Source organism: Pinus tabuliformis, chromosome 1_2, assembly GCF_031772625.1.
Source record: "Pinus tabuliformis cultivar Carrire ecotype Pingquan chromosome 1_2, CPIR1, whole genome shotgun sequence".
NCBI classification, from domain to species: domain Eukaryota; kingdom Viridiplantae; phylum Streptophyta; class Pinopsida; order Pinales; family Pinaceae; genus Pinus; species Pinus tabuliformis.
The window spans coordinates 750,191,030-750,335,208 of NC_142298.1; the positions used below are offsets into that span (position 1 = coordinate 750,191,030).

The following is a 144,179-nucleotide window of genomic DNA, read 5'->3' on the forward strand; positions in this document are numbered from 1 at the left end:
GAAAATATAGAGATGTTGCTAAGAAGAGAATGAATATTGGGAGGATTAGAACTAATTCTCATGAACTCTGGAGTGACAGTGGTCTATTCCCAAAATACCTTGGGACAAAATAATATGCCTCCTCTGTGATACTAAGAAAGTCGTTGATGAAAAGCATTTTCTCTTGGATTGTCAAGTCCTTACACACATCTTTTCTCATTTCCAAAACATTTGCCCCACGACCAACCTCCTTGACTTGTTCAATTAACAAAACTACAGTACCACTCCTTCCCCTCATTTTTTATCACAGAAATAAAATTTTAAATAATCTCAATTAATCGCTTCTTTCTTAAAGTCCGATTGACCATATCCATCTTAATAGACATCAAAAAAATATATGAGAAATAATGTACAATTACAAAATTCAACATCTCTTTGATATTTATCTAAATCCCATTAAATCCAAATTTTAACATAACTCATCAAATCTGAGAAATCTAACCAAAAAAATTGTTGGAAATACCATATTACACCTTTAAGAAAATACTTTAAAAGATTATATCTATATATATATATATATATATATATATAGATATATAATTATAATAGAAGCTACATAATTCAATTACAAAATACTAGATTAAAATTAATATTTATAATTAATTTTATTATTAAAATTATATTCATAATTAACATAGTATTTGTAAATAAAATTAAAAGCATATTTATACTCATTAAAATTATATTTATAATTAAAATAATATAAATGATTAATTTTATCGTTCAAATTGTATTCATGGTTGGTTAAAATTGTAAATAAATAAATATATATATGGTTAAATGTACAAATGATATAGCATGTTCTCATGTAACTAATTTCCAAAAATAGTAATTTTTTTAATTTTTCTTGCCATGTTATTGATAATTGAATTGTTTTCTGTTAAATTTATAATTGTGTAAACATATATCTTTCCGAACAAAGTGGTTTTGAAATTAAAAAAAAAAAACAAAAAACAAAAAAACAAACGTATGAAAGTGTACAAATTATTAAAAAATAATTAAATTTTATTCCAGTATGTTAAATTAAAAATAAAAATAAAAAAAATTGAAATTTTATCCTGCAACCAAAAGTGCATAAAATCTTACGCACTATAAAAACTTCCAGTGGACTAGTTCAATCTTTTCTCTATCTGCTGCTCCATCGCCGGAGTCTTGCGGCATCCGGCCTCCGCGTCTCCTCCCACCGTTGCTCGTAGGACGCCGAGCGTTGGCAGGTAGAAGAGTGTCGGTGTGCACCACTTCTAAATAAAAATAAAAATAAAAATAAAATTTAAATAATTTAATTTTATAAATACTTAATTATTAAAATTTATAAAGCTATACACATCATTTTAGATTAAATTTAATATTTTTTTATTATAACAAGTATTTGATCATTAAATCTACTCAATTAAATATTTTAAAAACCCACTTTCATATAAAAGATTAAACTTAATATTTTTTTATTATGATAAGTATTTGATCATTTAATCCACTTAAACAAATATTTTAAAAACCCACTTTCATCTAAAAGATTAAACTATATAAGATTAAACTTAATATTTTTTTATTATGACAAGTATTTGATCATTAAATCCACTTAAACAAATATTTTAAAAACCCACTTTCATCTAAAAAGATTAAACTTAGTATTTTTTATTATAACAAGTATCATTAAATCCACTCAAACAAATATTTTAAAAACCCACTTTCATCTAAAAGCTATTGACATAATATTCTATAATTAAAATAAACAATTGACATAATATTCTATAATTAAAATAAACAAAACCTAAAATTTAATATAAATATTTAAAAACCCACTTTCATCTAAAAGCTATTGACATAATATTTTATAATTAAAATAAACCATATCTAAAATTTGATATAATGTCAGGGAGAATTTATTCCCAATCTCTTCATAGTCCTCACCAACAATTGGTATTATGGACTTTCATCCTATGAAGTGATTATATGAATTAGTAAGATGTTGAATGGGCTGATTCTGTGAATTAGTACGATATTGAATAGGGTTTTCTAACCTTAAATAAAGTTAAGGTTAATATTTAATATTTTTATCATTTAGTAAAATTAATTAAAAATATTAAATTATTTTATTTTATAAATATTATATTTTATATAATTATTCAAATTTATAGAGATATACATATTTCTACATTAAAAATTTTAATTTTTAATTAAAAAATACTAATCACCCACTTTCATTTGAAAGTTATTGCCATAATATTTTATAATTAAAATATGAAAAAGAAATATCTAAATTTTGATATATCTTCAAAGGGTATTTTAGTGTGAAATCTCTTCATAGTCCACAAGAGCATTTTGTACATATAACAAAAGTGTGATGGTACTATGGACTTATGAGGATCTGATGAGTGATCCTTTGAATTGGTAAGATGTGATCCTTTGAATTGGTAAGATGTCTATTGGACCTTTTTAACACACTGGGGTTAGGATAAGTGATTTTATGAATGGACAAGTTGTTGAGTGGGCTTTCATATTAATATAAAGAGTTTTAAATTTATAATAATAACGACGAGGTAATTATGAAGTGAATATATATAACTGTAATTAAATTAAACAAATTAATTAAGATAGTTGTTTAGTAATTAATTTGTCTAATTTAATAAGATGATTAGGGGTGGTACGAGGGAAGGGGTTATTCTTAATCTCGATGGAAAACGAGTAAAGTAAGTTTTGGGGTCTAGGTCAGAGGTCCAATAATCAAGATGAAATGTATGGTCTTTGGCTTGGGATAACTTTGGTCAAAGATCTGGAGGGCACCAAGATTGTAATTGTAGCACCCCACCCCACCGCTTTTACAAGCTCTCTAGGGTAAATATGAGCTGAGAGTTACTATGCATTATCCAACAACCAAGATCCAGTTATGGAAGTGGGGCCTAATGTCTTGAAACTTTACTGCAACCTCCTAGGGACACTTGATCACCCAAAGGTCAGACAACACCCACTAGTGATCCTTCCTTGAGTTGGAACTTTCTTTTTACTTGACTTTACAACCCAGTCGCATGCATGCCAAGTTATGCATGTGACCAGAAGACTCCAACTACACGCACAAGGCACCTTCCATGTGGCTACAACTAAAATTCCCTAGTTCTATGGATGCAACCAAAAGCCCTGTTCCATATTTTTAGGCTAGTCTTCATGCCACTACCCGAATCTGCTCAGGACTTTCCAAAACTCTGTCATTCAGCTACATGAACATCTAGAATCAATTTACATGCTCTAATCATACTCAAACTTACAAAATAAACCATAGCTATTTATGTAAACACTTTGTACGCAAAGTACCTATAGCTCATAAATACATATTTTCTCAGTTATTCAATAAGTTCATTAAAGGACCATCAAGAAAGCTTGTTTCTCTCTATTACTAGCTACAACAACACACATTAGCTCATGCATTCATATAAGATAACCAAGAGCCCATCAAACCATGGAATGGATCCATAACAAGAGCACATCATATAATGAGAAATATACCATGCATGTAACCAACATTTAACCATAATAGAACCATGACAAACTAGTCATAAAATCATACATAAAATCATAACTTGTGCTTATTAATCTCAATAAGAATCAACACATAATAATATATGCAAATTTCAACCAAGTTAGGGACTTCCACATACCAGTCGACCATAGATTGGGCTAAACCAAATATTTTTTTCAATGAATCACCCCCATGCCATATTCCAAGCATGAATGTGGGATCTCATAGGTTAAACCAAATATAACCAAATAGGGACTCCAAAGGTTAAACCACCTCCACCCTCAAGCCACAGTGATGTCACCTAAACTGGTCCAGAGATCACCAAACCAACAGAAGCTTGGATGCCTTAGAATTTCTTCACCATAGCCAAAGGAATTTTCCTAACTCCACCCACTTGTCAAGGGCTTCCCAAAGAAAGCCATTTACTCCCCCAACCCTTGGGATTTTCCTGAGACCACCTCCCCTGGATCCAAAATCTTCTGGCAATCCAAAGCTCAACCAACAATGAATCCCAACACACCATCACTATCCAGGAAATGGCAAGGCGAATCTGAACACACTGTCAATCCAAGAAATCTCATGCCAATGACAACAAAATAATCATGTAAACTAAATGCATGCACCATGCATTCAAATCCCAACAAAGAAATCACACATGCAACTTGTTACCTACAAAATTATCCTATTGTATTTGCTCTTCCAATCTTATTTTTGCGCTCCCTTGCTTTCCTTTGCTTATCCTTTGCTTGCTTGCTTGCTTGCTTGTGTCCAAGTGGTCTCTCTCTTCTTCTCCTCCCAAGTGCCAAGAGTGATCAAGAGTAACTACGAGTTACTAAGAGAGTCATAGAATTTTCTCCCTCTCTTTTTATTTTCTTTTCCCTTTCTTTTCCTTCAATTTCCTTCATTTTCCCTTGCATGCATATTCTTGTCTCTTCATCTTCCTTTTCTCATATTTTACTTTATTTATTATATTAAATTTCCATTTATTGCCATTTTCCTTTTCCAATGCCAATCAATTTCCATAGCCATTAATTAACCATGAGTGATGCTCGCTTTAATTTTTTTCCTCCATTGAGCTTGGAATATGTGTCCTATGACCATGGTCTTATTTTTCCTTTATAATGTCCTTCCATTTACATGGAAAAACGACCCAGGGTTGTTACAAACCCCTCCCTCTTGGGGGAACACTATCCTCGGTGTTCTTATGGCTCTTATGACAAGAAAACCGTTGAACCTGATAAACATACTACTTATGGAGCTTTATAACACAACTCGATGCAGTATTTACAATGACCAGCTGCTGAAAGCAAGACCATTATACTACTTATTAGAGCTTTATAAAACATCTCGATGCAGTATTTACAACATATTTCTTATTGGAGATTTATAACACACCTCGTTGTAGTATTTATAATGCGCACACACACACACAAACATATACATACCAGATACATTTGCTTCAACTAGAAAATAAAAAAGGATATAATGCTCACTTCTGATAAGCCATCTCCCATGTGGCTTCATCGAGCCCAAAGTGCTTCCACTACACTTTAGCTTGCTTTATTGCTCGATTATGGAGCATGAGTTGTTTCTGCTACAATACGCATTATGGTTCTAGCTGGAACTCTCCCTCTAGTTCCATCTGCAATATAGACCAATCAATCACATGATCAACATCCTATACATATCTTTTAAGCAATTAAACATGGAAAACATCATGGAATTTCACTGATTGAGGCGAAGAAAGTATGTATTTCATTGATCCAATCCTCTCAAGGATCTCAAAAGGCCCACAATATCGAGGTGACAACTTGGTGATGGGTCCCATTAATAGGTATATTTTGAGGTTCATTATGTTATCCCCCAACCCTTAGAATTATCCTTTTCTCACATTAATTTGCATTTTTAGTCATAATATGCTTAGCAAGATGAGTAAAAGGTGTTTGTCATAATATGTGGCCTAATGTGACTAAATTGCAGGAAAAATAAGCATTTTTTAGGCATTTACTATGCAGGGGGTTGATGGAGACAACTAGAAGAGAATATAAGGAGGCTTTTCCACCTCCTTAACTCTCTAACTCAGCTTGAGATCACCAAATCCTCACTCACAAGCTCGAATTCACTGACATCCGAGTAACTCCAAGTGCAAGTGAAGCTTAAGGAGGACCGAACCCACAATTTTCGAGCTATTTGAGGGAAACACTCTTATTTTCAAGGGAGTTGCCATCAACTACCTTTTTGTATAAATAAAACAGCTGAAAGGCTCAATGGGATTCGAATTTTTGATTCAGTTAGGCATAGCTTTTGAGCCCAGGGCTTGATATTGTTATTGTTAACTTTCATGTGATGTATGAGACTATTATTTTCTGCTAATGAGAAGTTTGTTATTGAGCTGCATCTAAGCTAGTTCTAGAGGGTTGAAACCCTTGGGTTTGGGCCCAACCCAGAGGCTTTAGTCCCTCTTTTGTATTTTTTTCTTGTTCTTGTTTCCAATCATTTCATGTCTTTCTTTTGTTGCAGTAGATGTTAAGCTATAAAAACTTGTGATTGCAGGCTTCCCTATCAACTCTATTGTAGGAATAATGATTGAAAGGATTTACAATCTCAATCCAAAAACATTTGTTTATGATTTCTTGGAAATAGATAGATGTTAGTTATCCTTTTTCATGATTAATTTCTGCAACTTAGGAGTTAGTTTAGTGATCAAAGTAGTGTTGTGAAATAGAACAGATGTTAATCAAATTCAACTCATCTTTTCCATGATAGTTTATCTCACTGTGTTATTGATCATTTGATGCATGCATTTGGCTAGTTGTAGGGTTGTGATTGATCTGTAGGGGTGGGCACATATTTTCATCTCCACTTGGACTTCTCCATCTTCTCCCTTTACCCTTCACACTTCTCTCAAACTTTGTTTCCACAGTCATTTTGTTTAGGCAATTAAGGACACCGTGGGCATCCACCTTGGTGCAAGACAGACCTCTACAAGGTCCCGATATTGGATATGATGCTTCCCCAACCTTCATTCACTCCCTCCTACCTTCATCCATCTTCTCCTGCCCTCAAAACACCATCTCCACCCTCAAAAGGCTCTCAAAACCCCTCCTGTAGCAATACAGGGCCTCTTGTAGCAATACAAGACCTCCTATAGTAGGCTTGTAGCACCATTTTCCTCCACCTATTTTTCTCCCCACTTCAACCTTATCTTGGTTAAGATGAATAATGACCCCCAACTTGTGATTTGATGATCTAGATAATCTCTTAGACCACTCCAACCTCCTATTTTCCTCACTGCAAAACATAGTAGAATTAGTGTTTTTAATTCACAAGCATGTTACAAGTTAGATTTATGATTTTCAAGCAAATGTAAAGTAGATCAATGATACATGAAAGTAGGTTATTGATTTGATGAAATGTAAAAAATAGAGTAGCTTCACTTCTACAAGTAAACTAGCCCTTTTTCTCTCATGTAATGTTAATTAGCATCTACAAGTTGAATGAATGGCATTTTCACTTTCATAGTTAAAATCAATTTCATCAGGAGTTTTCACTATAGTTAAGTTGGAGGAATGGTCTCTAAAAACCTTGATATGATGTCATGAATGAGGGTGGCATGAGTAGAACCTAACCTATTGTGCATATAACACTGTCACCTCTAAGTTTGTACGAACCTCGGGTTGATAATTTAAGTTGAGGAACCCTTGGGAGTTGCAACACTCTTGGAGCAATACCAGGGATCACCACTTGGCACATGACCCAATCCTCAAGGATCTCTTCTTCATCTTGATGCAAAGTAAACATGTTCCCCAACCTGAAACTCCTTGAATGCTCTATGATGATCCACATAACTCTTCTTCATGTCCTGTGTTGTCTTTAATTTTTTTTTTAATAACCTGCATCTCCTACTCCATCTCTGCCAAAATATATCATCCAATCAACACCCTATTCACTGGATCACCCCAGTTAATAGGAGTATTACAACTCTACCCATAGAGAGCCTCGAATGGAATTCTCTTCAAGGATTCCTGACACCCCTTATTATAAGAAAACTCCACTAGTGGAAAGTACTGCTCTCGCTTCCTTTACCAATGTATAACATACATCCTCAACATATCCTCAAGAATATTGGTAACCCTCTCTATCTATCCATATATCTGCGGATGATAAGCTATATTGAATTCTAACTTTGTCCCCCAGTCTACAAAAAAAATCCTTCCAAAACTTGGAATTGAACTTGGCATCTCTGTCTGATATAATCTTCTTGGGAACTCCATGCAACCTCACTATCTCCCTGATGAAGATCTAGCCAATTCACTAGCTAAATTTGTAGACTTCACAACCATGAAGTGAGCTACCTTGCTCAACCTATCAACCACAACCATGATGGAGTCATGCTACCTTGATGTCCTAGGCAACCCTATAATGAAGTCCATGGAAATGAACTCCCATTTCAATTTTGGAATTGGAATAGGTTTCAATAGGCCAGTTGAATGCTTGCATTCATATTTCACCTGCTGATAGTCCAAGCACTTACCAACAAACTCAGCTACCTCTTTCTTCAAATTCAGCCAATAATATAAGTTCTTAATAGTTGTCAACGTCTTCTGGTATTCTGGGTGGCTTGAATATGGCTTCACATGAAACTCTTTCAAAATAATATTATTTAGTTCACTGCTATATAGCACATAGATCATGCTCCTAAATCTAACCAAGCCATATGTTGTGAGGTGATGCTCCTCATCCTTATTGCCCTCACCTTGTTGTTGCAATTTTTGCTTCAATTGTTAGTACTTTTCATCATGCTTCCCTGCATGTAAGATCTTCTCTTGTAAATCTATCCCATAAGAGATCACAGCTGAAATATGATTCCCCTGTACTCTCCTATTAAGAGCATACGCAACTCGGTTCTTCTTTCCATTGATGTACCTGATCTCAAAATCAAACTCACTGAGAGTAGCCAACCATCTAGATTTTTTGGCATTCAGATTGGGTTGGTCAAAAAATTACCTAAGTCCGTTATGTTCACTCATCAAGACAAACCTCCTGCCAAGAACATAATTCCTCCACATCTTCAATGCATGAATGATGGCTTCCAACTCAAGATCATAAGTTACATAATTTTGTTCATGTTCATTCAACTTCCTTGATTCATAGAAAACCACTTGCCCTTCCTGCATTAGGAATCCACCACATCCTTCCTTACAAGCATCTATACAAACCACAAACTCCTTAACAAGATCTGCAATATTCAAAATTGGAGCATTTGTAAGAAAATGCTTCAACTGAACAAATCTAGTTGCACACTTAGTAGTCCATTCAAACTTCTTTCATTTTCTCTGTTGAGATGTTATAGGATATCTAATCTTGGAAATTTTCTTAATAAACTGCCTGTAATAACCTACGAGTCCCATGAATGATCTGACTTCATCCATATTCCTTAGAGCTTACCATTCCATGATAGCTTTAATATTTTCTATATCCATTGCTATCCCTTCCTTGGAAATAACATGTCCCAAGTAATGGATCTGAGACTGAAATAAACTGCACTTGCTAATCTTAGCATACAACTTATGTTCTCTCAACAATCTCAACACCACTGCGAGGTGCTCTGCATGCTCCTCCTCATTCTTTGAATATACCAATATATCATCAACAAAGACGATCACAAACTTATCTAGATAAGGGCACAACACACTGCTCATCAAACACATGAAAGTCGTTGGAGCATTGGTAAGACCAAAAGGAACCACTGCAAACTCATAGTGCCCATACCTTGTACGAAATTCAGTCTTGTAGATGTCTTCTTCTTTGATGTGCACCTGATGATATCCTAATCTCAGATCAATCTTTGAAAATATTATTGCTCCCTTCAGTTAATCAAACAAATCATCAATCCATGGTAGTGGATAGATATTCTTGATAGTCACCTTGTTCAACTACCTGTAATCAATGCACAATTTGATAATACCATCCTTATTCTTTACAAACAACATTGGTGCACCCCAAGGAGACACACTTAGCCTTATGTATCCCTTATTAAGCATCTCCTTAAGCTGCAACTTCAATTCCACCAACTCTGGAGTGCTCATCCTATATGGTGCCTTAGATGCTGGTGTTGCTCCTAGTACCAACTCAATAGAGAAATCCACCTCTCTATGAGGAGGCAAGCCTGGAATCTATGCAAGAAACACATCCTGAAACTGCTACAAGACAAGATACTTCATCATCCTCAACATCCTTCCCTTTTTCACTGGAAACGTGAACTACAAATAATACACACCCTTTCTTGCAACTGCACTTAGCTTGCATAGTTGTAACTATTCTCACTGATGTAGGCTTCTTCTTTCCCTACAAGACTCTCTTTTCTCCATCATCATCCAGGAAATCAATGGCCTTCTCATAGTAATATACCTTGGTTCTATGAATAAAAAAACAATCCATGCCCACAATCATGCCATGTGCACCCATAAGAAGCACATTTAGGTGTGTTGTTGTAGGGATGCCATTAAGCTCAAATGCACAAGATCTAGTGGTAGCAGAAGACTTGCATCTTGAGTAGTTAGATGTAAAGACAACCTTTTTCCATGGGGATTTGGAGGAAGAAATATATATGCAACATCCACAAGGGTATGAGGTAAAAGGGAAGGAGAATTTAGTGTGAGAATTGAACTGAGAGCTTGTATGGCTTAAAACAATCTCCAAGGTAGTGGTATCTAAAATTTGACAGGTTTATGTCTGAACAAGGTTATATTAGATGTCAGTTTGACCATTGTGTTTATCTTAAAAGGGAAAATTATGGCAACTATATTATATTTCTATTGTATGTAGCTGACATGCTTGTTGCAGGGTCTAACATGTAGGAAATAAATGGGCTCAAAGGAAAATTGTCAAATTCATTTGCAATGAAGGATCATTAGGGGAATTTTGACGTCTAAAATGGGTCTCCTAAGGAAATTATAAAATAATAGTGGAAATAATAAAATAATATTAGATTGCATCATCAAATTTTTGAGGGAAAAAAGAAAAAACTAATTTTTCAACTCATATTTTCAACTTATCTTCTTATGGGTTTACTGAAATTTTGAGCGGAAACACCTGTTGGATGCAGAATCAGATTCTTCATCCAAAGAGTACCCATATTGCATAATTTTGATGGACCCTGCTACATCAAAAATGATTGCAGTAACACTGTTCATGTATTTCTCATTTTTCATGTAGTAGGGTCCATCAAAAGTATGCAACATGGGTACTCCTTGGATGAGGAATTAAATTTTTCATCCAACGACTACTCCCGCTTGAAATTTGAGTAAAAACTTAGGGAGATAAGTTTAAAATACGAGTTGAAAAAATAGTTTTATTATTTTTTATTATTTTTACTTTTTTTCTCCAAAAAGAGTGAATCATCCCCCATGGTTGACATCATCATCTTGAATCCTATTGGTTCTTATAAAGTTTATTTTGTTTGTACATTTTTCTTAGGAGGCTCATTTTGGACCTCAAAATTCCCCTAATGTTGGGTGCTGCAAAAAAAATCCTTGGTATGAGAATAACTAGAGATAGGAAAAATCACGAATTAACATTGTCTTAGAGTGAGTACATAGAAAAGGTGTTGGAAAGATTTAATATGCAGAATTCAAAACCAATTAGTACACCTCTGGCTAGCCATTTCAAACTAATGGGATGTGTCCTAAGACCGAGGAAGAGATGGATTATATGTATAAAGTTCCATATGCATCAGCGGTTGGAAGCTTAATGTATGCAATTGTATGCACAAGGCCTGATATTGCACATGCAGTGGGAGTTGTAAGCAGGTATATGAACAATCTAGGAAAAGATCATTTTATGGCAATGAAGTGGATTGTCAGGTATTTGAGAGGTACCACAAATCAAGCATTATGTTTTGTAGTTCAAACATTATTCTACAGGGATATGTTGATATAGATATTGCAAGCGATAGAGATAATAGGAGGAGCACTATAGGGTATGTGTTTACTGTAGGTGGAACAACTATTAGTTGGGTTCCAAAATTGAAAAACATTGTTGCACTTTCAACAATGGAAGTAGGGTATATTCATGCTACAGGGGCTAGTAAAAAAATGACTTGGTAACAAAGGTTTATGGATGAAATGGGCAAGAAGTAGGAGATGGGCAGGTTATACAGTGACAACCAGAGTGCCATTCATCTTGCAAAGTACTCAACATTTTATTCCAAGACTAAACATATATAGCTCAAGTACCATTTCATACAATCAGTGTTGGGAGATGGACGGTTGAAGCTGGAAAGGATACACACTAGCCAGAATCCTACAAATATGTTGACAAAGGTTGTAACCAGGGAGAAATTGAGCTTCTACTAAGCTTCAATTAGCCTTCAATAATGATGATGAAGATGAGAAACAACTAGGTCCAAGTGGAGTCATTGTCCAACAAGTGAAGAAATGATGGAGTTTATATAATCAATCTACAAGTGGGAGAATGTTGGGCATGGAGCCTAATTATCTTCCTAATTGTTTAAAAGTTTTTTTTTTTGTTTCAGCCATGTCAGATCCTTGTTCCTAATGGGGTGGAAAAACCATCTGTATGATCGTTGTAAGGGGGGTCCGGGGGGGAAGCAATTATTTTATGAGGCCCCCCGTGGTGGCCCCCCCAAAGCTAAAAATAGGTGAAAAAATACCTTATAAAAAATTGTAATTTCGTAGACAATCTAGGTCATTCATTAGGCAGATAATCTTAAGGTAGAAGTTATGTTAATTTAGGGGTTTTTTTCCCTAGAAGAAAACCCTCGGCTTGTATGAGGGAATTGTATTGTGGCTATGTATCATTTTTCTGATTGAGAAAGAGAGAGGCAATTAAGTGAGAGTGAAGAGAAAATTACAATGGATCTGTTGCAGGTCATATCTCTTCATTTAGCTAGATAATATAAAAGGAAGGACTAGTTGTTTCTCTGTGGACATAGCCCGAATTGGGTGAACCACGTATATCCGTGTCTCTGTTGTTTTATGCATTTATGTGTTTGTGTTTCCACAACATTTTATGTGTTTCATTACTCCGTTAATTAATTTCTAACACACGTTGTAACACACACCCCACATTTACCCGCTTTTACAAGCTCTCTAGGGTAAACATGAGCTGAGAGTTATTATGCATTACCAAAAACCAAGTTCTAGTTATAGAGGTGGGGTCTAATGTCCTGAAACTTTATTGCAACCTCGTAGGGACATCTAATCACCCAGATGTTAGACAACACCCACTGGTGATCCTTCCTTGAGCTAGAAATTTCTTTTTACTTGGATTTACCACCCATTTGCACGCATGCCAAGTTGTGCATGTGACTAGAAGGATCTAGCTGCACACACAAGGTTCCTTCCATTCGGTTACAATTGAAATTCCCCAATTCTATGAATTCCGCCAAAAGCCATGTTATGGATTTTTGGGCTAGTCTTTAGGCCACTGCCCAGATCCACCCAAAACTTTCCAGAACTTTTCCATCCAACTACAGGAACCTCCAAAATAAATTTCTAGGCTATGATCATACTCAAACTTACTAAACACCCAATAGTCATTTATCCAAACACTTTATAGGAAAAGTACATGTAGCTCATAAATACATATTTGTTCACTGATTCAATAAGTTAATCAGAGAATCATCAAGAAGCGTTGCTTCCTTCTATTACTAGCTGCAACAACACACATTATATTATGAATTCATATAATATAACCAAGAGCCCATCAAACCATGGAATGGATCCATAACAAGAGCACATCATATAATGGAAATTTACCATGCATGTAACCAACATTTAATCAGAATTGAACCATGACTAACTAGTCATAAAATCATACATAAAATCAAAACACATAATAACATATGCAATTCCAACCAAGTCAGGGACTTCCACGTACTACTTGACCATAGATTAGGCTAGACCAAATCGTTCTTTCAACCAATCACCCCCGTGCCATATTTCAAGCATGAATGTGGCATCTCATGGGATAAACCAAATACAACCAAACAAGGACTCTAGAGGTTAAGTCGCCTCCACCCTCAAGCCACAATGATCTCACCTAAACCAATCCAGAGATCACCAAACCAACACAAGCTTAGATGCCTCAACATTTCTTCACCATACCCAGACAAATTTTCCTGTATCTACCCACCTATCAAGGGATTCCTAGAGAAAACCATCTCCACCCCAACATTTGGGATTTTTCTTAGACCACCTCACCTAGATCCAATATATTATGGAAATCCAAATCTCAACCAAGAATGATCCCAACAAACCATGGCTATCCAGGAAATGGAAAGTTAAATTTGAACACACTATCAAACCAAGAAATCCCATGCCAATTACAACAAAATAATCATGTAAACTAAATTTTTGTGTCATGCATTCAAATCCCAACAAGGAAATCACACATACAACCTATTACCTATAAAATCCTCCTGTTGTAGCTACTCTTCTAATCTTCTTCTTGCGCTCCCTTGCTTTGCTTGTCCTTTTCTTTCATGCTTTCTTGTGTCAAAGTGTTTTCTCTCTTCTTCTCCTCCCAGGTGCCAAGTGTGAGCAAGAGTAAGTAAGAGTGACTTAGAGAGTCATATAATGTTCTCCCTCTCCTTTTATTTTCTTTTCCCTTTCTTTTCCTTCAATTTCCTTCATTTTTCCATGCATGCATATTCTTGTCTCTTCATCTTCTCGTTCTCCTATTTTCCCTTATTTCTTATATTAAATTGCCATTTATTGCCCTTTTCCTTTTCCAATGCCAATGACAATTTCCATAGCCATTAATTAACCACAAGTGATGCCCACTTTAATTTTTTTCCCTAAATCCATCTTGGAATATGTGTCCCATGACCTTGGTCTTATTTTGCATTTATAATGTCCTTCCATTTACATGGAAAATCAACCTGGGGTTGTTACAGTAATACTAGGAGACTCTCTCCTCACCATAAAACAACTATATATAGGCTCATTACCCAAGGAAAACCACCTTAAACTACTTCTTCTCAGAAATAGAAGTGTTCTAGATCATTTTCATCTCAAGTCCTTTTTTCATATCCTAGTATCTCAAAACATTAAAGCGAACAAGCAAGCCAATCTCATGTTCCTTTTAAAAATAGGACATACTTGCACAAATTTGTGTCTAGATGATGCAATATCTCATGAATAAACCCCCTTTTCCTTTATCCTTTTTGAAGTTCATTTGAAACCCCATGGTATCCCTTATGATAGATCAAAATAACTTTGTCAAATCCCCTTATATTATTCTCCTCCTCCCAAGCATGGATTATAACTATAGTCATCATGGGTTTGGTGGTTTGCGTATTATTTGGGGTGGCATGGATGGTTGGGAGCATGCGAATATTGAATTGATTTTTTTCCTACTACCTTCACATGCCATAATAATAGCTTCTAAAAGACACTATATCCACTGATTACATTTTGCACCAAACACATTGATGGGCTTTAGGTGGTGGTATATTATGGAACTTAATGGAGATATGGCATATGCTACATGTGGTTTACTTAACCCTACGTTTAAATATAGGGGTTATGTCTCCAAGATTAAATGGTGCCTGGTGTGTTCCCTTCTATATTGGGCAATGGCTCTTGACTTTAATGGTTTCTTTTGCTATAAATTAGGATTTGGTCAAGTCAATTTCTCTGTTCTTTGCACAACTAGTGAATGATAGAGGTTACTTGGATTGGTAAGAAGCGTATGGAGTAGCTCCAGTTATCTTGGTGCATTGAGGGCCTTTCTGCTATCTTTGGAAGACATAATTCTCCCTAATCTTTCTTGTGATAATGCAATTAACTCAGTTGGTGAATTGTGTGCCTCTTTGTGGGCTCTAGAGACCACAATTATCCTCAATGTTTTTTGGGTGGGTGAATCAAGTAGCTCAACTAAATTTGGGGTGTTGTGTTTCTATCTTTTGGATTGGGAAGCAAAAGTACTCCTCGTGTTTCTCATGATAGGCCAATTGGCCTCTTTAGTACGTTGTGGCTCTTTATGCTAGCTTGGGAAGACAAAATTTTCCCCAATCTCATTCTTGGAAGTGCATTTGGATTCACTGGTGCACCGATGACCTCTTTATTAATTCCAAAAGATACAATTCTCTCAAAGTGGAGGCTTCTGTGAGAAGAGTAATTTTGTTTTTCCATTTCTACAGGCAACACCACACTACTAGACCTCCCACTAGTTGTTGATCACTACAGGCAACACCACACTACTAGACCTCCCACTAGTTCCTCCAACAATTGGAACTAGTTTAAATGACTTTAATTTAGTTAGACTGAATTAATTAATTACAACTCAAAATAAACTCAACTAGGGCTCTTATAATGTAGGAAACACTCTATATGACTCTAGTTAGACCCTCAACTTGAATTAACTGAGCCAACTAAATCAAATTAACTTAGTTAAGTAATACACGTTGTCATGATATGTGGAGTTACAATCTTATTCCCAATTTAATTCAAGGACGAAAATAAATTAAGATTTTCTTGTTACATTTTCAACACTCCCTCTCAACAAGAAAGGGATTATCTTCTACCTCGATCCTGCCTCTATGAAACCCAAATTTTCATCTTGACAATTCCTTTGTCAAAATATTTGCATCTTGTTCTTTTGTGGGAATGTACTCCAGCAACATGATTCTCCTCTGCACACAATCTCATAGATGGTGATACCAGACGTCGATATGCTTGGACCGATCATGAAAAAATGGATTCTCAAAGAGTTTGATACAACTCTTATTGTCACAGTAAATCACAGTAGGATCCATTTGTTGACCAAATAACCCAACAAAGATATTCCTCATCTAAATAGCCTCACAAGTTGCTTGACTAGCATCCATGTACTCTGCTTATGCCGAACTTAGTGAAATTAATCTTTGCTTCCTGTTGTACCAAGAAATTGTTGCTGACCCAATACTGAAGATTCCCCCTGATGTGCTCTTCCTATCGGATGGAATCCCTACCCAATCTGCATCTGTGAAGCCTTAAAGCTTCACTCCCTCTGTCTATTTGTACCAAAGACTAAACTAAGCAGTGCCTCTGAGGTATCTCAACACATGTTTAGTTGCTTTCCAATAGAGTTTAGTTGGCTTAACCATTTCTTGACTATGTTGGTTAACAACAAAACATATGTTCGATCATGTGTTCACCAAATACATAAGTGAACCTACAAGCTGCCTGTAAATAGTAGCCTCCACTACTTCACCTAAAGTAGCATATTCCTTCCTCCAATTGAATCCTTGTTAGAGGAGTCTCCATGGGCTTGTTACTTTCCATGTGGAACTTCTTCAGTATCTCGTTGGCATACTTTCCCTGAAAGACACAGTTCCTCATCTCCTTGCCATACTTCCATACCAAGGAAATAATGCATGAGTCTCAGGTCCTTCATCTTGAATTCTCTTGCAATATCCTCTTTGCAATATTTTATCAGCTTCTCATCACCTGTTAGAATTAAATCATCAACATATAATACTATAATCAACAATTTACCTTCAACCACAATATGGTAAAATTTCGCATCTACTTCACTTTTGGTGAAGCCCAACCTAGTGAAATAATTGTCAATCCTGGTGTACCAAGCACAAGGTGCTTGTTTCAATCCATATAATGCTCACTTGAGTCTACACACACGCGGCTCTCTGTTGAAGATCTCAAATCCTTCTAGCTGCTCAATGTACACTTCTTCCTAAATCACATCATTGAGGAATGTTGTCTTCACATCCATCTAATGCATCTTCCATCCCATCTCTGCTGAAAGTGCTAGAATAGATTTGATTGAGAGTACCTTGCTACTAGAGAAAAGGTCTCCTCATAATCAATTCCCTCCATCTGAGAGAACCCTTTGGCCACAAGTTTGGCCTTGTGTTTCTCCACACTCCCATCTACTTCTTGCAAACTTGTAAATCCATCTGGAACTCACCACTAACTTGTCTATTGGTCTTGGGACCACTTTCCAAACATTGTTTCTAATAATGGAGTCATACTCCTCAACCATGGTATCAACCCATATTGTTTTATGCACTGCTTCCTCAAATGAGTATGGCTTAATCTCTACACTCTCTCTCATTAGAGCCATGTAGCCAGTGTGTCGATCTGGTGACCTCCTCTACACGCGTTGTGATGTGGGTGCTCCCACATTCTCTCTAGCATCATGCATCAATATGGCAGCCTCTCTGGTGCGCTTCCTTCCATCTCTAGAAGTCTCTGCATGAGTGGGTGCTTCCACTCTCTGCTCCTTTGCATGTGACGGATCCACATCATCCTGAGGTTCTTCCTTTGGATCTAAAATCTCCTCATCTGCATGTAATTGAAGCTCCCTCTCAAGGGAACATATCATGGTCTTTTCTTAATCAAAATTCACATCTCTACAAACCATTTTCATCTTGTGAGATGGAAGGTACACCCAATCATTGTGAGTTGTATCAGTGTACCCCACAAATATGCCCAACTCAGTTGTTGGCTCTAGCTTTTTCCATGCATCCTTGGTAACATGACAGTAAACTGATGAACCAAAGATCTTGAAGTGTGCCACATCTAGTTTCTTACCTAAAAAGGCTTCTTCTGGTGTACTCATCCCAAGAATTCGATGAGGACTCATGTTCTGCACATATACAGTTGTGTTGCATGCTTCAGCCCATAAATGCAACGGTAGGCCATAATCATGTAGCATTTCCTGTGCAACTCCCACAATACTTTTTTCCTTCTTTTCAGCCACCCCATTTTGTTGTGGGTTATGGAGTGCTATTAACTCCCGTCGAATGCCTTCTAATGCATAGAATTTATTGAATTCATTAGACACATATTCTCCATCGTTATCGCTTCTAATAGCTTTAACTTTCTTACCAGTGTCTTTCTCCACAAGTGCTTTAAATTCACAAATTTAGAAAATGTTTGATATTTATTTTGCATAAAGAAAATTCATCACTTACGAGAAAAATCATCTACATATATTACATGATACATATTATGCTTGGTCGTGGAGGCTGTTGAGAACGGTCCACACATCTGAGTGAACTCTTTCAAGGAGCGCTTGAATGTCTTTATCATGAAAGGTATCTTTGGTATACTTCCCGAATGTACACCCTTTGCATGTGTCTCTCTGCTCTAGTGTACCCTTGGGAAGTCCTGTAGAAATTTGTTACCTGATCTTCAAAGCTCCGTGGTGCAAGTGACCCAATATTCTATGCCACAACTCATCGATGTCTTGGCTCTACACCTTCTCTACTTTGTGCTCGAAACAGCACAGAGTTCTACATCCGATTTGTATAGGTTCTTCACTCGAACCTTGATCCGCTTCACTTGTCCTGAGGCTATGTGACGAAGGAAAGCCTTTCCTTTTCTAAATATCACATCGTATCCATGGTCCTCCAACATGGAAACTGAAACAAAATTCTTTTTCAAACCCGGAACATACATGACATATTTTAATGTGGGAGGATAACCAGACTCCCTCTGAAAGGTAACAGTACCGATCTCGCTCGCGCTATACTTCCATCATCTCCCATTTCGATGTGCGTCTAGAGGTTCTTCTCCTCTAAGTCACTGAAGAACTCTTTGTTGTTAGTCATATGGAATGAGGCTCCACTATCTAGATACCACACACTACCCATCACCGATGTCACCATGCAAGCGATGAGGGTGAAATCTAGCTCGAATTCTGAAGCAAGAGCTTCACCTGCCGCTCCTCCTGAGGGCTTCTTGTTGGCCTTCTTGTGCAGACACTTCGTGGCATAGTGTCCCAGCTCGTGATAGTGAAAACATTTAATCTTTGACATGTCCTTCTTCTTGCCACCCTGATTGGAATCTGATTTGGAATGGGATGACTTCCCTTTCCCTTTCTTTGCCTTTCCAGCTAAGGAAAAATTCTCCTTGTCATCATGCTTGAATGAGGATCCATCTCTAGTGTTTTGTCGAATCTCTTCTTGTACCAAGTTAGACCATAACCGCTCCCACTCTGGTAGCTTCTCCCTCCCATTTAATGAGTCCTAGTAGTTGTGCCAGCTCTTGGAAAGCCCTAAAGTGCTAGGTTGACCAAATTGTCTTCAGCAACTATAACACCAACACTTCCAAGCTCATCCCAACATTGGTTGGACCTCGTCAAGTACTTTGGTATTGTGTTGCCCTTCTCCATCTTGATTTTTTTGAGCTTGTCCTTCAATGCCAGCTTCCTGTGGTCACCTTTGTTTTGAAATAGGTATGTCAAGGCCATCCACATCGCATACCGTGGAGGTTCAAAACAATATTATCTCGAACTCCTTCTAGGATAATCCTTCTCGCATTTGCAACACATTTTCTCCACTCTGCCAAATCTTGAGAATCAACTGTTGGAGGCTTAGGAATATATTTGTCTATGGATTCCTTAAGCTCATTGTCTTCCAAATCTGCCTCCATCTTGTCCTTCCAAGAAATATAGTTTGAACTACCCTCAAGGGAATATTTGAGTCTCAATTCGTAGAACAACATCTTGTTGACTTTGAAGTATGATACTGCAAATTTGGTTTCACTTGCAAAATAAAAACTTGTATTCAACTCTTCTATAGTGATTTCAGATCTGATATCATGTATAAATTCCTTGTAAATTCAAACTACTAATTGTAATTGACTAAAACAATAGACTTGAATCTACTCTAGTCATCAGTGGAAACAATTAAACGGCTGTGAAATCACGAAGCATGCAAGAGAAAGAATTCAATCAACACATTAGATAATGTTTTCCTGGGGAAAGCCATAGCTAAAAACCCCTACTATAACAAATCAACGAATTGATGCCATTGGAATTAATTTTTTGAGAGCCCGCACGTTGCTGCTACCTCTATGTGCACCCCTCTGCGACCTTTCCTCATAGCCATGGCTTCAGGGGAAGGCTCTAAGTCTCCTCCCTCCCTCCCTCCTGAGCTCCTTGCCTTCAAGCAGTTGGTAGGTAACTGCAGCAAGCGTCCAATTTCAGCCACCCAGCAGAAGTTCGTCAAGAAGATGGAAGCAATCTCAACCGTCGTTCTTCCAACTAAAGAACCTTGTCGTGTTGCCCTGAATATCGTAGAAAGAGGACTCATCGGCCAGTTCACTGGGTTATGGCCATCACCAAGAGCCATCAATCGTGGGTGCAACGCAACTGGAGACCGCTAGTTTCAGAAGGAATAAAATGCCAGTTCGTTTTCATTTTCATTTTTTACTGCATTGAAGATAGGAACCTCATCTTTAGAAATGGGCCATACTTTATGGTTCCCCAGGGTCTGCACCTGAACAAATGGACACCGGACTTTGAACCAGCCCAACATGTGCCCTCAGCTATCCCTGTCTGGGTGCGCCTCCCTCATTTACCCTTGCACTGTTGGAGTCCGAAATTTTTAGAATCCATCGGAAACACCCTTGGAAAATACATTGATAGAGCAGACAAGAAGGGACAATACTCTTGTGCCAGAATACGTGTTGAGGTTGATCTAGAAGTTGGGCTTCCAGAAGCCATAAAACTTACAGTGGTAGAATGGTCTCACGTGCAAGAACTGGATTACGAGAAATTGCCTTTCAAGTGCAAGCATTGCCATGGATATGGGCACTTTGCAAGAAATTGCAAAAAGAAAATTGAGGAAGAAGCAGAGAAGATGAAAGGAGATCAAAGGACAACAGTGCAGAAGATGGCCTCATCAAAGAAGCCCAGCAAGCCAAGAGGGAAAAGGGCTCAAGCGAGACCCATTGTGCCATCCACAGAGCTACAGCCGGAAGGGGCAGCACCCCCTAGAACAGATCTTCCCTCAAATTCCTTCGCAGCTCTCAACACACAAGAAGAATCCCCTGTTATAGAAAGTGACGCGGAACAGCAGGTCAATCCCTCATTAAACGAGGAAGGAAACGTAGGGGCTCCCCCTGCTCAAACCGACTCCCCAGTAAGAGGCTCTTCGCCACCCTCTTATGCAGACATGACAAGAAAGAAGCCCCCGGAATTGTCAGGCTCATCGGAAGATGAGACATTTGAAAGGCCCTCGAAGCGGGCAGGGAGGAAATCCCTCAAGGAAGCAAGAGAGGAAGAAGCAGAGAGGCAAAAAATGCAAGGAAGTCAGTCCACTCTAGAAATGTCCATTGGTCGAAATACCAGAGCATGGCCACCAAAGGGAGGCCTCTCCTCCACTACCCCAAATAAATAATGCGTATAGTCTCTTGGAACTGTAGAGGCTTGGGGAATCCCACGAAGGCTATAGCTGTTAAAGATCTCATGAAAATAGAATCCCCAGAGATCCTCATGCTCCAAGAGACAAAAATCGAAGGGGAATCCCTTCTAGATTTAAGCAGAACGAATTGGAAGTTCAAAGCGGGGATGGCCGTAAGTGCAAGGGGCACCTCAGGAGGACTTTCCACGGTCTGGATGGAGGAATTGTTCCAGCTGGAAAGCTCCTTTGAGACTCAACATTGGATTTACACCGAGCTTCGACATAAAGCAAGTAAACTCACTTTCGCCCTGTTTAATCTTTACATTCCTATTCTTTACCTTAAGAAGAAAGAGTGTTGGCAAACACTTCTCGATTTTGTAGACAGCTATTCTCCCATGAACATTGTAATCATAGGAGATCTAAACATCGTTCTTGACCCAAAAGAAAAAAGAGGGGGTAACAATAGCAAAGATCCAATGCTTCCCCTTGTGGAGGACATAATTCAGCAGTGGGATCTTCTTGATCTTAAACCCAAGAAGGGGTTATACACTTGGACCAACAATAGAACAGGGGCAGCCCATATCTCAGCCCGGCTCAACAGATTCCTAGTGCAGAGCACTCTTTTGATGGATAAGAGAATAGTGTCATCGACAATCCTTCCAAAGCTCACCTCGGACCATAAACCCATCCTCTTACAACTGGATGAGGAAGAAAACCTGGGGCCTATACCATTCCGCTTCAGCCGTTTGTGGATTGAGTAGGATGGGTTTATGGAAGTTGTTGCCAAGGCTTGGTCCACCATAGTCACCGAGCCATCCAGTTATGTTTGGGAGCAAAAATTGAAAGCAACCAAAGAAGATCTGAAAGATTGGGTCAAAACGCCTCCCAACACCTTCACCACATATAGAAAAGAAGTTGTCCAACAGTTAGCAGAATTACAGTTGGAGATGGAGGGAAAAGACATAACCACGCAAGAATTGGAGAAAGAACAAGTTGCCCAACTTGCTTCTTTCAGCTCCTTCAGAAAAGAAGAAGAATTTTGACAGCTTAAGTCCCGTAGCCTATGGTTGAGGTGACCGAAACACAGCGTTCTTCCACCAGCAGTTCAGAGCCCACCTCTCCCGAAATCACATTTCAGAAATCACCTCAGCAGATGGGACAGTCGCCAAAGGTTTTGCCCAAGTTAAAGAAGTTGTTGAAACTCACTTTCAGCGGTTATATGCAGAGGATGGAACAGGAGATGAGGCGATCTCCAATGACTTCCTCTCCCAGATCCCTTCCTTGGTTAATGAGGAGAATAACTCAAATCTTATGAAGCCCTTCACTGAGGAGGAAATTAGTAATGTAATTTGGGACATGGAGCCTGACAAAGCCCCAGGCCCCAATGGTTTCTCAACACATTTCTACAGAGCATGTTGGGCAGTCATCAAATCTGACCTTCTAAGAATGGCAAAGGCTTTTCAGAAAAAGGCAAAAGTGGGAGGCAGCACCAAATCCACCTTTCTTGCCTTAATACCCAAAGAAGTGAATCTGGCTACCTTTGACAGATTTAGACCCATTTCGTTATGTAATGCCTCTTACAAAATTCTTGCTAAATTGCTCACAAACAGAATTAAACCCCTGCTAAGTAAGATTATTTCTCCCAGTCAAGGAGGGTTCGTAGCAGGAAGACATATTTTGGATAATGTGATACTTGTACAGGAATCCATGCATTCTAGTCACCAGAGGAAGGAGCAAGGGATGTTGATCAAGTTGGATATGACCAACGCCTTTGATCGGGTTAAATTGTCATTTCTTTACAAAGTTCTCTCCTTTGGATTTAGCCCAGCTTTTGTGAACCTGATCAAGGCCTGCACTGATAAACCTTGGATTTCCCCACTGGTAAATCACTGACCTGCCACTTATTTCCAAGCTACAAGGGGGATAAGGCAAGGATGCCCGCTATCTCCCTTTCTGTACATAATAATGGCAAACACCTTGAGTAGGAAACTGATAGTGGAAAGAAACAAAGGAACTCTCTTGGGCATTCGACCGACGAATGGAATAGAACCAATCAATCATGCCTTGTTCGCAGATGATTCTCTATTGTTGGGAGGAGCTTCCACACGAATAGCAAAGGAATTCAATGGGATCCTACAAAGCTTTTGTATCATTTTAGGAGCGCTTATTAATAAAATAAAAAGTGCAGTGTACAGTTGGAATACAGAGGAGCAAACCACCCTTCGAATTGCTAGAATCCTGGACTTTCCGGGCTATGCCTCCTGGGACAAAATACAATACCTGGGACTACCTTTAACCCTGGGGGTTAACCGAGCCTCACTCTGGACTGAAGCCATCAGCAAGATCAAAACCAAGATAGTTGCATGGGGTGGGCAGTGGCTCAACTACGCTGGCAAGCTAATCCTCATAAAGTTTTTCCTTTCCTCTCTCCCTATCTATCAGGCCTCCTTCCTCCTGGCTCCAAAGACAATCACGGATCAGATTTCACAGCTGCTCAGAAACTTCCTTTGGCAGGGAGGCAAAGGGAACCAGAGGAAATTTCACTTAGTTAGTTGGGACACAGTGAAAAGGCCAAAGCTGGAAGGAGGTCTCCAGATTAGAGACCCTGGCCTGGCCAACATTGCCTTAGGTGGCAAAATTCTTTGGCAGCTCTACTCCAACAAACACCATCCAGTCAGCCAATTACTCCGGAATAAATACTTCAAAGGCGTCTCATTGAGAAACCTTCAAGCGAACAGTGTTCCCAAAGGCACGCTGCTTTGGAACCTATGTAGAAAAGGGCTTACCACCTTCCAAAACCAGCTTTACAGGGTGCCTGGAAATGGAGCAAATATTTCGATATGGCAAGATAAAATCATGGGAAATTCCCCCCTTGAAAATAGAGTGGAATTATTTGATCTTCGTGATTGGCTCTCCCAGCTCGGTTTGCACAGTCTTGCTGACATTTCTGCTTAGGACAGACAGGGAAATTGGGAGAACTGGGTCTTCCCCAACCTCCCAACACATTTACTTCACCAAAAGCACCTTCTCTTGGACAAGCTAAAGGGCTCGGCACCTGTTAACTTACATGCATCGAATCTTTGGAGATGGGGGAAGACATGCGTCTATACCTCTGCGCTTGGTTTTGCAACCTTGCAATCCACACAAAATCAAGTTCTCAACCCTTCCATCTGGCAGCACACGTGGGACGCATCCGAAATCCCCAAGGTGAATTTCTTCACTTGGCTGCTTATTCACAGGAAAGTGTTGATAGGTGAAAATCTTGTCCACAGAGGCATTATAGGGCCGCATTGGTGCATTTTGTGTAGATCGGCCTCTGAAAACGTGGACCACCTCTTTGTAAGCTACGCCTTTGCCCAATTGATATGGGCTCTTGTCCTTCACAGTCTCAACGCACCCGCTCCTCTCCAGTGCATAGTCATGGATCTCTTCTCCACCTGGACTGCAAGGTATCCTAGGACTCTCAGCACAAAATCACTGTGGAATCGGATCTGGCACTCCATTCCCAAGTTCATTTGCTGGAAGCTCTGGCTCGCCCGAAATAATTGGATATTCAACAATGTAACGTCCTCTCCCTTGACAGTGGTCGCCAAAGCTAAGGTGTCCTTGATGGAAGCTCTAGGAAATTACTCCAGCAAGTTAGACGACACCCTCATAACTGAAGAACAAAGCTGGCTGGGAACCCTTCTCGTTCGGGACAGCAAGAAGGTACCTGCTCGCCCCACATTCAATCCTGCTTGGCGCATTAGAACACTGGATGCAGAGTTTCAATCCTGGTGGAGGAAGCAAGGAAAGGTAATTGCTTTCTTTGATGGCACCTCTAAAGGCAATCCAGGGATCTCTAGTGTAGATGGAGTGGTCTACTCTCAGGACGGCTCCCGAATAGATAGCTATAGCTGGGGACTAGGACAGAGCACAAACAACCAAGCCGAAATTCTCAGGCTTCTTAAAGGTTGCCAGATTGCACAGGAGCATGGGCACAAAGCTCTTCAGGTATTCGGGGACTCAGAGCTCTTGATAAAGACATTAAACTCCGAGGATCACTTTAGCAATCCGGCTCTCAACAATACTCTCCAGAGGCTGCGGGGCCTGCTTGATTTTTTTACCTCCTCCTTCTTTTTTCACATCCTCCGCAACTCAAACAAGGAGGCAGATGTCAAAGCCAATGAGGGATGTTGTCTGACACAAGGATTTCTCAAAAAAAACTCAGAAGAGCCCGTGTTGATGGCCATACCATAGCTAAACAGTCTCAAAACTCTAAAGGAGAAGATTGTTAAGTGTAATAAGGACTAGTGAGCTCAAGTCTCCATGTAATGTCGATTGTTTAGGCTACGGCCCAACCGTTGATCTATAAATAAAATAACCGTTTTAGTTATAAAAAAAAAAAACCCTACTATATGTATATTACATTAGTACAAAAATATGAGAAGATTACAATGCTTTGCTCAAGCCTGAAAAACCTCTACACTATCTCTATATGTCTCACAGCTTCCTACACAAGCCTGGGCCAATACTTAACCAATTTTGTGCTTGCCCAAGTCCGTATTTCCTTGTGCTATTTCCTTGGGAATTATACCCCTATTAATTAGGGAAATTCCTCAATATGAATTGCGCAATCCTCATAGGCCTTCCTCTAACTACATGCACCACCCGTACAATTCGAATGATCATACAACTAATTGTACATTGTTCCTGAACTCCAGTATCAACTAGGTATTTCTCGTATTTGACATGCATGAGTTAATTATGAGTGAATATTCAGTTTATTGGTTGATCACTACAGGCAGCACCGTACTACTAGACCTCCCACTAGTTCCTCCACAGTTGGAACTAGTTTAACTCACTTTAACTCAGTTAGATTGAATTAATTAATAACAACTCAAAATAAACTCAACTAGGGCTCCTATAATGTAGGAGACACTCTACGTGACTCTAGTTAGACCCTCAACTTGATAAACTGCGCCAACTAAGTCAAATTAAATTAGTTAACTAATACAAGTTGTCATGATATGTGGAATTACAATTTTATTCCCAATTTAATTCAAAGACAAGATTAAATTACGATTTTCTTGTTGCATTTTCAACATCCAATAGAGGCAATTCCACGAAACATGGATGATGAATCAAATAAAAGGAAATTTATAGAATCCACCCCATAGTTGGTAGAGACAATGAAAAGTGTGAAGGTTGAACTTCAAAGCTACAAGGTTTCTAATGAGAAACTCATTAGAAAATAAAAGAAGTGAAAAGAGCTAAATGTAATGTTGTTACAAAGCCTATGATGCATGCAAAGGTTGTTGAAATCTATACCAACTACTAGAGTGGTAGATAGATACTATGATGGAAAGATTAGGGAGTTCCATGAACTCAAATTGGGATATCTCACCTTGGATTATTATTCTACCAAGTTCAAAGAGCTATTGAATATGTACCATTTATTAAATAGGAGGAGATGAGGATATAATGTCTTCTGATTGGGTTGCCAAAATCCTTTCAGGATCAAGTAGAATATGAAGAACCCAAGACACTTAATGGTATTATCCAAAAATAAAAGAAATGATATGAGCATTTAAAGACTAAGATGCAGCACCAAAAGCTCTGGAAGAAGAAAGACAAAGTTGCTCTCAAGAGAAAAAAAGTCTAAAGCATCACAATATGAGCTATTGGAAAAGAGTGCTTCAAGTTTCCACTGAAAGGTAAACACCAACAAATTTCTCCTACTCAAGGGGAGAAAGGTGCCAATGGACTAGCAAGGGGAAGGACAGAGGATTGAAAGAAAAATCCATTGAAATTTTTGGGGTTTGGAGAGGAGAACTTGCTTCATTACTACCCAAATAAGCAATGTGATGGTGGGGAAATTTTCAATGTCCAAGAGACTACCACAATGGATGAAATATCCAAGATTGTGTCTAAAGTTTATGTAGCAAAGGAAAATCATAGCAGTGCAGTTAAAGCATGTCAAGAATGGGCAAGTGTATCTAGTTATAAGAGGACACCTAGAGAATTTGAGAAGGATGAGTAACCCATTGTCGGTAGTGAAGAGGAAAGAGGGAGCAATGACAAAAATCTATCTAAGATGATTAGATATTTGAATGAAATTCTAGGGTATAGATATCATCTTGATTATAATTAATGATGTTTATATAATGCATAAATTTATCTATATGCATAGGAGTACAAGGGGTAAGGCTCCCTTGGACTATTTAAAAAAAATTGGGCTTTGAAGGTTATCACGCGCCTTAAGGAAACTTTAACAAACCTTGTAAATATGTTGATGTGCTAAGTTCCCTTGCTAAATAAACGCACAGGGAAAATTTTGAATATTTAAGGATCTGGCAAAGTATACTTAACAAGGTTGTATATTGAATCATGAAATGGCCTAAGCTTGGCTAAAAATTATTGAAAGTGAATGAATGAATAAAATGGAATTGGTTGTTGAACTAGAAAATATAGACCATATGCATTTAACTAATTCTATTAACAGCCGATGTGTGAATGACACTGTGTAGTAGGAAAAGGTGCATGATTACTCTCAGAATTAACATTAAAATGAGATTCAAGGTAGTAGAAGTCTCTTTGGCCATACAAATGACCTAGGGGACAATGACAAGAGAATGAAATGCTAAAGAAGTAGTTAGGTGGATGCCTTAAGAAAACAACTGAGAGTAATGATAAACATGTAATCCTAGAGATCAATTAGGATGTAGTAGTTGATAAGTTAAGGATTTAGGTAAGAATTCCTTCAAACGACGCTGTCTCGATGAACAATAGTTAAATAAGTGAGAGATGTATCCACAAGTTAAAGAAACCTTAGGACTGGTAATACATGTTTGTCACATAATATTCAATGGAATATGATAGAATTGTTGTTACAATTGATATTATTATGATTTATTAAGACTTAGTATATGTGTGTTTGGTGCCCTTAATGCATGCATACATGCATACTTGTGTAGGACAAGATTTAGAGTGATTAAGTGTCATGAAAGAATAATGGTTGATAATTTTAAAGAAATAATGAATGTTAAAGTGAGTAGTGCAAATCCCTCACTCCCACATAAAGTAAAGTGGGAAATTTCATTACTAATGAATTACGAGATGAATATCTCAATAAAGAGAGTGGATATGAAATTCATGGCCTTGAGCTAATTTGAATTGTGGACATGAAAATTCTAATTGTCAAATGAAATCCTCAGAATGATTTAATGGAATGCAAATGATCAAATATGGAATTAAATGATGGTTTCTTTTCAATGAAAATATTATTTAGGTGAACTGGTTGAATGGTTAATTGTATGATGACTTTGAAGTCAATGGTAGTGGTTGTTATAAAATTATAATGACTTGGTTTTATGTATGAGACAACTAATGCATTGTGGCTAAGTGCAAATGCGGAATTGTAGGTAAAATGGTCTTGAATATGGCATGGGATGTAAGCCCATGATGAAAGATAAAATATCACCACCCACAAATAGCCTAATGCTATGAGAAAATCCTCATGTTTGTCAAACCAGATTCTGTATGAAGCAAGTTTGGTAAATAAAGAAAAGTTCTAATTGAATGTTTCATGGATATATCTCATGTAGACTTAATGTTGTGATAAAAGTGAAGAGGGGAATCACCCAAGAAGGGCAGATAAAAGCTGAGAAGCAGAGAGTCGATGAACAAGGCCACTGAAGTGATAATGGGCCCTGGGACAAGTAAACTATGTTAGGAGCAAGTTAGCAGAATTCCTTCAATGTGAGACTCTAAAATTCTATTCAATATTCATATTTAGGAAAACCTCGATCAAGTAAATCACCCAAGGAAGGTGATTTCCTAGACACAAAAATGATGAATAACTACCAGGAAGGGGATACTTGTCACACACTCACTGAATTACAAGTGTGAATGGGTATATCCGATTGCAAGTAGTGAGATAAATTGTTACCTATGGAATACTAATGAAGCAAAGGACATTCACACTGATAAGTATTAAGTTGAAATTTCAATTGTTGAAATGCATGTTGCTTTGTGGAAATTGAGATTTCCTATGGAAAATATTTAACGTTGTTTATGAAAATGTTCACAACACATATGTTGTTTGTTTTCTGATGAAGGAATTTAAAGGAGTACAATGAGCCTAGAAGTGACCAAAAAGTGAAGGCAAATATCATTGTTGAAGCAGTAGGAAAGGAAAAGAACAAGAAAATGATGTTGATGTGCAAGAGCAAGGAAGAATGGATGAACGTGATCATGTTGTAGATGAAAATTAGGACACATCAAGGAAGTTGGTGCAACTAAAAGGTGGTAGTCCATAAACTCTCGCAATGAGAAAAATATCACTTGAAATAGTGCAATGTTACTAAAGATAACACTTGAGAGGTTGTGAACATCAAGGACAATGTTCCTTTAAGGGGGATGGGAATGTAACATCCCTTTTTCTAATCCCAAAATTTTGTAATGTAATTAAAGGGTGATAATGATGGAGAGCTAGCATTAATATTTGCCAAAACTGTCTAACGTAATTATTTTTCTAAATTAATTATAAAATGTTAATGCTGAATATGAGGACAAGCCACTACAAATCTTGATGTTCTGAAAGGATAGCTTGATTAGGAAGCATGTAAGGGATATTTAGGAAGTTTCTTAATGTTCCCGACCCCTTATGTTCTAGTTGAACTACCAACTACCAAGCAGTTATGAGAGGAATGGGAGAGGAGGTACTATAACCACCAAAGCATGGGCTACATACCTTATATTAGAGTCTCAGTTGACTTTGCAACCTAAGAATAGGGCCCCAGACCTCTCATGTGTAATGAAACGCTCATGGAGAAAGGAATGGATTTGAAATTGTTGAGTTAGAGAATTGTAGTGATTAGAGAACAAGGAAAAAGAAAAGATACATGAACTATGTGTAAACCTAAAACCATTGTAAACTTGTAACCTTATAAACATGTGTTTAGAATCTAGACCACAAAGTCTAGGATTGAAATATGATAACTAAGGAAACAAGTGAGAGAGTCGCCCACCTAACTTAAGCAGAGTGAGAAGAATTTTGTTATTTGGTTTTGTTTGTGCATGTGAAGAGCTAGAAAGAGGGAGGATCACAGAAAAAACCTTAGGAAGTAGTGAATGGGTCTCCCTTCGTGATGTTTCATCCCTCAATGGCCATATTTTTCTATGTATTCAACCCATAATTGGTTCTTAAGAGTGGAATCCCTGTTTCTAAGCCAGTGAAGGAGATTGACTTTCATCCATTACCCCCATGAATTGACCCCTTTGGTGTAATACTTTGAGTGAGGCATCCTTTAGGCATCAAATCTAGCTAAAGGGTGGTCAGCTGCAAGAAATATGTACTTTAGCTATTCCTATGATTGGGTGGAGAGCGACAGTCCCTTCTTTAGCTTCCAATCGAATTAAGTGGAACTAATAAGTGTATTCCTATATTCTAAATAAAATGCAAATGTTATTCAATGTTTCATGTCTATATGCTATGTTTAAATTCATTGTGTATGTATGCATTAGTAAGCTTAAAGTTGTTATATATCCATGTTAAATGTTATGTTGACATGAGCATGAATAGAGAATTGAGATCTAGCATAGCTCACTTGGATGTTACTCTGCATTTTTGTTATAAATTTGAATGTTATATTCAATGGAATCCTTTCTCTTATGCTAAGTGAGAATTTCTCTATGTTGTATGTTCATAAATGAAAAAGCCATCTTTAGTTGTAATTATTATATGTAGATCTACAGTTAATTCATGTTTATGAATGCCTCCATGTTGAATCCTTCTCTATACTATAACTATGAAGTAACGCTGGTATGTTGGTGGGATTTCAAGGCCATAAGCCATTGGAGGTTAGCTAGGAAGCGGCCCCACTATTGCATAAGTGATGGAGATGAGCAAGTGGGAAGTTAGTTTGGTTAAAGGAAGAGAAATTTGGGGACCAGTCCGCTTAGTTCTTCAATTCATTATAAAATTCATGGATTGTATTCCTCATTGATATGGCAGAGTATTGCAAAGTCGGGATTTTAATGGTTGCCACCCTAGGGGCCAGTACAAGGGTTGAGACCCAACACTATTTGAAAAGATGCCTAGGAACTGTAATCGATGCTCAATAGGTCACTATAGTTGATACTTTAATGTAGTGGATGTTTTTTCCCACTGCCACACCACCCACCCCCTACTTGATCAAAGAGGCATAATTGCATCCTTGTTGCACTTAGGGAAAATGCACTTGGATGCTTCTCCTCGTTCCCACTACACCATCTAGAATTTTCCCCTCCCTGATCCTTTATGGTCCCAATCTTGAATCTACATGTAAAAAAGCTTCAATACACCCATGCCCTCCCTATGAATGTTATAGCTTTGAACCTTTCTTTCCATCCATGACCATGCTCTCTATATAAACTGAGCCAGGTACACTTTTTCCTATACTAATAGGGTCGGTTGTTTCTAAACCAAATGAATTAGAGATAAGAAAGAATGTGATTTGAAATTGATCCAGAAAAAAGCATAATAGATCGTTAGTTCATCTCTATCTTTGTGGCATTGAATAATCATGCTAATCCCTTTGAATAGAACTCCCATATTTGCCATGTTCCCCACCCAAAGTGGGTAACCCCTAAGAGAATACATTTATCCCCTTTGGTTAGCAAGCCGGACATCGTCCATATGATGGTCAACAAATAACTTTACTTTAGAACTATCCACCTATATTTTGATCAATGATCTCTACCATCTAGTATACTTCTCAACGGAAAGTGAGGCATCTATCATAAGGTACACAAACCATTTATTTTATCGTGTGCTTTCATTTAATGTTAAGGGAATTATAATAGGGGTCACAATTTAATTTGGATGATTTACTGCTGTTGATTGCACCCTTGTCCCCACACTTCACCTGGGAGTTTTATCCTTTTACCGCTAGTCCAATGTGACCTCCCCTGAGGCCTTTTCCTTTCATTGTTCAAGAGAGGCACTAATTGATATTGCATACCCAAGGTAATATGTACTTGTCATTTTACTTCCATCCCTGATATTCATTTCCATTCATTGGGTTGATTTTCATTTGTCATTGGTACTAGCACCGTATATCAACTTTTCTCTAAGAGGTTTATGCAACAGAAAGAAAGATAAAAGCATATATGGCCACCATTGAAAGAAAGTGATAATTTAAAAGATAGTCGAGACAAATTATAAGCATGTGGGAAAAATCCTAGCTTAAGCTCTACCCCCCTCATTAGTCATCACTTAGTTCCTAAGTATCTCATGCTCTATTTAAATCAAAGGAACTTACAATGTCCCAACCTTGAGGAGAAATAAACCACTACATCTTTAAGGGGTATTGGCTATTTCTTTAGAATGTAATTAGTTGTTCCAAAAGAGGTGTCATTTTCCTTTCTCTACAATATTACATTCCCCTTCAATGGAAGGCACTACCTACTACCCACACACATCTTCTATGATGCAACCTACATTAGCATAATCATTACCCCATCTCCTTGTTAGTGTGGGCTATCCTAAAAGGGTGATATCCTTTCACTTCCTGCTTTGGCATAAATACCCAATCTTAACTCTTGGTTGTAATTGGTTGGTCATGGTAAGCTAGAAGGGCTTTTTGAACAAGTGTCATTAAATTCCATTAAAACACTACTCAACATGATAGTACAATCATAATAACATTCAATGATCATGCATTAAAGCTTTCTTACGATAGAACTCAATGCTCAAGTATTTTGGCGACAGGGATTAATCACAAACCAACAAGAGAACACTCAGTGACTTCACACGCGATCTTCAAAGTAGGCCAACATTACAGTGAAATTTAAAATGATACACTAGAATTAAATATCACCTAGTAGTGTCAATTATTTTCGAAGATGACGTAAGGCACATTCACCAAATTCACCAACAACATAGGTGGTTGAAGGAGTAAACCAATGCAATATTCAAACCATATATGTGCACCAATCTAATATTTCATTCTCAACCCTACTCTTATTCATCTCTTAAACCACTTTGAAATAGCAATCTCATTGCCTTCCAAACCCTCATGCGTTAATATCTATATTTGAAGGGATTGTTCTTCTGCTAGATTGTTCATTAAATCTAGCAGATAAAAGTTGTTATTCTCTTGATGGTTTTTTATAGAATTATACATATCGCAAGCACCAAAAAACAAAGATGAATGGCTAACTATTTCTTGTCGTCTTCTCCAACAATATGTAATTACAAGCACCCACTTCTCCATTGATATGTAATTACAAGTACCCATTTCTCCTTCATGATGTGTTCATAATCTATGGAAAGGTTTGCATGTAAGCTTTAGTAGAATGATTCCCTCTTTCATGACGTGTTTGTAAACAATGGAAAGTTTGAATGCAATCTTCAATGGAATTGTTCCCAAAGTCATCCTTTTGCATTCTGCGAAGTGAATGAAGGTTTTTCCTAACTTAATTTGTAAGGTTGAACAATAGTCACTAATTCCATAAGAAATTAATCTCTCCATACACATTGACCTTCCAGCACATTCATCAAATAAAAAAATGAAAATAATTTATTATTATCCAAAAAAACATTATTGAATTTTTTTACATCTTTGGAAAACCTTTATTAATGTTTTAAATTTTTTCAGTACAAAATAAATTAATTATAAATCATTTTTTTCCTAAAATCTAAACTTTGTTTAATAAGATACAATAAGAACTAGAGATATAATGGAGATGAGGAGCTCACTAGCTGCAATAGATATAGTTATTTTTTTGACAGTCATGCATCACCATCTTTGTCTCTTCCTCAACCACACTAGTCTCATTATTAACAATAATGGGAACAACACTCCTGGACCTACAACTTAAATGATTTTCTCACACTCTATTACTTTGTATATTGCTATACATGTATATATCAAACTCATTTAGAGCTTACAAGTTGAAAAGAAAGACATCCCATTTTTTCTTACATTTCAAAGCTTTCATAATTGTTTGTTAAAGCGAGAACTTTTGAGATGGAAAACATGCTAGAGTGAAATTCATTCTCAACTTAAAGAGAAAGGACATCGAAATTTGTTACACTTGTTAAATGCCACAATTCAATTGAGCATTATAATATAACAACTAAAAATTGAAAATTTATTGAATGAAATGATTTTGATCATAATCAAAAAGAAAAACATTGAAAGGAACTTGGAAATTTACATCAGTTGCCTCTATATTATTCATACTTTTTCTCATGGTATTCAATTTATCTTTATTAATGTATCAGTATCATGGAGTGCAAAAATTGCAGGCAAAGAAACCTTTTATTATTGATCTGAGAATTTTTATTCCTTTTTTATTTTTATTTTTTTCAAATGCTTTTAAGATAGTTGATGGCTCATGGATCTGTACTGTTAAATTCTCGATTTGCACAAAGCTCCAGTAGCTATAAGATCGATTATTATCCTCAATCGTTTCATGTGAATCTTGACCTCAATGGATTCTTAGTGAAATCACCTCGGTCTTCTCTGATAAAAGTCATGAAGAAGATGGAAGTTCTTCAATTGTTCAAAGAGGACAATAATCAAAGTGAGTTTCAACTACAACATAGTCAAAAATTAAAAACACATTATAGTTTTTATAGTTTTATTTTTTCTAACCGTAATTGCAAATTTAAAAAATCTGTGTCTAGGGTGCAACATTACATCACAATTGCAAAAATATTTAACCCGTCTCTTGCAAAAGGCCACTGTTCCGGTTGCCATGCCTTGTTCTGGTTGCCATAGGCATGGCAGAGCTTTAGATACAAAATTACAATATTGTATATATTGTTTGTATAAACTTCACAAAATGTCCCAAGAAGTAGAACTACACGAGCTTTCATACTAACAAATTTTAGGGGGATTCATTTTTGTTCCAAGAGGGGTATTTAAATCTGGAAGAAGGAATCCTTTCACTGTTAACGAATCAGCAATCGGCGACAGAAACAGAGGAATGAAGACTGCCACTAGAAGCTAATTGCATTTCTTCGATTTGCTAACAAAGACTAGTAATCTCATCCTCCAATTGTTAAACCTTTGAACATTATTCAACGAAAATCTCCTTAGTGGTAGAAGCAGAAGTCATCATTTGACAAAACCTTGAGCTTCGTTTTTTTCAGAAGACAAAACCTTGAGCTGCATGTGCAACGTAGCATCCCAAAGTTCCTTGGAGTCAGAGTCCTGAAAAGAAAGGGGCCTATGATGGACCATATTGCACATGCATCCCAAAGTTCCTTGGAGTCAGAGTCCTGAAAAGGAAGGGGCCTATGATGGACCATATTGGGGACAAGAGGGATGGGAACAAAGTTCCAAACCAAACATTGGGAAAAGCAAAAGGAAGGGACCTATGATGGACCATATTGGGGACAAGAGGGATGGGAACAAAGTTCCAAACCAAACATTGGGAAAAGCAAAATCAAGAAACCATTTAAAAAAATATTGGTAAAAATTAGCAAACATTGATTAGCCTAAAAAAAACGTAAAATGAAGATGTTATCGACATGTTCACAACACTAGTATTAATCAAGACCTCGCTAAGAATCGTAACAGACTTCCCACCCTCCAGCAGAACAGCTTTTAACTATACCCTCAATTTCCCAGAAGAACTGAATTAACCAAGGAGTTGACAAAAACCTGAAAAGTTTCCTTACCTGAATTTCTTCAGCTCCAGCACGGGTAGCAAAGCCTCCAGTCTCATCCTAGCAAAGCACACTAGCTGCAGCAATCCACCCTCCTCTACCTCCCATCAAGCTTATGATATGAGAATGACATCTAGTCCACCAATTTGAAAACCAGAGTCACCATCTCATGTCCATGGAACTTATGTCACAAGGTTCGACTAACTTCAATTTTGAGGTTCGAAATTCGGCATACTTAAAAAAAATTGAAGTTCAGTGAACCTCATTGAACCTCATGGCCATTGACCAAGTTCATAGCTCATTGAACCTCATGGCCATTGACCAAGTTCATGACCTTATGTCACAAGTCAAGCTAGTAATCTATCCTTACAATTTCCAAGTCCATGATAGTATTTTTTATTTTTATTGACGTTGATTTCTGACGATTTTATGCTATATTTCATTTTAAAGTTCATATATTTATATATCTAGAAAATGGATATAGCTGAACTTAATGGTGAACCTCATCAAAATTGAACCGAACTAAATCATTTCCGAACCCAAACCATGTGAATTAACATGGAACCAACAAAGAATGCATAAAAAATTCAAAATTGAACCGAACTAAATGATTTCCGAACCCAAACTCGAACCCGAACCATGTAACTTAACATGGAACCAACAAAGAATGCATAACCCAATTTCCATATTTGTAATCTGAATCAACATGGTAAGGGTACCATCAATCACCCTAGATCACCATTATTAGCAGTGGAGTAGCCAAATCTGCACAAATATGGACTGCAACTACCTTCCCAACACACTGTTTAACATTAAATTCCGACAAGGGCTCCCACGCCTTTATCCCCATTGTATCTCCCATATTCTCTCAATCTTGCATGCAAACAACAGCAGTCTTTCGCAGTCATAGCCACGCATCATGCTTATAGATCATGGTGAGACACCACCCTATTCTCTCAATCTTGCATGCAAACAACAGCAGCCTTTCGCAATCATAGCCACGCATCATGCTTATAGATCATGGTGAGACACCACCCCATTCACCATGAGAAAGCCCACCTGAAATTAATTGCCTTATTTGCCATTTGATTTGTTGTGATATTGTTATTCTGAAGGACATGCCAAATAGTGTACTCAATTTTTTTTAAAAGCTTTTTAATCCGCTTAAGGATTGACTTCAGAGCCAGATCATTTGAGAAGAAGCCAACAAAGATGTGGCCAAGAATGATTTTAGAATCCCCATTATGACTAGTTTCTGGATGTGGTTAGAAAGAGCTAAACTCGGGGCTTGGATAATGCATATCCTTGAGGCTTTACCCAAACTCCAAGAATAAGATATTTCTATGGTTACTCCAAGGCGAAATAATGCCCCCACTACCCCACCCTTGGTTCTTACCAACCTTAAAAAAAACCAATCATCCCTAAGCTGACTAACAGCTAGAACATGACTGCCTCTACCAAAAAACCCTAAACTTTGTCAATACAGGAAAAAAATCTAGAGAGCCACAAACTTTTTGGTTACCTTCTTTATTTCCTATAGGCAAGACGAGCAGCATCCCTACTATTCACCTTTTTTTTAAATTGGGTTAACCATAACTTACACCTCGTACATTCATTTTTATTAATAAAATGTACACCAGAGTAATTATATTGTAAATCTAAATTGGGTTATCTATAACTTACACCTCATAAATTCATTTTTATTAATAAAATGTACACAGTAATTATAATGTAGACTTTGAATAATAACAATGGTTATGTTGTTAAATATACAGCTATTTTTAACCCAAAACTTTATCAATCACCAAAAAAGAGAAGGTTGGAATGATTGAAAAAATGTTAGCAGACTTAGAAGGTGGGATTTTTATATAAAAAAGAGAGGAGAGGGAATATGAAGAAATGGGAAATGAAATAAAATATTAAATAAAAAACAAAAAAACACGATATTTATTTAAAAAAGAGATTTTTTATTTACTTTGATAATAATTCTCATATATTTTAAAAATTAATTATATAACTTAAAAAATTATAATAATAATAAATTAATTAATTAATTAAAAAAAAAATATTTTAACGTCCACGAGGTTAAAGAGAGTCTATGGTACAGATTGTTTCTTCATCTGCGTGATGTATTTGGCCTTTTCTATGTGAAGCCTCACAATAAATGCTCCCAACTTCTCGACAAACCCCTCGCTAAATATAGATTATCCCACGAACTAGTTGCCAGCATATCCGCATAACTTTCCATGTTGTCTTTGAAGGCCTCACATTCTAAAAAGAAATGTTTTTATGTTTCCACTTTTCCGGAAGAACAAAAAATGCATACTCTTTCCTCCCACCCTTCTTTTGGCCTTTTGGCCTTTTCCAAGAGATATTGGCCTATATGTATGCTTTTGGTTGATGACTATGAGTGGGATTAAACACTTCAATATAGTACTTTTTATTTCTTCCTAGCTCCTTATCCCAAGTACGCTTGTGGAACTTATCTATAACAAAAGCATTAATCTCTTCGCTGTTTATGGGACACGTGTTCAAGCAAATACCCCATTTAAAGTAACCATTTGTTATTTTGTTGCATCCAAGTCTTTTTTCTACTACACAATATGTCATTAAAAACAACCTTAGGCTATCTACCTTCTTCCATTTGTTCATTTTTTTAAATACCTTATGACTCGCACCATAGCAATTGTTTCAATAAGAGCAGACCATGTTTCACTTAACAAGATAGCATAAGGAACTGCACTTTTAATTTTGAATTTGTTTGTAATCAAATACTTCTGGTTTTTCTCAATTTGTTTCCACTGCATGTCAGATGTATTGCTGGCCTATAGTTCACAACCATAGAGAATCACCAAAATCGCTAAAAACCCAAAAAGAGTTTGAGTGGTTTTCCAGTCCCATAACTCTACACCTATTTTGAAAAACATAAAATGCTTTCCAGCCCCCCAAATCTCTTTTCTTTCTATAACCATCCCAGCTTAGATTTTTGTTTAAGTCAATTCCGAGGTATTTGTAATCCGCAACTTCTTCCAGAATGTTGCCTTCAAAGTAGAACTTATGTTGGTTATGTTTTCTATTTTTTAGAAAATCACTAATTTCGTTTTGTTGATATTGACTTGCATCCCCACACTTCTACAAATGCTCAAGGGATAGTAAGTGCTCTTGCAAACCAAGAGTCGATTTAGCAATCAGAATAAGGTCATCTGCATACAAAAAAATACCTTATAACAAACTTGCCCAAATAGATACCATCACCCCCTTGCGAATTTAGCAACTCCTCAAGCTTGTCGATATATAAATCAAAAAGGGTATGAGACAAGTGGGCAACCTTGCTTGACCCCAATATCGCTTCTAAAACTTTCAAAAATGTCTGTGCTTAAGTTCTAATTTTGACTTTCACCTCTTCATACAGCCTATGCACAGCTGCTCTCAAATGTTTAGAAACCCCATGTTCATCCATTCTGTGCCAAAGCTTATCCCTAGAAACCATGTCAAACGCTTTTCTGAAATCAACAAAGCAACAAAAGACTTCTTCCTTTTTCTCTCAAACTTCTTCAATGATGTGCCTTAAAGTTATACAATGATCAACTGTGGAATGTTTAGGTCTAAAACTTGCTTGCCCTTCAGCGGGCTTATCTCTTTCTTCTACCCACTTGCTAATTTTATTTTCTAGCATGCTTCCAAATAGCTTTGCAAACAAAGGGTTTATCATGATGGTCCTATAATTGGAGGGATTATTGACGTCGCCGCTCTTGAAAAGAGGTATTCCCAGACTAGTTGTCCAATCTATAGGCAATAAAAGTACTATAAAATTTAAGATTTAGAAAGTTAGGTTGAAAAAAAACACATAGGAAAGAAATGATTAAGGAATCATTGGTGAAAGGAAAGAATAGGCAGAGGTCTAAATTTAATTACAAACTTACAACCAAGTTTTACAGAAAACAAAGATGGAGGTTTTGGATTTTATAATGTTGCAAAGGACTTAGAAAAAGAAAAAGGTCAGTAAGAGAAAGGAATGGTAAGAAAGGAAGTTTAAGTTGAAAAACTAATCACCATAACAAGGGATTTGGAGGTGTTAAAAATTATCAGTTCATTGCAAGTATACAGGCCATCAAAAAAATTAGCAAGTTTAACAAACTTGGTAGTTATCTTTGTAGTTAATATAATTAAGATTCTTTCTGCATCACTTATTTTTTCAATAAGCCTAATGTTACACTGCTGAACTTTGAGAAAAATTAAGGTTTTATTAAAACAAATATTATGTTTTTCTCATATTATGATGTGATTTTTCCCTTTTTTCAAGTTAGGTTGACCCTTGCCAAGGCCAGCCTAATGTTGGATGGAAGAACAATATTTTCAACTGCAAGATGTTGTCAAAGATTGTGTGAGGTTCATTTGAGTCTGAACACCTCATGGAAAAGTTTTTATCCCCAAAAGTGGCTTCCACCCTGAACCCCTCCCCATGAAATTTGAACCAGTAACCTAGTGAAGACTAAACTCCAAACAAACCAACTTGCGTCTTATAAATATGATTTTCTTTTTCTTATTTAAATTATATACTTGTAATCTGTACATTGCTTCTCAATTAACTGTTTCATTGTCATTTCCAAATTCAAAAAATTTCAAAGGAATCCACTCACAACAACAAAGACAATCAAATCTACTAATTAGTTCATCCAAAATTTTGTAATAACCAAGAGAACAATATATTTTAAAAATTTACATATGAAAATAAAAATAATTAGTGATAGATATATGCCCGTTTAGGAAAAAGTCTTTTTAGATATAGTCAAGAAAGCATTTTGATGGAACTTTTACAACTGCAAGATGAAATATTAGATCATTTCTTTCAAAAGAGCTGGACTTGACCTGTTACATAGAGTACATATTTTACTATTTGTGAAAATATTGGAGTTATGTATGTAGACTAAAAATATGAAATATGATTACACATTATTGTTAGGGGGAGCCGTGAGCTCTCCTTGCTGGTTAGAAGGTAGTAGCTAACACTTGATGAGTGTGGAATAGTTAACATCTAATTGATCACATCACTGACAGTTGCTGAATGCTGCTCTTATGTAAGCAGTAATCTATGCCTGCCCAAAACAACTGGGAGACCATTAACAACCAGCTAGCAGGAGATTCTGCAAAATTTACAAGCTCCCTCCATTACCAGCATGACATGATTGCAACTTTAGTCTTGTCTACTCAACAATCGAAGGTTGCATACAAGCACAACGAGCTTGTTGCTTGGAAGGTTGTTCCTTTCTTCCACCAACAAGGAATGCCCGTAATGGAACTCTGATCTTGGGCCCATCTTCCAACATTTTCTGTTGAAACCTTGAGATAATAATGCGGATCCTTCGGACCTCCAATTCCAAAACCCGGGCTTTCTCTGAACCATTTTCCAACCTTTCTGCTATTTTGCTGTTTTGCTGACTTAATATTGAGATCTCTTCGGCAAACTTAAACTTGTGTTCCTGGCCACTCATCTCCTCCTGCATTCTCTTAATCCAAGCAAATCCATACTTGAGATCCTTTTTCAATCTATTATTGTGCTCCACTAGCTGCATGACTTTCCCTTGGGCTTCTTTTAACTGCTTTTCAAGCAAATTATAATCTATTCCCCCATATTTGTCATCCTTCAGTTTTTTATTGTTCTGCTTCAAATTTTTCATTTTGTTTTGCAACTCTTGGACTCCATTTTGGAGGTTTTGTGTCTGTTTTGTAGCAAAGCTAAGTCGGTTCCAATACTTTCTGTTTTCCTCCTGCAATATATCAATCTCTCGCCCAACAACATCAGTACTTGCTGGGCCTTTAGCTTCATCAATCACCACCTCTTTCTCTTGTAATGCAAGTGATTCCTCTATGACCAAATCTCCTTCTTTAATGTGCAAAACCTCTTTGAATTTTGGTGATCTGTTAGAAGTGCACTCACCTTTGAGTCGAGTATTTTCTTGTTTCAGGTTTTTAACTCGAGCCTGAAGAGCACGAATTTGCTTTTGAAGCCGTCTTGTGTCTACTAGTGCTGGTTGCAACCCCTCCAACTTCATTGCCAAATTATGTGCTTCCTGAGACTTTGTATCAAAATTTTTAGCTTTTTCACTCAGTTTCTGCACTTGAATCTCTAAACTTCTACACATCTCTCTAAGAAGCTCAAACTCTTCGAATAGATTAATATTATTTTCACCATTCTCCATGATGGTATCCCTTCTCTGTATCCCTTCTTTGTATGTTAAACTTGAGGCATCTTCAAGTTTATCAACCTTAGTAGACATATGCAAGGAATAATCTTTAAGTTTCTCATTCTCATGTTTCAGGCAAACAAGTTCTTCAAAAAATTCTCTAAGTTTATCCTCTGCAAGTTGGCAGCTTTCCATGTTTACTGACATTTGTTTTGGCTGTGGGCCAATGACCATCTCAAGAAGCCTTGAAACATAAATTTCAAGCTCTTTTGCTTCCTTGAGCTTGGAATTCAAGTTTTCAACAGTATTCCTCTCCACTTGTAGTTGAAGGGCTTTTTGTGTGTGTCCATGGAGTTCTGCTTTCAGTGATTTGTTTTCTGATTCCAAACGGATTTTCTTCTTGTGTGTATCCTCTAATCTAACCTTAGCATCCCACCATTCTTTGATGCTTCTCTGCAATTCATCTTTCATTGTCTGATTCTTTCTTTCCAGTTCAATAACAATGTGTTGAACTGCATCAATATCTGCCTGCAACTTTTGAACCTCATGAGCTCGATTCTCTGCTTCCATAGATGGTTCTATGTTTGTTTCCTGCATTTTCTTCAAAGCATCTTCAAACCACTTGAGAAGATTATCCTGAAACATAGATTCAGGTTTCAGTGTAAGAATTTTCATTTTCCTATGTTTAGAAGATGGTTTCTTATATGATCTTCAGTTGCATTGCAATATGAATACATGTCTTACGCATTTACTATTGTTTATTATGGCAGATATATCCTCAGCGGGCCTAAAGAACTAGTCAGACTAATAAACAACAACAAAAACAAAAAACAAAAAAATTATCTATAACATTTACCTTAATTTTGTGAGTGTCACTTCTTAAAATATTCATTTGATCCAAAACTTGCTCCTTCAACAAGCATACTTCTTCTTTCATAGGGGCTATTAGGCCAAATATTGTTGCAGCTTTAGCTCCTCCATTGTTCTTTGTTGTTTCAAAATAAAAAATGATTCTCTTAAGTTCTTTTATTTGTGCAACTCTAACCATTGTCTCAGTCTGTTGTTTCTCCTTCTCATGTTCCTGGGAAAGAAGCTCTTCCTGAAGCTCCCATGTTCTTGTTTCAAGCAATTTGCTTGCTTCATACATACTTTGATTTCCATATTTCAACAATGCATTCTCTATCTATGTAGATTGCAGGGCTCCATATAACTTCTCAATTTCTAATTCTAGCACTGTGGCCTGTTCAGCTTGCTTTTGCAGTTGTCTTCTTGTATTCTCTCCTCCCTCTTGCAACTGCTTAAATTCCTCTCGTAAAAAAATTTCCTGCACAGAAGTAGAAGACAATTTTTTGCTCAGAAAATCTCTCTCCCTTTGCAAGCCATGCAATTCATCTTTCAATGTTGCCCTATCCTTAACTGCAGCTGATATTTCAGCTTTGAGATCGATAATCTCCTCCGTCAATGATGACACTTGCAGCTGAAGTCCATTCACTGTCATTTGACCCATTGCATGTTCCTGTTTGACACTCTCTAACTCTCTTACCAACATCATGTATTCTTCCTCAACTACTTGTAGCTGCTGCCTGAGTTTGTCAAGTATATTATCCTTTTCTTTTATCAGATCAATACTAGTTTGAATTTGAACATCCATTTGTCGACACTTTTCCTGAACAACACTTAATTCATCCTGCAATGCATCTGCATGTTTTTTCTCCTCATTGAACCTTTGTATCAACTCCTGAAATTGCAACACCTCAACTTGTAACATTTGCAAATTTCTAGTACTCGTTTGGATCTCATTTTCAAGTGCCTTCTTTTCCTCATACAACTTGCTTAATTCTTCCATCAATTGCTCTATATGCTTGTCCCTTTGAGCAATGTTACCCTGTAGTATAGTCACAAGATTAAGTTGTGTTAATGCTTCAGTCAGAAATATTTGATTTTCCTCTTCAGTAAGACACAACATTCCTTGTAACTCATCATTTGGCATTTTCACAGAACTGTAATCCTGTAAAGTTCTCTTATGCTCATTTTGCAAAATCAGATGTGCATCTTGAGAACTTGCTAAAGAATGTTTCAGATGCTTAATTTCTTTTTTTAGGTTTCCTTCTCTCTCTTCACTGGCTTTTAATTCTATTCCCAGCTCTTGAGTAACCCCCTGTAAAATGGGGATCTCCTTTTGCAGATTTTCCAAGTGCCAAGATGTGATTGCAGCCTCTTCATTGAGGGATGCTTTTTCTGACTGCAAAACAGACATCTCCATCTTCAAATGTTTTAGATATGTACTAGCTGCCAACGCCACAATGGAAAGACGTTTTTTAATTTCTTCAACATGTAAAAGTTCTGTTTGAAGGTCTTTTACTTTCTCAAAAATAATATTGAGTAGCTGCAAGCTTTCAGCATTTGTGCTTTCTAATTGACCCCCTGCAATATCAGGTACAGAAAGTATGTTTCGAAGCTTCTCCATCTGTACTTTGAGTTCCTTTTTAAATATCATTTCAGAGGAAAGGTTATTCATCAATGAAAAATTTTCTGTTTGTTGTATGTGAATCGTCCTTTCTAGTTCTGACACCCTCTCTTCCACGGCTTTATACTCTCTGATACGTTTCTCACATTCAACTGACAATGCGATGTTTTTGTTTTCCATTTGACATAGAATGCCACGTAACTCTCCTATCTCAACCTGACTGTTTTTCCATTTTTCTGTCTCTTTTTGTAGTTTGGTCTTCAGGTCATTTCTTTCTGCTTTTAACAAGCAAACCTCCTCTCCTAAATTGGTTATTTGAGTACTGCATGCTGTAAGTTCATGTTCATTTTTTTCTTTCACACTTTGGAAAAGGCATAGCTGTTCGTTGAGGTGTTCCACGTGTCCATGTAAATTTTTCAACTCACTGCTCAGGTTCATGTTTTCTCTTTCAAGTTGAGAAACCATTTTCTGGAAATTGTGCAAATTTGCTTCAAGAATGTTTATCTGCTTAGTGCACTGTTGATTCTCAACTATTAGGGTATGCTTCTCTTCCTGCAGATCCTGGGCAAGTAATTGTTGCTTCTTCAATTCATCGCCAAGCCTCTGTACCTCTATTGTATGAGATGACAGTACATTTTCTAGATATGTCTTTCTGTCTCTAAGCTCCTCCTCTACTTTTTCAGCAATCTTTGACATTGCTAACTTTTCCTCCTCATAGTTTTGGCAAAGTTCCCTCAATTTTTTATTGTCATCTTGCAAACTAACAAAACACAACTGAAGATTCTCTGGGTCTAGTCCTAATAGTTCGATTTGCCTTGTGATTATCTGAAATCTTCTGTCTAGGTCATTCCTTTCCTCTTTCAAGCAATAAAGTTCTTGCTGTAGAGCATTTCTCTGGTCCAGACGAAGCGCCACTTCATCCAACAAATTGACCTTGTCTTGCTTCAATTTAGAGACTTCCTCTTCTAGAGTTTTAATAGACATTGATGCAGATGAGATTTGCTCCACCAGAGCGTCATTCTTGTTCTGGTTTTGGAAAATCTCTTCCTCTAGAAGCTTTATTTTTCTGCCAGCATCCTTCAGCCTCTCAGTTCCTACTTGTATCTCTGCTGTCAGAGCTTTCTCTTGTTCCTGTGATTGACTCAATGCCTGCTGGAAGCTTGTCAGAGCCACATCAATCTTCCTGTTCTGGTCAGTCTCTTCTTGAAGTCTCATTTTAAGATTTTGTTCCTCGTTACGTGTAAAAGTTAGTTCTTCCATTAGCAGGCTCATCTCCTTAACTAAATGCTTCATCTCCTGTTCAATGGCATTCTTGTCCCTTTCTAAGTTGTGTGCTTTCTCTTCTGTAACTTTCAAGTGTAGAGCTCCAGTTGATAACTCCTCTTTAAGCTTTTTGTTTTCTTCTTGTGCATCCTTCAGCCTCTCAGTTCCCTCTTGTATCTCAGCTGTCAGAACTTTCTCTTGTGCCTGTGATTGACTCAATGCCTTTTGGATGCTTCTCAGAGTTGTATCAATCCTCCTGTTCTGGGCGGTCTCTTCTTGCAGTCTTATTCTAAGACTTTGTTCCTCATTATGTGTAGAAGTTAGTTCTTCCATTAGCAAGCTCATCTTCTTGATTAAATGTTCCATATCCTGTTCAAGGGCATTCTTCTCCCTTTCCAAGTGGTGTGCTTTCTCTTCTACAGCATTCAAATGTAAAGCTCCAGATGATAACTCATCTTTAAGCTTGCTATTTTCCTCTTGTGCAAGAGCCAGTCTTACCTGAAAATCCCTGGCCCTATTTTCAGAAGTCTGATAAAGATTGAGGACATCTTGATACTGAATCATTATTGCCTCCCGTTCTGCATTTGACTTTGAAAGAGCTTGATGAAGATTCTGAGTTTCTTCTTCTCCTTTTCCCAAGTGTTGAGCCCCCCTCCTAACCAGCCCATCTTGCATACTTACTGTTTCATCATCTTTGGGTTTATATATCAGCCTCACATCCTCATACTGGATTCCTTTTCCAAGGCTCCCCTCGAACTTCTGCAATTCTGCTTCCAAATTTTGAATTTCTGTTTCACGTTTTTGATGCTCCTCTTCTTCAACTTGTAGTTTCAGTCTCAGTACCTGTCCTTCTTGATCAAGTTCTTCATTCTTCTTCTTCAAGGAAAATACTTTCTCCTTCAACTCATTGATTTGTTCAGCTTGAGATGATGACTCTTCTTTCATCTTCTGGCTTTCTTCTTGCACACAATTCAGCTCCTCTTGCAACTGTGATGCCTTTTTCTCAGTGGTTCTGTATTCTGTAATTATTTCATTCACCTGCTTTGAACCCTGCAATTTTGTAACTTCCCCTCCATCCTCTGCCTCTTCAAAAGATAGTGCAGCCCTATTACGCATCTGGCTTTTTGATGCCTTTTGCCGATCGTAAATGCTTTTTATAATTTCATCAGCATCAAGAGGACTCAATCTGTTCTGCTGTTGAATTTGGTTTGGAAATGCCTCTGCCATGGTATAATGCATTTGGCGCAGTTCCCCAGAGATGTGGTCACATCGTTCTGCTAAAGCTCGATATGCTCTATAAAACTCTTCAACCAAATGTACAAGCTCTGGTCGCTTTTTATAGAACATCTCTGCACGCTTGGCAAATGAATCTGCATCCTCTTCAATCAGCTTCAACATGGCATGGATCTTGATATCCATATCTGCAGACAGGGCAGTGTTATTAGCTCCAAAAGAAGATCAAAGACATTGTATCTTTTTACTGTTTAGAGGCACTGCAATATTTTCCAAAACAATTATGAATTGGATAAGATAGATAACCAATGGAGATGTCAAAAGACACTATCAACATCCCTATATTAATCACCTTGTGACATAGTGTTTCTAAAATCTTCTGCGCCAATAATATAATTACAATGCAAGAAATAGTACAAGGTAAATATTTCAGGGACAAGGTAATAGCTATAGCTTATAATGGACTTGGGCACTGATGGACCCCAACAGGCTGGTAACGAGTTATACACTCCAGGGCTCATGTCTATGAGCCATTATAAATAGTGGATGAGCAAGTGAAGATAAGCCCATCTGCCTATTCATGACTATCAGCAAAGTGAGCTGATTAGAATCCCACTGCAAAAATACAAGCCACTATCCAACTGAAGCTTGAGAGACTGCACCATAGCCTTGTCCTATAAGCATGGCCTCATTCCAGGTGTCCTTTGGTAGCATGCCTGACCCGAAAGAATTTTGGTTTCCATCCATGCATGGCCTTGCCTAAAGGACTTCTGGCTACATCCATAACCATGACAAATGTCTCAACTTTTTACACACATTCTGCCTACCTCTTCCATAAATAAGAACTGTCTTTCCTTTACATTTAGACAAGGGTTTCAATCCTTATATCAACTATACATGCACAGTAGAAACCTAAATGCAATAAATTTTGGGAAAAATAAATGTTGAACAATGTCTACATAAATCACCACGCAACACCAAACATTCATCAATATAACTTCTATGAACGATACGTAATAATAAGGGTGGAAAAAAGCGCTTATGACAACTTTAATGAACATTGAAATTAAATGCAAAAACATGTTGTCGTCGACTAAATAGCACATTTGGAATTAGATAAAAGTATCAACGAGCTACATAGATTATATGATTGTACCATGCTAAGAGAGAAACAGTACATCCCTTTAAGAGTTTAATTGTATCATGTTAATGTAGTAAAATGAAGTACATAGCCTGTCTTCAAATAATTCCATTACCAGTGCCCAAATTTGCCTCCATTCCTCACAAAAGCCTCATTAATGGTTGCACAGAGAACATGAATGGTGAGAATAAACATGATGAAACAACTTGATTAAATAATGTTCAGAGTTCAATAACTAGAAGAATAACAACAAATAGTTAATAGTTTCTCTAAAAAATAAATCAAACACACAATGGAAGTCTTTGAGCAGTGGCCAAGAATGCCATTTTTTTAGTCGATGGCAAAATTTGACTTGCAGATGCTTAAACTCAACTCACATGAAGTTTAGATGAGCATTTCCAGTGTTCTCCACACAAGTCATTCCAAAACATTTGCCAGCAAAATAGCCACCTTGCCTAATGATTGCAAATGTCTATCACCTTACTTTGCATAGCAATTATTCCTAAAATTTTCATACATCTCGTTGTAAGCATGTAAGTTATAAGATATTGACTTGAAAAAATTCAAGCTGCTATGTTGTTGGCCTTGAAACACACGTGGCAATTTTCTGATGTTCATTCCAATTACACAACTGGAACTTTCAGAATGGAAATAGTTTACTATAACACCCTCCAATATTTATCACCAGCTCCACTGGAGCCTTCCAATTGGAACAAGCTCATTATTTTAATATTTTTAACTACAAGTGACTTGAATTTCTATTGCAACTAAACAATTATCTTCTCTATTCCACCTTTCAGTCGCAAATAACTTGTTCATGATGCCACCAACATACATACCAGATATAACCAACTTCTTGTAGTTGCAATTAAACTATCTAGGCCATCACTTTGTTCATAAGTTGTTCTTATGAACCACGAGTTTATGATGCTAAGGGACCAAAATCTTTGTGATGCAGGGGGTCCAAACACATGCGTAACATTTAAAGGGTACCTATGCTCTAGCATTGCGGATACACATTAGGCACTTCTCTGGACCTCTAAGGAAAGACATCTAGATAACTAAAAAAATTTAACCAAATGAAGACTCATTTTGATAGGGGCCACTACAAGTGGTTAAAGCCAATTAGCAACCTCTATTTGCCTTGGAATAAAGTTCCACCCCCAACACCAGCATTGTCTCAATATCACTAACATAACTTAATAATAATATCCCAATTTCTTCTAAATCTTGTTTTGCTTTAGGACATTTGTTTCCCTTGTTCCACACACTACTTTTTGAGATCAAATCTTCTTTTGACTATTGATTAAAACAATATGTACATATCTTTAATACAACCAACTTAAATCCACCTTAACCCCAGGTCCATCAAGTGCCAAGAGGGATCAAATCCCTCAAGGTGCACACCTTCCACAATTTTTTGCACCATCAAAAAAGTTTGCACCTTAAGGGATTTGATTCCTCTCAATGCTTGATATATATATATATTGTGAAAAGCCAACACAACATCAGTGTTGCACTCCCTCACTCATGACACATATACCCCATACTAGGTTGTAGACACACCTCTTGAAGCAAAAAAAAAGTTGGTTGTGTTACACTTCCTATTGTACGAGGTTTTACATTGTGATTTTGATCACATCGATGGAAATTTATTGCCGGTAGCTTGGAGCTTTGGACCAACTTGGGGGGATACATCTTCATGGAACCCTTCTCTTCATTGTGTTGGATCATTTGATGAAGGCCTTTGCTTTGGAGGAGCTTCAATTCTCCTTCATTGGGTGATTATGCTTGCCAATTTGGTGGTCTTCTCATATGTGCTTTCCTTGTTTATCACCCCTTGGTTGCATAAGTGATGGTTGTGGAGTATGCTACCTTATTTTAGTGTAGTTTTGGTACACGTGTTTATCTTGGATGTGCTACAACTTGTTCTTGAATGATGGGTCTAGGCCCCTAAGGGGTTCAAAGATGATGGTGTTAGAAGATAAATGTTTCATGATTGTTGGGGTTTCCTAGCGACTTTTGTTAGATTTTGTAGCATCAAACAGGTGTTCTAGCCTCAATTTTGTCTAGGAGGCTAAGGAACACAAGATCTCCAAAACCCAGAAAAGGTTTCACGAGATAAGCTTGTGGAACGCTTTAACGAAATTAATATGCCATCATTTCAATTTCTCCTAAGTCTAACTTAAGAAAATTAGTTAATTAATGGGAATTAATTAAGGAAGATCGAGAATGCTCTAGAAATTCACATGGATCGAGTTTAAGATGATCTTAGTCATTGATTTGGATCTAATCATAGCCGTTGAAGCTCCAACGAGAGATTATAAGAGCAAGTCAATGGAATGAAGAGAGAAACAAGAGGAAGAGCGAATTATCCAGGCAGTGCGAATTTCCTAGTGCATAGTGATTCAATGAGGGAAGAATTTGAGCCAGTGGAGGAGCGCGAGTGATTAAGGGAGAAGCAACAGAGGACAGGAGAATTTTCCAGTGTCTCTCTAGTGCTAGTTTGGCAGGAAAGAGGTGGCTGAAAAATTCTGTAGAGAGGGTCGCATAGCCATTGCGAGTGAGCCAGAACCCAGTGCAAAGTGCCAGAAAGGAAGTCGATCCAGTTGTTGGAGATCGGAAGATTGACCAAAAGGTAGAGCAACTTCATTCCAAAGGTAGAGGGAGGCAGGACGACTCATCTAGAGCTAGCTGACAAGCTATATGATTTTCCCAGGCCACGCAGTGTGAATTTCCCAATGCACAGTGATTTAGTGAGGGAAGAATTCAAGCCAGTGGAGGAGCACTAGTGATTGAGGGAGCAGCAACAGATGACAGGAGAATTTTCCAGTGTCTCTCTAGTGCCAATTTGGTAGGAGAGAGAAGGCCAAATAGTTCTGCAGAGAGGGTCGCATGGCCTTTGCGAGTGAGCCAGAACTCAATGCTAAGTGCAAGAAAGGAGGTTGATTCAGTTGTTGGAGGCCGAAAGATTGACCGGAAAGCAAAGCGACTTCATTCCAGAGGTAGAGGGAGGCAAGACGGCTCATTTGGAACTAGCTGGAAAGTTGTACAATTTTTCCAAGCCAGACAGTGCGAATTCTAGCAGAGTGAGTTGCCAGGGAGAGAGTTTGATCAAGCTAGAGGGAGGCTGAATTGTTGCAAAAGGGAGAAAATTTCTCCAAATTATTTTGCCAATATATTTTTCGAAGGATTGCTAGTTGGGCATCTAGATTATTGTACTCAGGTTTTTATCACTGCATAATAATAAAATAAACCCTCATCTATTGCACTGGTTTTCCCTTCGGGGTTTTTCCAGGGACTTTTTAGTCCAAAATAATTATGTCGGTTTTATTTTTGGTGAAGATTGTAATTGTGATTTTATCAATATTTGTCGTAATAACAAATAAATTGCAGAACAATTATGAGATAAATTTCCAGTTAATTGCCGTCAAAGGAAATTTTCACAACTTTTGCATGATGATTATTGGTTTTGTCACTACGAGGGGGCACCCTACATGGCCTTCTAGCATTACATATGTGGTGGGGACATACTTCATGATTGGATAGGTTAGCATTTCTATTGTCTCCCTCTCTTATGATGTTGACATGGCTAGATGATATGTGTTGTGGTAGTTGTTAGGTCCCTATAATATTAGTGATTCCCCCATTACTATTGTCATTGTAGCCCCTTATTGTTGTTGTTGCGCCCTTGTTGTCCCCATATTGTTATTATTGTGCCTCATAGAAGCCCATTATTGTTATTGTTGTACCCTTATATTATTATTGTTATGTTGGCTTTGATTATATTGTGACCCATTAGACTCCTATTTCTAGAAAGGAGGTTTTGCCATTTGAATCATTCAAGAATTGTTCATTTGTGTAATGTAAAGGATGTTGCCCCCTCGAAGATGCTTATTTTGAAGTCGTTGATCTATCTTTTCTTCTATTTTGTGAGTTGGTTGCATAACATTTGGTATCAAAGGTTTGGATTCTAGGGTTTCGCTGCATCAAACAGATCATCGTGGCATTTTCGCTGTAACTTTTTTCTACGAAGCTTCAGAAGCTGGAAAAAACCCATTTGAGACGACATCTCAAAGAACTTCGTGTCCGCATTTTAGACAGTTTGTCGCAAAATTTTCAGAGATATGAACCAAGGAAGTTAGGGTTTTTGCAGGCTCCCGAATTCCATCCCAAACAAGTGACCTTGGGAAAATCGTCATAACTTTCTCTTGGAACATCGGATTAAAATTTCGTAAGAAGATACTGAAAGAGGACAGATTGTGGATTGTTGGGTATCGTTTTCAGGGTCGCAGGTCGAAACAGTGGCACGTGGCACTTTGTACAAGTTCGCTCTACTGAACCAATGTATAATCAGGTCACTGTGGGAGATTGGGCATAACTCTTTCTTGGAAAACCCAATCTTGATCAGACTTGTGAGGTTGGGAAGAGGACTCAGAAGTCTACGACAGGAAGAAATTTCAAACCTTGAAGATTTGAAATTTCAGAGATACATCAAATTCAATATCGAGCTCCTACAAAGAAAAAAAATGTGTGTAGTCTTTTTTAAAATTTGCATAAGTTTTGTTTGAAAAATTAGTTTAAAGTGATTAAAAGGGCATAGTGAAGAAAATTATCATTAGTTGATGCCCCGAATAAAGAAAATGGAAACACCTAGAGAGCAACCCAAAAGCTCTACTATGACACATGAAGAAAAGGAAGAAATGCAACATGATATATCAAAATTACAAGACCAAGTGCAACAAATTTCGCTTTCACAAGAAGTAACAGAAGCTAAGATGGATGGTTTGAAGAATGGCATCAATGGTATGAAAGGCAACATTGAAGATTTGAGGAAATACATGGAAAGTTGGAAGGAAGGTTTGACAAAATTGCTGCAAGAAATAATTCCTAATGGCGAAAAGTTAGTAGAGGAAACTCATGATGAGAACAAAAGAAATGTTAATCTTGATTTGAAGAATGACAACATTGAAGATTTGAAGAAAGGCATAGAAGGTTTGAAGGAAGGTTTGACAAAGTTGCTACAAGAAAGGCTTCTGAATGGCGAAAAGGTAGTAGAGGAAACTCATGATGAGAACAAAAGAAATGCTAATCATGATTCCATAGACTCTAACGTTGGAATGAAGACCCACCATTTTCCAAAGATCGATATGAGGAAGTTTGATGGCAAGGATCTCGTAACATGGATACTACAGATGGAACAATATTTCAATCTCCATAATGTGCAAAACACACAAAAGGTACGCATTGCAACTTTATATTTGGAACCCAATCAGTTTGTATGGTATCGATGGCTTTGCTCTCGTAAACAAATTATCACTCAATTTTTATAGAGGAAATGATAGTCCATTATGAGGATACAAGAGCAACACCTTCTTTAGCCAATTGATAAATCTCAAACAAAAGGGTTCAATGGTGGAGAACATTAAGGACTTTCAAAAATTGAATATAAGGGTAAATGATATTCTAGAGGAGCATAGGATTGATGTGTTCATAGGGACTTTAAAGGATAACATCCAACATGAGGTTCGCCTTTGGGAACCCGATTCATTGGAGAAGGCATTCAACTTGGTAAGAAAAATTGAAAGCAAAATTATGACAAGAAGGAAGCCTACCACTCACAACTATAAAGATGGAAGTGTTGTTGCCCCTAGCCTTCCACAACCTACAAGGTTGACACCACAACAATTGGAACAAAAAAGAGCAAAAGGGCTTTGTTACAGTTGTGATAGCAATAACATTAAAGGTCATAAGTGTCCTGAGAAGAAATTATTTTACATAGATTGTGAAGAGGAAGAAAAAACAAGAAACGTCAAAAGAAGAGGATATATCCCAGGAATCAACCCTAGAGAAAGAAAAAATGAATCCAACCATATCTTGTAATGCATTAGAATTACCACTCCTCAAACTCTCAAGGTAGAAGGACATATCAAGAAGAAAAAGGTAATAGTGTTGATTGATTCGGGTAGTACCCATAATTTTATTCATTGTAAGATAGCCAAGAAATTGAATTTCTTCCTATATCCAACACCAAAGTGTCAAGTGATGGTTGCAAATGGAGGAACCATAAATTGCTCTAGAAAGTGCCATAATATCAAGCTATCCATGGGAGAATATGTATTGAATAGTTCTATGCTTTCTATTCCAATAGGTGGTGTTGATGTTGTATTAGGAGTCCAATGGCTACATTCTTTTTTTTTTTTGGTAGGTAAGCACCCACGGGGGATTTGAACCAGTGACCTATCACAAGGAGTGCCTTAACAATGCACCCATTCACTGTCAATCCAAAGCCCCATGGGCAAGTCCAATGGCTACATTCATTGGTATCATAGCTTTTAATTTTCAAGAGATTTTCTTGAAAAAATTTTGGGAAGGAAAGGAAATTGAATTAAGGGGTATCGCAGGGAAACCGGGAAAGATAATCAGCTCTAATGGCATGACAAAGCTTCTAAAGAAATAACAACGAGGCGTAATTGCACAATTATGTTCACTAAAAGTTCCCACATTGAAATCATCTATTTCTCCAAATCTCCAAAAAGTCTTGAACGATCATTCCAAGGTGTTTGAGACTCCCAAAAGCCTCCCAGCTATTCGTGATCATGATCATGTTATTCGTTTGATTCCAGGAAGTGTTCCTCCAAACATCAGGCCTTACAGATAACGCTATGCCCAAAAGAGTGAAATTGAACGTATGGTTGCAAAAATGCTAAAGGCTGGTATAATTCAACCTAGTCAAAGTTCTTTCTTTGCTCCAGTAGTATTGGTGCACAAGAAGGATGGATCATGGCGCGTGTGTCTATATTATAGGGAGCTCAACAAGCTCACTATTAAAGATAAATTTCTCATTCTCGTCATTGATGAATTATTGGATGAATTATATGGAGAAATTTACTTCACCGAGTTGGATCTGCGCTCAGGATATCATCAAATCAAAATGAAGACTGAAGACATTCCGAAAACAACATTTAGAACTCATGAGGGTTATTGTGAATTTTTGGTCATGCCTTTTTCCTTACCAATGCACCTTCTACATTTCAAGGTTTGATGAATTCCATTTTCAAAGCCTTCCTTAGAAAAATTGTGTTAGTATTTTTTGATGATATACTAATCTACAGCAAGTCTTGGAAGGATCATATTCAACATGTTGACAAGGTGCTCAAACTATTGGACGAGAAACAATTATATGCAAAAACCTCCAAATGTTTCTTTGGAGTACAGGAGGTGGAATATCTGGGTCATATTGTATCTCATGAAGGTGTTAAGGTAGACCCTAGCAAAATTAAAGCCATTAAGGAATGGAAAATCCCCACATCCATAAAGCATCTGCAAGGATTTCTTCGGTTGACAGGGTATTATCGAAAGTTTGTTAAGAATTATGGGAAAATAGCAGCACCTCTAACAACATTACTGAAGAAAGATGCATTTTCTTGGACTCCGGAAGCAACGAAGGCCTTTGAACATCTTAAAGAGGCAATGTGCCAAGCACCGGTCTTAGCTACGCTAGACTTCACAAAAACCTTTATTGTGGAATGTCATGCCTCAGGAAATGGAATTGGTGTTTTTTTAATGCAAGAAGGAAGACCCATTGCTTTTAAAAATCGTCCAATCAAAGGAAAGTATTTACACAAAGCTATTTTGAGAAGGAAATGTTGGCAATATTACATGCCTTAAGAAATGGCAACCTTACCTAATGGGAAGACACTTCAAGGTAAAAACGGATCATGATAGCTTTCAATACTTTTTAGAACAAAGATTATTTTCAGAAGAGCAGCAAAAATGGGTCACAAAGATGTTGGGTTATGACTTTGAAATCATCTACAAAAAAGGGAAGCAAAATGTTGTTGCAGATGCACTCTCAAAAAAAGATGAGGATGTGAAAGCATTTCTTTGTGCCATCTCTATCATCTAATCAGATTGGATAAACGAAGCAAGGGATGAATGGAAGAATGACGAAGAAGTGTGGGCACTCATTCAAAAGTTGTTGCAAGATCCTAGTACATCTGATACATTTAACTGTAAAAATGATTCGTTAAGGTACAAAAATCGCTTATACCTCTATAAGAATTCCCAACTCAAACAAAAGATTCTTCTCGAATTGCACACCTCTCCCTTAGGAGGGCACTCAGGATTTTTAAAAACTTACAATTGGGTTAAGAAGGATTTTTTTTTGGGATGGCCTTAAATCTGATATTCAAAAGTTTGTAGCGGAATGTTTGGTTTGCCAACAAAATAAAATTGAGACAATTAAGACCCCGAGTCTGTTACAACCTTTATCCATTCCAAGTCAACGTTGGGAGGAGGTTTCAATGGATTTTATCACAGGTTTACCCAAGTCCGAAGGAAAGAGTGTCATCATGGTGGTAGTTGATAGACTTACCAAGTATGCACACTTTTGTGCATTATCTCATCCATTTAAAGCTAGTATAGTTGCTACTGCATTTATGGAAACAATTCAAAAGCTACATGGAAACCCAAAGATTATTGTAAGCGACAGAGATCCCATTTTCACTAGAAAGTTTTGGACCGAATTATTTTCTTATCTGGGTACTCAGTTAGCTCATAGCTCATCTTATCATCCTCAATCTGATGGGCAAATTGAGATAGTGAACAAATGTTTGGAAGGATATCTTTGTTGCTTTGTATCTGATAAACAAACACAATGGGTCAAGTGGTTGCCTCTGGCTGAATGGTGGTATAACACTTCCTTCCATATTGCAGCAAAAATGACCCCATTTATGGCACTTTATGGATATCATCCACCGTCCATCACAACATCTTTAAGAGAAAATTCTAAGGTTCAAGTAGTGGAAGATCACATCGAGCATCAACAACAGGTTCTCCAACTCTTAAAGGATAACCTCACTTTGGCGCAGAATAGAATGAAACAACAGGCAGATCAACATCGCAGCGAAAGAAGTTTTGATGTAGGTGACTGGGTATTTTTACGACTATAACCATATAAACAAATGTCCCTCAAGCAAGCGAAGAAGGATAATAAATTATCACCAAAGTATTATGGTCCGCACAAGGTGTTGCAAAAGATTGGTACTATGGCATACAAATTGGAGCTTCCTACATCTTCCTGAGTGCACCCAGTTTTCCATGTTTCATGCTTAAATAAGGTTATAGGTGACAAGCTCCCAGTTCAAACAATATTGCTAGAACTTGACGAGGAAGGAAAAATCATATTGGAACCTGAAGCAGTGACAGAAACAAGAACTCGGCAAATACGAAATCGCTGAATTTCAAAGTATCTCATCAAGTGGAAGAGCTTACCCACTAAAGATTCCAGATGGGAGGATGAGAATTTTATACAGAAGCGTCCATAACTACTCAAGCGTTGAGGACAACACTTTTTTGAAGGAGAGGGGCATGTTAGGTCCCTATAATACTAGTGATTCCCCCATTACTATTGTCATTGTAGCCCCTTATTGTTATTGTTGTGCCCCTGTTGTCCCCATATTGTTATTATTGTGCCCCATAGAAGCCCACTATTGTTATTTTTCTGCCCTTATATTATTATTGTTATGTCAACTCTGATTATATTGTGACCCCTTAGACTCCTATGTATAGAAAGGAGGTTTTGTCATTTGAATCATCCAAGAATTGTTCATTTGTGTATTGTAAAAGAGGTTTCCCCCTCGAAGAGGCTTAGTTTGAAGTCGTCGATCTATCTTTTCTTCTATTTTGTGAGTTGGTCGCATAACAGTGATGCACTTTACCTTGGTGGGATTTCTCTAGGCATTTTGACTTGACATTATAACATTTATTGGATATGACCTAGGTAGAATATGTTTGATGATGTTAGTATCTTCATTGATATACTTTTTCCTAACTTTGGGTTTGATTTGGGGATACTACATACATATTTGATTATCAAGCCTCTTTCCAAGGTTTGTTGAGGTATTAATCATGTTATAGTCCTTGGGTGGTGTGCCCTAAGTTCAAACCTAGGCGGACCCTCTATTTTATCATTATGTTGTTATCATGGCAATCTTTACTAGGAGATCTAAATTGTTTCGGCAGTACAACACTTGTTGGAGTGCACCACACCCTAAATGGTACACATGTTCATGTTGATTTAATTAGTTGGTGACTATTAGGAGGTTGGACTATGGTATTATTTGAGCATTAACCTTTGTGTACACATTTGAAGGTTGACTTAACTATTCAATGGCTAAACTAATCCATTTTAATCCATATTATTGTATTGGAGGTTAATGGCTTGAGTGCCCTACTTCACTTGGTGCTCGTTCACACTTGCGGTTATTTGAGGCTTTATTATGGAACGCTCCTCTCTTGGGCATAATTTCAAAGGCATTCATGATTATTTTATTGTTGGAGAGGTTGGCACCTTATCTTAGGGCATTGTTGTAATCTTCTAGATTGCACACGTGTATTCAAGAACACTCTGCATTGCTACAAAAAGATCAAGCATACACACGATACTTAAGAGAGGCGTTTGGGAAGGTTAACCAATTGAGTTCTTATTTGTTCTTCATGAATATTTATACAATATAGAAATGGTTGGAGCAATTGTACCTACTCCAACTAATCATTTGATAGGTTGTCTTTATCATGCACTTTTACATATACATCATATATTTACTTATGCTAATGTCTAATGTTTAATATATCATGACTATTACAAAGCCTTAAAAGGCCTCCCAACATCTCCCCCACCCTCAAAGCCTTGATTCATCGCAAAGTAAATGTACAACAACATCCCAAGACTCTTCTCCTATAGAATTATCCTTATTGTGCATCAACCATGCCTACCAGTCTGCATAGGGAAAGTAGCAGCAACAACCGCAAGCTGTATATGAAGATACACATATACAAGGTTCTATAGTGACCAATTACTCTTTAGCCTTCATCTTTGATCTGGTAGGCGCTTGTGCATTCAATGAGTCTCCAACACTCAACTACCCACACAACAATGGTCCTCCCTATTGCTACACCATGGTGTCTCTAGGCGGTGATTGGTCTATCCTTTGCTCATCTTGCACCTTGCACAACACCCTATGATGGAGCAACGTGCTTCAACTAAACTACCATTTATTTGCTTTCTAGCTTCTAAGGTCACAACCCAAGGAACTGTTTGCAACTCTTATACTACGGGATACAACCAGTTCAATCATTCTTAAGTCATCATCTTGTCCTTTAAGCTTTTTGTGTGTGTGTCATCTGATGTCTCTTTATTGAACGCTTTTCTTCTTTTCTCATATCATTGTGAATCTCAAAATCGATACTCTCTACAAGTGTTCTAATTGAACACTCAATCAAATGTTGCAAAGAAATCTCAATCAATGCTCGTCTAAAATGTTTCAATATATTTCATTCAAGTGCTCAAAACCTATATGCCCACTTCTATTGATACCTTTTCATGTTTGAAGTTTGAATCTTTACCTGTCATTGAACATGCAGAAGGAAGTCCTTTTTTCTCCTCACCTTACTATCCTCCACAATCCACATGCATATCATACCCTTTTTCATCATTTTCTCAAGTCTCTTTTTGCGATATGCGAAGAACCATTGTATTGACTCCACGTTCCACATCCCACGTGGATTTAATCCTCCACATTCCACATAAAGGACCCCACAAACCACACTCTTATATTATCTTGCACTAGTGGTACACTTAGTTTATTTTTCATTTCCTTTGATTTACCATGCAGAGGAACCATGTTAGCCTTTTCAAATTGTATTGACTCCACGTTCCACATCCCACATGGATTTAATCCTCCACATTCCACATAAAGGACCCCAAAAACCACACTCTTATATTATCTTTCACTAGTGCTACACTTAGTTTATTTTTCATTTCCTTTCATTTACCATGCAGAGGAACCATGTTAGCCTTTTCAAATTGTATTGACTCCACGTTCCACATCCCACATGGATTTAATCCTCCACATTCCACATAAAGGACCCCACAAACCACACTCTTATATTATCTCACACTAGTGGTACACTTAGTTTATTTTTCATTTCCTTTGATTTACCTCGCACTAGTGGTACACTTAGTTTATTTTTCATTTCCTTTGATTTACCATGCAGAGGAACCATGTTAGCCTTTTCAAATTGTATTAGTGGTACACTTAGTTTATTTTTCATTTCCTTTGATTTACCATGCAAAGGAACCATGTTAGCCTTTTCAAATTGTATTAACTCCACGTTCCACATCCCACATGGATTTAATCCTCCACATTCCACATAAAGGACCCCACAAACCACACTCTTATATTATCTCGCACTAGTGGTACACTTAGTTTATTTTTCATTTCCTTTGATTTACCATGCAGAGGAACCATGTTAGCCTTTTCTCTGCATAGCTTCCACTCCCATGCCATACATAGCTTTTTCATCTTACATTTCACATGTTCTGTAAATTTTGCATCCCACACTTAGTGCATTCCAACAACTCGGAGAGAATAACATCTCAAAGACCCTTTTGGCAGCCATTATGAATCTATATGAGTCAATTCTTGGTCATCTATGCATAGCACACGGGCGATCAGATTTTAGTTGGAGTACTATTAGGGTAAAACAAGGTTGCCCCTTGTCCCCCGCACTATTTGAAATCTAAATTAACGAGCTAGAGGCCTTCTTGCATGATCACATCTAGGACGGGGATGGTTTCCTTCTACACCATATCTTTATTTCTATCATGATGTTTGTCGATAATGTGGTCCTTTCAGCTTCATCCTCTGATGGATTGCAGAGACAGTTGGATGCCTTGACCATTTTTTGTGATATTCATCAGTTGACGATCAAATTAGGTAAAACCAAGGTCATGATCTTCAACACGTCAAAGAAGATCCTCTCTTATTAGCATTTCTTTTTCAAAGAAGAAGAGATCAAGATCACCAACTCATGTACTTATTTGGGTACTATTCATAGGTTCTCACTTTTATGGCATGCACTTTAACCCCAAATCAACAAGGCCAAATCGGCCTCTCTCTAAGACAAATCAAACACCTTTTACATGGGACGTCACCACTTTTTGAGGGTTTAAAGCAATGTAAAATCAAATTATTGTAATGATTTAGTCTCCAAGCTTTTGTAGATGACTAGTCAACCTTTCTTTAAGGTTTCTTAGACATTTTCTAAGGAGCAAAAGGAGGAGAGATGTTAACAGCCTCATCTATAAATAGAGAACTCATCCTCCTTCCAAACTTTTGTGAATTTTGGAGATCTTGCCATAATGTAATTATTTTCATGAAGCTTTGGTGTTGAATTTGGAGTTTCTCTTTCTTGGCTATTCTACAACCTTTTTCAAAGGTAAATTTGTGATCAATTCATGACTACTGCAAGGCTATCAAGATTGATCCATTTGAAGGGAAACTTTGTCACTTGAAGGGAGACATCTAAGGTATATCTCTCACTTTACTTTGTTGGTGTGATGTAAGGATTGAAACTCCTTGTTGGGCCATACCTAAGTTTCCTCATTAAAGGTTTGATTTTATTTCATTCCAAAGTTGATCTTATGGTTAAAGGCTTTCTCCTTTAGAGGGATCCCTTCTAGTAGGGCTCAGTTCCATATCTTGTCTTGATTAGACAAAGACATAATTTGAACTTCTAGGGTTCTAACTCTTTTCCCTAATCCACAAGAATTGGGTAACCAACTTAAGAGGGGCATTCATTAAAAAACCCTAAAAATAGAAAAATAGAAAAAAATTGATGTTAAAAAATAAAAAGTAAATCATGAAATATCTTTCATTTAGTGTCTAGCAAAAAGTTGATGGATTGCATTTTCAAATTAGACAATTTTCTTGGGTTTGTGCCATATTGATTGTCTAGAGACCCAAGCAAAACAACCCTCCTGTATTATGCTCTAAAGGTTTATCTAACATCAATTTGAGGATTTTGAAGGCGTCTTCAAAAGTTAGAAATTTATTTACAACAATATCTTCAAAAGATTGGTGAGGCTCCTTGCCTAGGGTTTTGTGAAAAAGGTTGTTTCTAGCTCCTAAGGCCTTACTTATATTTTTCAAGTGTCTTTATTGGTTCGATTCAAGAGCAGTCTGGGATTGGAAGACCAAGTTCAAGCAAATTGCAAAGACGAGTTTGGAGGTTTATTCTGAGAAGATTCTATGATGCTATCTCTCTGTGTTAAACTTGGAAAGAGCTCTCGTGATCAATGCTTGGGTGATATAATAAGGTCAAGTTTCTTCTGAGGCTTTGAATCTGAGATCCAAAGGTCTATAAGTTCTATGTTCAATCTCTTTGTTCAGAATTTGTAACATCATTTATACCCTCTCTTACGAAGGTCTCTGAGAAGGGTCAATTCCAGGAAGCAAGGCCTGATGTTTATTCAAGTTTTCTTATTGTCTTTAGTATGCAAGGTAACCATATGCAAGTTCTGTGGCAGTATATTGCACTATGCATGTTCCACTGTGATAAGATCTAAATCCAAGTTGCTCATCTTATTCCTTGAGAGCCGAATTATATAGCCTTTCTGTGACATGAATCCAAATCCTGTGACATTTTGTGCGAAGTTCTAATCTGTGGCATTGTTTGACTTCTCCTATATGGTAGTTGTTAAACTTTATACGAAGTCCTGAGGGTAGAGTCTGTAGATATGCGAAATTGCAATATAAAATGATGCATCTTTGTGTAATGGAAATTCTCAAGGGCTTAAAGAGGTTTGATCTGAATCATATCTATAGTATTCAGCTAAGACCCCCTTTGATTCGTCTTCCAGAAGTAACAAAGGTCCAAATCCATTCTGTAAATTTGTGATAAGCATTTGATTTCTATGTGGCACTCATGCAAGCTACCTGTGGCATTATTTCATTGAACTGTGATTGAGGTAAAAATTTACAGACCTGAAGCCATTATTCCGATCTACGAGCTCTATGGCTCCCTTAATGCAAGTCTCTCTATATGTACTCTTTGTAAGCTCTATGGCTCCTTTAATGCAAGCCTCTTTATGTGTACTCTCTGCGAGCTATTTGTATGCAAACATTCTACATGAACAAGTTTTGTGTCCCGTTATGTGTAAGTCCTGAGGCTTCTATTATCCAAGACATTGATTCTCTTCAGAAACTTTGCATATGTTCGAGTCTGAGTTGTCTCATGAAATTGAATGGAGACTCTAAGATCGAGCCTATGTGGCATACGTAAGGCATATGCATATATATTAATAGACCAAAAATTTAAGAGCTTTGTTGCACTATTACATTTTTTTAGTGTTATAATTCCATCCGAAACCTTTGCAGAGTCAACTACAAGAACCAAAGCCAAATTAATTTCTATTAATTTCTATTCGAGTTTGTACAGTAAGTTTGTCATCTTGTAGATTGAAGTCCAAAAATCTGTGACTGAAACAAGCCCATTGACTCTGTGTTTAAAGCCAAGTTCGAAGAAGATCATAGTCTAGTTGTAATGCTCACCTATCTAAGATAATATGCAAGATTTGAGGTATGATGAAAATTCTACGAAGTTGAGCCTGAGAACAAGCTTTGAAATATTAGTGTTAGCCCTATCCTATACATAGAAGAAGAACATTCATTGCTAAATCCGACTTGAAGTGAAAGAAGCTGATTCTCATAAGTTCTTGTCACCTGGAAGGTTTGGTATATACATAATATGATCTTCTGCAAGTTTCAAAAATTTGATGACTACCTTCATGTTTTGTACTAACCTATGGAGCAATCAATCTGTAATAAGTAACGTTGCAAAAGATGATCAAATTGCAAGTTTAAGGGATAGTAGGACTCTACTTTGGGATTTCAAGAATTTAGCAAAAAGATCTACTTTCTAAAATTTTGGCATGATGATCTGAAGCATCTTCTAGGGTTTGGAAGTCAAAATGTCTGACCAATGTTTTTGTAAGGAGTCAATTAGAAATGACCTAGAATTTATGGTCAGATCTCTTATAGCACTGATATTAAAACGAAGTTGGTCATGAATGCAAGGGTGAATGTTTTCATCTAAGGGTTGTAAACCCTTGAAAGATCATTAGGGTTTGGAGTGGAAACCCTAGCCAAATTATTATCAAGTCAAATGGTGTTGGAAATGAACCCCTAGACCTATGGATTAAGTACTTCGGCTTAAAAAGGGAACCCTTGTTCCTAGAAGTTTTGACATCTTGATAAAGTTGATTTGCAGGATTGGATCCAAGAAGGTTGAAGACCAAGAGGAAGTTGTCATGAGATCAAAAGATAAGTATCTTGTATTTCTTTCGTTGTTTTAATTATTTTTGACATTAAATTGTTTATGGTTCGCAAACCCTAGGTAGGGCTTGAAGATGAAAATGGACCGAACCCTAGAATTGATTATGTTCGAAAGGAGAAACCCTAACTTCTTGATGCCAATATGGACTCATTGATGATAATGTGGACGTGAACTCTTTATTGATGTTGATGTAAACTCCTTGAAGATGTGGATGATGGACTCCTTGATGTTGTGAACTCTTTGATGTTGATATGGACTTCTTGATGATGTGGATGATGATATAGATTCCTTGAGGATGGTGATGTGGACTCCTTAATGATGAATGATGAATATAGGATAGGAGGCTCTGTATTCAGAGGGAGCAAAGAAGATCAGCGTAATTGAAGCGCATTTCCTTGAAGGTGGCTAGAAGTTTTGAAGACCAATGTTGATCTAGATATGCTAAAGATGAGCTCGTGACTTCTTTTTCTGCTATGTAGAGGACTTTTGTGTAAGAGGGAGTTGCTTTTGAGGCATGAACCTAGTGATATCCTTGGCACAATGGATTGCAGGTCCATCAATATCTTCCCGATGAATGATTTGAAGAAGTTGCAAGACTCTGATTATTGTTGGATTCAATTATGGTTTGTTGGATTCTACTATGGTTGCTTTTCTGAAAAGCCACTTATGTTGAATTTGATTATGGTTTGTTGTTGCTAATGTTTGCTTATGAGAGAAGCCCTAGCTGAAGTTGGATGAACAATGGAATGTTGTTGTTTGAAATCCACCATGGCTACATTTCTGATGATGAGCTAGTTGTTGATGTTTATATGAAGAAACTGGGATGAATGAGAATTCCCTTGAAGAGGGAGCGTTGATTACATAGCATCCATCATGGTTAGACCATCTCCCGTAGGCTGTGTGTTGAGAGAATTTTTTGTCCGAGAGATGTATTGATGGATTCCTCCCGCAAGCTGTGTGTCGAGAGACTTTGTTGTCCGGAAGATGTCTTGATAACTTCCTCCCTTAGGCGGTGTGCTAAGAGACTTTGTTGCCCGGGAGATGTATTGATGGATTCCTCCCGTAGGCTATGTGCTGAGAGACTTTGTTGTCTAGGAGATGTATTGATGGATTCCTCCTGTGGGTTGTGTGCCAAGAGACTTTGTTGTCCAAGAGATGTATTGATGGATTCCTCTTGTAGGTTGTGTATCAAGTGACTTTGTTGTCTGGGAGATGTATTGATGGATTCCTCCCATAAGTTGTGTGTCAAGAGACATTGTTGTTCTGGAGATGTATTGGTGAATTCCTCTCGTAGGTTGTGTGCCGAGAGACCTTATGGTCCGGAAGATGCTTTGTTGGTTCTTCCCTTAGGTTGTGTGCCATGAGACCTCTTGGTCGGGGAGATGATTTGAGATGGATGCTATGTATTGTTCCTTGTGATGAGACTGATGATCTCTCCCTTAGGTTGTGGGTTGTGAGAGCTATAATTGGTTAGGGAAATTGATCCTAATAGAGAGAGATTTGTATTTATGATCTCTTCCTTAGGCTACAAGTTGTGAGACCTATGATAGGTCATGAAGATTGATCTTGAGAGAGAAAATGAAAAGTACCTCCCTGGCTAAGAGGGAGTTTTGAAAATTATGGTAGCCATGGTCGGTATTTTCATCATGGAAATTTAAAATATATATTTACCTCCTAAATCATGACAAGTCAGCTTCACTAAAAGACAGGTTTGGTTGGGCCCCTTTGAGGCACCCATTCGATCCCCTATGATGACTCTATATATGTGAGGAATTTCTCCTCATTTGGCAATTCATTTTTGAACAATTACATTTGTCATTCTGCGAGCTATTAAAGGAAGGAGGGCAGAAATTTTAGGAGGAGCCCGAATCTAGGGGTGGCCGAAATTTTAGGAGCCCGAAATTATAGGGAGGGCCAAAATTTCAGGGAGTTGGTTTTTGACATGGCACTTGATCATAATTTTGGTTACTGGTTTGGTGATTATTCTGCTAATTGTTATTTATGATGTATTGATGAATCTGGAAACTCTCTCTCTCACTCATAAGGAAGAACTTTCATGGGTTTCCCCTTGCGGGTTTTGCCCTGGTTGTGTGCCTAATTTATGTGTCTCGTGTCTCATTGTTTTATGGTTACTTTATTACTCTTTCATATTTATTAGTTGAAGTTTTTCTTCTATATAACTGCCTAAATGATATTGAATTTTAATGCTATGTGAAACTAATGTTCATTGATCATTGAGGTAGTTATCAGATGAAGAAAAACCCTATTCTAGTAGGTGACTTAGAAATTCAATAAAGAGATGGACTCAATTTTCATCCCCATCACATGCTTCACCATGGGATGCATGCCCTTCAAATCCCCTTGGGACAATTCAGAGTTGGCTCTCATAGACTACAGATTATGATAGATTAGCAAATTAACCGATCAAACAAGATCTGCTAGTTCTGCCATCTCCAAGAGATTGAGACAAAGGAGCACTTCATCTTTCATTGTCCTATTTATTATGAGATACATGAGAGATTTCATTACTTGTTTAGAGGGATCCATACCCTATATAGTTTCTTCTGGTACTTAGACATGTCTAGCCCTTTACATGCAGGAGATCATCAGGCTTCCTGCCCACACTCTCCAGCCTCCCCCTAGGCCAGATCTCATTCATCGAATTACATCTTTCTTTACAGTGCTCCCATCAGCAAAAGGCACCAAAGAGATAGGTTAATGGCAACATGGCTTTTGACTCCAAATCAATGCAAACTTGAGGGACCATTCCCCCTTCCCAAAGACCTCAGAGACATCCACATACCAGATCCCTTACCTACAAGCAAATTAAATCACCTCAACATCAAGAAGTTACTTCTTTCAGGCACTTGTGCAGTAGAGGATCTAGATCTTCCCCCAACTCTTCCTTAGGGAATCATTCTACCATGAGTTTTCTTCATTCAAGCTCAAATGTTAGGAGAGATAGATCTAGTAGACCATGACCCAATCCCTATATCTTCTTCCTCTATACATCTCCCTCTTAGTGTGACCACCTGCACTTGACTTCAAGGTTTCTCCATGTTTTAGAATAGAGTGTTTCTCATGTTCTCACTTTACTTCTTGTTCTTTATATAGGACACCTTTTGGTACTCCTACTTTGTATTGACATCATTGTACACAACAGTGCCATTGACCTACTTTTGTAGCCATTTGTTGGACATTAATATAATTATGTTATCTTATCTTATCTTCCTTTCCGCAAGACTCCCCCAACCCTTCCTCCTGCCTTGAATACTCAACCACTGATTCCTTTTATCACTAAATGATGGCATGTAAAGTTGAAATGTTGTCACCAAAAGTAGTGATTATTAATTCCGACCGCATTTTTTCATCGACACATGATTATTTTGTTGCTCACATGGTTGTTGCTCTAGTCGATAACTAATGTGGTTGGGTGATCCAATGGATAAACAATTGTTCTTTCTTAACATCATCAATTGCATTGAAGATCAAACTCTTACATGGTCAACTAGCAATAAGCAACATAAGTGGTTCTCGTAATCATAAATTTTATATATGATAAAAGTCATCACTGTAGGGCTAGATAAAACAAAGATTTCTATCTACCACAGGAATTTATAGTGTGTGCCATCATCTTTATACAACCTTTAAGAGAAAGTCATCCCCACAAGAAATATTATATCTTTCATTCTCAAATAAGACATCAAATTGCAAATCTTCATCTTTTCATAACTTCTATGGTTTCTTGCAGGTTTCTCCCCTACTATTGTCACCCACCAAGAAAAACGTTGCTCCAAGATTCTTCTAGATTATCTCTTGTTTTATTTACAATATTTTTTGTTTCCACGAGCATCAATGAGCTTCCATGAGCAGTTATTCCAACTTGTGGGTCTTCTTGATCTCACATCTCTTCCAAGGTTGAACCACCCTCATTCGCTACTACTGTCAACCAAACCAAATGAAGGAGGCCATTTGTAGGCTTCTTTGCTTCCATGAGCATCAATGAGTTTCCATGAGCATTCATTCCAACTTGCAAGTCTTCTTGATCTCACATCTCTTTTAGGTTTGAACCACCCTCATTCTTTGTTGCTACCATCCAGACCAAATGAAGAAAGCAATGACACCAATGTTGTAATATTCTAGATTACACATATGCATTCAAGAAGAGAATCCATTATAGAAAGAACATCAAGCACACACATGATACGTAAGCGAGATTATTGGGAAGGTTAACCAACCGAGTTCTTATTTGTTCTTCATGAATATATATACAATAGAGAGATAGTTGGAGCAATTGTACCCAATCCAACTAATCATTAAATAGGTTGTCTTTATCATGTACATTAATACATATACATCATATATTTATGCTAATGTCTAATGTCTTAATATATGACTACTATTACAAGGGCTTAAAAGGCCTCAAATAGGAGCACTCTCTTGTGCACATGTTTTGTTGGGATTTGTTGATGTTATTTACTATTGGGAAATAACACATGGTTTTGGCATGAGATTGATGAGTTCTAACCACTTTGGCTCTTCCTCCTAGGGTGCACTTCACATGGAGATATTATAATATTTGTTGGGTGGTTGAAGTAGTTACATGACACAATTTTCTAGGGCACACCTCTCCTAGGTGTTCTCTCATCTTTATTATATGGATATTTCAGCTGCACTTGCCATCCTTTGACCTACATTAGAGAGCACCCTCACCTTTTTGACTTGGCACATATATTGTTTTAATTGAGGTGGTTATGGAGGGTTTTTATTGAGGAGCATGTAGCATCTTTGGAGGGCCACACATGGCACATTGCATGCATTTACTTGGTCTTATTACTATACTTGGAGCATATTCTTAGAGGGCACAATTGTGGAGACATTCTTGCTATTTTTGGAGGTAAATAATTTATTATTTCATGGAGTTTTGGCATGGAAAAATTCTAATTTTCCCTTATCTCCATGGATTTGCCTTATTGGAGATTGTCTACTTGCTATTTTGGGATTTGACTACGTCATTTCTTATCAAGCACTACATACTACTAGGCACCTTGCACATTCATCCATGGAGTTGTTTACCTTGGGATTCACATAGAGATTGGTTAGACGCATCTTGTGGACCACTTGCTATTTTTGGAGGTTGGTTATGGAGCATTCTATCAGGAGTTAAGTTGCACGAAACATCGAAATGTTTCGGACTTTCCAGAACGGGTACATTTAGAAATGTCACCTCCCAAAAATAGAAATGTCGATCGAAATGTCATATATATATAAAGTGAATAACACATTATCTTGCAAGAAAAAAGGGAATAAGAACCATAGATGACAAATTAGAAGGAAAACCAATTCGATATTAACTCTCATAGATGATTACATGATCACTGAGTTTCAGCGTTTTGGGTACGAGTATGGCTCAAAACATCGAGTTCCTAGAAGTTTTGTGCAACATGGATTAGGAGGGTTATTTAATAGTTTTATCTCTCATGCACCTTAGAGAATGCACTTTGTGAGCCCTTCTAGGTGGACCCTTGAGCACATCCTCCTAGGTTGCACATTATTTTACTAATTTTGCATGCATCCATTCTTGGAGGGAAAATTTTATGTGGACATATTGCATGTTGACCTTGTTATCGTGCCTATCCCCAGTAGTACATCCTCTCTCGAAGGCCTTCCATGTTAAATCTTTCCTACTTTTATCTCCTTGAAAGGCTTGAGTCCACATATCGTCACATGGTCAACCTTGGATTGAGGGATCTATCTACTCAAATTATATATTATTTCTTTGACTTGTTATCGAGTTAGTTAGCAAATAATGAATTTCATTGTATGAGAGAAGAGGCTCATTTTATAAAGAGGAGCTCTCTCTCCATTGTAATAATTGTTGAGACTATGGGCAATGAGGAACTCTCTCCTTGGACAACATTTGTACACCATATGCTTCAAGCTTGTCGAGAATTAGAGGTATATTTTCATTTTACGTGAGCCTTTTATTGTGCACTTATGCTTTCACATGTTGTGTTCTATTGTAAGAAAGCCTTGTATCACTAATGTGAAGGCCTTGTAATGAACCATGATTCATTTGGATAATGTGATGTGAGGATTTAACCCCACTTATTGTTTTCGTTGTTGTATTTAGTTTACATCTAATAATCCTAACTGCAGTGAGCAATATATGGCATTACCTTCATACCAAAATTTGAATAGCACACCTAGCTTTCAAAAGACAATTTTCTACAATATAAATTAGTAAACAAATGTTTATTCATGGAATGCATAGTAGCCTCTATTGCCTTACGTTTTTCATGCACTTTCCCTCTTTGATTTATGCTTCCTTGAATCCATTTGCCCAAGGTGTGATTATGCACTTGGTCTTGGGGTTCCTATCCTCATCCTTCCCTTCTCACACCATTCATTATCCCATTATATTGCATCTAATTGTTTTGTTAATGCTCTCGTCATAAATCACCTTCTCCCTCCACTTTATAGCCTTAGGAACCCTGTCTTATAGGGAAGCCCCTCTTGAGTTGGAGAAGAGCTAAACAAAAGTGAGAGGAAGAGCTACTATGGTGACAATGGATAGCCTTCCTGAGTTGCACAAGACTAGTCCCTTGATGCTTGGGATTTTACATCAAAAAAGGGTGCTAGATTTTGTTGTGATGGACCACACACAATGTCCACAAGCACTAGCAAATATATCAAAACTCAAAATGCAGGTTGACTAATGCTCAAATATTTGAGTACAAAGAGAATAATAAACACTATCCAAAATACAAAAATAACAATGTCCTAAAACAATAGAGGCAAACAACCCACACATAAACACTAAGAAACAATAATGTCGGTAACAAGTGGGGTCATCACAATCATTAGGGGCAAGACCCATAAAGTCATCAGGGAAGCATCATCCATGCATTGATCCCCTCCATCATTAGTCCTTTCAAGAGCTTTGGGGTTCTCCAATATGGCCATGGCTAAGGTTAGAAACTACTTTCCATTCCTATTCAAGGAAGAAGGCCAACTACACCCCCACTCCCTATGCTCCCAACCTACTTGTCTGCACAATGGCAAGCTTTAATGTCACCTCAATAAGACTTTGCTAACAAGTGCCCAAATGGGCCAAGGGGCTTTTGACTCGTAGCAAAGTGAGAACTAGTACAAAACTTCAAAAGTTGTTGTAAGCGTCCAATTTCCATGAGTCTTTCGTGTTTGCGCAATCAAGGCATTGTCATACCATGACAAAGTGCAAGAAAGCTATTTGTCATTATTATGTTTCTTCCAAATAAAGTAAAACACTTCAATGCAAACAAACTAGGTGGAATAAAAATCAAGAGCCTAAGGAAGACAATTCCCTAACAAGGTAGTGTTCCATGAAATGGGGGTGGCCCCATGCAAACCTTGCTAGGGAACATAAACAAAAAATATGTTTAATGTTTCAACTCACCCTCATTGGAGACGATGTAAGTTTTGAACTCCCATGCATGTTAATCTATTCTCTACTAGTCGACCTCCTATAATAAGAAACTAAGCAAATTAGGCCTTCTTCGGCCTTCTTCGATTCCAAGACCAACTTCCATAGGATTTTTAGTGGGAACAACCATGTTTTCTACTTGGACTTCAAACCCTAAAATTTGTTCAAATGACCTTACAACTTGGGCATTAAATAAGAGCCATTTATAGACCAAGGTAGTGCTATATCTAGCAAATGTTGTGACTTGCCCCCATTTCCAATATCAATACCAAGTTTGTGGCACTCAAAAGCCCAAATTGAGAATAATATCCTCTACATTAAAGATATGTACATGTTCTATGATGAGCTTATTTATATTATCTAGCCTAAACTTGTGTTTAAGCTCCAACCAAGGGACCCATTCCCTAGTTTAGCTATCAATCAAACCTTTAGATTTTTGAATGCCCTACTTGAGCATTCATAGGGCTAACAACAATGTTGATTCAACCAACAGCCTCCCTTTATGTAAAACCAAGGGAGACCACCAAAGGCAATGATCACCAAAGGACAAGCCAAACCATAAGTCAAGTTCTCTCCATGAGAGGAATGTCTTAATAGTCTACTAAGCCTTCAAAATAGTCTAGCCCACAAATGTGCCAGCGATCTCCATATGAGTAAGGGTGGCCACCAAGGTCTATAAGAAATGTTGCTTCAATGTATTGATTCTAGTGTTGGGTGATATCCAAGCCACCGTACTCACAAGGAGTACAACAGAGATCCTAGTGAACTCTATGAAAGACTTTACCATCAGAGTTGTTGGCCCAATGTAAGTACTCGAGAGCCTATTCCACGCATCAATAGGTTAACTTAGAGGGAAATCAAAAAGAAAAGTAGCAAAACATGAATCATCGTAACATTTTTTCCTTTGAAATGAAATAGATATTACTCACAAAACAGATAAGCAAATCGTGGAGCCAAAAATTGCATCACACTAACAACATGAGTACCCGAAATATCCTTCATTAAAAAAGCCAAAAATTCCAGCATATGTGCTTGTACAAAAATATAAAGGGACTCAACATCACAACAGAAAACACTGAGTTTGCCTCTTGCAAGAAAAGCCAACTCCTACTTAAAGCTCCTCAAATCCACTAGGATAAGAGGGAAGGGATCCTCCTAAAAAGAAACTTTACATTGATGCTTCCATGGAAATCCAAAAGCAATCAACCACAATGAATGCCACAAAGATTTCTACTTTTTCCCTAACCATCCAAGTGTTAGCCAAAAAAGGGCCTTTCCATGAAAGAAATACAATAACAAGGAAGAGAAATTGAACTTAAAACCATGCCCAAAACACTTTAGCAAACCAAAATCTCCAAAAAACATACTCAATCATTTCATTATTGCCACACATAAGCAGTATATTTCATACCTACTTTATGCAACCTATTCGACAACAAACCCTTAATGGAGAAGAACCGCCCTCCCCCCCCCCAAACTCAAACTTTGTGCTTAAAAGAAGAGTGAGATTTCCAAATGGACTAACACCTCCCAATTTAACACACACTTAGAATCCTTCATCCCCCATTTTTTGTTCAAAGTGTGCCTTACCCTATTGTAAAGATCCTTTGACACATGAGATGTAAAAGGGCTTTCCCACTCCTCCATCACCAATCCCTTCAATATGGGTCCAACCAATGTAATTGCATTTTAAAAAGACAATCTTTAGAATCATTTAGTAAAGGCCCTCTAAAACGAATTTATCTTGTCTAGTAAGCTTTTGGGCTTGATTAGGCACATTCCAATTGTGCCATTGTTGATGATCATGATTCCATAAAACCTTCAAAAACAAATACCTTCCCTTGCCAATCTTTTACCAACAAACCTAAATGAAAGGCCCACTTAACCATTGGGGAACAACAACATCCAAATCAATCATGACACCAAATCCCACACATTTTTAGGTCCCCCTCAGATTGCCAAGCAAGAAACCTACACACAAGTTTCCAAGCCACCCACACCTTCAAAAGTAAGCCAAAACCTAAAATCACAAAATCCTAAGCATTCCCAATTTTGCCAAACAACTAAATAGGACCTTTAAAACCTTAAATGTGTTGAGCTTATTGAATCTAGTGCCAAACTAAAACTTGTTGAGGTATATCCCTCTCCAATATACATACTATCCATTTACTAGCAAGTACCACCCCTTATGTTCTTATGTTAGGAAGCCCCAACCCCCCTTGTTCCCTTAATAATGTGCATACATCCCATGCCATCAAAGAAAGCCCTTCCCTCTACTTCCAAGAATGTGCTCTAACTAGTTGAAAGAAGCTTGAGAAAGGAATACACAAGATGAATAGTAGATGTGCCTACTACAAGAATCTTGTCACCAACCTTTCCTACAAGCGGAAGATCAAGGTGACTCCAAGCTTGAAGCTTCTTCTCAAATTGGATCATGACCAATTGCCACAACTCAAAAAGAGACGCCTCCTCACAAAAGGGGATATCTCTAGGTTTAAAATGTTTCCACCTATGGTTTATCCATTAGGGAAGGCCACCCTAACCAATGAGAAAGGCCTCAGTTTTCCACTCATTGATAACCACTCCAATTACCTCTACAAAAGTGTCCAACCACCATAAAAGAGTTACCTTCCATATATTGTTTAGTCAATTCAAGGGTTAATTTTTAAGCATTCACAAAGTGAACATTAAGAAGTTCATTACCTCCAAGTAGTGATATACCTTTGAGTTGCCCTTGACATCTAGCAACCTCCAACAAATAATCGAGATCATTCATTGCAATCACATAAATATAGAGAGCATTGGGAAAACCACATTGAATAAAACAATTCAAATCAATAGATTCAAACAACTCACCATTCACATTAACTCTAACTAATGCCTTCTAAAAAAGAGAAGTTATTGCCCCTTGATAAAAGGAGCAAACCCCAACTAGTCCAACATGTTAAGAATGAAGTCCCATTCCATTATGTCAGATGCTTTATCAAAGTAAATTTTCAAAAAAAGTGCCTTCTATCTAGACCCCACACCCACCCAGTACCGTCCCATGTAGTTAAAGGATTATCAAGAATACATAAGCACTTAATAAATCTAGACTACTCCTTGTGCACTAACTGGGGAACCAACAACCTAATCTTTCTAACTGATGCTTTCACTGGAATTTTGTAAGAGATGTTAAGAAGAGTAATCGGACTCCACACTCCCACCAACTCTCTTCTAACCCCTTTAGTAATGAGTTTGATAAGATCAAAATTAACCATCACACCCATATCACCACTACACATCATTTCCTACCACATTTTCAAATATGCTCGATCATGCCACACTTGATTGTAGAAATCTACTACAAGAATACCATGGCCTAGCGATTTGTCATACTTGAGCTCCCCCGTGACTAGCATATCCAATTCAAGCTTCCTAATAATAAACAACCTCTGACAAGGACCAATGTTCTTAAGGACCATCTATTTAACAAGCTTCATAGAAGCATCTTGCAAAGGATCTGACTCGAAAATCCTTTGAAAGTGTTCATGCAATATCTGTCGAATTACCACACCATCATTTGTAAGATTAACACTAACGTCTTGAAGGAAAAGAATCCTCTCTGATTTACATTTGTACTTTAAGCGTTGATTTAAAAACTTATTTATTAAATAAGTAAACAAAAAAACCAAAAAAAAAAACATAGAGGGAGCATCCTTGTTACCCATTTATAGCATGTGACCCCTAATCCTAGTCCCTCTTGTTAATAATCTACAAAGACTTGATGTTATGATTCCAATTCACTAACATCCCACTTAATTTGGATATTAAAAGGATCAGCTTCCACTCTTCAGTGAGTAAGAAAAAGTCAGATTCAAAGTTAATCTTCCTTACCTCTCCTACTCCTAGCAACCATCTTGCCCCACTCTCAAAGGAACTTGATATTGCAAAGGATTGCCATTGCCCACCAAAGAATCCATCCATTGTCCCCTACAAGAGAGGCCTCCATATGCAAAACCCATTCAACAATGCTCTAACACTTAACAAACTCATGAAGTAAAATATTCAACTTGAAGGAAGAGCAAACTTCATATTGACAATCAACACCAATGAGAATACAAATGGAAAAAGAAAGTGATCAAAACCAGTGATGGACAAACCCACATGAAGAGAACACTCTGCAATGGATGAGACATGGTTGCACGACAATTAGCATTGGACCTATCAGACAAAGCCTAGATCAGATGAAAACCCTTTATCTATTGGACCATGTATACCAACTCATTTGTGCTAAATCCTTCTAGCGCAACAAAATATCTCACACAACTAGTAACTTTTTGTAGTCCAATGTTCTCTTTCATCAAAATAGAGCATAGTTTCTCACGCTCCAACACGATCATCATCCCACTCAACCATGTGAAATCTCCCCCATTGAGTCACTCAATAAGATACAATGCTTTTAGGTTATCCAACACCAAAGGTGCATACGTCCAATAGAAGCATTGGAGGCATACATTGAATAGAAAGCCCCAACTTGCCAACTAGCAAACTGGGATCAAACAACATTAGGCCATAGGATCTTCTCCTTGAACCAAACTACTTAAGGCTAGTCAAGAGGAAACAACATATATAGACCCCCCTTTACCCTCATCCTTCCCTATTCTAGTTATTCAAAGCTTTAAGGCAAGTACCTTTACTTATTGGACGAAAATAAGATAAGATTATTTTATTTATGTCCAACAAGGGACCACAAAATAGGTCAAAGGGACTCGGATAGTACATTTAGTGTCCATAGAAAGTAGAAAGTGGTAGAGTCAAGGCATCTCGCTGAACAATGGTAAAAGTAGCAATATAATAATATGTTATAGCATGCTAGAGAATAGCTACTAAATATCTAGCTAAAGAAAGCATAAAAAAGGTTAAAAGAGAGAATATAAGATAAGGCATTAGTACAATATAAGTGCTAGAAATTGGAAGGTTTTGAAAATCTTAATATTGGACAAAAGGGACAGAATATGTCATGCTTGTTGGAACTAGCAACCAAGTATTAGTGTGGAGGTTGTGAGGTGGGCTCGCCAACATAATCATCAAGCACTATGAAAGGACTGATGCAATAGTGGATGATATCCTCTAAGGAGTGGCTAGAAGTCTAGGACTAAGAGGGCTTAGCTATATGATCCTAGGTATGGCACAAGAACAAGTAAGCCTCACTCTCCTAACATCTGAAGCCAAGGGGAGGAAACACTTGACAGAAACTTAGCTACTCCATTGAACCTAATAAGTAGCATGACAAAAGGTCTATTGTTGGTCTATTGATGTACACATATTGGATTGACAACTCCTCAAAGGCTTTGAAGAGGTTAGTCACCTCTTAGGGGAGAGTGTATCCTTAAGTGGAAAGAACACATCCTTTACATTTTCAACATTTTGGTTATTCAATGATCCAAATTTATGAAGGAACAAAATGAAATACAGATACAAACATAAACACAAAGATGCAGCAGAAATAAATCTTCATTTCATTAATATCAAAGAACTGAAAGAAGCTTACATACAAAATGGAAATAAATTAGCTTGGGCAATGGTAGCTTATCTCTGAGAAGAGATGTGGCAGTTACATGCCCTGAATTGTGTTACAATGAGGGTCAAGGGCCTTTTTATTATTGAACAAAGGGAAACTCTAAACAACCAAAACCCTAACCCTAGGAGATGGAACGCCAAGAGTTTGTGGGGCCCGTTGGGGTTAGTTGTACAACCAACTTCTTGGGGTCGTAGCTTGGTCATATGATCTTTGTTTGGCGCGTACGATACCTTGTTAGAAAGGTCTCTTTAAGTACTACAAGATTTGCATTAAGACTCTGCCTACAGCTATGGGCCTGTTGCGGACCTCAAAAAACGACATTTAGGCGGTCAAAACAGCTCTAGAAGTTCAAGACCTGAAAAACTACTAAAAATAGAAAATTGTACTATAATCAAGGAAACCGATGAAACCAGTTGGAGGTCCAGGTGGAATAGGCTGGTGGCCACCAATATCCCCCTGGATCAGTGTTCCCCCCTTAGGAAGAAATGGTCCCCATTGCGTGCAAAGCCTCCATGACGTGAGGAAATTTTTGTTGAACCTGGTCCCTAGTGAACCACTTGCCCTGGTGAAGGAGTTAGCCCTGCTTTGACAACTCGATATAGCTAGATCCTTTGTTGGCAAGTGTTCTTGATTTGTGTGTCCATGATCTTATCAATTGTGGCCTGTTCAATACAACTTGGGTTGAGCTTTGTTGGTGTCAACTGCTCAACAATGTTTGATGTGTCCAGCAATGGGGGAAAGTATGGCCGCAACCGGTCCACATTGAATACTGGGTGTCGGCCAAGGAACAGTGGAATGTTGAGCTCGAAAGCATTGTCTCCTACAACCTTAGTGATGGTGCAAGTCCCATATCAGAGCGGGTGAAGCTTGCGATGGGCCCCAGCGAAGCGCTCCTGTGAATGTAACTAAACTTTGTCGCTCACCTAGAACTTGTGTGGCACCTGATGTTGATCATGACGTTTATTGTACTTAGTGTTTGCTATGTCCAGTATGTCATGGACCTGTTGGTGGATGTGTTGAATGTGTCCAATGAAGTTGGTAGCTCTGTCAGCTTTGGACTGGACATGAGCCGAATCTGCCTGAGTAGCTGCAATAAATATGGCAACATCAATGGGACATAGTGGTTGGAATCCGAACCACACCTGAAAGGGGTTGTGGCCAGTTGAGTTGTGGAGAGCTCTGTTGTAGTTGTGTTGGACATAGGGGAGGCTTTCATCCCATGTGTGTGGATGCTTTGAGTTGTACATGCGCAGGATATGCACGATCATCCTATTGATGACCTATGTTTGGCCATCAGTTTAGAGGTGATAGGTTGTGGACTTAGTGAGCTTGGTATCCAACAATGACTGGAGGCTTAACCAAAATTTACTTAGGAATCTGTAGTCCCGATCTGATATAATGGACTATGGGATACCAAAGTGTACCCATACTCATTCAAAGAAGAGTTTGGTAGTGGCTTCTGTTGTGATGCTCTTCTTGCAGGCCGCCAGAATGGCCATCTTAGAGAATCTATCGACGACCACGAAAACACAGTTGTTGCCATGCTTGGTAGAAGGAAGGTCCGACATGTAATCCATGGAGATGGATTCCTAGGGCCAGCTAAAAGTAGGCAGAGGAGTATATAGGCCTTGCTTCTTGATTGTAGGTTTGTCAATGGCAAACGCAGTGCAGCGTCTGATGTACTTCCCAACATCTTGTCGAAAGTTCGACCAATAAAAATACTTCTACAACACTGCCACTATTTTTTCTACCCCAAAATGTCCAGTGACCCAACTGTGAAGCGCCTACCAAATCATCTTGGCACGCTAGCTTGAATGAACACAGAGGTGTCCCATGTGGCATAACAGTGCATCCTAGAGATGAAAGTCTGGAACTTGTTTGCCTTCCAGGAGCATCAGGTATGTGGTGTCGAATTTTGGATCACTCTTGTAAAGATGATGCCATCTCGAAGTCTCATGTCCACAAGAGCCCAGCACAGTGGGCAACACCATAACTGGCAGTCGGCTAAGGCAATTTGCGACATTAATGGTGTTTCCCTTCTTGTACTTAATGTTCAAATGGAACTGTTGCCGATATGTGGACGATTTCTAATGGCAATCATTCTACAACTTCCTTTGTGTCTATATGAACTGTAGGGTCGATGGTCTGTGTGGATGATCGTTTCCTTCCCCAAAATGTAATGCTTCCATTGTCGGTAGGCCTGCATAATGGAATACATCTTTTTGTCATAGGTGGAATGCTTTCGGATTGTACTGGATGCCCCTGTTGGGTAAGAACTACACCAATAGCATAGTCAGAGGCATCTGTCTCAATTTCAAATGGTTGCTACACGTCTGGTAGTGTGAGCATTGGTGCAGAGCAAAGACGATGCTTCAAATCGACAAATGCCTTCTGTTGGGATTCAGACCAAAAGAACTTTGCTTTCGCTCTGCCCTTGGTGACTTGTCTCAAAGGCCAAGTGATATGAGAGAATCTCAAGACAAACCTGCGATAGAAATTGGCAAGACCCAGAAAGTTGCGGAGCTCTGTTAAAGTAGTTGGGGCTACCCAATCTCGAATAACTTGTATCTTTGTTGGGTTCACAAGCACACCCCACTCATCAATGATGCACCCCAGATATTGAACCTGGGTCATACCAAAAGTGCATTTCTCCAAATTGGCACACAATTTGTGTTGTCGCAGGGTTTGGAGGACCTATCGAATATGGTGTAGGTGCTCTTCCCAACTCTAGTTGAAGATCAGGATGTCGTCCAAATACACTACCATGAACGAGTTGGTGAAGGACCGCAAGATGTCGTCCATCAACGTCACGAAGGTTGGGGGGCATTCACAACCCGAAAGGCATGACTAGACATTTGAAAAGGCCCTCCTTGGATTTGAAGGAAGTCTTCCATACATTGGAGGGTTTGATTGTTACCTGGTGATAACCAGACTTCAAGTCAGTCTTTTTGAAATATTTGGCCCCCTTGAGCTAGTCCGAAAGGTCATCAATCTGTGGGATTGGATACCTATTCCAGATAGTGATCTTATTCAGTGCTTGATAGTCAATACAGAAACTCCAGGTTCCGTCCTTCTGTACCAACTACCAACACAATCGAGCTCCCACGGGGTGATGAACTTGGCCTGATGTGCCTTTTCTGCAACAGCTCCTGAATCTGCCTTTTGATTTCATCGTTCTCCATAACAGAGAGTCGATAGATCAATCCATTAGGCAGCGGCGTGCCCAGAGTCAGATCAATGGAGTGCTTGACCTAACAGTGTAAGGGTACCCCTATGGGTGAGGTGAAGATGTGCCTATACTCCTCCACGACCTTGTCCATTTGTTGTTGTGCAGAGGAGCCCTGTCTGGAGGCTGTGGATGTGGCCACAATCTTCTTCTTGCTCTGAGGGCAAATCATAAGGAAGACAAATTTCCCAGTCTAGGAAATGATCTTACTGCATTTTTTAGCAAAGATCAAAGAAAAAGCGGTAGGCGTCGCTACCTCTAGTACCCTATACAATTTTTGACCCAAAGTAATAACAACAGAACAAGGTCTAGATTCTTATACAGCATGACGCTTCCATAGGTATGGCTGACCTAATAAAACATCACAAACTTCTAAAGGGGAAACATCACACAATACCTCATCTGCAAAGGGCTAGATGCTATAAGCAAGTCGGCACTGCTGGCTGACAAGGAGTCCCTTGGTGGAGCCACCTGATGGTGTACGGCTATGGGTACAGCATTGTTCGCAGCTTCAATCTCTTAACGACCTCGGCTGAGATCAAGTTCTTCTGACTCCCACTGTCAACGATGAATTGCACCAGCGAACCCTTTACCCACATTTGTGAGTGGAATAGGCGCTCCCCCTCCTCTGGATCCTTAGATTCCGACTTTTGGAGCTTGGTGGTGGCTACTGTCGCTATGGGTTCTACGTCAATGATTTGCTTTCCCTTGTCGGGTTCCAACTCAGAATCAGAGCATGCATCTGTCACTGAGTCTTTTAGCTCAGCCACTAGTGCCTGCTTTGTGCGACATTCGTTTGTGTTATGAGTGCGAGTTTTATGGAACTCACACCACTTGTCGGTGTCCTTCTTCGCCTTCCTGTTATTCTTGGCTTGCGGCTTCGAGGAGTTGTCCTAGGGGTTCGCGGCCTAGCTCTACCTTTTGCTCTGTGGCTTGGGGGCGCCTTTGCTCTGCTTTAGGTTCGCAGATCCAAAGTCTCGCTTCTTCTGCTTGAATTTCTGCTCAATCTTGGCAGCATATCGGTATGTTGCACCAAGCGAGATGTCCAAGAACTCCATTTCCTCCTGAATGTATTTGTGCAAACAACCGCAATACTTGAGCACCAGATGTTTCTCAAAACCTTTGATACCCAACTTTGTGTGCAGGGTATGGAAAAGATTCGTCAGCTCATGCACATCTTGATCCCTTTGCTGCCGTAGCATAGTCCATTGTATGTACTTGTCATCATAGCTCCCAACAAGGTAATAGTGTTCCTTGATGGCGTCTTGGAAAGAATTAAAAGTGGGTGCAGCTAAAAACAAGGGTTCCTTCTCATACCTCTGCTCGTAGTAGGTTTCCCACCGATCCTTGATGTGGGGGGCGGCTTTGAGGAATGCAAAAGTAATCTTCTCCCTATTGGAAAAATCATGAACCAAAAAATATCATTCCAACAGATTTAACCATTTATCTAGGGCATCTACATCTATCTGGCATTCAAATATGGGAATGTCAAAGTTGACTTGAACCTTAAAGGGAGTGGCGCCTCCAGGGTGGTTGCTAGATGAAGATATGACGCCTGTGGGTATCCACCGAAAGATCTGGGCAAAGTTGTCCATCATCACGTTTCTTTGTCGCTCGAGGGCTTCCTCGAGCAATATTTTGAAAGGATCTCCTACTCCCTCGTCTTTATTTTCTTCCGCCATGGGAAGTTGTCGAGGTCGGCAAGGCTAGTCTTGCAAAGGTTCAACCAATTCAAGCCCTAACTCCTTATACCTTGACCTCGTTGGGGACATGCACAGAAAAATAGAGAAAGCGTAGACTGCTCGAATACCACTGATCCAGATTTATGAAGGAACGAAATGAAATACAACTATAAACATAAACACAAAGATGCAACAGAAATAAATCTTCATTTCATTAATATCAAAGAATTGAAAGATGCTTACATACAAAATGGAAATAAACTAGAAGAGATATGGCGGCTACATGCCTGTGAACTATTTTACAATGAGGCTCAAGGGCATTTTTATTATTGACCAACAAAGGAAAACCTTAAACAACCAAAACCCTAACCCTAGGAAATGGAACGCCAAGAGTTTGCGGGCCCGTTGGGGTTAGTTGGATAGCCAACTTCCTGGGGTCATAACTTGGTCATATGAACTTCGTTTGGCGCGTACAATACTTTGTTAGAAAGGTTTGTCCAAGTACTACACTATTTGCGGCAAGGCCATGCCTACTACGGCTACGAACCTCGAAAAAACGTCGTTTAGGGGGTCAAAATAGTTTTGGAAGTTGAGGACTTGAAAAGCTGCTAAAATAGTAAATTGTGCTATAATCAAGCACACTAATGAAACCAACTGGAGGTGCAGGTGGAATATGCGGGTGGACACCAATATCCACCTGGATCATTCAAGGATGCCTTAGGGATGTCCTTAGCTATATCGACTTTATAGAGAATGGCATGGTGACATCCTCTATTCCAAGGAACCATCCTAAGGATGTCCTACGAACATCCCCTATTAAAGAGGACATTGAGACATTACTTCATTCCACAAGGGTTGGCCAAGCATACTTTGTCACTACCTATCAACCCCCCCTTATCCAAATAAAAGCAAATAATAATAAAAGAAATTGTCAACTTTTTGTTCTATTTTTTGAATATCCAAAGACAAGTCCCTCTCAAAACTAATTTACCATGGTACTAATATATTGTTATTGAATTTTACATTTACGCAAGCATTCAACCCTATTAAATTAAATTGACAAATTTCCTTTCCACGTACATAACCAATGTAGATAACATCGGCATCAGCAAAATATCAATCAGGGTTTGGAAAACATCTCGAAAACATCATCAAAAATCACGGCAAACATTAAAAAATAAAATATATTCATTTTTTTCAAAATTGGAAAAAAACAACACAAATCGCTCAAGGAAAAAATAATTGTTTTTTCAAGCTGAAAAATTGGCTAGCTGAAAAAATCACTATTTTTTGGCACATCGCCAAAAAATCAACGATGTTATCAACATTGTAAATGATCAGTATAAATAAATGCCCATCACACAGCTTGAGCAGACAAACATAACGCCGTGTAATGAAATAAAATATCGCAAGATAACTGACTAAATAAAGGGAAGCACAAGGAGTTCCACAAGTTTCAAAAAAAATAACTCTCATAAAACAATAGTAAATATATCAATTCCTTTAAAATAATGTTCCAATAAAAGGTAAAATCTTAGTTACAGAAAAGGTTGAGTTCATGGTAAATATAATCAAATGAAAAAATACACCAATGTGAAGTTTATCATGGTCCCTAGTTGTAGATTTTTGTGAACTCCAAAGTCATCCAAACTACCTTCTCATGATATGAATTAGACTTTCATTATGATTGATATCTAAGATACAACAAAGATAGTTCTTACATGTTCTCCACAGTAAGCATGGCAGAGTAATTAGCAGTTGCATTGTGTTTCTTTGTGTTCAATTATTAACTATAAAATTACAAAAGATTTGACAATTTTCATATTTTTCTATGTTTGGGGATGGTAAGGTTCCCTATGCCCCCGCCACCTGTTGTCCCTTGCATCGTCACCTAAAATTTGGGGGGGTCTTCATTGGTCACCAAACCTTGGCAAAAACATAGAATTAAATCTAATTTCATCTCTTCCCTTTTCAACTTCAAGACCCTTCATGTCTCTATCATTTATAGCAAAAACATCTTGATATTCTATAAGCAATTAAATAATATCAATAACTTCTCTTTAGAACTACAGCCACCTAGATATCATTTATTGTTATTTCAATATCCCTACATTCCTAGGTTCATCTATTTTACACGTCAATCTATTTCAATCAAATGTGTCATGAGAGGGTAAATAATTAGCTTCATCAGATAATGTGTTAAAGACATGTTATGACACAAATCTACACCACAAGAAAAATTCGACTCCAAAATCTATAACACAAAAATGAAGTGATAATCGATAGGCCATTAGCGCATAAGTCACTAGCTTATTGCATCTCCATTCGGGTTTGTGCTTTGTGAATCTCAAAGGGGTGTCCCTAGATTGTCATGTGTTGGAAATCATCTACAAACCTATAAATCAACATAAGCAATCAGCACATAATATGGATCGTTCGCATGCAATCAGACAACCAAGGATAAAAATGGCCGATTAATTGGAAATAAATGCGAGAATTTCAATTTGTAACCAACAAAATGTGAAAGAAAAACATAAAAGAGTGCACTCCTAAGTGATAGATTAAAAAAAATAGAGGCAAAGCTATCTATATCAATGCATAGAACATCAAATATCACATCCACGAGTTGAGAAGCTACCAAAAGTGCATGGTCAAACTCTGTTATTGTATTGGTGAAGAGATCAGTTGCTTCATAGAGACAAAATACAAGATAGATTGCAATAATGTGCCTTGCACATAGTACAAATAGAGAGAATAGAAGAAGAAGAACAACAATGGAGATGAAGGTATGTTGACTGCTCTCAAGAAAATTGTATCAAACCAAAGCCATTCGACCTCTCTTTATGGAACTCTCTTCCTCCTAAAGCAAGCACCAATCTCATGCAATGCACCTTGGTTAACTTGTGATAAAGTGAGGTGATATGAAGGAAATCCCATGCACTCAACCCATGTGCCCTATTAGAAGTGATGGGGAGTAAAGTGATCTCAAACATGTCCAAGTTGGACTCTCCCACATGCCTTGAGTGGAGTGGAGTGAAGAGAGGTGATCTTGAGCTAAACACATTTTCTCTTCTTCAGTTCTTCATACATTCTCTCCAGTGGAATGGAGTGAAGATAGAGAGAAGGCCATGCACTCTAGTTTAACTCCCTTATGCACCTTAAGTAAAGGGAAGTGAAGTGAAAAAGAGCCATGTGCCTCCACTAAACTAGGATGACTCACTCAAGCCAACAAAGCACTATCTTCATGCAAGCCCATGCCTCCACTTAACTAGGATGACTCACTCAAGCCAACGAAGCACCTTCTTCATGCAAGCCCATGCATGCTCTCCTCAATTGAAGGCGATTGATCTAACAATGACTCAACTAAAGATAAGTGAACACCAATGATTTTTCCCTATCTAACTCAATTGAGGATGAGTGAATTAGAGATGACTCAACATGAGTGAGGTCGAGTGATCTCCAATCCAACAAGGCGCCTTAGATGAGATGGTGCCCATTGCCACATCATTGTGATATCATTGTGAAGTCACTACCACATGTCGCCTTCACCTATTGCCACTTGCCATCTTGCATGGTGACTATTATTTTTTGGATATAGTAGCAGCAAACAGGTGTTATAGTCTCGGTTTCTGTCTACCGAGACTAAGGAAAACGAGATCTCCAAAACCCAAAAAAGGTTTCATGAGAAAAGACTTGGAGATGCCTAAATTAAATTAATTAGCCAATAATTAAAAAGTTCTTAGGTCTAACTTAGGAAAATTGGTTAATTAAAGTGAATTAATTAAGGAAGTTCGATTTTGCTCTGGAGGCTTCTATTGATGAAGTCAAATTGATCTTAGCCATCAGTTGAGATGAAATAATGGTCATTGGGACTGGAGAAGACATAGTTAATGAGTTGAGTAGCTCGACTACCCAATTGCAAGTATTTAGCAAGGCTACAGTTGAAGTTAGGGAAAGCATCGGAGTGAGGGATCAGCAGAGATTTGAGAGCAGGAGTTCAGGGGAATTTTCCTTAGCATTTTCCAGTGTCTCAGAGACAGGAAAGAGGAGGTAAAATTCATCAACAGGGGAGGTCGAATACAGCTGTGCGAGTTAGCAAATTTACCCAGTGTGAGTTGATGAAAGAGCCACATTTCAATTGTCAGTTATCGGATCAGTGTCTCAAAGGCAAAGCGAGTGGGTTTCAGAAGTAGAGGGAGGTTAGATGACTTTCCTAGAGGTGATTCTACTGTTGTACAATTTTCCTTCAGCCAGATCTGCACATTCCTGAAGGAAGTGTGAATTCCAGACAGGGGCACGAGTGGCTAGAAGAGACCAGATCAGTTGCAGAAGGAGACAAGGGTGTCTTCCAGATTATTTTGTCAGTAGAAGATTATCGGAACTTTGCCAGATTCGCAAGCAGATCATTGTACTCTTGAATTTGTTAAAGATAATAATAAAACTCTCATTTGTTGCATTGTTTTTCCATTCGGTGTTTTTCCAGGGACAATTGTCCAAAAACAACAATGTTATATTTTTGTGTGTGTGCATCTATTTCTTAGTTCCATATTTATATTTCCGCAGTGTTTTTCTTGTGAAGAATGCAATAGTGAATTTATCGTTATTTGCCGAATAATAATTCAAAAGATAAATAAACTACTAACAATGAGAAGATAAATCTCCAATTTATTGCATTCAAAAAAATTTCACAATGACCACCTACTATAAATAGACATGCCAACTAAGTTACCTGACACAAGAACACGAGGCATGGAGGACACAAAAATACGAGTATTTAACACGTGACATAGAGACCCCTCAAAACATGAAATAGAGGACACACACACACACACCCTCTATATATATATATATATATATATATATATAGATATTACACAGATTCTCATTCAATTTAGAAACTAAAACATGTACATGATGATGATACAAATTCAATCATACATTATGCATACAATCATATTCATCAATGATACAAGTTTACAACTAGTACTTGCTACTACATCAATCATGATAAATTGACAAACACAATAAATTGACTATAAACTACAATTTTCTCATTAAGTAATCAAAATCAAAATGTATTACATAGATATTGAGTTTTGAGGACTCCTGACTAACTGAGTCACAAATACTATATGTGGGAATGCCAATGGAAAATAGCAAATACAAAACAGGGTAGATATTAGAACCGTAGATCAGGATGGAAGAATCACATAGGCTATAGTTCGTCAACATCAAAATCAACATCAGTACCACCACTACTCTCTTTAGCGTCCTCCTCCTATGTATCCAATATAATCTCTACATTTATTGGTGTGGAGGATGACCCCTCAAGAGTATCACAATCATCAAAAGTGACAAGCTCTAACGTTGGCTCATTAAGATCCAAGTTGGCCAATGCCAACTCAACACTATTGTCCAAACTCATATCATCAGGAAACGCATCCCACATCTTTATCTTTCCCTTTAACCACTCCTTCCTCTATCTGTAAATAAGACAAAGGTTGGTATGCACATACACCATTGTCTCTACCCTACACTGCTCAAGCCTGCCCTTCTTCAAACCATATAGATTCCCATAAGTGCTCCAATTCCTCTCGCAACAAGAGGATGAAGTAACCTAAGAGAGTACAACTAATTGTTGTAGAGGAGGGCATGTTGCCCCATGAGTTGCCCACCAAGCATAGGGCTTCTTAGCCCCCTTGTCTCTAATCACATCATAGCCTGCAAATCTCCCAATGCCAATGGAAAACTTTGGAAAGGCATCCTCCATCTCATCGAGGGATGCTCTATCCTAAAATATTTGTCTCAGTGCATCCTTCCTCCCCTGTGAAATCTTACCATCCATGTGAGAAGCGAATATGCGTGAAGGTCCACCATTGAGTCACTCATTTCTATAGTATTTTGGATTCAATGAGTGAGCCAAGCAATGCAAACGTGAGCAATTCTTTTCCCACCCACTGACAAGAATACCATGTGTGGTGGTGAAGGCGGCCTTCTCTAAAATCTCATACTCAAGGCACTCGTTATAAAAAATAATGGCCCTCACGGACTGAATCATGGAATCCCATCCCTCATAAACCTCTCCTAGGATGGGTTGGTTTGTATCTGCAAATCGTAACAAAGCAATGATAGGGTCCATGATCTTAATAGTATTATCTACCCTCTCCCACCAAGCATCATCTAACACTATATCCTTAACTTTTTTTTAGGTTGCTTGATCTAGCTTTCTCCAAAAAGACCAAAACTGTAAAATAACCATGGCCCCAAGAGCAGTCTTGACCTCCCTCAACCTCTTCAATGCGATAAATGCAGAGGCAAATTGTGTATCTGTAATCTTCAGTAGTGATAGGTGTGTGTACTCTTTGTAGATTGTGAGGGAATTGGTATGATTTTGTACAAAGTTGTGGATATGTCGTGCATCCTCAATAAGATTTCCAATCCATGGCACATCAAAAGCAATATATTTAAGTGCTAAATTCAAGGAATGGAGAATACAAGGTGCCCAAAATATTTGTGGATATTTAGCTTCCATAATCATGCTAGCAGCCTTGCAAACAGGTGCAATGTCTATATAATGATTTGTATACAAGAATCAATACCTACATCTTCAATAACTTAAATGAACAACTCACCCATATATTGTGCATCCTTGTATTTTCCAAATTCAAGACACCATGAAGTTGATGAGTGGATGGCATACTGCATCTATCCATCCATCAGAAACAATACTAACCACGGATGTTGGACATGCTGATTTAATAGGCTCAAACATTTTATCCACCTCCTTCTTTGCCTTAGCCAACAATGTGGTTCTAAGCTTCTTTTAACGGGGAGGTACATACCCCAATGGAACCCCTTGAACTAGAACTCGACACACCTCAATAAATAAAGGTGATCGTGCAACATTAAATGACATGAAGTTAAGATAGAATAAAGAGACAATGGCATTATCAATCTCTTCTCACCTCCCTTGCTAAAATATCTTGTCCATTGGACCAAGTGCCCTCCTTTTTGTTGCTTAACCTACAACCCCACTAGAACTCCCAAATGGATAATTGCTTTCCTAAAGAATGCAAGGGGATCCTCATTCTTGTTTTTCTTAGATGTTCCAACCACCATTGCCACACCAACATTGGCCTCTCTTTCTAGTTCTTTCCTCTTATATGGACTCACTCCTACACATGCTCCAATTCCACAAGATGTGCCCAACAAATACCCTTTCACACGGAAATAGGGGCTCTTGAATTGATGGTTGCAAAAGTTGCATCTCCAAAGAACATTTCCTCCTCCTTTTAACTTGCTTCCCAGCCCTTGATGTCTTGTAGCATACTTCCACAAGGGATATTTCGGTTTGTGAACTTGTTGTCTTGCTAGAATGATGTTATTCTCAAAATTTGAAGTTGTTGCTACAACCCCACTTCCAATAGATGATATACTGGCAGACCCTTAGGAAATTGAAATAGGGGGCACATTATCAATAGGGGCATCCCTCCCCTTCTTTTGCCCCTTTCCTACTGCCCTTGATTGAGTCGTGACTCCTGTGAATATAAAGAAAAATGGACTACTGTAAGGTTGTGCATGTATATAAAAACTAAAAAAATTGGAAGGGAGTCACTTACCTACACCTTGAATCTCCTCCAAAAGTCGTCTTCCTCCTTTGTTGGACACGCACACTCCTACAGCTTTAAAACAACAAACAAGAATGAGAAAAATTGGCCCAAATTTGGCTTTTAGCAGCACGCAAAGTCCCTTTTCCGTGGACACATGTCCAAAAATCGGGACACAATTTTGGCACATGCTTGACACAAGTCAAACTTGTGTCCCTCATCTCAAACATGAGTCAAACTTGTGTCCAACACATGTAATCATCGTGTCGTGTTCCACACAAATGATTCGAGACATGGTTGGGGGACGTGTCAAGTGACTCAGCATGCCAACATTAGAATTCCCGCTAAAAAATAGGAAAAGAAAAAAAAATATTTGGAACTACTAGGGGAACCCTACTAAATATAGCACGCCTAAAAATAAGCACTGCTAGAAATAGCAAGTCCTTGCATGTCAATGAAAACAGGATCATCGAATTCAATTTTTTGCAAGGAAAACAAATATGTGCTCAAAATCATTGATGCTACTGCTGGCAGATATGATCTTGCATCTTGCACTGCTCTAGCTACCCTTGTTTCTCCTACTCCCATGGCGAAGGAGGGCATAATGAAGGAAGGAAGGAAGAACTACTACTGCTCAAAATAAAGCAAGCGTTGCTAAAAGGAGGATGTCGTGCCATAAACTATTATTGTTGACAAAATGAGGAAGGACTAGGGAGCAAGAGAATATAAGGAATAAAACGATTGAAGATTGAAAGAACCAAGTCATACTACCACCAACAAGACTACACACTAAAAGTAGCAATGTCTCTCATGTTGCCTATAAATAACTCATCAGAATCATGAGCTCACAATGCTCTCAAATATGCAATCACCTCTAACACACAAGCCTCCAGAGTCCAAACTCAAATCATTGAAAATAGTAACATCCTCAGAACTAATGAAGATGCTTTTGAAATGTCTCAAACTTTGAAATGGGCTCAAATCACCGAAAAATCTTATATCTGACTTCCATGAAAACCATCTTTGACTTGCATGGAAGCTGACTCTAATAGCATACATTGAAAACCATCCTAATGAAAAATGGCTAGCTCTTAACCCTCTGGTTTGCAAAGGTCAAATCTAGCTGTTAACAAGACATAATGCCCCTTTTTAATAAGGCATCCGATTTTACTAAGATTATTATTAGCTTGTAGGGTTATAATTAAAAATGTGCGTGATGAGATCCCACAAGGGGTCGTCATGGAGTATCATGATTCATTACATTGTCTTTTTACATCTTCACATGGTTTGGAAATCCCATTTTGATGAAAAATGTGGACAATTTCCACTTCAACCAAGATTGGCCAACCCATCCAGTACTCAAAGAATATTTGGAGATATTTTGGTGACTTGTAAGGTGATAATATCTTCACACTCACTTTTGGATGAAGTCCTACTTACACCTTTCTTTCACCTTCACTTTCAAATTTCTATATTCACCTTCACTTTTGCGGAGTAGAGTAGTGCTTATTTTAACTTGTAATTAATGGCTACACGATTATGGTATTTACTTATGTTTAAATAAAGGGTATGAACCCAAGAGGCACCTATGATCCATCATAACTATTTATATTTTTTTCTATATATCCCTTTCCCTTTCCACTTTGAGAGAAAAAAAAAGGGCAGGGATTCAGATATATTTCCCATGTGTGGATTGTTGTCTTGGCATGAAAGTGCATGTGATGTGATTTTTTATTTGAAGGGAACCCATTTGGACACAGGACCAGCCACCCCCTCTATGTCAGTGTGTGTTTTGGGTTACTTCCTTTTGTTCCAGCATTTCGTTTAAAAGTAGTAGCAGTGTTTCAATTATGATTAGTTATTAAAACAGATGGATGGTAGTCATGTGAAAAGTCAGTTCAATAGTGGATAGACAGTTTTCCCCTTCTTGCAACAACTTACATACAGAAAAGTGCCAAAAAACAACAATGGCAGTTCTTCTGAAGAGTTTTGAGCTAAAAGCTGAAATGGAAGTTTATGTCTTCAGTTTGACACGTTGGTAGTGTTTTTGGTGGTCATAGTGTAGAAATCTGAACCCCAAGATCTTAACCAACAAAGTGCAATATAAGAGGAGGAACACCAATTTGGATTGGCCAATTTTTAGTTTGGAAAACAATTTGTATCCTTAGTTTTCCAATTTTGGGGCAAAAAAATTGTAATATGAATATGTATTCCTATGCAAAGCAAAACTAATAGAATTTAGTGTAAACTTTATCTCATTTTCTCATGCATGCTCTAAGTGGTAAAAACAAATCATAATATTAAAGATTTTATTAATTCTTAAATCCTAAGTTTGAAAGGGTGAAAGGGATTGTAGACTACGGTGGAGAACACCCAGCCTTACAATTGAATTAATGCTAGGGAACGTTCTACTTGAAAAGTCAAAGGAGATGCAAGTAGAAGACTTTTGTCCCTAATTTTATGCATTCGTGCTTTTAGCCCATCTAACAATAATATTAAACAGACTATTATAGCAATACTTTTATAGATCGAAGACATCTTTTCTGGAGATAACAATATCATAGATGCAATAAACATAACAGGGTTTAAGAGAGAGATACTGCTAGTGAGAAACATCCGTCCAAGCCCTAATTCAACAAAGAAGACATTGATTTAGAGTAGACTTAAATAGGAGAGGCATTCTAGTAAAGAGGGAACGTCGGTTTCCATTTTTGAAGAGAGAAACTTCATTCTGAGTTCTGAAGAAAGGCCACCAAACTGTTGCTGCTTCACTCTACTCTCAACGTGCAGGTTGAAGGAACTTGGAGAGGTAAAATTGTTTATTAAAGTTATCTTCACTCCATCATTGAAGTCCTCCTTTTGAAGATCAAACAAATCAAGAGGATGTCATTTCTGAAAAAGTTTGATTTGGTGTTCATGTGCAAGAAGGGCCTGTATGTATGGATTCAACAAGATGGAAATTACTTGTTCCATGTTACAAGGTGGTCACAAGACAACAGGAAATAATACTCTCATTTGAAAGATTGTGGATTCCATCATCTCGTACCAAGACAGTGAGTTCCTAACCAGTTTTGGGGCAATGGTGTGAAGGGAGATGAATACCAAGTTGAAGAAGAGTATCACATTCTATCCACAAATAAATGTGCAATCTGACGTATTAAACTGAACCATTGTATGCCTATTAAGAGGGCATAACGGGCATAACTAAAACCATCTGAATACTTGGGATGACAACCTTCCGTACATTTCAACATAGCTACAAGAGAACATTGCATGAGTCAGCATCATTGTTTCTGTTTAAGGCATGTCCAGGGTATCTCCTACAAGCACCTCCAATTTATCATTTAAAGGAACAAAGGCTCTCAAACACCAAAAAGATGAATTGACAACAGCTATGAAGTTTGTGGAGCAAATACACGAAGAATTTCAGTGGGTCCAAGATGCTTATTGGAAAGAACAGGGAGATTATAAAGAGAGACATGATCAGTATTAGATGGTGCAGAGTTTCTAAGTTAGAGAACAAATATGGTTGCACCTATCCAAAGAGAGATTCGAAGGACCACACAAGAAGATCAAGCCCATCCAGTATGAGTTGTTTACCATCTAACGAAGATTGGTGGAAACGCATTCAAAGTGAATTTTCCCTCCTTACACGGTGATCTGCTCCATGTTCAATAAAAAACAACTAAAGTTATTCAAGCCATCCTCACTGAATGAAGACATCGATGAGGAAGCAGTTTTACGTCGATGAGGAAGCAGTGTTACACATCGTTGAAGAACCTATAAGTTATACTTGTTACTGATTACAAAGCGGTGTTGCAATTATACTTGTTACTGATTACAAAGTAGTGTTGCAACATGATCAAGTACGGCAGAAAAAGAATAGGTCAACCAATAATGGTGAGATAAATTTGTGCAGATTGGAAGAAAAGTATAATTCTCTGATCAAGCAAGTGGTATAATCAAAATCAAGTCCAAGAAAGGTTACCAACATAATGTTAGAAATTGATGGACACCATCAACCTGAACGGGGTAAGTATAATGTAACGTGCAAATCTTGTTGAGATTTTCTGTTTGGGATAAAATAGGAAAAATCTCAGCTGGTGACAACAATAGGAATTCAGGTCCTAGATTAACTCCAGGAGTTAATGCCTCCTATATTTGATGTGAGGGAATTAATGAGGCTGTTAGATTCTCTAGGCTATATAACAGGCAACCATTCGGATGTTTGCTAAGAGAGTGTGAGGATTTCTTGATGTAATCTCTAATTTGATTAATAAATTCCTGATGCCTATGTTTGGTGGACGTAGCCCAGATTGGTTGGGTGAACCACGTTAAAAACTGTCTCTTATGTGCTTGATTGTTCTGCTGTGTAAATTTATTTAAGTTTGCTGTGCACCTGATCCAACAATTGGTATCAGAGCATGTTGGAGGTGCTGGAGGTGGCGCGCAGCTGAGCGCTGAGGGAGCGTGGTGCTGAAGGTTTTGTTGTTGCGTGTGCGCGCTGAGCACTGTCATATTTGCGTGGAGCCGTGGAGCCTTGCGTGAGCAGTGATATACCTGGCGGAGCGCTGTTATGGGTGCGTATTGGCTGTGCGTTGACAACCCTGCGCGCTGGTAAAACATACTGTTTGTTTGATTGTAGGTATGTGTTGATACAATTTTTTGTTTGGTCGCTGCTATAACCTTTGATTGGTTGCCGGAGCCTGGACAAGGTATGCGCAGTCAAACAAAAACGTTGTTACATATTTGAAACCGGTGCGTATTGAAAACCAAAACCTGCGTGGGTATGTTTTTCAAACAGTGTGAATGTATGATATAACACACGGTGATATAAACAGCGGGGGTATGTTTTTTGAAAACGGCATGGATACATTTTAAAAACGGCGTGGATATATGTTTGTTTGAAACTGCGTGGATATATATTATCAAACGGTGCGGATTCACAATAAACAAAAAAACCTGCGTTAATATATATTTCCAACAGCTGCGTGGATATTGGTGCGTGGGTGTATATGTATTAAAAACAACATGGATATGGTTTGAAACCGGCGTGGATAGCTTTCAACAAGAACAGCGTGGATTTATTTTTTTCAAACCGGCGTGGATCTATGCGGATAGATGCGCTGTTATATTTTTTTTTTAAACTGCGTAGTTATATTTGTTAAATACTGCGTGGATAGATCCACTACATACGCTGTGTTGTTTTTTAAATATATGCGCTGTTTATATGGTGTTTTTTGGGATTGGCCCGGGATTGATGAAAACAGTAGCGCCATTTGTATTTTACATGCTAATCTGAGTTTTAAAAGTAATCTGAGGCATAGGCATTGATTCAGATTCAATTTTGTTTTGTTATTAAATTGAAATTGGAGATTCTTGTTTTTTTAGACGAGATGGCCAAAACTCAGAGTGCCCGTTTTGAAATTGAGAAATTTAATGGCAAGAATAATTTTGAGATCTGGAAGGTGAAGATGCACGATCTGCTGGTTCAACAAGGTGTGGCGAAAGCACTGTTGGGGAAAAATAAAAGGCCTCCTTCCATGACGGAGGATGAATGGGATGAGATGGACGATAGAGCTCTGAGCGCAATTCGGTTATGTCTGGCAGACGATGTTCTGTTCAACATTGTGTCAGAGAAAACCGCCGCAGGCCTGTGGACGAAGCTTGAGAAGCTCTATATGACGAAATCTTTGACAAATCGGATTCTCCTGAAATGACAGCTTTACAGTTTGCGGATGAAAGAAGGTACCTCAATTGCTGATCACCTGAATGTTTTTAATACCTTGTTGGTGCAATTAAACAGTCTAGATGTGAAATTTGATTCAGAGGATAAGGCAATAACTCTATTATGTTCTTTGCCTGAATCCTGGGATCACTTTGTTACTTCCATAAGTTTTAGTACATCAGAAATTCTTGAGTTTGACGATGTTGTTGGAGCCTTGTTGGCTGAGGAGACGAGGAAGAGGTCAAATGCAGACACCTCTACATCAGAGGTAATGATGGCCAGAGGTCGCTCACGAGAGAGACACTCCGGGGGAAAGCATAGCGACTCTCGCTCAAAGTCCAAAGGAAAGAAGCCAAAGATGAAGTGCTGGCATTGTGGCAAGGCTGGACATCTGAAAAAGGATTGCTGGAAGCAAAAGCAGGCTGCTAAAGAAGGCTCTTCGATAGAAAAGAAGGAAGCCAACACCACAGATACAGGTTCAGTATCAGGTTCAGGTATGAGTGATGAGGTATTGTCTGTTAATGTTTCTAAACATGATCAACATTGGTTGTTAGATTCCGGGGCATCTAACCACATGTGTATTCATAAAGATTGGTTTAAAACATATAAATCAATTGATGATGGTGTTGTGTACATGGGTAATGATGTAACATGTGATATTGTGGGAATTGGGAGTATACAACTGCAAATGTTTGATGGGACAACAAAAATATTAACAGATGTGAGGCATGTACCAGATTTAAGGAAAAATTTGATTTCATTAGGAGCACTTGATTCAAATGGATATAAAACTGTAATTCAAGGTGGAGTTATGAAAATCTATAAAGGTATCTTACTAGTGATGAAGGCTAAGAAAGTAGGAAATCTATTTCAGTTAGAAGGTAGAACTGGGTCAGATCATGTGTCTGTGTCTGAACATGACAATAGTTCCATTCACTTATGGCATCAAAGATTGGGGCATATGAGTGAAAGAGGATTGAAAATTTTGGCTGACCGAAAGTTACTTCCTAATCTAAGATCTGGAAAATTGGATTTCTGTAAACATTGTCTGTTTGGTAAACAAAGTAAACAAAAGTTTAAAACAGGCAAACATACTAGTAAAGGCATACTTGATTATATCCATTCAGATGTTTGGGGTCCAGCCCCTACAGCGTCATATGGTGGCTCGTCATATTTTGTGTCATTCATTGATGACTTTTCTCGGAAAGTATGGGTCTACATGTTGAAAAAGAAGTCTGATGTTTTTACAGTTTTCAAGCAGTTTAGAGCATTGGTAGAAAACAGCACTGGTAGAACTATAAAATGTTTAAGAACTGACAATGGTGGTGAGTTTTCCTCCAAGGAGTTTGACAGCTATTGCAAGGATGCAGGGATCGAGAGACATAAGACCACGGTTTATACTCCTCAGCAGAATGGAGTTGCTGAACGCATGAACAAGACTCTTCTAGAGAGAGCAAGGTGTATGCTGAGTAACGCCGGGTTGCCAAAGGAGTTGTGGACGGAAGCGGTGGCAACAGCTTGTTATGTGATAAACCGGTCTCCTTCAACGGCCATAGACTGCAAGATTCCACAAGAGGTATGGAAAGGACACCCTTGTGACTATTCTAAACTCAGAGTGTTTGGTTGTGATGCATATGCTCTAGTGCCTAAACATCAGCGAACTAAGTTAGATCCAAAGTCTAAAAGGTATATCTTTGTTGGGTATGGTGATGGAACAAAGGGATATAGATTGTGGGATCCTACTACCCGCAAAATCATCATCAACAGAGATGTAAAGTTTAATGAATCCTCTCTTGTACAGTTAGATGTAAATAGTAGATTGAAACAGGATGATGTATCTGATTTCCAGCATATTCAGTTTGACAGCATTTCTAATGATAGTCATAACGACCATAGTTCAGATTCTAGTCATGAACAGGTTTCAGAATCAGATTATGAACAGGGTTCAGATGGAGGTCATGAACAGGTCTCAGATGGCGATCATGAAGAAGTTTCTACAGATAATAGACAGCCAATTGTGGAAGCACCAGAAACATTCTTAAGGAGATCTACAAGAATCAAACGTCGTCCGAGAAGGTATGATGATAATGTTACTTCAGTTGCTCTGATCGCTAATGATGATGAACCTTTGTGTTATCAGGAAGCTGTAGAAGGTTCAAATAGTGACAAATGGAAAGCAGCCATGAAGGAAGAAATGATGGCCTTAGGTAAGAATGGTACGTGGGATCTGGTTGAACTTCCCAAAGGCAGGAAAACTGTGGGATGCAAATGGGTCTTCAAGCTGAAACGGGGTGTGAATGATACGGAAGACAGGTACAAAGCTCGGCTGGTTGCAAAAGGGTTTTCTCAGAAAGCTGGTATAGACTTTCATGAGATATTTTCACCAGTGGTTAAAATTGTTTCAATTAGACTTGTGTTAGCATTAGTGGCTTTGCTTGATTTAGAGTTGCAGCAGTTAGATGTTAAGATTGCATTTCTACATGGTGATTTAGATGAGGAAATATATATGGAACAACCGGAAGGGTTTGTTCACCGTCGCAATGAGAAATTTGTCTGCAGGCTCAAGAAGTCATTATATGGCCTGAAGCAGTCGCCTCGGCAGTGGTATAAGAAGTTTGATTCTTTCATGTTGAGTCAGAAATATGTAAGAAGTGAATATGATCATTGTGTTTACTTTAAGCAGTTAAATAATGGCATGTTCATTATCTTAGTGTTATATGTTGATGATATGCTTTTAGCAAGCAAAAGCATTGAAGAAATCAACAGGTTGAAGACTCAGATGGCAAGGACGTTTGATATGAAAGATCTAGGAGCCGCAAGACAGATTTTGGGCATGGAAATTTTCAGAGACAGGAGCAATGGTAAGTTGTGGCTATCACAACAGAAGTATGTTGAAAAAATACTTTTGAGGTTTGGTATGAATAATGTGAAGCCTGTGTCAGTCCCTTTAGCTTCCCATTTTAAGCTTTCTTCGAGTTTATGTCCTAATACAGATGAAGAAAAGGATTATATGTCTCGAATTCCATATGCCAATGTAGTAGGATGTTTGATGTATGCGATGGTGTGTACGCGACCAGATATTTCACATGCAGTTGGGGTTGTCAGCAGGTACATGGCAAATCCGGGTAAAGAACACTGGTCAGCAGTGAAATGGGTGCTTCGGTATTTGAGAGGCACAAGTAGTTATTGTATTTCATACAATAAGAGTAGTGAATTTGTTTGCAGATATGTTGATTCCGATTTTGCAGGTGATTTGGATAAGAGAAGGTCAACTTCAGGGTACGTCTTTACTCTTGCAGGTGGAGCTATCAGCTGGATGTCAAAGCTACATAACATTGTTGCTTTGTCCACTACTGAAGCAGAATACATTGCTGCTTCTCATGCTTGCAAAGAGGCGGTTTGGTTGAAAGGTTTGCTTGGTGAATTTGGTAGGTTACAGGACAACATCAGGTTACTTTGTGACAGTCAGAGTGCAATACATTTGGCTAAGAATCTGGCCTATCATAGCAAATCAAAGCATATTCCAATCAAATATCATTTTGTAAGACAGGTTATCACTGAAAGGGGAGTTTCTCTTGAAAAGGTGCATACAAAGGAGAACTGTGCAGACATGTTCACGAAACCAGTTTTGTTGGAGAAGCTACGCTGGTGTTTGGCTTCTCTTGGCTTGCAGAAAAGATAAAATAATAATAACAGGGCATCAGGCGAATTGTTGTCAAGATGGAGATTGTTGAGATTTTCTATTTGGGATAAAATAGGAAAAATCTCAGATGGTGACAACAATAGGAATTCAGGTCCTAGATTAACTCCAGGTTGTTGGGAGGGAGTTAATGCCTCCTATATTTGATGTGAGGGAATTAATGAGGCTGTTAGATTCTCTAGGCTAAATAACAGGCAACCATTCGGATGTTTGCTAAGAGAGTGTGAGGATTTCTTGATGTAATCTCTAATTTGATTAATAAATTCCTGATGCCTATGTTTGGTGGACGTAGCCCAGATTGGTTGGGTGAACCACATTAAAAACTGTCTCTTATGTGCTTGATTGTTCTGCTGTGTAAATTTATTTAAGTTTGTTGTGCACCTGATCCAACAAATCTAAGGTTGATTCTATGAGTGCATGGAGTGTGCAAGACCAATTAGTCTCACACCATATATAAAACTGAAATAGCAGAATGGAGGTTTGTAGATGTGGTGGAAGGCCATAGATCTAATTTCTAGTATCCAACAAAAAGACCACAACTGCAAATTGTGAGACTCATAAAGAAATGCAAAAAACTATAGAAAGGAAGTAACTGAGAGGACTAAATGTCAAGAAGTGACCAAGTTGTTGCACCCAACTGCAGGAAGAGATGAAGAGGCTGGCAACACTCGATGGTTGCAAATATGCAAGACATCACAACACCAGTCTAAGGGATCCTAAAAGGAATGTCAGTGTTGCTGACGCAATCATAAAGATGGGTTGTAGAAGAACAAACCCAACAAGGCAGCAACAGGTAAAAGAAAGAGTATAAACAAATAATATGAGGGAATATAAAAGACCAATAGTCAAGAACATAAGAGAACTGCCCAACAAGGCAGCAACAGGTAAAAGAAGAGTATAAACAAATAATATGAGGGAATATAAAAGACCAATAGTCAAGAACATAAGAGAACTGCCCATCAAGGGTAACACATCACAAAATCTCCCCTTTTTGGCATCTCTAACACTACATAAATATAAATATCAATGTAGAGAACTTAGTGAAGGAACTTTTGTTGGTTTTTAGGTTCTCGCTTCCTTGTAAGTCTAATAGGGGTTAGCTTAGCTACAACAACGAGAGTTAAGTTTAATATTGACATAGGTCAAGTAGCTATACTCCATTGATGTAATAATTTTCATTTAAGAAATGACATATTGGCACAAATTGGCCATTCGTGTAAATATAATTAGTTTGTTTATTGGAATTCAGATTACTGTGAGTTAGACACTTCTTAGTTTGTACACTTACAAACACTTGAAGATTGCAAACACTCATTTTCACAATCAAGATAGAAGCTTATAAAATCCACTGTGTTGGAGGTCATGCCAGTCCCATAATCCAAGCAAGCAAAGCTCATTATCATAGCCAGTAGCTACGAGACATGTGGTTGCATGAGCCACACAAATAAGATCCACACGAAATTAAGTTGGCAGAGAGAAGGATCGTAGTCAATTGAATGAGTGGACAATAGTAAATACCAAACCCGAGTCAGAAGTCCAATCTGTAATGCAACACATCCCAAGACCAGGGAGGCTCGGTATGAGAATTAATTTGGCCATTAATTCCACCTTAAATTCATTAAGTTAGGTGCAGACAAGCAAAACTATGAGCACCATAGACACTATACATGTATGATATAATTGCATCGAAGGAACTTTCTCACTTGATAAAGATAAATAGATTGGTATCAGAGGAAGCATGATAACCAATCAGAATCCATTTCTCATCAAACGATCACAGGGGCCTAAGGCAGAATGGTTGTGTTACAAGACGATGCAAAACTAATCTGTAACATTGAGCAATTTAATAATATCTGTCATGTTCAAGTTCGTGTGTTTTGATGAAATTCCTAGTTTGAAGTTCATTGGGGGACTGTACTTACATTTGCAGAAGCACACGGATCTCTTATTCATTGTGTTGCTTGCAAATACTTGGAAAGAAAAACAATAAAAACAAATAACTAGCTTACACGAGTGACCAATACGATAGCTAGCTCTTGAGTAGTTTAATTCACTTCTGCCATTACTTTTGAAGTTTCTTCCTTTAAGTTTTATTATAAATCCAAACAAAATATTGTAACTTGTAAATATTGTAACTTATTCTATCATTATTTCAACGAAGAATGCATGTAGTAGAAAGAAGAGACAGCTCGATCTCCTTTAATCAAGCAATGAACAGAAGTAAGAGAGATAAACCAGCTTATAGTAGTCAATAATCCAATCTCTCCAAGCACTGAAATGTTCTCATGACCAAGGAATATTCCTCCACTAATCACTAATCCTTATTTATATAAAACTGTTAAATCAAGAACCATTTTAGTCCACTACAACCTTGACAATAGTAGTAGAAAAAAAAAAGCATTTATTTTTATTTCCCAAGACTTAGTCTCATCTCTCAAGCTTCCTACAAAAATAGATTCATTACTTTTGATGTTTCTTCCTTTAAGTTTTATTATAAACCCAATCAAAATGGTAAGATCTCTTGGTAAGATCTCTTGTAAATATTGTAACTTATTTTATAATTATTTCAACGAAGCATGCATGTAGTAGAAAGGGGAGAGAGCTCGAACTCCTTTAATCAAGCAAAGAACAGAAGTAACAGAGATAGACCGGCTTATAGTAGTCAATAATCCAATCTCTCCAAGCACTGAAATGTTCTCATGGCCAAGGAATATTCCTCCACTGATCACTAATCCCTATTTTTATAAAACTGTTAAATCAAGAACCAGTTTAGTCCACTACAACATTGACAATAGTAGTAAAAATTATTAATTTTTATTTCCCAAGACTTAGTCTCATCTCTCAAGCATATCACAAAAACAGATTCATGACCAGTTTATAGTAGTCAATAATCCAATCTCTCCAAGCACTGAAATGTTCTCATGACCAAGGAAGGTTCCTCCACTAATCACTAATCCTTATTTATTTAAAATTTATTTCCTGAAACTTACAACATCTCTCAAGCATCCCACAAAAACACATTCGTGACCTTATCACCTTAGCTATGTCAAAAAGAAGGGATAGGATTTGCATCGACTTTTGCAATATAGCATTTCATGAACACCATGAAATTTGATGCCATAAATATGGGAAGGATATGATCTTTTATTGAGTAGATCCAATAAGCATGACCATAAACCATCTATGATTAACTACTACCACAACATTGAAATTACAAAAAGAAAATAAGACTTGTAAGTTCAATCTAAATCCTCCGTCATTTTGGAAACTGAAGACTAAATTCTCAAAATCACTAGACACGTGATCATTTATTAGTTAAGGGCACTTTTCTAGCAAAATTTCCCAAAGAGGTCTTGTTACCCACCAAAATGGGTAACCCCATAGGAGAAAGTTTTTCTCCTACATTTGACTACTAGCCAGCCAGCAGCCACTGCTAGCCTCTATTTGGCGATGATATGCCATGTGCCTCTGCCATTTGCATCAGCCATTTGTCTCTCACCATCTAACATTTGCAGTTGGATAAAGGTGGGCTTCTATTCAAAAGGTACTTTGATCATTTTGCAATCGGGTGCTTATACTTGTTTGTTTTGAGCATTTAGTATGGATAACAAGGTGATCAGAAAGATTGACAAATCTTGACCGTAATTTTGTTCTCTCACCTTACCAAGGATGTTAATCTTTAGTCCTACTCCAGTGTTACCTCCCTTAGGGGCACTACTTGGAAAGCCATGATTGAGATAGCGTGTTCATTATCCCCTACACCATACTTGTCACTTTCCATCACACATTACAAGCCCCATATATCACATCCAATCTTCAGGTCTGACTTGTCGTCGATTCTTTGGGGTTTGGCACCCTCATGTCCACACTCCTTGAGTAGGGTTGGAAAACTATTGCCCTAGAGGTTGATGCATCTAAAAGAATGGAAAAGCATATCATGGGCACAACAAAAAGAAAAAGAAGAAAAGCAAGATGTAAAAGATGGTCGAGACATAAGATTAGTGTATGGGCAAAAGCTTAGCATGAGCTCTACCCTCCTCATTAGCCGTCACCCAATTCCAGAGCACATGATGCTCTATTACATTAAAGGAACCCTTGCATGTCTCAAACCCTGATGAGCGATAAACTATCTCATTTTAAGGGGTAATAAAGATGCTACATCATAAAGAGAAATCTCTAAACCTTGAGCTATAAGCGGTAATACAAAGCATAATCAAGAAGAAGTAAAAGGCACACAAGAGGGGCGGAAAAATTAGGCCGAGTTGGGTAACTCATGCCTCCATGATTTCTCCCTCCTTTATATTCATACACTCAAAATGTGAACACCCCATCAGTTGGTCCCCTTGACCATGGCACTTGGCTATGAAGCCCTTTCCCCTTCATTATCACATGTTATGCACTAACACCTATTGATTGAGGGGTGGACCTTGGAACTGTCACTTCCCCTTAAAGGTTTGAAGCACCTAATAGGGTTGAACATTAGCCACCTCTACTAAGGGAGGAAACACCTTTGGGAGACTTGATCCAGATATCATAAGGTGATCCTTGTCTGAAGTATTAACATGCCCTTAATGTAATGTCTGAAGCCTCCTCCTCGCTGACACTACCACATCTACGACACCTCAATTACACAATTTCTCCGCAGAAAAAACCCTAACCTGATCATGGCAAAACTAGATTTTCTAGAATGCAATTGGAAACGCTAAAATATTAAATTGGATGCATTAGAACCATTATTCAAATGTTGCACAACAAAAATAGCCATTGATTGACATTATTCAAATTTCAAATACATTCCCGCAAGGCCCAAATTAGAGTTTACAGTAACGCAGCATTAAATGTAAAATGCACCATCATGCACAGGCAATAATCATATACAGTAAATAAGGCACATAATTGAAATGCACAGTTGAATTATTCATATCATAAGCATTTTCAAACAAACCTCGAAGCTAGGGTTTTAACAACAAACACATATAAACAGTACGACACATAAGATGGAATACTTTTCTCGCTAAAATAACCGACTAGTTACGGGCTCTCCACTTTCCGCCCTACCATAGACTGTGAGGTTAATGGATTTCAACCACGGGTCACCCCTGAGCTGGGGCTTCAACTCCACACACAACAGTGACCAATAATAATTGTATTTCTACAACCAAGGTTGCCAACCCAACAACCATGTTGCTCCAAGGATCCAGGCACCCTCCAAGCCATAACTACCAAGTTGCCAACCCAAAAACCATGTTGCTCCAAGGCTCAAGGCATGCTCCACGCTACAAACCAATACAGCGCGCAGTTGGTCCAGAACCCAATCTCAGGGCTCACACATTGGTTACCCAGGACCGAAGTCCAATCATTATTGACATCCTCATCATCTTCCACATAATCATTGTCATCATAATCTCATAATACTCAAAATCATCATGGAAATCATCATAATAATAATAATAATTGAGGCCTATAGGCAAATATGTACATACTGCCCTTAATTGCATGCCCTCTATTAACCATGTTAGAACTAGGGTTAGGGTTAGAATCCAACTAGAGTTGATGTGTTGGCTTGTGAAAGGATTCAACTGTCAACATGTGATTGCTAAGTCATTGCCTCAAAATCACCTTTTTCTCATGGCTAATTTTTCCATTTTAGGGTTGATGTCATTTGCCCTAGGTAAGCCCTAATCTAGCTCTAGGATTCAACTTGGGGCTCGTTGAAGGCTTATTGTTCTTAAAAGTTGATCATATTAATTTATTCACGCCTTTTCTTGGCATTGTGTACCTAGGTAAGCTTGTTAACCTTGCATATTCACAAACCCTAGGTCACTTGTGCCTTAGACAGGGCTCTTGGAAGGTACACTTTGCCTTATCTAAGCTAGGTTGAGCCTTGTCCTTAAGTTGAGTACCTATCCTTGTCACCTCCAAGCCTTGGACTTGATATACCCATTAGGTGACCTAGCATAGGGAAGCCTCCCTTGTGGTGAGAATCCACTAAAGAGTAGGAGGTGGTGGTTGTGGTGACAGTGGGTCACACCTCATAGTGTTGTCACTTGGTCTAGCTCTTGCCTTGTGAGCTCCCCTCACAAGACCTGCTAGATTTTGAGCCAACAAGTCCTTCACAGACTTTCTCTTCTCAAGGACGCACAACCTTCAATTGATCTACTTTCAAGGTTTGATCTCTATTCCCCTATACTTGCTCCTCCAAATAAATGACAACTTTCAATGTTGATAGCAATGACTCAAAGTATAATGTGGACCATTCTAAAGCAAGAAAAACATCTTGTTGTATATCCATAAAACTCAAAATGTCCTCTAGTTCCAATTCAAATTCATCACATAAATTTCTAGTTGCTCTTCCACCTTTATCATCAACACTTTAGAAAAAAGAGCAAGGAATAGACACTACCTTTGTAGACCACTCATCTCACAACCAAGTTAAAAAGCATACTTTTAACAATGCCAGCTAAACCTATATAGGATATATACAAATCATGATGTTGTTTTTAGGTGAGACACTGACTGTGTCAAGATAGAAATGCAAAGCCTATAAGCACCACAAGTCCAGACTCTATACCCATCCATAATGGCAATCTTCAACTCCATGAACCATTTAGAAATGAGCAAACATTACTTAAAAACAAGGTTCTCTGTGTAATTAAAAACAACGCTATCCGTACCACCAAGATTGACACCACCATACAACAATAGAAAACTAAGTACTTGGTCTACATAAATGGCAACTTGCCATCACAGACTAAGTGGCCTACCCAATCCACTTTTGAAAAAAAGCCCCTAAAAATTGGACAAAATCCTCTGTATAAATGGAGGAAAATAATGAGCACTTTAGACCATAAGAACTATATTCTCACATCTATTGTAAATATGAAATGTTTGTATTTCAATGAGCCTTGTCATTTAGTGTGTGTGTAATTGCCATTTATGTTACAAAGATAAAATGTAACAAACATAATATTCCTCCTCTTCAATTATTACAAAAGAGATATCAGGTACATGTAATAAGCTTATCCTTAATTAAGCCCGTTATCTTTCAAAAATTGTGAAGTTCGGTCTCTATTTGTAATACAATTCAATTATATCAGTCTTGAGGAAGTTCTAATATCCCTTCATTGGATATGAGTTTAATATTTCCATCTTGATCTACTCACATCATTGTGTGTCAAGTCAAGTCAACTATTAAGAACTATTTTGAGTTGTATTTATCCTTTTTTTATTTGAATGAGTAACGCATTTTGAACTAAGTAAGACATTTACTCGTCTCCCAAATTTTCTCTTAGTCTTCCAATATACATGTTCAACATTTCTTTAATGGTGATTTTTTTTATTTATGTTTCTGAAAATTAGTAGCTAACAATGTATTCTATAACTAGCATTAACATGAACCTAGAGGAATCAAATTTCTTTTAGTGCAAATTTATTTTAAAATGCAAAAGATAATATGTAATTTTTCATTCTTTAAATTGTATTTTTGTTATTAAAATATTTTTAAGTATACATGAATCTTAATTCATATTAAAATATTTTATTCATAAGTCTTATTGTATATTTTATTCTTTACAACACTAAAATATTTTTCTTTTAACATTTTATATATATATATAGTTGATATCGCATTTTATATATATATAGTTGATATCGCATGTTTAAAATCTTATTCACATATTCTTTTTACTTTTAATTATTTTATATGAAATTATATTAGGTCATTTGGACAACTAATTAAATATGCATAACATTTTTTTTCCTTTTTTTATTATAGCCGACATTATTTTTCTATTTAAAAAATATTTTATTTTTATTTTAATAGAGACAGACATACTTATACCTCACTTTCACACTGCTATAAAATAAGCCTCTCAACTCAATTATTCTAATTTATTTTAAATATTACCAGATCCTTAACCCATCTTTTTCCATCCTTTTCCAAATTACTTTAAAAGATTATGATCAAGTTTTGCTACGTGAATATGACAAACCTAAACTCATTGGTTGCCCAGATGTAACAATATATTGCTCTAGAGTCCCTGTAGATGTAACAATGTGAATGTGAATTTTATGTGTCTTCATCAAATCGGGGAGTGAGTTTGACTTTTTGTCTACGGAATTGGTGCCAACGACAGACTTGGTCCTCTTCTCCATTACAATTTGACAATCCTAAATTCCTAATCTATCTTTGACAGACCACTTATCCCCATATTAGGTCCAACAATGATTTATGTATCAAATTGTCCTCTTATCATGATACTAATGACACCGGTTGTGTCTACAGTTTTTGCAATTTAGATTTGGCAACACTCAAGCCTAAACCATTATCATGGTGTTTTCTCTCCAAATAAACCATTTAACATTCTATTTTTATTGTCATTGTCACACTATAAAATTAAACACTTAATCACTAAAGATTAACTACTTAACTACTATAAAATTGTCACGCTACCAAATTTATGTCCCTATCACTTTCCTAAAATTTTCATGTTTTTGACATGTCCCGTATGGTAGCAGCAGTGTGACTTGAATTATCTACAAAAATATGCAATATCTCAAACTGTTGTTTAACAATATATAAATACGCCTGTTATATCCAAACTAACAATTGTTTTTACATCCCATATTAACATTTTTACCAATTTAGCCAGGGTGTGTGCACCCACTCCAAGGGGCATCGACACCTGTAACAGGATCTGGGGTGGAAACCACTTCCCAATAAAATGAAGATTAAATGAAAGGGGAAAATAAGCAGAAAAGTAGTTTTGCATTATCGATTTTATTTTTAAAACATATTTTTATTTGATTTATATATAAATTTACACACCCTCTCCAACGCACCCTCACACTCAGATTTCAAAATCGTTACACCTGTACCGATGCAACCCAGCTATCTTAATTTTTAGACGTTGTCAAATATTTAAATAGGCTAGGAACAAAATCTACTATGGTAGCAGACTGACTTGAATTATCTACAAAAATATGCAATATCTCGAACTGTTGTCTAACAATATGTAAATATGCCTGTTATATCCAAACTAAAATTGCTTTCACATCCCATATAAACATTTTTACCAATTTAGCGAAGGTGTGTGCACTCACTCCACGGAGCACTATAACAGGATCTGGGGTTGGAAACTACTTCCCAATAAAATGACAATTAAAATAAAGTGGAAAATAAGGGAAGAATAGTTTTGCATTATCAGTTATTAAAGTTCTTTTAAAGGCAAGCAAAGTTTAAAAGTAAAGAAAGATTTTAGTGAATTAGTTTTTAGTGTTCAATTTCTTTTTATTTAAGGGATTATTGATAAGATTGCTTAGATTTTTGGGTAGCTCAATGTTTTGTCTATCTAACTCATCAACACCATTCGTAGCTCCTTAAGATCTGTCAAAGACCCTGTAGATCCTGGAAGCATGAAAGATGTTTATTTGGTCCCATGTTCATGTGGAACCCTCTACATTGGAGAAACAGGCCGTTCCATAAATCAAAAGATTCAAGAGCACACGACTGACATTAAACATGACAGGGCAAGCATACAAAACACCATATTTGTATTGAGGATTCCCGGGTCATTGCCAGGATTGAGCAATCGAAATTGAAAAAAAGGCCTAATACGCTAAATAAGAATGATGACTGGAAGATTAGTAGTTGTTGGATCCCATCCCTTTATTCCCTCCTCTCTTGGGCGTTTCTTTTTCTTCTCTTGTTTTCTTGTTCTTGATTTTTTTAATTTATTTGATCCATTTCTATTGTTTAATTAAAAATAAATATATACATAAATAAAGATGTTTAAAATTAATTTTTTCCAAATTTTTTTAACTTGATTTTCCTTCAACTTTTTAGTTATATATATTCATTTTATCTTAATTTAATTAATTTTACTTTTATTAATTTTTCTAAATTATTCTCTTTATAATTACTTGCTGATATGTATTTTAAATTTGTTTATTTTTAAGTAATTATTTTATTATATTTTATCCTTAGTAATGATTTTTATTCTTTTTATTCCCTTGATTTACTTTTATTCTTTAACAATTTGATGTTTGCTTTATTCTAATTCGCTTCTTTTTATTTTTTTTCATTTTTATTATTTTTTTTATTTTCTTTTTTTCCTTTTGACTTCTATTATTATTATTTTAACGTTCAGTTTTTACATTATAATATTTAATCTCTTTCTGTTTTTTTTAATTTCAGTTTTTTCTCATTTACATTTTTTATTAATATTTTTTTAAAAGGGGGCAGTCCTCTGAAGAAGCTTTTATTAGGCCCACTTGTACAATATATACATATACATCAACAGTCACATCAAATCACATTTAATCCGGTATATGGCTGCACTATGATAGCCGCGCAGCGCCACATTGACAGGAGTCGATCGCGGGTGGGATGCGAGAAAGCCGACAACCCCCACCACGCGAACTATACACTCAAGTGTTTTTTTTATTAATATTTTATTTGATCTATAACGTTTTTTTTATTAATATTTTATTTGATCTATAACGTTTAGTTTTGGATTTAGCCATTGCATCTCTATATAATGTTTCTAATGGCTCAGACTATTTATCTGTATCCTGATAATAAAACACAATAAATAGTTCGAAACTCGTAGACCTCAATAAACCTATATAATCTATCCAGAAAAGACTTTAAAAAAATCACGAATCACAAAACCCTACAAAACCCTACATTCAAAGACATAATTTTATTATTATTTATATATAAGTTAACACACCCTCCGCACGCACCCCCACTCAGATTTCAAAATTGGTGCACCTGCGCCCATGCAACCCAACTACCTTAATTTTTGGACATCAAATCTTTACAGAGCTTAAGGTAAAATGTCCCCAACCGCACCCCTCCACCCCCAAATCACAATTGCCCAAAACTTGAATAAACAATTCTCACAACTCATAGAAACCATGCAAATGCAATTTCAGAGAGGTGACATGAGAATCAGCTTCTTTGGCAATAACATATGAATTTCCTGGGGGGGGACGATATTAAGGCCCTAATCCATTCAGAGGAAAAGAAATATTCATAATGAAATACCCATCATTCAATATTAAACAGCTGATTCACCATAGATTCTGTAACAATAATCATAATTAGTAATTACTGCTAGAAAAGGATGGTCCAGTTGTAGAAGAACAGTGCTGAATTTAAGGGGATAGGCTGACCTAAAATTGCAATTGTAACCCGGAACGACAAGACCAACCTAAAATTGTAATTGTAACCTGGAACCACAATACCGACCTAGAACAGGATAAATACTATGGAGTCTAATAGTACAAATAACCAATAATAGGGCTGCACTTTTACACAGTTTAGATTGAATTTTCTTCTTCAAAAATGTTCAGCTGTGCTCTGTGCTCATAAATCTCAATTTTTGGAGAAAACTTGAGTTTGCTAGGATTTTGAGCACATAGCTTTGTGTGCTTCAAAATGAATTTTAACAATAAGTATAAAACCAAACCACCGCTGCTTCTAATGTCGAACCTGACCTGAAAACGCTCTGGAAGGTGTCTCTAATACAACTTGTAATGACATGACTGCTAACGTGAGTAAGATCAATTAATTTCAGCAGCAGTAAAAGCTAAATGAGAAAAGGTCAAAAAATTTAATTAATTAATTAATTAAAAAAATTGCAAAAGCCATATAGTTTCACACTAATGACTTTGCGATAAGATCAACTAATTTCAACAGCAGTGAAAGCTAAAGGGAAAGGGGCAACAATGTGGCAAACAATAATTCAAAAAAACATGTAAATAGGGGCAATTTAATTGGTAATAGCCATTGTATAAAGTGTGGTATAAATCATAAAATTTAAAATTCAAATCCTATGGGCAAGTTAACAAAAAAAATAAAAAATAAACGAAAGAGACCAAAAGTTTCACAATAACAATGACTTTGCAATACCCTTCATAGAAAACGACAACGATAACAATCATACAATACCCTCTCGAACGAAGATGATGTCTTCCATATGGTATTGCAAAATACAACCTGTCAGTGCTTCCCATCGTTGATAAGCGCTGCAGTTTTTCTAGTTAAAAGTTGAAGTTAAATGAAAAGATGCCCATGACAAAATGATCCTAGAATTGCCAATTTATATCAATATTAGGGTCATCCTATTAGGAAATAAATAACCTTTAACAGTATCACTAAAATTGGGTCAGCTTAGAATGATACATTAAGTTACTTCCTCTAACATATTAATCCTTTTTCCAGGTCTTCACCACTGGACAAGATACAAAATGGCAACAGAAATAAGTCAAAGAAATAGCACAACATAAAACTGAAGAGGATTCTTCCTTGCAGGCATAGCCATCCAATCCCAGATCCAAAAGTGATAAACAAAAAATTAAGCAGTTGCAGCACTAATACGGTAATACCTCCCAGGAATGAAAACATGTCTTCTACCGAATTTTTACACCAACCCAGCTTGGCATTGGGATACTGTTATAACTTATAACACCTCCTCTGTCTGATATACATGAATCATGGATAGTGCAAAAGTAGAGACTTGGCGCTAAACATAAGGAATGGCATAACAAACTGTTTTCACAACCTACGAGTACAAAATTCATCCAAATGATTGCGTCATAGAACAACCCACAACCTACGGATGCTCACCCCCATATTGCTTTTGAAGGAAGTTAGCATTGCCTACCTCTGCGAGACATAAATCGGAATCAGTGACAAGAACCATATTTTTTTATGTCCCGTGACACCATGAATTTGTACACATTGGCAACAGAGGAATGATAGATCACATCTCATTCCCATAGATTGCAATAGTCCATCCTTTGGCACACACGCTAACATAATATGTGCAATGTCAGAAAAAGGGAGATACCTGTCAGATTTTCTTGAAGCCATTTTGAATTTTTAGGGCTCACATGGCTATCCCACCACCAAGAGTAAGGACGGTGAGATTCCGATTGCAACATAGCTGGTTTTATCAGGCCACGGTATACAATATGTTGAGGTTGTAAAATTGCTTCTCGATGAGGCCACTTCACTTGAACTTTTTCTGGGATAAGGAAAGCACCAGGCCTTGATGCTTCATGACTGCTAATACTTGTACCTGCTGTAGCTCCCACAAGTTGTTGCAATATTCCACTCATTTAAAAAACAAAAGGCACCTGCAATGCGAAATGAGAATTATGTCATAAAAATGGGGATTGAACATTGCATGAACTAGGATGAAGCACCAAACAGCCATTGCATCATTGCCGAGAAATATATGTGAAAACTGGCTAGCAAATGTTAACAGATGTAATGTGTCTTATATGCACATTTGTAATGAAATAGTTTAAAACGAGATCAAAGGGACTGAGCAGAGTTACAGGTAGGAGAAAAAAAAATCTTTGCAGTTCCACTTTCAACTGGATGAACAATCAGGCTTCCTGACAACATTATTTCAACAGTTTATTTTAGCAAATTTTAAACCGCAGAAAAAACTGGGATACAGCGCTACATACACAGCTTTCGCCATGTCAAGAATCGGACATCGTTTCCACAATAGAAAGTTAGTCTACTAGCTATAGTTAGGACACAGAGTTAATATAGGTCTATGTTTTCACTTGTATTAATACTTGTTTATTGCTTGGCAATAATGAGTGAATGGTGTAATTATATTGATTGGGGAGCACAATATCAGAATATAAATAAAACAGAGGACAATCTACGACATGAAAAGTAGCAAGCCAACCTAGTTTTTTTTGGCCACCGTTCTCAAAAGCATGGCACAAATAAAAATTGGGGCACTCAGCAGGTAATTTCAACAACTTAACGGTTGCCCACATTTTGGTGTACGACAGCACTTTACCTTGTAACTCAATTGCCTCAATCCTTTACTGTTTTGCTAGTATCTGTAATTTTAGTTAAGATTTTAGTACAATTACAAAGCACCTGTCCTCTTACTACAAAACGCTTACTTATCCCCTGGCACTAAGAGAGTTTACAAGAGTTTCCAGTAGCTGACAACATAGATGATAGTAGGTGCCCCAGCACTAAAATCCCAATGGTATCTCCTTCCGATAAGAAGATCTATATGATAGTAGACTTGGTTATCCGCTACTGCAAGAGGATTGAGGATGAAACTTGAGACCTGATCTCGCTACAACCCATTAGCTTATTCTATGGAAGATAAGTATGAAACAATCACATACAAGATGACAGCTGCATTGAGGACTTGCCAAACCATAAGACTGGAAGAAAGACCACCCATAATCATCACCCCCTACTCCCTAGGAAAGATCGCTCATCTAAACTATGTCACGAGAAAAACAAAACCCACTTCCACATTTTGGCCATCCATCTGCAACTAACCCTGCAAGACCTTTCAGGGCCTTGCTGTTCACTTTTCAGGACCAAACCGGAGGACCTTGAGACCCACATTTCAGGACCAACCTGGTAAGATCTTTCAGGACAGACTCTTCCAAGGATTAACCTTATAAAACAGCTGGAGCTAGCTCTCCTCTTCAACTACTAAAATCTGAGAATCCCAAAAACAAAAATCCTAGATCACAAGGCCCCAATTCTATCCCCCTCCTTATGGCCATCCATACAGACAAGCCCAAAACATTTGACACCGACCACAGAAATTCAAAGCGTATCTCAAGCACCCATATGAAGGAATCCACTCAAAACCACCATTAAACACAAATCTAAAACACAGAGAAATGAACAAACTCCATGAACAGCAATTAAAAACAGATAAGAAGAGCATAACAGTTGAAAGAAAAGTAGAATCAGCTTGACCTTGAGGAGACATAGCTAAATCCATCGATGCTTCATCCACCATCATAGCTCTGGCTTTGCAAATCAATTCCCATACCTAGTTATCTATCTATCTATCCCTATATGACTGTATCTATGCAAACTCACAGTACAAATATGCTTTATAATTATAGTGTTCATTTCTAATTGCTCTGGAGTCTGGACTACTGTCCACCACCTGCTGTTCAACTCAAAGATGAAAAAAGAAGGGGAAAAAGGAGTAAAAAGCTGCATAGTATGGGATTAGTCAGTGCATGCAGTTTCTTACTATTATAATAATACCAAATGATGATGATGTCCTCGTCAGTGGACTACGAGCACTCCAACCAAAACGAAATAATTCGTTCAGTCGACTTGGCAGATTTCGGTATTTTGTCCGTTTCAGTACAGTGTAGGAGCTTTAACAACTTCATAAGCAAGTTTAACGTGGGGCTGAAGGAAGGAATTAATCTCCGGAAAAGTAAAGTTGGTTGGATAAATGCCATTTGTGTGTGACTTGGCTTGGAAAATTCCTTTACTGTCATGGTTGTGGGTTGGTGCATGTAGGTCCTTATACAGCAGAATAGTCCGTTTGTACTCTGGTGGGTAGGGTAGGGGAGAGAGTGGACTCCTGTAAGCTTTTGTTGTGTGTTGGGTGTCGCATTCCCTAAGGTAGGGTCTTTTGTTGTGTGTTGGGTGTCGCATTCCCTAAGGTAGGGTGCGTTGGGTTATTTGAGTTTGTTTTGTAAGAGGTAGTGTATCTTATCAGAAAGGGGTTTAGTGTTGAACTAATGGTATAATTAATATTATAATTATATGAGAATGGGAGTATCGAGGATGAAAACCACTTCCTCTTAGAGTGCCCTGCATACAACCACATTAGATCTCAATTTCACAACCTTTGTTACAACACTGACCTTCCTAGCCCTTTACAATGCCAAAATTATAGTGAACTCGGGAGGCTTCTCTCCAAGCTTTTTGAGCATAGGAATAAAATCTTAAATCAAAATACATAATTTGTCTTTTTAGGTCCGATAGATCATTATTTGGTCTCAGCGGACGTTAACCATCATCATCATCATCATGATATAGTGTTCAAAAATATATTGACATTTTTATAGTAATAAAGATCTATTAGATAAAATAAATAAATAAATATAATATGATGTTGAATAGTATATAGAAATTTTTATAGTAATAAAGATTTATTAAATTTAAAAAAAAAAAAAAATATATATATATATATATATATTAAATAAATTGTTTAGGATTATGATTTCTTATAGAATATTATCTAGTTTAGGTTATATGTATGTTTTACAATGAACACTTTCTTTATCATGGTTGACACGTTCTTTATCATGATGAATCTTACAATTTGTCCTAAGCAATTTGCTTTTTATTTATTTTTATAATTTGTATGTATTTAGTAGAAGATCCATATTTTTATTAAAAAGTTATTGGTTTAATTTTTAAATGGTTTTTTAAGCCATGACGATATCAATATGCTTTGTAACTTCAATGAAAGTGGGTATTTGGTCAAATACTTTGATTTGAATTTTAAGTTAGGGATTGACACCCATTAATAAAATGGTGTTGGTTTGATTACTAAGCAGTTTAACTATTCCAACAACATTGTATTGTCTCACAACTCTAATGGAGATGGTATGTTGTTGAATGTTTTGATCTAGAGTTTAATTAAAGGTTTATTTCATTAATAAAAGGTTGTGAATTTAATTCTCAAAGGATCGTAAATGATAAATTCATTGAAAGTGGGTATTTTTCAAACCCTTCACTTTGGTTGTATTTTTTTTAAGAATCCATGTCAAAGTTGTTGTATGATTCCTAAGTAACTTTCTTGGTTGTGATGACATAATATTGTCCTACAACTCTAATGGAAATGGATACCTTGTGAAGTACCCTAATCTGACATCATCCATATATGTTATTAAAACTTAAAGGTTAAGAGTATGTTGTTAAAAAGGGACCTGTGGTTATTAAATATGCACCAAAGTAAATATTTTTGCGTAACAAAAATGTACCATGGAGATATATTATCATAATAGTAGTTTGTAATAAATCATATAAATAGCAATCACATATTAAAGAGGGCTTACATGATATCTCATTGAGATGTATATGGGTGTTTTGATAGTAAAAAAGAAGAAACATTTATTGAATTGTTTGTAAACATGACTCGTGAGTCGTTATAAGAGATTGCCTAGTTTATGTTGGACGCATATTTAACAATAAACATTTTCTCCATCAAGGTGGTGATTGGGATTTTCTTCCATTATAAATCAAGGAATTTACTCCTTATTCATTCTTATTATTCTTATGCACTCCACTTTAATTTTCGCATCCATTAGTAAAATGTTGTTGGTTCAATTCCAAAGTGATCATCTTAGTCACAATGACAACATATTGCACTCTTGGTTGTGATAGCATCATATTGCACTACAACTCCAATAAAAGTGGGCACCTCATTGAACGTCTTGGTTTGGCTTTTAGGCTAAGGATCCACATCCACAATAAAAGGTTGTTGGTTTGATTCCTTGGTGACCTTGTTCGTCACAACAACACCACATTATCTTACAATTATAATGAAAGTGGTTACCTCATTAGCCTCAACAATTAGTTCAAGTGGTCATGAACCAAATGTGAAACCTCTCGTCTCTCCCCAAAAGTTGTGGAGGTCACGAGTTCAACTCTCTTAATCCCCTCACATGTAACCCACCCAATCCCCTCTATACCTTTTGAGGGTGTGGAATTGATCCAGATTTATACAGAGATACAACGAAAACAAAACTTCAATTCATTAATAACAAAATACTGAAAATTGTTTACATGTAGAAAGGAAATAAGCTAGCTCAGATGATGGTGGCTTATCTCTGAGAAGAGATGTGGTGGCTACATGCCTTCTGAATTGTGTTATAATGAGGCTCGAAGGCCTATTTATTATTGAGAAACAATGGAAAACCCTAAACATCCAAAAACTTAACCCTAGGAGATGAAGTGCCAAAAGTCTATGGGCCCTGTTGGGGTAAGTTGATACATCAACTTCTCAGGGTCGTAACTTTGGCATACAATCTATGTTTGATGCGTATAATACCTGGTTAGAAACATCTATCTGAGGACTACAACTCTAGATTACAAATCCATGCCATTGATTGCGGGTTTTCCCATTTACTAAAAAAACATCATTTAGGGCCTCAAAACAGCTCTGAAAGTTCAGGACCCAAAAATTTCCAAAAACTGTGGAGCTACAATTAAGGAAACTAAAAGAAACAATGGTGGGGGTCCAAGTGTAATAGGCGGGTGGCCGCCAATATCCACCTGGATTAGGAGTGTACAAACCCAACCTCTTTAGTCACCTAAGGGAAGTGGGGCTATCAAAATGCCTCTTCTTCAAACCATCTCAAACCTCTTTCCTAATGCCATCATTGTCTTATGCTCATCAAGTGATTTCCAACGATACAAATTTCATCAATTTCCAAGATTTGTACACCAAGTTATGCCCATTGGAAGATTTTCCCTTTGTGTCACGACGACATCTGTATTGTCCACATGTCACCGTGACATTAGGCAATCTCTGTTATCCAAACACATTAGCCCGCTAGCTTACCTCTGGATCTAAGATTTTCATTAATCCCTTTTATTAAAAGCCCTTGACATCTAGTCTTTCATATTTCCATTCCATATCCATCCAAAATTCCAAAATATCGAATACATCTAGATCCACTAAGTCAACTGGTCAACATTCAAACTTAGGAAAACTTTAAAAACCCAATTTATTGAAAAAGTTGAATTTTTGGATATCAAGATTCTTAGATATTTGGTTCATCCACTAGACCATGTCATCTTTATGGTAATTTCCACCTATGCCTCCACCCAAGCATTGTTATGCCTTTTATCCATGTCAACACCCTACCACATCATCGCAATTCAATGTGGGTCAAACTCTAACTCATCTTCATATCCAAAACATCCAAATCCAAAAAAAACATTAAAATACCATTTTTCCAAAGTTTTAGATCTCTAATTCTCGATCTTCACGTCACCTTCACCATGCAGGTGCCACATTAGCTACCACGACAACCTCTTGGCACATCTATGCCATGTAAGCATGTAATCATGAAATGCTACATTAGCAACAACCATCCTCACTACCACCTCAGTAGTGACATGTCAATGGCCAAATAAATTGCCACATCAACCTCTTAATACCTATATGCCACATAAGCACAATATGCTAACATGCCACAATAGTCATCCTCACTACCACATTAGTAGTGGCATGTCAATGGCCACATCAACAACAACACATCAGCTGCCACATCACCTTCCCCTAGCTCACCAACACAACCTGGGCTTCTTCCACATGGACTCCAAATAACCTCCACGTGTCCATCTAGCTAGCATCCATATTTGAGTATTCTTTTTCATTTAGGTGTAGTGTTTTAATGAACTTCCTGATCTTGGACCTTTACACTTAACTCAACTCCTAGATGCCTTTGAATAATTCAGAAACATCTCATCCGTTATGAACTTCTAATAGATTTTCCAGATGCCCGTATATCCAAAGTATCTCGTCCCTTCTTATCTTTTCCACTTAAGGTCCTTTTAGATAGATCCATGGTCACGACCCCCTTTTGAGCCATGCGATCAAGGGCTAGATCTAAAACTCCATTTCTAAATTTCCAAAAAATCAAGCTTCCAAAACGTGCATTTAATCCTACCTTTGAGGATTGATTTCAACTTTGACAAGGTAGAAACTTACCCAAAAGAATCCTTATGACACAAAGTCTTTACTAGCCTATAGAGGCATCTAAAACATAGCCCTAACCAAGCATTACCTCAAATTAAGTTGAAGAGAGGTCTAATGGAGAAATCCTCACAATTTACCAACTACAGTAAACTCCTCTCTTTCTTCAATTCCAACCCCTCAATGTTTCCAAGTCCATACAAGCCTTACAACAAAATCTTATCATTCTACAAGTTCTTACTTGAATTTTCCAACTCACTTCATCATATGTTATAAGAAGACTCCTTCCTTTGATTCTTCACTCTTAAATCAAGGCTCTTTTTACCTATCTAAAGAAGACCAAGCTCCCAAGGTTGTAAATTCACCAAGAGTCTTTCACGTGCAATTCAACCATCATAATTGTTCAAGAGGCTAGGGGGTTAACATCCCCTATTTGCTCAGTAATGGCATCACTCTAATCAAAGGCTCATTACAACCACAAACATGGGCTAGACAAGCCTCTAACAACTTCTATGAGAACTATGCTCAAACATCCATTACATTAAAAGAATAGGCTTCAAATATACATTACATGAACATATACAATTTCAATAGGAAATTACATAAATGTACATAGGCATCATCAATATTTGTGGAACTGGAAATATATGCACATATATTGATATTTTTTTCAAGAGAGATGAAAATACTTATTTGAATTGCAATTTAAGCTTTTCTTGAAACCAAAGAAGAAAGAGCCACTCTCTACCCAACCATAGGCTCAGTTGCATTATAAATTTGTTATGTTTGCCCCCCCCAAGCTAGATATCAATGCCACAAAAGGTAGCCTTGCTCAATTATCATAAGTCAAGTTCAAGGTAGATACTATGAAGGAAACTCTCCTTCATACACAGAAAGCATACTATTTCCCCCTTAACCCATTGAGTTAGGGCAAAATACTAATCATAGAATTGCCATACTTGGCTTAAATAGCACAAAGGAGCCTGTCTCTGTCGAGTAGTCCCTCAATGCTTCCCTTTCCCAATGCTTCACATGATTACACAAATAATAAACTCATAAAACACATAACCCTTCTTCCCAGCTCTGGTTGAAGATGTCATCTCTTATTTCTCAACTAGAAATAGAGGAAAATCACAACCCCACATAGATTACTAGTTCTTTGAAGGTTTTCCTACACACCTTCTACTATGATTTCCTTAGTCTTAGAGCCACTAATGTGTTTCTTTCACGTTCCACACATATGCAGGTTCCTCTCAGTCTATTCATCCTCTCTCCAACCATGTTTAACAACCTTTGCATGAGGATTCAGGGTATAATCTCTGGGTTGCGTGGTCAATTTAAGAGCCTTCATATGGGTACATTGCCCATACATCTAGAGCAATTTTGCATTATTTCCATCTCTTCTCATAATTGCAAGCAATTGGTAATTCAACTACCAATTTGAGTTTCAAAGAACTTATTCTAGGCAATTTTCCTCACAACTTCCTCTCATGGCATCGAGGTTCGTGTAGGCTTCTCCCTTCAACTTTTGGCAATGTGTATATATATATATATTGTGCATTACACCATCTAAAAGTTCATGCTGATATTTCCAAACATTATAAATCAAAATAATAATAATTACAAAATGAAAATTTAAAATAAGATATTATAAACTCAATAATCAAAATTAATATTTTATCATTTATAAATTATGGAGAAATATTTGAAAAAATTCCATAAATATTTTTCTTAAAAAAATAATTACCATATTAATTTCTTTGAATTAGAATTTTAAAAATCTCATATCCATTAGTTAAAAAATTGTGATTTAATTCTTCAACAACCTTTTTAGTCATTGACAATACATTATTTAACCCATTGCTCTAATATTTTGACTAAAGAATTTATAACCATCGTTAAAAGGAGGTTGTCTTGGTTGGAAAAACACCATTTTGTCTTTCAAATACAATGAAAATGGATATTGCCTTCTGGCGGCGAATTTAATACCATTACCATCTTTCGGTAGAGAATTTATTACTCTTCATAAATGGTTGGTTGTTGGTTTGTTGTATCACATTTTTCATTGCAACATAATAATATTGTTTCCAATAAGTATTTTAAATTTGGATTTATCAAAAGAGATATAAAATTTCATAATGCATATTTTTTATTATTTGTATTGTGTATTAATTAGGCAGTGGTCTATAATGCGATTTTTTGGAAGTTTTTTTGATGGGTTTTTCTGGTCAAAATCCGGAAGCAATTTATTGGAATCGCAAGTTTGATAGCTAGTTTCTGCACAATCAAAGCGTCCCAGGGGTTTTTCAGGGTGCTAAATCCAAATATGCAGTTAAAAAACCATTTTAACTGCAACAAATCAAGATTTAACCTCAATTTCTTCCACCGGATTCCGTCACCGGAATATCCAAAAAGTCGCATTATAGACAACTCCATTAATTAGTGTATATTAAATGTAATGAAATTATATTTTAAAGAATGTTTTTAAAAATGTGTTTTTTATATTTGAAAAATTTAGATTTAAAATGGATGATTTTATTTTTTTATTATTTTGTTTTTATTATTATTTTTTATACTTATTTAATTTTGTTTTTATTATTATTTTTTTATACTTATTTAATTTTGTTTTTTTTTATTATTATATATATATATATATATATATATATATGTTTTTAACCTCTCTTTTATATTAGGTTATAAAGTATCTTGCTAGTCCCATGCATCAATTATGAATGAGTCCATTTTTATTTATTATTAACCAATGAAAACTTCATTTTTGTAATTGCATTATAATTAAGTATTCATTACTTTTCTTATCACAGACTAAATAGACATTATTATTTTTTTGGATTTAAGACATCTGTGGTTTATATCCTCTGACTTAGTTACCGGAGAATCCACAGTAAAAATCATTTTTCGTCAATGTTTCAAATCCCAACTGGGATCCATCATCAGGACTTCATGAATGCTTGATAGAAGAAGAGCTCAAATTTTTTTTTGTGGATTCTCTGGTAACTAAGTCAGAAGGCATTATTATTATCATCATTTAATAAAATTAACAATTTTTAGTTTTTATTTCTAACTCAAAAACAAAAAGCATAGATCTATATTTATTTTGAAATCAAATTATATTTTTTTCAATTGTACAAATATTTCATTATCATTTTTCCCTTGTATCAAATAGGAAATTACCCCTTTATACAACAATACATGCATTTTTTTCTCTTTTTTGAAATTAGGAACTTTGCATTATGTCAAATGAGGATTACATAAACCAAAAAAAGTTATGTTATCGATTTGCCTGAAAGTAAGTAAACTAGACCAGTAACATAAGTTCAGAGTCTTGAGGTTTCTAAGACCTCATCTAACTAGAGCATCTTGTAAATAGAAACTTATAAAAACAGGTTGGTTGTGCTAGACCTTGACATATATCGACATGAGAAGACAAAAAAGACTACTAGTGTTGCAAGCAAAAAACTAGTGAGTCATAACAACTATTGGGCAAAATCTCCAGGCATTCATGTTGGTTGGTCACTACCTCATCCGAGGAGAAAGAGATGTCGGCTAATCTCCATGCTAGAATGGTCAACTTGCAGTCTATACTGTCAATTTTTTCCTCCAACTCTGCTAATCAAATAGAATTCTCTTGCTAAGTCCTCTTATACCTCCCTATACAACCTGTAATATTCAAATGATGTTTAACCTTGTGTCGGCTCTGTGCCATATGATTGACATAGTAACTGGAGTACATGCAATACGCCAAATATAATGAGAACCGCAATAATAAATACCTATATTAAGCAAAATCTTTTAGTAGAAATCACATAAGAAAAATTTTTGGTCGACACGTTTCGAACCAACATGTGTGGTTTATCCTCTGGTCCTGATGATGAACCACACTTGTTGGTTCGAAACACGTCGACCAAAATTTCTCTTATATGATTTCTACTAAAAACTTTGCTTAATTCATTATAGATCATAGAAACCTAAATACAAAAACATCATATTATTCACAAAATCCAATAAAAATAAATACTTTATTAAACACCCCTTATATATATGTTGAGGTAACACTAAAAATGGATCTTTTCCTAATTCAACACCCATGGCTATCACGAGGTAGGCATAGAGGAATCTTGGACCAGATGACCTTGACTCTATGCTAAAATTTTAGTATTAGGTTTGGTCGGTGCCTCTTTTTGTTCCTTGCTACGGCTCCTTTCTATTATATCATTACACGGAATCACAAATGAAGTGGTGATAGCGGTGGATAGGGAAAGATTTGTTGTCTACTTGTCATGTGCATATAATCGCGCATGTGTATTTTGGTCCCTTAAGCATCGAAAAGGGCTTATCCCCTCACGTTGGCGGGCCTTTTACGTAGGCTGCTCAAATTATAATATTATATTTTATCATCAATACCAAATTTTTTATTTTAAAAATTATATTTTCCCTTAAAAGTAAAGTATTTGAAAGATTTTTTGTGAGAGTTTTTAAAAAATACGTATATTCTTTTTATATTGTTTTTGTAAATATGTGCACAATAATTTGAGAATCATAGGTAGATAGTTGTTCATTGTGACAGGACATTTGGCATGTAGTTGAATTGTTTTATGTTTTAGATTTTTTAGTTTGGATTTGGTGATATAATATTTTGTGAGATTATTATTTTTTATTGTTTATATTATATTTTTGAATACATAAATGGATTTAGCATTTTAATTTTGGGGATGCATACTACATAAGTCAAATTTGCAATTTCAACAAATGTTTACTAGATTTTGGGTAAATTTTACTAGAAAATATGCTTGGAAAAAGACCAAAATACAATATGGTATGGTTTTATTTTATATTTTAAAGTTCAACTAATTAATTATTATGTATTAACTTAAAGGGTTAGCTCAAGTGGTCATGAGATCTTTCCATGATTTTTTTTTGTTTTCCCAACTACATTGAGCTTAGGCTGGGGCCAGCCCCATTGTTGGATGGATGAACAATTTGTTCACTTATGGGATGTTATCACTAGGATTGTGCAAGGCTCGATCAAGCTTAGATGCCTCGTGGGACAATTTTTTATCCTCCATAGGTGGCTCCCACCGTCAATGCCTTCCCATGAGATTTGAAATAGTTACCTAATGAGGACTAAACCCCACACAAACCAATTCATGTACACCTCAAAACATGAGGAATGGTATGCAACTCAAATTAATAAACAAGTGGTAAGGTTCATTATTTTACATGAAAATTTGTATATATCTTCCCATCCCCCTCCCCTCATTGTTCACATTGATGTCTTTGAGTTTAGTCAGAGGAGTAAAATTAAGGGTAGTAAGATGGTTTCTTTTTTTTCGAAGTAACACATATTGAGGAAAACCCTTAAGAACTTCCCCTTATTCCAAGGATGATACCCATAGTAAATTCTAGATTCTCCAAGGCACAAGGCCAAGTCAACACATGGCTCAAATTCGTTATAGAAATATACTCATTACGAATTCAACAGGTCACTTGTAAGAATATAACTTAGGCAGGGAGAATAACATTAGGTCTCATAATCACTTGGGCTTAGACCCAATTGACCATGAGATGTCTCCTTGTAGCAAAGATGTCGTTTTTTGGTCTATATGGGGCAATGTTTTCCTATTCTCTTTATTTTTATCCTATAACCAAATCAAGCCTTATTTTGAGGCCTCATCTAGTTTTAATCTATTATGTAGTTATTTGGGTCCACCTTGAGTAAAAAGGTTGTCGGCTCTATTATAGATGGTATAGTAAGTGGTGTTTATTCAAATTGTTTCTTATGCTCCTAATTCTTTCTTGTGATTTTGCGAATGCTTTAAGAATTTTGGTATCATATTGATTTTATTAATCCTTGGTATTATGGGTTGTCTCCATTTGGTCTTTATTGTGTTTCTATAGCAACAAGCATGCCCATGGATGGACACCACGATAGTAAATTGTATTCTCTATACAAAACTATAGATATTTGTTAGGCACTAAGAAAGGTTTTGTGTTAATATGAAGATTTTCAAGTAACAACCTCACTCTTTAACAACAAAGTATCTTGTCAATCAAATGCTTTACTTGTGAAAAATGCAAAATTAAAAATAAAAGTAACCATTAAAAGCAAACAAATTGAAAAACTTACCACAAACTATAACATTTAACTTCATCCAAAACTAAACTAACTAGAGGCTCACACTCTATGACTTCACCCCAAAGTTTCGGTTGAGGCTTTAGAAACTCGCACTCTATGACTTCTCTCCCAAAAGTTTTAGTTGTCTTTAAGATACTCACCAAGGAGAAAGATATAGTCCATTACACTCATGGGGAGATAGGAATTTGAAAGAAACTTTGGAATCCTAAATAAATGTCAAACATAAAATCTAGAGTGGACATAGAATTTAATGTATCATTAATAAGCATAGACTAGTATATTATATATTAAAATTTATAGGTATGCGCTAAATTTTAGTTTTGTGAAGAAAAATGAAAAACAATACGACCGACAAATAATTTCTTTCCACTTTTTATGAAGTTTGTATCCATAATATTAGACCCTATGTTTGAATTGTATCAATTCATTGTACAATTTAAAATTACAAGTTTTTTGATATAGTTGCTACTCGTTTTTTTTTTTTTAAGATAAATACTTAATATCACAATACTTATCATTTTAAGTTTCATAATTAGATGTTTTATTAAAAAAATGTTATGCTTATCCTAATTATTATTTGTAATATAATATTAAAATATTTGTAATGTATTTATGTTTTTTAATAAAAATGAGATATTTTTCAGGGTTCACAAAGCACTTTAATCATAGAAAAACAAAGTTGATTAACACTTTTTTCATTCAACCAATCATATATATAGAGATAAGTTTTTAAGATATATTCACGTCATAATGTAGTTTTTGGAAAAAAATATCTCTGTTATATTATATGTATATATATTAAGTTTGATTTGCTATTGATTATCTAAAGAAATCATATATCAAATAGTTTATGGCTGTGGTTTACCACTAGGGAAACTAGACCAATGACAAAAAATAAGCCTTTTGTAAAAAAAGGTACACATAAATAATAGAAATTGTAGTTGAATCATGTCTCTACATACACAAATGTAATAACACGTGAACATATAAACTAGCCTCTATAAAATTGCGGCTACGCTGCCTATGACATGTGATAGTTGTAGGCATCCAAAACCAAATAGAACCATTGTTGTTGGTCGTAGAAGGAACCATAGAGCTAACTAAGTTGAGGTTGACACATTGATTGGTGTCGTCGGGGTACCTGGAGGGTTAGATCTATTACCCTTGGAAAGCATGGCTTCAATTCTTGCTAGCCTCATGGTCATATCCCTATGTTCAAGAGACGTTTGTTGATTCTCTGAGTGGATAATGCTAAGTTAAAGAGAGAGACTACTTTTTTTGTCTTGTTTTTCCTCGAGTGCCTTACCAATGAGTATTTTTATGTGTCAGTAGAGTTCTATTGTGCATAAGTATTGATTCTGCTTGTCATGTGTGTGGCCTGGATTTGGGATCCACTCGACGACTTGGGTAGGAATACCTCATCTATGTGAGCATTCCTTTCATGCATGGCTTTAACAACGGTCTGATTTACCACGTACTGTATATGCTTGGGTGTGTTATGATGGTATCTTTATGCTATTGTTTGTGCCCAAAAGCAAACATGATAACTACCTTACCCCTACCAGTTGAGTTGCGTTAGCTTCACATTTGATAGTGAGGCATGATGGGTAAGTGAATAAGATGGAGGACAATGTACAAATTATGGTAAGATGGCTAAAAAAGGGACCAATTTTAGTTGCACAACTTTGCAAGAGAAGGGGTGCACTGCTAAGAGAGGCACTGCCACAAAAAAGGGAGAAACATACCATATGCAACAAAATAGCACAGCCGAATGAGGGGTTTTTAGTGAGGAACAAAGGGGCTAGACATACAGATGGTCCTAAATAATAAGGATCAAACAACGACTAGGTTGGAGTACTGAGTGTCCAAGTCAAATTGACTTTAAAGGAGCCGCAAACACCATGTACAGGATGATAAGAGAAGGAAAACTCAAATTACTTAAACCAAGAGGAGTAATAATGCATTTATCCCTGCCTAAATTGCTAATTAGCATACCATCGATATCCAAAGAAAACCATAAGACTAGAAAATGGATAAGCACCTGACTCCGAACACAATTGTGGTTGAGTGAACATTGAAGCTAAGAGGTGGGGGAACTGGTGACTTGTTACAATTTACATCCCGGGAGCCTCCTCCTTTCACTAGCTAAGAGTCCGTCACACCATGAGAAAACTAAATTGGACCCTTCGGCTCAGAGGTGATGGTAAGTTTATTCATTTATTTGATCTTAGGGGAGGCTAGGTCAGGAGGACCTGGACCTTCCCCTTTCTTCAAAGCAGAAACAACACAAAATAATGTGAATAGTAGGAGCAAGGTGGCAAGTTTCCCCTATTACATCTTGAACCTAGAGTGAAGCATGCACAATGCAGGGTCACTCACCATGGAGGTCACCATAATGAACAACCTCTTCCTGAATGCGTTGAATAATGTGTTAGAGGATGTGTATGCCATCGTTTCTTATGATTTTAATGTCAAAATCCAGGTGGAGGGAAGGATGGCACCACCTCCCCCCTCGAAGGAGTGAGGTGATGACGGAGGTCCAACCCCTCCCCTCTTGCATGCTTCACTGAGTTCTCATCTTGATCATGGATAATAACTTTTTACTCAATAATGTTATTGATATGACATTTTAAATTTATTATACTGAGAGGCACTTTACAACCCCATATGGGGGAGATGTTGTAACGTCTTGTAAAACGAAGTATTAGATCAAAAAATAATAATAATGAAACATAATGTCATCTCATTTTTTTTCTCCGAAGAAAAATCATAATCTTCATTAAGAAATATGAAAATTAGATTTTTATATATGCACAATGTGCATGCCAAAATGTTGTTTTGATAATCAGAATAGTGACATTGTCCAAACAAATATAAAATATGGGATATAAGCCTTGATAATGTCCCACCATATAAAGAGTCCATATATATATATATATATATATATATATATATATATATATATATATATATATATATATATATATATATATCGCTGATAAATATATAACAACAAAACCATAACAGTCTGCATCAATAATACATAAGCATGAATATGCAATATGACATGAAACTGATAAAAACAAGAGAGCTAATTGTCCATCTGTGGGACTTCAATGAAAGGTCGATGAAAATATTCAGTGGTTGTGTCCTCTAACGGCTCCTAAATCTTCCAAGTCTGCATCGTTTGTTCTGTACCAGACTTGGAAAGAGCATTTGCAATAGTGTTCATTTCCCTATAGATGTGCACACAAGAAATCTAATCAAAAGGTAGCTTTAGCCTTGGGACTTCCTCCAGAATGGGAAACAGTGTGTATGTGTGTGACATCTACTAATCTCGTTAAACGATTTTATAACAATCATGCAATCACCAAATATTTGAAGTCTTCTAACACCCTTTTCAATAGCAAATAATAGAAGCAATTTTAGGCTGAGCATCTCTGCATAGTTGTTCAATCCCCTTCCCAAGTCACTTTGTATCTTGAATATGTTATTTTCAGATAAGCATAATATTTCCTCGCCCCCACACTCACCCTTGTTATTGGATCCCCCATCAAAATAAGCCCATGGAAAAGACTGATCCACTTCTTCCACAACAATAATCTAAGGATTATTAGAGATAACATCTTCGAGAATATGATCATATATAGTGAGAATTTGACTAGCCACTCTGCCAACAGGGAAAGAATGAGATGGAAAGATGATTTTGTTTCTAACAAGCCAAATACCCCAGTAGAAAATAGGGGCAAATTCCTAAGTTTTTTTAGAGACACATTGTCCCACCGTGATTGCAAGGCTTCTTTACATGAGGGTCCCTACCATCTGAGATTGAGAGGCATATGCATGCTAACAGAATCCCAATTACAGAGAATGGATAGTCAAATACCATATGATAAATTGTTTCCTTTGCATTTTTACACATAACGCACCAACTTGGCCCCAAAAAGCATTTTCTTAAGAGTATCTCTTTTGGGAGCCTTGTTTTCTAGAATACACTAGAAGAACAATTTTGCTTTGGTTGAGCATCCCAATCCCCAATTTTCTTCCACCACTATTCCATAATTTTTGGCTCTTTGCTTGAAATAATATATAAATAATCCATCTTTGAAAGTAATCCCCAAACAGTGCATGAACCCAATAGAGAGAGTCTGATTCCTCTCGAATTCCAACATGAGAAGTATTGAGAGAATTTGTATAAGCCTACTAAAGTTCTATAAAATCATTAGGAAAATATAGTTGCGCCGCACTTTCCCACCCTTGGGCCCATATAGAAGTGCTTTTTGGATCATCCACTTAGTTCAAAGTATACTTCTTAGCTTCATCAAAAAAATCCACCAATGGCTGAGACAACAAATATCTAGCCCCCTAGCCAACCCAAGGATCCACTCCAATTATAACCCTCTCCCTTGAACCAACCTTCTATGTTAGGCCATTCTTGATCACTTTAAAGGAAGCCAATACAACTTTCAAAACCACTGAAGCATTTTGACTAGGTTTATTTGGAAGCCAAAAGCATTCTTCTGTTGATAAGGGCGAATGTGTTTTCTGGTGATCACTTCAATCCAAAGACTCACCGTGTCTACAAGCCGCCAACTGACCTTTGCTATTAAGGCTTCTGAGAAACGAAAAATTATTTTTTAGACCCAAACATCCCTATTTTTTGGGTAAAGTGATTTTATCCCACCTTACCCAAGGAAAAGCTCACCCATCCTTCAACCCCTTCCATAAAAATATGTAGCAAGCTTGATGAATTTGATTAAGAATCCCTTTCAAGATCCATGACAATGACATCCAAAAGATAAGAATGGCTTCCAAAACTGATTTAATAAGAACTAACCTATCAGCCCTGGAAAGCCACCTGTAACATCACCCTTTCAACCTTTTTTCAATTTTTGCGATCAACCATAACCAATCCCCCTTTCTGTAATCATTAGGATTTAGATGAAATCCCAGATACTTTAATCCTACCCCGACAACCAATGGTTGAAAGGGAAACAAAGATTGTGCATATACAATCTCATCCCTAGATAAACCAAACTCAAAAAGAGAGGATTTTTAAGATTAACAACCATACCTATAGCCTTTTCAAAGAGAGCTAAAGTTGATTTGATAGCAGTTGAATCTCTTCTAGATCTATCACAGAAGAGGAGAACATCATCAACAAACAAGAGATGAGTTATGGTTAAGTCATTTGCAACAATTGCACCCTTTAGGTCTCTGCGCCACTTAACTTCAATTTGCAACCTACTCAAACCTTCATCCACTAGAAGAAACAATATGGTAGATAGGGGGAAACCCTGATGCAGACCTTGTTCACTACCAAAAAAGGGGGATGCAACCCCATTAATGAGGACAACAAAATAGGTTGACATAATGCAGCACATAACCCGATTGATAAAGTTGACTTTGAATCCTAGTTGAATCAACAACAATTTGATGTAGGTCAAATTCACCCAATCATATGCCTGAGATAAATCAATCTGGAGAACCATCCCTTTTAATTTCTTTGTTTTCAGGCTATGAAGGCATTCCTAGGAAACATCAATGGCCTCATTTATTTTTCAACCCTCAAGTAAGACGAATTCTTACTTTGAAACATTTTCTAACAGAACCGACTTTAGTTTGCTAGAAATAATCTTTGCCATTATTTTATATACATTGTTGCATAACGCAATTGGCTGGTAGTCCTTAAAGGATATGAGAGCATCAATTTTTGAAATTAAAGAAATAAAGGTGGAATTGAAAGGCTCATACATATGACTACAAAGTTCAACATTCTTCAATAACTTTCAATAGATCATCAACTAGAAATTCAAAAAAATAGTGAAAAACTCCATTGGCCATCCATTAAGACCTGGGCTTTTATCCGGCTGAAAACTATGAAGGATATTAAACACTTCCTCCACCGAGACAAGTTCCACTAGGGAATTATTAACATCATCGTTTGAAAATGTTGGGAAATGACGAGAAAGCGCAATAACCTTAACAAGGAAAGCAACCCGAGGAGCCATAAACATATTGATAAAGTGGTTGACTCTTAGACACATAAGATCATCAAAATATGTAACCTTAATGCCATTTGGATCGTCCAATTCCTAGATGGTGTTAATATCCCTTCTTTTGTTTAAGAATTGATGAAAGATTTTGGTGTTTTCATCACCACTTTTTAGCCAAACATCCTTTCTCTTAAGCCTCCATTCCTATTTCTCCTTCAGAATCTTGTGTCCAGAGGCTTCTAATTGAATAATTCTTTGTTTTACCTCCTCTGACGAGTAGCCACCTCCTTATGTGTCCTCTAACTGCTCCAGCTCTCGTTCTACTAGGTTTAAAGTCTCTTCATCCCTGTGCTTCTTTATTACAGACCATTCCTTCATTGCCTATTTAATGCTCTTTAAGTTTGTAGTGAATCAGGTTGTTGTTGAGCCTTCATGACTGGGGTTGAAAGGAATCAAATTTTCAGTAACCAGATTTCAAAAAGATTCATCCTTGAGCCATCTAGAGTTAAAGTTAAAAGGGGTCCTCGACTTATTTAGCCCACCTCTTAATTCAAGATATATAGGTTGATGATATGAATGGTCACCCACCCCAACCCATTGAAGGAACATTGGAATTCTTCCCATAAGAGATTCAAGTAGCAAAAAATGATCAATCCTTCTAGCCACCATCCCATCTCCGTTTCACCTATTTCTCCAGGTGGGCTTAAGTTTGACTGGGTCCACATCATATAACTTGTGAGATTCTATTAAGTGGGCGAGTAATCTACTAGTAGGTCAGGATGGGCATTTATTCCCCAAATTTCTAAGGCACCTAGAGAAAAATTCAGATCACCTCCTACTATTAAGTTTTCAACATTCATGAATGAACAATCTATCAAGCGACCCCAAAAAGAATTACGCTCTTGAAAGGGCCCATAAATGTTTGCAATCTTCATTTCCATACCCATGTCAAACACAAAAATTTTAGCCCCCAAAGCCCCTTCCAAACCCTAGGAACCAAGAATCTTTATGGATTTTTTATTATAATTGATTGCTAATCCACCTGATCTTCCATTCACGTCAATAGCCATAAAGGACCAACCCGAGATCAAAGATTCAAGCATAATTTCGATAGCCTCCCCCTTCACTAAAGTCTCTTAAAAGAAAATAACATATACTCGTTATGAAAGCAATACATTTTTTAGAGCTAGTATTTTGGGGTGACTAACCAACCCTCGACAATTGAAGGAAAGGAAAATCACGGGGAAACCTCCATCGGGGCCTACGTGACTCTAAGCATCCCTTCTATAGATTTTTCCTACCCACAATGACTTCCTGACTTGCCTTGGTCTTCACTTGGGAGATAAAGTACTAACGACCTCGAGGGTTCTTAATGACCTTGAAAGGGGATGACGACATGAGGCCTCCAACAACTCTAAGAGAGTCATGTAGAAATTCCCACTGTAGATCAACAGATTATGCAATACACTAAAGCAAAATACCAGATCTACTTTTACAACAAACTTGCGGAAGCTTAATCGAATATGAGCAAAGACCAAATAGAACACATATAACTGAGAATGAGAAAGCAATCACACATGAACACAAAAGAATACTTCGGGGAAAGCCTCAGCCTAAAACCCCGATCTTTGTAATATCATACAAGTGGAAATATGTTCAGATTACACAAAGCTTCAGCTTACAAGCCATCCAACTCTTAACACAATCGAACAATACAACTCACAAACTGAATAGACACATCATATGCCTTCCTCCAACCCTCCAAGCCTCCTATTTTCCTGCGCAGTTTCTCTTGGGGTCCAACGCTGCCACCTATGTGAATTTGCCTCATCACACAACCATCAAACTCAAAAGTAACTACGCAATCTCCAAGGAATGAATTCCTTCTGCATGCAAGAGATATCCTCCATGGAATATTCTTGCAACTGATAGTACATTGTCCCATCACCTGATCTCAACTGGGTCTCTGACTGAACTGACATGCATGAGTTATTTATGAGAGAATATTCAGTTATCTGAAGTGCAGCAGTTACATGCATGCATGCATTAACTAATTGAACTCACAATTAGTTCCACAAACTGTTGGAACTAATCTAACTGGACTTAACTCAGATAACTGAGCTAACTAATTACAACTCAACATACAACTCATCCTGATCTCCTTAATCAAGGGATAACTTCCTCAATCAATGGAGAAACTGTTGCATGTCTTCACATAGACTTCATGTTTGATTTCCTACAACTAATTAACTCAAGATGAATTAATTAATTATTTTACAAACAACTGCTAAGATCAAATTCGAATTTTAATTCTCAATTTTAGTTCAGGGACTAACTAAAATTGGAATGTATCCTGAAATGTTATTTATAACAGTGCTATTTTTAGCATTTCTTGTTGCTATTTTCAACACTCCCTCTCAACAAGAAAGGGATTATCAGTAACCCCAATCCTGTCTCTGTGGAACTTGAACGTGCATTTTGACAATGCCTTTGTCAAAATATTTGCATCTTGTTCTTCGGTCGAAACATACAGCAACAACATGATCCTCTTCACCACACAGTCCCGAAGATGATGGTACCAGATATCAATGTGCTTGGACCTGTCATGAAAAACTGGATTCTCAGAGAGTTTGATACAACTCTGATTATCGCAGTAGATCACAGTTGGATCCATCCTCTGACCAAACAATCCCACTAGAATCTTCGCATCCAAATGGCCTCACATGTTTCCTGACTGGCAGCCATGTATTCAACCTCTGCTGTGCTAGGTGCAATTGACCTCTGTTTTCTGTTGTACCAGGAAATTGCAGCTAAACCAAGGTTGAAGATTCCTCCAGAAGTGCTCTTCCGGTCTGATGGACTCCCTGCCCAATCCACATATGTGAAGCCCTGAAGCTTCACTCTCTCTGTCCATATGTACCACAATCCATACTAAGATGTGCCTCTGAGGTATCTTAGCACATGCTTCGCTGCCTTCCAAAACAACTTGGTAGGCTGAACCATAGCTTGACTCAGCTGGTTCACCGCAAAGCATAAGTCTGGTCGTGTGTTCACTAGATACATAAGTGAACCCACAAGCTGCTGATAAACAGTAGCAGCTACTACCTCACCTGAAGTAGCATCCTCCTTCCTCCAGTTACTAGCTAGAGGAGTCTGCATGGGCTTGCACTTCTCCATGTGGAATCGGCCTGAGTATCTCATTGGCATACTTGCCTTGAGACACAAAAACTTACCCATTCTTCTGACACACTTCCATGCCTAGAAAGTAGTGCATAAGACCCATGTCTTTCATCTCGAACTCTCTTGCAAGGTCCTCCTTGCAAGACTGGATTAACTGATCATCACCTATCAAAATTAGATCATCGACATAAAGAACAATGATCAATGGCTTACCTTCTACCATGATGTGGTAAAGGTTCGCATCTGCTTCACTCTTGGTGAAGCCCAACCCGGTGAAATAGCTATCGATCTTGGTGTACCAAGCACGAGGTGCTTGCTTCAGCCCATACAAAGCCCTCTTGAGTCGGCACACATGCGACTCATGATCGAAGGTCTCGAAACCTTCTGGATGCTCAATGTACACCTCCTCCTCAATCTTCCCATTGAGGAACACTGTCTTCACGTCCATCTGATGGATCTTCCAACCCATCTGAGCTGATAGTGCCAACATCGATCTGATAGATGAGTACCTTGCTACAGGAGCAAAGGTCTCATTGTAGTTGATCCCCTCGACCTATGAGAAACCACGAGCAACAAACCTTGCCTTATGTTTCTCAACACTGCCATCAGCTGCCTGCTTTACCCTGTAAAGCCATCTAGAACTCACCACTGACTTGTCCTGAGGTCTTGGGACAACATCCCAAACACAGTTCCGAACGATGGAGTCATACTCCTCCACCATTGCATCAACCCAGACTAGTTGCTACACTGCCTCCTCGAATGAAGAAGGCTCGGACTCTACACACTCCCCAACCAGGGTCATGTAACCAGTGTACCGCTTAGGCGACCTCCTCTGTCTGCGCTGAGAAGATGGTTGTCCCACATTCTCTCACACATCCAACATCAACCTGTCATCTTCCCTTGAGTGTTTCCACCCATCTCTGGAAGACTCATCATGAGTGGATGTCTCCACTCCAGATCCTCTGTATGCGGTTGCTCCGCATCAATCTGAGGCTCCTCCTCCTTAGGAACTGAAAGTTCCTCCTCTACATGCAACTTGAGCTCCCTCTCAAGTGATACTGGCATGGCTTTCTGCTCATTGAACTTCAGATCTCTGTGTACCACTGTCCTATGACTGGTAGGCAGGAACACCCGATAGTTGTGGGGAGTATCAGTGTACCCACAAGTATCCCCAACTCAGTTGTTGGATCTAGCTTCTTCCAGGCATCTTTAGTCACATGGCAATAAACCGATGTTCCAAATATCCGGAAGTGACTCACACCTGGTCGCTTCCGGAAAGGCCTCCATAGGTGTCTTCATTCCCAGTATACAGTGCAGGCTTCTGTTCTGCAAGTATACTGCTGTATTGCATGCCTCAACCCACAAATGCAGTGGTAGGCTTTGGTCATGCAACATCGCTTGAGCTGCTCCCACAATCGATCTGTTCTTCCTTTCGGCCACCCCATTCTGTTGTGGGTTATGGGGTGCCATCAACTCCCGTTTAATTCCTTCTACAACGCAGAAGTCCTTAAACTATTGGGAGACATACTCTCCACCATTGTCGCTATGCAAGGCCTTTATTTTCTTTCCAGATTCTTTCTCTGTCAAGGCTTTAAACTCACAAAACCTCAAGAAGGTCTGATCCTTCTTTTGCATAAAGTAGATCTAACATCTACGAGAAAAATCATCAATAAAAATAACATAGTACCTTTGTTTAGCAGTGGAGGCTGTAGAGAATGGTCCACAAACATCTGTGTGAACTCGCTCCAGGATTGCTCCAGCTCTACTGTCTCGATCCTGAAAGGAAGATTTCACATACTTACCCAAGGTACAACCTTTGCATGTATCCGTCTGCTCCAGTTTTCCCTTGGGAAGTCCAGTAGAAATATGTTGCATGATCTTTAGGGCTCCATGGTGCAAGTGGCCCAATCTTCTATGCCATAGCTTGCGAACATCTTGGCTGTGCAACAACTCAGCTTTGGAACTCAATGCAGCACAGTCGTCTACCTCTAGCTTGTAGAGATTCTTTACTCGAATCCCGATCCTCTTGGTCTATCCAGTGCCGATATGCCTCAGGAATACCTTTCCTTTGCTAATGACTACATCATAGCCTTTATCTTCTAGCATAGCAACAGACACAAGATTCTTCTTCAGACCTGGTACATACTTTACATCAGTCAGGGTGAGAGAAGCTCCATGCTCCCTCTGAAACACAACCGTACCTTAACCTGAAACACGGTACTTTCCATCATCGCCCATCTCGATCCGCATCTGGAGATCCTTCTCCTCCAAGGTACTGAACAGATTCTTGTCACCGGACATGTGGAATGAAGCTCCACTATCCAGGTACCAAACACATCCCACCGTGGATGAAACCATGCATGCGATGAGAGAGAAATCCAACTCAAACTGTGAGGCTAGTGCCTCACCATCAGATCCCTTCGAGGATCCCTTCTTGGATTTATTCCGTGGACAATTCATAGCATAATTTCCCACCTCATGACAATGAAAGCATCACACTTTCGATTTGTCAAAATTCTTCCTACCATGGGAAGAACTGGATTTGGAATGGGGCGCCTTCCCTTTCCCCTTCCTCGCCTTACTCGCTAAGGCTAGATTTTCCTCATCATCTTGCTTTGATGAGGATCCATCTCTGGTGCTTCTTCTTATCTCTTCCTGCATCAGATGACCAAAGTCCTTCCCAATCTGGGAGTTTTTCTCTTCCATTTACCAAGTGTTGGTAGCTATGCCATCTCTTAGGAAGACCAAGGAGTGCAAGACTCACCATGTCATCATCGGCTGTCGTGATCCCTACACTTCCAAGCTCATCCCTGCAGGTGGTGAGCTTGTTCAGATATGTAGAGATCATGTTGCCCTTTTCACACTTGATTTTTCGAAGCTTGTATTTCAGCGCCAACTTCCTCTGATTACTGTTGTTCTGATATAGATCTTTCAATGTTTTCCACATTGAAAACAATGTCTCCTTCCCATGGAGAATCGAGACTATGTGGTCTTGAACTCCCTCCAGAAGGATTCTCCTTGCTCTGGCCACACATTTCTTCCATTCCGCCAATTTTGTAGCATTAGCCGCTGCCGACTTGGGGACTTCTTTATCAATGAAGTCCTTTAGATCGATATCCTATAATACTACTTCCATGCGATCCTTCCAGGCTATATAATTTGAGCTGCCATCTAGGGCATACTCGAGTCTTAAACTGTTGAATGCCATTGGTGAAATTGAGATGTGATAAGAACTCGATTTCTATATTCAGGAACTTCAAACTTCGAACTTCTCCCTTCTTGTATACCGTTCTCTCCTTTGATCACCTTTGCTCCGATACCATGTAGAAATTCCCATTGTAGATCAAGAGATTATGTAATATACTAAAGAAAAATACCAGATCTACTTCTACAACAAACTTGTGGAAGCTTAACTGAATATGAGCAAGATCAAATAGAACACATATAACTAAGAATGAGAAAGCAATCACACATGAACACAGAAGAATAATCTTGGGAAATCCTCAGCCTAAAACGCCGATCTTTGTAATATCATACAAGTGGAAATATGTTCAAATTACACAAAGCTTCAGCTCACAAGCCATCCAGCTCTCAGCACAATCGAACAATACAGCTCATAGACTGAATAGACACAACATATGCCTTCCTCCAGCCCTCCAAGCCTCCTATTTCCTTGCGCAGTTTCTCTTGGGGTCCAATGTTGCCACCCGTGTGAATTGGCCTCATCACACAACCATCAAACTCAAAAGTAATTGCGCAATCTCCAAGGAATGAATTCCTTCTGCATGTAAGAGATATCTTCCATGGAATATTCCTGCAACTGATAGTACACTGTCCCATCACCTGATCTCAACTAGGTCTCTGACTGAACTGACATGCATGATTTATTTATGAGAGAATATTCAGTTATCTGAAGTGCAACAGTTCCATGCATGCATGCCTTAACTAATTGAACTCACAATTAGTTCCACAAACTGTTGGAACTAATCTAACTAGACTTAACTCAAATAACTGAGCTAACTAATTACAACTCAAAGTACAACTCATCTTGATCTCCTTAATCAAGAGATAACTTCCTCAATCAATGGAGAAATTGTTACATGTCTTCACATAGATTTCATGTTTGATTTCCTACAACTAATTAACTTAAGATGAATTAATTAATTAGTTTACAAACAACTGCTAAGATCAAATTCGAATTTTAATTCTCAATTTTAGTTCAGGGACTAACTAAAATTGGAATGTATCCCGAAATGCTATTTATAGTAGTTCTATTTTTAGCATTTCTTGTTGCTATTTTCAACAAGTCATGATGTATGGATTTAGATATGAGGTTTTATCGGGAGCCTGTGTCCAATGAGATAGAATGATCACTGGCCATGGAGGGAACCATGTGAGGACAACATGCATGGGCAACAAGAATAAAGTAAGATACGAGATGCATATATAAACTAGAGAGCCCTGGAATAGGTGAAGGAAAAATAGATGAAAATGAAACATGCCCCATATCTAGAGAATTGAAAGAACATATAAGATTTGAAACATGAAGGGGAAGAGAGTTAGTACCTAATATAGAGGTTGTGGGAGTTGGGAGATCAATTGCCTTAGACGACTGGGCAAAATCTTTGGGAGCTGGGAGATCAATTGCCTTAGACGACTGGGAAAAATCTTTGGGAGCTGGGAGATCAATTGCCTTAGACGACTGGGAAAAATCTTTGACAAGGTCATGCTTTGGTCAAATCTCTACTTCCATTTGATCATGTGTCTCTTCATCAAGATTCTATATCATCATCGAACCTCGAGGAGAAAACCCTGAAGCCTGATTTTCCTTTTTATTATCGGACCCCTTGATTCCTTTGTTTCCTTGACCTTTCTTTTGATATAAGGAAACGAGAAATCCCTCAAAACATGTCCAACCTTATTACGTCTCCTACAACGAAAAGGGACGCCTTCATAGTCGAGAAATTCCCTATGTGCATAACCTCTATAAGTATTGTTGAGCTCCATGATTAATCCCTCATGAGTGTCCTAATTTACTAGTATGCAATCAACTACCATTTTTTCATTCTCCTCATAGGATCTATCTGCATCCAAGAAGGAACCTAATTTTTCATCAATGAGCTTAAAAATATCTCCATACCTTGGAAACCTGACCCATATTGGACCATACCCATGCTTTTCCCTACTCACATACAAAAGGGGGATCCATTTATTCAAAAGGACCAGAGTAGAATCAACGCACCAAGGTTTTTAAGGACCCAGCTAACATTATCCACACTGATAAACTTTAACATAAACCAGTCGCACACCAATATTTTTACACCAGGGGCACTTTGATTGACTAATGCTGGTTTTCCCCTATCCACTCCTTGATCATATCAGCCATAAAAATCTAACCTCGCACTCGTCCCACTATGAACTTATCTGAGGTTTCCATTACACCTCCAAATTAAACGCCTTTAGTGAGAACCAAAGTATCATATTCAACCTTAACTTTTGTGCATTTAACTACCTTTCTCTTCTTGCTCGACTATAACAATTTCCCCCATGATTCTGATCAGCTATGGTTTTTGTCGCCTGAGGCTGAACACCTTTAGAACCCATAGGTTGATCTAGAGGAACCATAAAGGGATTCAAGAAATATGGGCCTGCTGTTGAATACCCTACCGATGCATCCCCAAAGACTTGAGAAAATCCCTCCCCAGCCAAAGGCCCAGAAAACCCCATAAAGACTTGCCCAAAGCTTTCAAACAAAGGATGAGGCCCGTAGGAATTTAAGTCAGGGTAAAACCCATTTTTCCATACCTACTCAATGGTTAGGACAAATTTCGCGAGAAAGCCTTCAGACAAAACTGTCGTGGGGTTGAAATGGCTGAAATCCACACTCGCTTATGGAGCTAACCAACCAAACCTTGACTCCTTCTGCACTTCAGCCACAAACGAAATCACTAGGAAATCTTGGTGGGAAAAGACCTTATTTCCTTCAGGAACCAGAGTAGCATAATCAATCTCCTTCAGATTATCAAACTGTGTGGATGTTGGAGTTGGATCAAACACCAACACATTAAATCCTAGCTCCTTTTATTTGTCTGCTTCCAATGGTTGATCGTAATAATGAGTTTGACTACCCTCTACTGAGTTAGGGGGAAAACCCTTCGAAACACGGGATCGTTTTTGGGGTAGGCAAGGAGGAAAAAATCCCTGAATCCATTCTGCGAATTGTCACCCATGCATCCCTAGTCATGTTTTTAGGTGGCATCTCCCTCTAGACAGAGACATGTTCAATCAGGTCCATAGAGTAATCCACCTCATTAATTGCCATACTAGTTTCAACTCACAAACCCTAGGAATAATCAAACCGATATCAACGACTTTGAAGGGATGAATAACAATTCGAAAATAAGCAACTACAACAATATTCCACTAGAAACCTCCTCAGCCTGTCACTTGCAACCAAAAAACTGACATATATGCACTAACACTAAATGCTATCTATCGCCAGAAGTTGCAGACTTCCACCATCTCTCTCTCCTCTCAACTGCTCATCTCAATTAAAAAACTAATAAAACTAATAAATATATTCAATTCAATTTGTTATATTATAATTTTGTTTTTATTTAAAAATTGCTAACAATTTTATTAATTAAAAAAATCATAATATGCATATCACGTTACAATAAATTTAAACAATAACGATTTATATTCCTAACATTGATAATTACGTATTTAATTTAATTAAGAAGCATGTAAAAACTCAATGTTTACAAAACACACAGTCTCTCTCTCTATATATGTTATTCAAATCATATTAAAAAAATAAATTAAAAAAAAATATAAAACATGTTAAATAAAAATACCGCTCTCTCACAACACACACATATATGATAAAAGTTTTAATAAAAATTAAAATGAGAATTCGTCCACAAAAATATCCGCGCAGATCCACATGAAGGGATCAACTTCCTACTAGCTCATTAGCATAACCTAACCCTGAGAGCGTCGAAGAGAATTGACCCTTTGACCTCCCATTAGCAAGACGTTTTAACAGTTGGAACTTGACCAATTGAGCTAACCTTCGAGGCTAAATTAATAATATTTCTATATATAGAGATATGGAATTTATATAAATATAAATAGTATCATTAAGAACCAACATAGGTTCATCTTAATTATGGATTAACTGACTGTTGAGAAGAATCAAAACTTTCAAGGTGCAATTTATTTTTTTTCCTGAAATTTTGCACTATATATTACTTGGAATGAAAACATGAGAAACTCGTAGTACTTCCCCACTTTTCATGGACAATAAGATGGGTAACAAGGTCTCACCTCAAGAATATTCAAGAGAGTTGAACTTGTGATCAACAACAATATTAAAGAACTTCATGTATGGGCCGGGGGATAATTTTAATGAAGGAAATTTATTTTAATATTTACAAACATTGGCAAGTCTTACAAGTCCATAATATGAAAACTATAAAATATTTGGTGATATTTTTATAGAAGCATTCGAATTTCTAATGATCTTATATACTTCGAGTAATTTTTTTGTGATTTCTAAGATAAAATAATTTTGCACTATAAAATTTGGGCGAATTATTTAAAAAAAAATAGAAATTGATGAATCTTTTTTTGGGAAAAAGCATGGAAAATTAACCAACTTGCAAATATTAGCCCCTAAAATTTTCCCACTTCTAATAGATAATAGGTTTATTATTTAATTTATATAAACATATAATTGAATTAATTACCAGCCTAGATCCATCATAACTCCAGATCTACCAAGGCTGAGAGGGATCAAATCTCTTTTTACTCTAAAAGAGGTTTACATCTCAAGAGATTTGATCCCTCTCAACTACACTTGGTAGATCCATAGTTATGATGTATCTAGGTTGGTTTAATCCTCCCCTTTAAATAGACTATATTCCACACAAATATCATGGGTTCTCATAAACTTGCAACTCAAAAACAACGAGTAAATTGACCAAGTCAAGTTTACCTTCACTACCCAAACAATAACAATAACAACAACAACAACAACAACAACATAGAATTTTTATTTTTAATCTTTTAGTTTTTTTTTTAATATTTTAATATCATGTTTTTTATATTTTTATTTTACTTTGGCCGAGTCAAAATGTTTTCAAGACATGACATTACAACATCTCTTGCATACTGGTTGGAGAGGGCCTCTAGGCGCAAAAATAACTATTAAGAATCAATCAATAATATATCGTTTTGGTAATAATTGAGATATATTCATTTTAACTTTGTATCTACCTACTGTGAAGAGGGATTAAATTTCTCAAGATGCATTTTTCCTAGTGCAAAACTTGAGGAAATTTTTTGGAGGAAAGAAATTTGTCTCTATTTACTCACTTAAGTGTTCATAGGCACAACACCATTACAGTGATATTTATCATAAAACATTATAGCTCATCATGTCACTAATAAAAATTTGAACTAGCTAAAAAAATAACAACTATTCTACCTAACAACCAAAAACAATTCCAATTCACTTATAAATTTTAATCTATAATTACTTTAAAAATAAAATTGATTTATTATTATTTAAAAATAAATAATTTAAAATATTTAATTATTCATTTTTAATATGGCATTTACCTTTATCTAACCATTGCTATCAAACATACAAAGTCATGAAAGTAAAAGTTCATGTTAAACTTAATCATAAAAGTAAGCATAGTCATAAAGCAAAAGCTACTTTCAAACTTGATCATGAAAGTAAAAGAAATTACTAAGAGAAGTTCACTTTTTAAATGTCGCTATCATATTTCCACTACTTGACCTCCTAATTGGCTAAGTATTAAATAGTCATCTTGGCCGGCATATTTTACATGAATGTTCGAAAGAATTTGTAAAAGATAGTTTCACGTTATCGATGTTGAATGCACAAAATTCCATCAAATTTTTGAAATTTTTTAGATGTTTTACCCAAGTTACGAGAAAGTGCCATGGAACCCAAGGCCCAAACTCATAGTTAGACCATAGTTCCTTTTTAAAAGGTCAAAGAGTTAAAAGAGATTTGTTCCTAAAATTGAGTAAATGTTTTTTAAGTATTTTTTATGAGTTGTTTTTAAGTGTGATTTTTTGAAAAAAAAAATCAGTTTATTTTCTAATTTGTTTAGAATTTGGCAGAGATTTATTGAATTCACAACTTTGATGGGTGGACTCTCTATAATCGAAGTGCCCCACGGGTTTTGCAGGGTGATTGAATCTATATATGTAGTTAAAAAACCAGTTTAAACAACACAAATCAAGATTTCATTACAATTTTTTTGTGAGATTCTAGCTAAAAATCGCACTAAAACCCAACTCTATCTTTTAAACTTCTTATCATTTCGTATTAATTAAAAGTAAAATTATACCTAATTTAGTTTATTGTTCTTGTTTTATCGATAAAAAAACCTAATTAATAGGAACACAATGAAGGTTTAATCTACAATAGCATTAACATGATATATATTAAGTAACTTAAAAATAGTCATAATGGACAAAAA

At 37.3% G+C, this 144,179-nt stretch overlaps 3 protein-coding genes across 3 annotated transcripts; 2 read left to right on the forward strand and 1 right to left on the reverse strand.

Moving 5' to 3' along the window:
* Positions 1-21,880: 21,880 nt before the first annotated feature.
* LOC149207947 (uncharacterized) lies at positions 21,881-22,474 on the forward strand. The gene has a single exon (XM_089398189.1). The coding sequence runs from the start codon at positions 21,881-21,883 to the stop codon at positions 22,472-22,474; it is 594 nt and encodes a 197-aa protein (XP_089254315.1).
* A 2,659-nt stretch (positions 22,475-25,133) lies between these two features.
* LOC149207948 (uncharacterized) lies at positions 25,134-25,952 on the forward strand. The gene has a single exon (XM_089398190.1). It carries the CDS (start codon positions 25,134-25,136, stop codon positions 25,950-25,952), a length of 819 nt encoding a protein of 272 aa, XP_089254316.1.
* A 15,167-nt stretch (positions 25,953-41,119) lies between these two features.
* LOC149207949 (uncharacterized) lies at positions 41,120-114,961 on the reverse strand. Its single transcript, XM_089395894.1, is given in 4 exon segments — positions 41,120-43,178; positions 43,399-47,693; positions 112,657-112,945; positions 114,853-114,961. Coding segments are annotated over 3 exon segments (6,183 nt in total). The 5' UTR covers positions 112,928-112,945; positions 114,853-114,961; the 3' UTR covers positions 41,120-41,561.
* Between the last annotated feature and the right edge of the window lie 29,218 nt (positions 114,962-144,179).

What these genes read in the sequence shown, in the direction of transcription:
- LOC149207947 (XM_089398189.1), top strand. Translation starts at nt 21,881, where the DNA reads ATGGCCGTAAGTGCAAGGGGCACCTCAGGAGGACTTTCCACGGTCTGG.
- LOC149207948 (XM_089398190.1), top strand. Translation starts at nt 25,134, where the DNA reads ATGGATCTCTTCTCCACCTGGACTGCAAGGTATCCTAGGACTCTCAGC.